General features: G+C 43.2%; 9 protein-coding genes across 14 annotated transcripts in view; all 9 read right to left on the bottom strand.

The window, feature by feature from the left end:
- The window catches only part of LOC137413618 (uncharacterized), a 217,936-nt gene extending 210,854 nt beyond the window's left edge, over positions 1–7,082 (bottom strand). Inside the window, exon 1 of the mRNA XM_078778413.1 lies at positions 7,063–7,082. The gene's annotated coding sequence lies outside the window, so the exon portion shown is untranslated. The remainder of the gene's footprint in view (positions 1–7,062) is intronic.
- The window catches only part of LOC137413621 (uncharacterized), a 178,634-nt gene extending 171,469 nt beyond the window's left edge, over positions 1–7,165 (bottom strand). For both annotated transcript variants that reach the window (XM_078778432.1, XM_078778435.1), the window contains exon 1: positions 6,937–7,165. The gene's annotated coding sequence lies outside the window, so the exon portion shown is untranslated. The remainder of the gene's footprint in view (positions 1–6,936) is intronic.
- A 29,995-nt stretch (positions 7,166–37,160) lies between these two features.
- LOC144892157 (uncharacterized) lies at positions 37,161–47,013 on the bottom strand. The gene is made up of 4 exons (XM_078777395.1): positions 46,996–47,013; positions 39,011–39,199; positions 37,667–38,926; positions 37,161–37,582 (listed from the first exon to the last, which is right to left on the bottom strand). Exons 1-4 carry the CDS (start codon positions 47,011–47,013, stop codon positions 37,217–37,219), a joined length of 1,833 nt encoding a protein of 610 aa, XP_078633521.1. The 3' UTR covers positions 37,161–37,216.
- A 1,728-nt stretch (positions 47,014–48,741) lies between these two features.
- LOC144892156 (uncharacterized) lies at positions 48,742–57,581 on the bottom strand. The gene is made up of 3 exons (XM_078777394.1): positions 57,499–57,581; positions 49,191–50,125; positions 48,742–49,025 (listed from the first exon to the last, which is right to left on the bottom strand). The coding sequence occupies exons 1-3, from the start codon at positions 57,579–57,581 to the stop codon at positions 48,742–48,744; spliced, it is 1,302 nt and encodes a 433-aa protein (XP_078633520.1).
- Positions 57,582–57,693: 112 nt separating this feature from the next.
- LOC144892346 (uncharacterized) lies at positions 57,694–60,994 on the bottom strand. Its single transcript, XM_078778436.1, has one exon. The coding sequence runs from the start codon at positions 60,923–60,925 to the stop codon at positions 59,606–59,608; it is 1,320 nt and encodes a 439-aa protein (XP_078634562.1). The 5' UTR covers positions 60,926–60,994; the 3' UTR covers positions 57,694–59,605.
- A 7,689-nt stretch (positions 60,995–68,683) lies between these two features.
- On the bottom strand, positions 68,684–81,402 carry LOC144892348 (uncharacterized). The gene is made up of 2 exons (XM_078778438.1): positions 80,326–81,402; positions 68,684–70,903 (listed from the first exon to the last, which is right to left on the bottom strand). Exons 1-2 carry the CDS (start codon positions 81,364–81,366, stop codon positions 70,034–70,036), a joined length of 1,911 nt encoding a protein of 636 aa, XP_078634564.1. The 5' UTR covers positions 81,367–81,402; the 3' UTR covers positions 68,684–70,033.
- Positions 81,403–87,688: 6,286 nt separating this feature from the next.
- Positions 87,689–100,698, bottom strand: LOC144892345 (uncharacterized). 4 transcript variants are annotated; one of them, XM_078778404.1, is made up of 2 exons: positions 99,203–100,698; positions 87,689–90,072 (listed from the first exon to the last, which is right to left on the bottom strand). In XM_078778404.1, exons 1-2 carry the CDS (start codon positions 100,661–100,663, stop codon positions 89,035–89,037), a joined length of 2,499 nt encoding a protein of 832 aa, XP_078634530.1. In that variant the 5' UTR covers positions 100,664–100,698; the 3' UTR covers positions 87,689–89,034. The 4 variants fall into 4 exon arrangements, with proteins under 4 accessions (XP_078634530.1, XP_078634531.1, XP_078634532.1 ...); XM_078778405.1 differs by lacking the exon at positions 99,203–100,698 and having other exon boundaries at positions 89,017–89,316; positions 89,401–90,478; XM_078778406.1 differs by lacking the exon at positions 99,203–100,698 and having other exon boundaries at positions 89,017–89,316; positions 89,485–90,478.
- A 7,538-nt stretch (positions 100,699–108,236) lies between these two features.
- Positions 108,237–132,742, bottom strand: LOC144892349 (uncharacterized). The gene is made up of 3 exons (XM_078778439.1): positions 132,574–132,742; positions 121,404–122,485; positions 108,237–110,623 (listed from the first exon to the last, which is right to left on the bottom strand). Exons 1-3 carry the CDS (start codon positions 132,704–132,706, stop codon positions 109,586–109,588), a joined length of 2,253 nt encoding a protein of 750 aa, XP_078634565.1. The 5' UTR covers positions 132,707–132,742; the 3' UTR covers positions 108,237–109,585.
- A 6,286-nt stretch (positions 132,743–139,028) lies between these two features.
- Positions 139,029–144,179, bottom strand: part of LOC137416384 (uncharacterized) — a 253,620-nt gene continuing 248,469 nt past the window's right edge. For both annotated transcript variants that reach the window (XM_078778400.1, XM_078778401.1), the window contains one exon: positions 139,029–141,822. In XM_078778400.1, coding sequence (XP_078634526.1) covers positions 140,375–141,822 — 1,448 coding nt within the window. In that variant the 3' untranslated portion in view covers positions 139,029–140,374. The remainder of the gene's footprint in view (positions 141,823–144,179) is intronic.

Raw genomic sequence — 144,179 nt, 5'->3', positions numbered from 1 at the left:
CTGTTGGGAGCTTCTGGGGCCGACAGTTCCTGCAGGCTTTGTGCAGTGTATTCCATCCTGTTACCATTTATGGTTTTTGTGATCGAGCCAATAAAGCATCGTGCCTTACCCCTAGGCCTAGAAGGCCGATTAAAACACAATTGTGTTTATTGAGTTCTCTCTGTCCACTCCGTGGACTACTTGAAGCCCGGACATTAACGTCCGTATTCCGTGCTGGGAACCATTTCACAGCCGGGATCGCGACAATATATACACACACACACACACACACACACACACACACACACACACACACACACACACACACACACACACACACACACACACACACACACACACACACACACACACACACACACACACACACACACACACACACACACACACACACACACACACACACACACACACACACACACACACACACACACACACACACACACAGCATCGAATCACCAGTTGTTGAAAACCTCTCACAGACTTCACAATCACTTTTATATTTATCAACATAATTTCCCCATTCTGTGATATCAGTCCTGATTACAACGAACAATATCAATTAATAGCCAGCGAAACCGGTGTTGTCAATAAACGTGTACGTATTATGTCGAAAACCAGATTATGCCTTGGCTTGAGAATTCCGAAGCTCAATGGAAGCCGCCATCTTGCGGATGCGGAAGTATGCATAACAAATTGAAAAACGTTCAACAGGAGTTTCTTTCACCCGTCTTTGTTTGATTCACAATCTTATGCACCTCCAATTTATTATTAAAATACTTTAAGACCAACCTCGGCCCGCACGGGCCTGGTTATCTTCAACGAAAAGCATCACCAAACACCGGAACCAATGAGGTTCGAGCATTTGAAAAAATATTTCTAAAACCAAATCACGCAATGGAGGCCGCCATCGACCGGATGCGGAAGTTTGCATAAAACAATTGCGAAAAAGTTCAATAGGAGTTTGTTTCACCCGTCTTTGTTTGATTCACAATCTAATGCACCTTTAATTTGTAATTAAAATACGTTAAGACCAACCTCGTTATCTTAAACGAAAATCGTCACCAAACACCGGAACCAATGATATTCGAGCATTTGAAAAATATTTTTTTAAAGCTTATCACGCGTTTCGGAGGGTGAAAACGGCGTCAAATATTCTAAAATTGACGAAGAATTATTTTTTAGAAATCTCGCGGCCGTCGGGGATAGTTTTTCACGGCCAGAAATATCCGAAGTTGAGACGGAATTCACCGAATTAATCAAGAAGTAAATTTTAATCTCATCCAGAATGCAAATGGTACCGACTACACCTACTACACCTACCTACTACCAAACCTACTGATGCCACAGTGATGGGTAAAATAGTGGCAAGAGGCTTTGGCTTCGCCGGCTCATTTAGGCTTTGCCGTCGGGTACTAGGAGCCGGCGAAGCCGGTGTTGTGAATGAACGCGTACGTATTATGTTGAAAAGCCAGATTTTGCTGGATCCGTTGAGAATTTCGAAGCTTTGATGCACCAAATCGCTCCATGGAGGCCGCCATCTTGCGGATGTGGAAGTTGCATAAAAAAGTGAGAAAAAGTTCAATAGGAGTTTGTTTCACCCGTCTTTTTTTGCTTCACCATCTTATGCACCTCTAATGTGTAATTAAAATACTTTTAGACCAACCTCGTTCGCCGGGCCCTGGTCATCTTCAACGAAAATCGTCACCAAACACCGGAACCAATGAGATTCGAGCATTTGAAAAAATATTTCAAAAAAGCTTATTACCGGTACCGCGTTTCGGAGGCTGAAAACGGCGTCAAATATTCTAAAATTGACGAAGAATTATTTTTGAGAAATCTTGCGGCCGTAGGGAATAGTTTTTCACGGCCGGAAATATCCGAAGTTGAGACGGAATTCACCGAATTAATCAAGAAGTAAATTTTATAAATATTAATCTCATCCAGAATGCAAATGGTGTCATTTTGAACTAGGTACGGTACCTACTACACCAACCTACTACCAACTACCTAACCTACTGATGCCATAGTGATGGGTAAAATAGTGGCAAGAGGCTTTGGCTTCGTCGGCTCATTGTGGCTTTGCAGTCGAGTACTAGTATCTCACTTATCTCCTCTGCTACCCTCAACCTCACCGAGGCACACTCATCACTCATCTGGACCTGAATATTGGTATTGTGGCGGGCACGAAAGCTCACTGGCGTGAGGGCATCATTCCGCGCACCAAGTGGGCGGCGGCAACGCCCGAGGGGTAGGCGTGGCCTCGGGATATACACCGGGCGCACAGCCCGGAGCGCTCCAGTGCTACAGTGGAGCTCTTGAAATAAAGACCCTTTTGAACTTACCGCGTTGTCCGCTTCCTCCTTGCTATACAAGTAGCGCACGTAGCACTTCATTGGTGACCCTCCGACATTCTGGTCAGCCGTCGCTGACCACCCGAACCCGCCACAGCAATGGCAACCAACGCAGTCCAAATCAAACTCCCCGAGTTCTGGGAGGCTCAAGCCAAAGTTTGGTTCCTGCAGGCAGAAGCCCAGTTCCGACTTCGAGGCATCACGGTGGACGAGACCATGTACTGCCACGTGGTCGCCTCCCTCGGGCCCGGCACGGCCGCTCGCGTCGTGTCGGTCCTGAGGAACCCACCGGCCGACGGCAGGTACGAGGCGATCAAGCGTCTCCTCCTCGCCACGTTCGGCCTAACGGTGGACGCAAGGGCCGACCGCCTCCTGGACCTCCCCGAGCTCGGTGACACGTGACCGTCGGTCCGCATGGACCATATGCTGTCGTTGATGGGCGACGAAACCCCGAACGCTCTATTCCGGGCGTTCTTTCGACACCAGCTGCCGGCACGGGTCCGCCTCGCGTTGGCCGGTTCTGTGACGACGGAACCCCGAGCTCTCGCTGCCGAGGCCGACAGGTTCTTCGCGGCTTTTTACACGCAGGCGAGTTTTGGCGCGGCCGTCGTGCATCCCGAGGCTGACCCTGATGCTCATGAACAACACCTCGTGGATCTCGAGGCTGATGCACGCCGCGTGGCCGCCGCCACGCCACGCCCACCACCACCGCGAAAACCGCGGCCTCCGCCTTCGCCGCAAACCTGGTGCCATTTCCACGCCAGGTTTGGTCACAAGGCGAGGAATTGTTGCCCGCCGTGCTCCTTCGGCAAGTCGGGAAACTACAAAGCTGGCGCTCGGTAGCGGCCCTGAGCGTCGGCCATTCCGGCAGCCTTCTTTTTATAACGGACACCTTGTCCGGCCGCCGTTTCCTATGCGACACGGGGGCACAGGTGAGCGTTATCCCTGCCTCTACGTCCGACAAGCGAACCGTGGGCCGGGGCCCCGCGTTGCTTGCCGCGAATGGAACACCCATAAGCACATTCGGGAAGCGCTGCCTCTCCCTGCGGTTCGGAAGGCAACGCTTCACGTGGACGTTCGTAACCGCTAGTGTCCCCATGGCACTGCTCAGTGCGGACTTCCTCTGTGCAAATGGGTTGTTGGTAGATGTGAAGAACAGACGCCTTGTCCAGGCTGAAACGTTCAGCTCGCTTGCTTGCGCGCTGAGCAGCTCGTTGAGCGGCTCACTGAGCGGCTCACCGAGCGGCTCGCCAAGCAAATTGCTGAGCGGTTCGGTCCCGGCGGTTAGTTTGTACGCTTCCGGCAGCGGACGACTTCACCCGCCTCCTCGCCAGCTTCCCGGCCCTTACGCGGCCCACCTTCTCGGCGGGGGCCGTCAAGCACGGGGTGGAACACCACATCCACACCGCCGGGCCACCGGTGTACACCCGGGCACGCCGCCTCGAGCTGACGAAGCTCGCGGTAGCTAAAGCAGAGTTCGCTACGCTGGAGCGGCTCGGCATCGTGCGGCGCTCCGAGAGTGCTTTGGCGTCGCCGCTCCACATCGTGCCAACGCCCGGCGGGGGATGGCGACCGTGCGGGGACTACCGGCGCCTCAACGACGCCACCACCCCCGACCGCTACCCCGTCCCCCACATCCAGGACTTCTCCGCCCGGTTGGCGGGCATGTCCTTCTTTTCGAAGGTGGATCTCATACGCGGCTACCATCAGGTCCCCGTCAGGCCGGAGGACATCCTGAAGACGGCGGTCATCACACCATTCGGACTTTTCGAATTTCTTCGGATGCCCTTCGGTTTGAAGAATGCGGCTCAGGCATTCCAGCGACTAATGGACAGCATCTTGCGTGACTTGGATTTCGTCTACGTCTACCTGGACGACATCCTCGTCGCCAGCGCGTCCCGCGAAGAGCACCTCCACCATCCCCGCACCCTCTTCGAACGTCTGGGCCAGCATGGCCTCATCGTGAACCCCGCCAAGTGCCGGTTCGGCATCGCCGACATCGACATTTTGGGGCACCGCGTCACCAGGCACGGGGCCGTCCCGCTACCGGCCAAGGTGGAGGCGGTGAAGGGGTTTCCGCGCCCGCGCACGATCAAGGGGCTCCAGGAGTTCCTGGGCATGGTAAACTTTTACCATCGGTTCCTGCCCCGCATCGCCCAGCTCCTGCGCCCCTTGCACGAGGCCCTCCGAGGGAAGCCGGGCAAAGGTGACGTTACCTGGACCGAGCAGATGGACGCGGCGTTCGCGGGCGCGAAGCTCGCCTTGGCTAACGCCACCATGCTCGCGCACCCGGTGCCCGATGCACCGATCGCCCTCACCACCGACGCCTCGGACTACGCGGTGGGCGCGGTGCACGAGCAATGGGTGCGTGGTGCCTGGCAACTGCTGGCGTTCTTCAGCCGGCAGCTTCGCCCGCCCGAACGCCGTTATAGCACCTTCGACCGCGAGTTGCTCGGGCTTCACGTGGCGGTCAGGCACTTCCGCCATCTGCTCGAGGGCCGTGCGTTCACGGCCTTCGTCGACCACAAGCCACTGGTCTTCGCGATGGGCAAGGTCGCCGAGCCGTGGTCGGCCCGGCAGCAGCGTCACCTCTCGGCCGTGTCCGAATATACAACGGACATCCGGCACGTCGCGGGGAAGGACAACCCGGTGGCGGATTGCCTTTCCCGGTCCGTCGCCCACGAAGTCCACCTTGGCATCAACTATGCCCGAATGGCGGCGGACCAGGCCGCCGACCCCGGCGTCCAGGCCTTGCGGACCGCCGTCATGGGCCTCTGCGTCACCGAGGTGCCGTTCGACGGCGCGGGCACGGCCCTCTTGTGCGACGTCTCCCTCGGGCGGCCTCGCCCCATCGTGCCCGCGGGCCAGGTTTTTGACACCATCCACGGCCTGTCCCACCCGGGCACGAAGGCCTCCCAGAGGTTGGTCGCCGACAAGTTTGTCTGGCATGGCCTCCGGAAGGCCGTCCGCGGCTGGACCAGGACGTGCCTCGCGTGCCAGCGCGCGAAGGTGCACCGACACACCCAGGCCCCATTGGCCCCGTTTACATTGCCGGAACGTAGGTTCGACGACGTGCACGTGGACCTGGTGGGACCTCTGCCCCCCTCGCGGGGTTTCACCCATGTCCTGACAATGGTGGACCGCACCACCCGGTGGCCGGAGGCCGTGCCTTTGGCGGCGACGACGGCGGCGGACGTCGCGCAGGCGTTCATCGCCACCTGGGTCGCCCGGTTCGGCGCCCCCTCGGACATCTCGTCCGACCGCGGCCCCCAGTTCACCTCGGAGCTCTGGGGTGCGGTCGCGCGGGGGCTCGGGGTCCAGCTGCACCGAACCACATCCTACCACCCCCAGGCCAACGGCCTGTGCGAGCGGTTCCACCGCTCGTTGAAGGCCGCGCTGCGGGCCACCCTCCGCGACGGCGGCTGGGTCGACAGGCTCCACTGGGTCCTGCTGGGCCTCCGGACGGCGCCCAAGGATGACCTGCGCGCATCCGCGGCGGGGTTGGTCTTCGGACAACCGCTGCAGGTGCCGGGCGAGTTCCTCCCCGACCCCACGGCACAATGGTCCACGGCGTAGGAGCGCTCCGCGCTGCAGGAGACCGCCCGGAGGTTTGCCCCGGTGCCGACGGCGCACCACGGGCACCCACCTACACACGTCGCCCCGGAGCTTCGCACCGCGGAGTACGTCTTCGTCCGGCACGACGCCCACCGGACACCACTGCGGCCCCCGTACGACAGGCCTTTCCGCGTGCTGGAGACCGGGGTGAAACATTTCACCTTGGACATCGGCGGTACTCCCGACCGCGTCTCAGTGGATCGCCTCAAGCCGGCCCACCTCGATGTGGACCACCCACCGCCGGTGGCTCGGCCCCCGCATCGAGGCCGCCCCCCTGCCGGTGGACCCCTAGTACCGCCCAGCCCCGCTGGCACGCCGCCCCCCGGTCCGGCACCCATCCCGGGTACAGCTGGAGGCATCCCAGCCGGCATCCCTGCATCCCGGACGCCGCCAGTCGCCAGAGGGCACTTTGGCCGGGTCATCCGTTTGCCCCGCAAACTGGCCCTCCAGGTGCGTGGGAATTCTGGGGGGGCGCGTGTGGCAGGCACAAAAGCTCACTGGCGTGAGGGCATCATTCCGCGCACCAAGTGGGCGGCGGCCACGCCCGAGGGGTAGGCGTGGCCTCGGCGTATACACCGGGCGCGCAGCCCGGAGCGCTCCAGTGCTACAGTGGAGCTCTTGAAATAAACTCTTTTGAACTTACCGCGTTGTCCGCTTCCTCCTTGCTATGCAAGTAGCGCGCGTAGCACCGCGCTTCAGTATCCCATAAACTTTCCAAACTGTCTGTCAGTGTCTATTTACTTCATCATTTCGTTTTGGTTTTTTCCAGTTTACATATTCCACACATCTTTACCTCATCTCATCTCATCTCATCTCATGTCATGTTGTCTCATCTCATCTCATCTCCCTTGGTTTACCTCAGATTACCCGTTTTATAGTTACTCCTCTTCAAAAGATCAATGATCAAATTGTACTTTAAAGGGTTTCATTGATGACGTCATCACGTAACAGCGTCTCCCATTTCCCAAACCCTGAACCTTCGTTCCAAAGACTAGAGAATGCAAATATATTTAACAAACATGTCATCATCTGTACCAACCGAGCTTTAGTCGTACTCGGGTTTATGTTTAGAACTCGAAATCTCCACAACTCTTACCTCACAGCTCGGTTTTGGAAAATGTTTCTTTCACTGCGCGCGTCCCGCTGCCGCTAGCCGCAAACCGGAACCACGAACGACTCTTCTTCTTTTTCCCTGAACTATTGATATTATTAATCTCTAACGTTATCTCACCTCCACTAGCGTTTATTTCCAGAACATTGTTTCCAGCTTAAAAGACGTTCTGTACAAAAATATCCATCGCTGAAAAAACGAGGAAAAAGAAGATTCGACACGCCAAGCTGGTCTATACACCCTTATTGGTATTTTCAGAGTTCAACGCCGAAGAAAGGTTGTTGTTGTTGTTTGTTGTTAATTATGTTGTGTGTGCACGGTTAGCAGACGACAAGATACCTTTCTCTTTGCTTTCTCCTTTTTTATTTTTTTTACCTCATGTTATGTAATATATTAATTCCTCAAGTGACCAATGGAAAATTACCGATTATTCTGATTAAAAAGAATACGTAACTTTATTTGGATAAAATAGCAAATTACTGCCATCATGGCATCATTGAAAAAAGAAGAAGATTCAAGAAAGGTTTCACGGCCGCATGCCCTTCTGATGCCAACCACTTTCAGGATGGGCCTTTAATCCGTGGGCCTTTATGCCCCCCCTCGCCCCCATCCTCCCAAAATTGCATTAATTTCCAAATTGCGGAATTACATTGTATTAAATCAGACCTTTTCCACCTTTGTTTACACATCGTAACGCACAACTTCGTAACCCACTGGTGAAGAAAAATAACCCACAAGTGAAGAAAAATAGAGTGAATAAGCACACAAAGTCATGAAGGATAAAACTTGCACATTAATTAGTACCGGTATAGGCTCCGGGCCAGGTATGGTCCATCTGCACCCCCCCCCCCCCCCCCCCCCCCCACAACTCTCCGACCCTGGGTTTTTCTGAACCATTGGGGTGTCCTGGGGTGGAAATCAACTGGTAACAGTAAATAAACTTGGACTCACTACCCATTTGGTACCTATATTGGATGGTACCCTCAAAACAGCATCTATCTATAATTCCAGCAATCTCTGTGTGTGTGTATGTTTGTTTGTGACCGCTGTTTCTCGACAACCACGGGTCCGATATACTTTAAACTTGCCAGGTATATTGCTGGGGACCCGAGGATGTGCCTTTTCAAGGTTTCATATTAATCGGACAAGTACTTACCGAGCTATGTCCAAAAAACGATTCAACCAATCAGAGAGCAGCGAGCTATCGCGTGTGCCGAACGTGGCGAACACACTCTGCCTCGGATGGCACATTTGAGAGCGTATTCATTTATTTCACGTTGGCAAACTATGTTGCCGCTATGTTGGCGTTAAACTATGTTTTAAAACTAATTAAAACCATTTCATGTAAATAGAGGGGGGGATTGTCACTGTACTCGCAAGCCGTTCGCCGTTCGCTTTGGCGTTGCGAATGGACCAAAACATTTCATGGACCAAACCATTTCATGTAAAGCGTTCGCCGTTCGCTTTGGCGTTGCGAATGGACCAAAACATTTCATGAACCAAACCATTTCATGTAAATAGAGGGGGGGGGGGGGGATTGTCACCGTACTCGCACCCACGTACCCACGTACCCACGTACGGGCATTGCACCCACGTACGGGCATGCCCTAGTATTTTTAAATCCGCGTTGCGCCATATTCGACACACGTGTTCTTTTGGTATTTGTGCCTGCTAATATTAACTCAGAATAAAAAGTTATATACCAAAAGAAAGCTGTTCATCTACTGATCATCATAGAATATTGACACATTATTTATAGTGGTACCTTAATGGTCATAACTAGTGCTGAATAGCAGTACCCCACTTTAACGTAACATAATTCGGTATCGACCGTACTATTTCATCTTACACACATAATATGAACACATTACACCTGATATGCTTACATATATATTTTATTGGCTTTCTCCTGTATATCAGCTTTAATTTGATACCAGATACATCCCCATAGCTTCAATTCTCTTTTTTATACAGCGTGTCAAAGATACTACCGGTATGGGGTGATATTGTAGGCGATGCTGCATTTGTCAATTTACAAATGCTGCCACGTATATCATGTACATATATGTTGGACACATGACAAAATCTATGTATTGTTAATATGTGTTACTTAATATATTGTTGTATTGATGTATCACTGTAGTTTATTGCAGGAATTTTGACGAAAATGGCATGCAGATCCTTCCATGTTTGTATCCTGCGTAAATTGAGATCATCAGATTGTACAATTATGTTATTTAAGTGTCTCTTACAGCGACAGAACGAGTCAATTAGTTAAGTTAAACACCTTTTTTTACATAGTTAAGTATGCAATATAAGATATTTTTTATAATTAAGATGCAATTTATAATAATTATTCAGCTTGGTACTTACCAATATTTTGATGTGTTTTGCAGGTGAAGTAACAACGCTAATATGGAACATCCGGCGCGAGCGAAACGTACACGTGAGAGTGAACAACCACCCATTGTGTGCATAACTCATGTAAAGGGACTGAGCTATGGAGAGTTGCACTTGTTATCTGGACTCAAAAATTCTGAGAAGAAATTGGCCAAGCTGCAGGAGGTCAAAGAAAAACGCCTTGCACAACCCCCACAGTCTCCGCATATGATGAAGGACACATGTGATTTGGTCCCTGAATCTCTGGCCGAACACCATGGTTTCCACTGGGAGTGTTACAAGCGTTTCACGATGAACTTAGACAGACTGAACCCTCCTACTGCAGGTACATCTGAAACAACTGGTGCCACAACTCAGCGGATGGCCCGTACTAGTTCTGGTGACAAGATCATATTTAAGCCAGACTGTATCTTCTGTTCTTCGGAAAGTCGTAAAAAAGTGAAAGTGCATGGCAGTTGGACTACCCAGGGGATGAGCCAGTTCGAGTATGAAGGCTGGAAGCCGGTACTGGAGATGGCTGAAATGAAGCAAGATGAAACGCTCTTAATGAGGATCCGAGGCCATGATCTTTTTGCCTCTGAGGCAAAGTTCCACAAAACTTGCCGTATGAAATATATGCAAAAGCCAGAGAAATGGCGCAGTACTGACGAAGAGGCACAGCACCATCAAGGAGAATTAGAAGAAGCCCACAGACAGGCATTCGATGTGGTATGTGATGCCATTGAAAGGGATGTGTTAATGGCCAAGAAGATAATGAAACTATCCGACCTGAGGCAAATGTATGTCATTAACCTGCAAACCAGCAAATATGCGAATCCTGACTACCGAGCCAGCAAACTAAAACTGAAGCTTGAAAACCACGAGCCTTTCAGGGAGAGACTATCATTCTGTGATCTGGGAAAGTCCTACATAATATTCAGCACTGCAATTGACGTCCAGACAGCAGTGAAACAAGCCTTCAAATTGGGATCAAGAGATATGATTGAGAGTGCAGGTAGCCATTTACGACTGTCAATTCTGGATGATTTCTCGAATGCCCCAGAACTGAAATGGCCACCAAGTCCTTCTGATCTCCAACAAATGGACGATGTTATACCAGATTCACTCAAGAAGCTGCTATGCTACATCATAACTGGAACAACATCAGCAAGGTCACAACGAAGCCAGCGATTAGTTCAATCAATCGGCCAAGATATCTGTCGCGCTGCCACCAAAGGCTCTTGGAAGCTTCCAAAACACATCATCATGTGCACGTCCCTGAGACATCTATACAGAAGTGAAAAGCTCATAACCCTTCTTAATAGAATGGGACACTGTGAGAGTTATTCATTTTCACTTGAATTGGAGACTGCACTGGCCGAATCAGTGATGAAGTCATCGACACAACTCTCCAACCAAATCATCAGGTCACCACGAGAGCCGTCTGTCTTCCACTCGGAGTTTGACAATTTCGACTCATTGGTGAAAGTCGACATCGCGGCTGTGGAGAAAAGTTGATTCTAAAAGGAGAAGCTACAAAGAAACCGCAAGATTGGAAAATGTTTCTCTCGAACGACGAGAATAAAATCCAGTTCATCCGACTGCTACTCAGGCTCTGGAACAGTGACCAGTATGCTTCTCGGTGCCATGGTCGAAAAGTGATCTTGATATGTGAAGGGAAGGCATACCAACTCACATCCACAGATGGTCAGACAACAAATGCCAAAGAGTTGCCTCAGCTGGAATCGTCTCAAGAAGAAACAGACTCGCGCGTGATATTATACGTAAACTACGCCAGGAGCCAGAAATATGAGTTTGTTCGAGTGAAGAGCCCAGACTCGGATGTATTCTTCATCTTACTGCACTACGCCGCATCGATAAACGACATAAAGATACTGTTTGACACAGGCACAGGAAACAAGCAGAGGCTAATAAACGTCAGTAAACTTGCAGCAGACTTCGGCCAAGAGAAGAGTACTGCTCTTATGGCACTTCACGCCTACAGCGGTTGTGACAGCACTAGCGCTTTTCGAGGGATTGGAAAAATCAAACCTGTTAAAACGCTGCTTCGTCTGCCGCAATACATCCCTATTCTCAACAAGCTTGGAGATACGTGGGATGTGCCAGAAGAGCTGAACAATCAACTAGACAGCTTCACATGTGCCATGTATGGAAGAGGAAAGGTATCACACGTTGATGATCTGCGACTCCTGAGAATAAATGAGCTATGTGCCAAGGAGAATCGTCACCTACCCTCAGGCAATGTAGACATGGCCAATATTCCACCATGTATGAGGAGCCTCACACAGCACATCCGAAGGGTCAACCACCAAGTGGGAATTTGGAAGAGAGCTCACGTTCCTCGACCAAGGATTCCCAAAGCAAGTCCAGGCCATGGCTGGGAAGAGGAGAAAGGCTGCCTGGATCCTCTCTGGTATGATGGAGACATGCTTCCGCGTGAGCTGGCTGATATAGCTCAGGTCATGTCAGACGACGATGAGAGTGATGATGAATCAGGTGATGAAACACCTGATGATATGGATCGTGTTTTGTACAGTGATACCGATGAAAGTGACAGTGACGATGACTGATCATGATGGACATATGCCATTCGTGCAAGCAAGCCAACTTGACTGCACTCATGCAGTGTTTGACTTTTGTTGATAATTAACAAAATGCAATTGTTTGTTTGTGTTCTTTTGAGAGTGGATACTTGTATTATATGATATAATGTGGTTAACTGAGTGTACGACATACATATGTAATTGTAGGGATAAAACTGACTGTTAATATTATTATGATATCTGTTGTTGAGCAATAATGTTTGGTTTATCATCAAAATATTCGATACTAAAAAATTTTTCAATGGGATGTTAAAATTTAGTTTCAAATAAGAAATATTTTTACTTTTACAGTAAATATTCGAGCATTACATTGTTACTGTTCTGTGGAAGGTGTTTGACCCAGTGTATGAATATTAATATGATGATATTAAAAACTACTGTGATTAATAAACAAGTTTTTCTTGTTTAATATGTTAATAAGATGGCAGTATGATTATGATATTCGATTATGAATGACATTTATAAGTGTAATAGGCAGTTCTTTTGAATATAGACAAAGACTGTTACCGAGATTATATGATTCATGGTTCCCGCGAAACAGGTAGTATCTTTGACACGCTGTATAAAAAAGAGAATTGAAGCTATGGGGATGTATCTGGTATCAAATTAAAGCTGATATACAGGAGAAAGCCAATAAAATATATATGTAAGCATATCAGGTGTAATGTGTTCATATTATGTGTGTAAGATGAAATAGTACGGTCGATACCGAATTATGTTACGTTAAAGTGGGGTACTGCTATTCAGCACTAGTTATGACCATTAAGGTACCATTATAAGTAATGTGTCAATATTCTATGATGATCAGTAGATGAACAGCTTTCTTTTGGTATATAACTTTTTATTCTGAGTTAATATTAGCAGGCACAAATACCAAAAGAACACGTGTGTCGAATATGGCGCAACGCGGATTTAAAAATATGCTGTTTTAAGGGTACCATCCAATATAGGTACCAAATGGGTAGTGAGTCCAAGTTTATTTACTGTTACCAGTTGATTTCCACCCCAGGACACCCCAATGGTTCAGAAAAACCCAGGGTCGGAGAGTTGTGGGGGGGGGGGGGGTGCAGATGGACCATACCTGGCCCGGAGCCTAGTATTCATAATTTTTAATTTCATAATTTGTGTTTGGCGCCCTCTTGTGTCCCTTAGAGGACATTTACAATTATTGGGAACTAGCCGAAACCCGTGGAACATCCACGGAAGGGAGGATGTGGTGTATGGATAGAGTGTACCATTATGGATGTGCCGAGAGGATTTGCTTGTCCGAGTAAGAGTTAGGAAGAAAGATGAGAATGAAGAGTGCGTATATGAACAATGATCGCCGACACCAGCACAAATGCATGCTCTGGATTGTCCACTCAGTGGACGGCTTGCTTTCGCCTTCGCCTGTCCAATCAGCGGATGGCTTGCTTTCGCCTTCGCCTGTCCAATCAGTGGACGGCTTGCTGTCGCCTTTGCCTGTCCAATCAGCGGACGGCTTGCTTCGCCTTCGCCCAGCAGACGCCAATACGATGGCGTCGTAAGCTGGCGTCGTATCGGCAGTTAATCGGATGCTTTTGGGCCCCAACGTCGGCTAATTCAGATTTTTCGAGTATGGCTGTACGTGATAAACAAAGAGCACGGTTCGTAGATCGTAAATCCATTACTGCCGTGGGCATCGGGTCACTGGGTGCGGCGTAAAAGGGATAACAAAGTCGAGTCCTTACGCTATTATTATATAGATGTCTTTTCAAGGAATTACTGTTTCAAATGAAGTACAAACTCAGTATGAAATTTCAAATATATTATTGCAAGCAAATTGTCTGTGATCTAAGAAGACATATTTTGCTTTGCATCCTATCCGAGGGATGCTTTGAGAGTCTCATGATTTCAGGTTAAGCGGTGAGACAATAGTACACTAATCCCATTAGTATGAACACTAATGCTGTGACTAAAGTTTGTTCACTGCATTAAAAAGATTGGGGTCTAAGAGGGTCTGACTGATGTGAAAGTGGATCCAGGTGTGACCCCCCCCCCCCCCCACTCCCCAAATAGTTATTTGCTTTCTTCTCTGAAACTACACACATGATTTCGATGAAACGTCACCACAACCTTCACCACACGTGATGTACCAATGTTTGTTCAACGCATTAGAAAAATTGGGGTCTTAGGAGGTATATGGGGTTGGGGGGGGGGGGGGGGGGTTGCACCACAAAATAGGTATTTCTTTTGTTTGTTTATTTAAGTCTTATGATTATGTTAGTATGATTCTACATGCTGCCATGTCTTATAGCAACCATTTAAATTGGTTTAAATTACCTTTAGTCGGTGCAGTATACTGTTTATTCTACCAGGTGAGCGCCAGGGGGTATTGCCCCGATGTTTATATTTAAAAGCCAATATAGTGGAGTTCCTTGCAGATGTGATCTGGGGTAATCTGCTCTATTAAAGATAATGTTTAATCCATTACGTACAACATACATGTAGTGGAGATTTTTCCCAGCATTATAGCATCTTGAATTATAGCCTGGTGTTGGCTTAGCGGTTAGAGTGCTGGCTTGGGATCCTAGGATCCTGGGTTCGAATCCCGGTTGATCACTGAATTAATACCAGGGTGGTTGACTCAGCCTGTCATCCTTCCGAGGTCGGCAAATTGAGTACCAGCTTGCTGGGATGAATGATCACGGTGTGTACCCCGGCTTAGAATAGGTGCACCGTATCCCTGCACATCGAGAGAGGCGACTAAGGGTTGGTGTCAGGAAGGGCATCCGGTCATAAAAACATTGCCTCAAACAGGGAACCATGATTGTCATGGGGCCCGCAAGGCTAACCCCTGTTGCAGTGGGGAAAATGGCCTTAAAACGATCATTCATTCATTCATTCATTATAGCGTCTTGAAACATGATTATATGAAAAATATTATTCACCAATCGAAGGGGTTTCTCCCCGACCACCTGTGCTTTTTTAGATGTGCTCTAACTTTGGCTTCGACAAGTTAGAAATGCTCAGTTTAGAAAGTTTCGTTTAGAAGTTTATTTGCAAGTGTAAGTGATGATGATCAGAGGTATGATCATATATGCCATCACATGGTTGTTCGTCTTCTTCACGACAATCGGAGCATGCTAATTTATGAAAATCTGCCTGAACTAAAGTAATCACTGCCTACCCCCGACAAACATAACAATATATATATATATATATTGTTGCGGTTTTGTGAATAAAGGCAACCCCCCTATAGTTAGTTACACCACAACATGTAGCCTCCTATAGTTAGTTATTTCTTATTAAATGGAAAGCAAAGTCCCCTTTCCAGTGTTAGTATGCGTTGATATGCGTTGAGGCAGGCAGGATGATAGTAGGTCTCATAGAAGCCTAAAGTGCCTCGTCATAGGACTAGGCCAGGCCCTGCAGGCCCGAAGGAGGAGCTAAAGGGAGTGGCCAAGGGAGTGGCCAATGAGGGGCTGCAACCAATGAGAGCTAAAGGGAGTGGCCAAGGGTGGCCAATGAGGGGCTGTTACGACACGTGACCCCAGGCGGCCAAATGGGGCCCATGGAACATTCAGGTTGGGTTTCGGGGGGTTATAAAAACCTGGCCCAGAACCTGCTAGACTATCTCTCTCTGATGCGCGCGATGGTCTCCTGCTGTACTCTCCCTCGCTCGCTTGGCTCCTGCATACTGCACGCTCCTCTGGTTCCTGCAACGTGCACATTATTGATCGTCGTCCCTGCCGCGGTCATCTCCGGCTGTGGTGTCCTAGGTTGGAGCGATTCTCGGGGCTTCCGTCCAACGAGCCCATGCGCATGAACTGCACGACCGAGCCCTTATCGGGCGAGCTGCACGACCGAGCCCATTCGGGCGAGCTGCACGAGGCGGCCGTGCTTCTTGCGCATTACCCTCTTCCCCGAACGAATGAAGGCCCTTGTCTGGGAACATAGGTAAGGCCGTTAAGATTCTTTACTTTGGCCGTTTCTGTACATATTGTGAATAAATCCGGTTTGGTTTCCAACCTGGCCATCATTGTCCTTTCCCGTATTGACCTAGCATCTCCCCGAATTAAAACCGCTCGATCGGGTTCGATATTCTAACGGCGCGAGTCACTCAATGCACAACCACTCGGGCGTTAAGAATCAGCGTGACTCGTGGGGGGTTCAGTCCCCATTCTCACAGCTGCATGTGTCCGAAGGTATTCGGGTGGTGACCGTTAACCCGTCCACCACGAGTACAGTAGTTGTGGTTGGCGGCCTCGTGGACCCGGAGTTCGAGGGGGAGCAGGGCTTAAACCCCCCTTAGTACGTCGACGAACCCGGGATCCACAACAATATATATATATATATATATATATATATATATATATATATATATATATATATATATATATATATATATATTGTAACGATTTTGAGAATTGTGTAACGAATTTGAGAAGTGTAACGGTTTTTGAGAAGTGTAACAATTTTGGAGGAAGTGTAACGAATGTGAAAACGTTACAATGTGAACGTTACAAAAGGGTACGGTAACACCCTGTTAATGTAAATAATGGTCGCAGTCGGCGTCCTAGTTAATTGCATGAAACTTACACGCAGGTCACGATATATCTTTTAAATAGTGTATTTCCTTATTCCATGTAGGCTAAATATGTGTTTTCCCACTAGATTGACTTTGCTTTGTATCAAACAAAATAAGCGTAGGCCCTTCCAATTTCCCCAAAACCTCCCTTCCAATGGCCTTCTGCATTTTGGGCGGTTTTCTTCAAACCACCATTGGCCACGAGGTAGAGTCGGGGAAGAAAGGCGTGTCTCCACCTCGTCATAAGAGGGAAGGAGTGAACCAGCCCTAAACAGCCAATCAGCACCGCGGTGAGCGACCCGGTAGGCGTGCCCTGGGAGCCGGCGGCTTGATTTCGCCCGAGGTGATAAAAGCGACTGTAAGGGACTGCTTTACCAGATGAGCTGCGAGATGACTTGGAGAGGCCTTGGGAGATGAGCAAAGAGGCTGCACCAAGAGGTGAGATGTGAAACGCTCCAAGCCAAAGAGGAGAGGTACTCGGCAAGGAAACCAGCTTTGGAGAGACGCGCTGAAAGGAGGGAGACGGCCCCACCCCAAGAAGAGGAGCAGGTGTGCCGAACCAGCGCGTGACGTCTACCGCAGTGGGTACACGACGGAGGGTTTCCCGCCAAAACCGCGAGGAATTGTGAGCTGCGGCCTCCCGACCTTGCCTCCCTCTCAAGCAATCCATCTCAAGCCTTACCTGCCTGCATATATCCCCTGTGTAAGTGTGAACGTCCTGTCCTACTCATTGTCTTGGGGTTAAGTAAGAATGAATAGTGTAAGTTAACGATTCGCTGTGTTACTGCTTCTTCCATCCATTGCTTGTGTGTGTATAATAAAATCTGTTCTTCCTCCGTATTCTTCTTCTTCTTCTTTTTCATTCTCTTTCGGTCGCTTTAGAGATTTCCCGATTGAATATCTGTGGGGCGATCTGGTCAACGTCGGGTGGAATCGGGTTTTAATCGGGGAGTAACTGTTCGGACGCGGTTAAATACACCACCTCTCGGTCAATATAACATCTAAAAGCCGCGTATGTAACAATATATATATATATATATATATATATATATATATATATATATATATATATATATATATATATATATATATATGAGGAGAATAGAACCATGTTCCACACCTTGAGTTCCTGGGATAACAAGATTTAATGATGAACCAATATCACAGCGCTGTGGAGGGTGTAAGAGTCATACCATTCACAATTGAACAGCATGGCACATACACTCCTAGAAAATTGGCAACCCAGAGTTTCTTTATATACACAAAATTATACAAAAAATCTCCGCTGAAAACTGAGCACGGACAAAGGAAAACTGGCTAGACATCTCCCACCGAGACCCTATCTTCTTTGGCATGAGCAAAGGGTAAGATGCGGAAGAAAGACCACAAGAGCACCGTGACATTCTCAAAACTTATCTTCCATGTTGGCCTTTGGTCAAGGACAGACAGACGCGTTTTCACGAGGGGGTCAAACAGAGCAAGCAGTTTCACTATCTTTCTACATTCCTTGGCACAGTTGGAAAATATAGCATAGTTAAAAAGCAAGAGGGAACATAGTAAGCTTAATCCTTTTCACAAAGCAACCATTATTAAATGCAAACCAGAATTACATAAGGCACAATAAAAGGCATGATCTCGACATTCCCCCATTTGGTCTCTACGAGACTACGTATCACAGAGACCAGGCCACATCGGCTTTATTTGCAAAGCAAAAGAGAATAGTGTTATATGTGGCCACATCGGGCTTTATTGAGTGTTGTATGTGTGTCCTCCCAAGGGCATGCCACGCACATAAAGTACCCCGCATGCACGCTTGAAAGGTGTGTCATGTTGTGCGTGTTTGGAACATGAAGGTCCAGAACATGAAGATCTATTAACTTTTCAGATCCGCAACGAAGGCGCCTGGTCCGGCCAAGGATGTTGCCCGGGGGGGTCTAACAACCCACCCTGGCAGCAGCGTAGGTGCGGCTGAAATCCCCCCCAATCGAAGGGCTCCCCGTCCTCGCACAGACCCGGTCCTTGCCGATCTTCGAAGTTAATCGACGTCCATGCTGTTGTTCTGAGGAATACATAATGTAATTAATATCTTGTGTCACGTGTTCCTGGTCAGAGTACAGAGCATTACAATTCAAAGTAAAGAGAGAGACTTCCTTTTGTGTCAAAGACGTTCATGGACGCATAATCAGCTTGTGGAACCAGAGTATCAGTGTCAGGTCCTTTGGCAGCCAGACCCAGCATTGCAATCAGATCCATAGTCGGATCAAGCGGAGATGTGCAGCTGTGTGCTTATAATACATAAGAAGCATTAGCCAATTCCCGCAAGGGATTTACAACAAAATCATCACAATAAATCAAATAAATCAGCAGTCTTCTGATGCGCCGGTCACATCGGCATCGCCCAGGGGCTCGTTCAGGTCGACGGCCTCGGCGGTCAAGATCATGGTCTTCCGACGGCGGTTTCTTCATCGTCCATCCTGAAAAATACTTTCTTACACACACCATGATCAAATTCCTAGCCCCCCCGTCCCACCAATTGGCATTTAGTTACCTCATCTCTCAGATGGTTGGCTTATTCATAGCCGCATTTCCTGCGTCGTGTCTGGAAATTCAAATGCCATATTTACTTTCACCAATTTCCGAAAATACCTTTCTTTTAATCATCTTCCCTACATCTAATAATACATGATTTACCAACCATTTCCCCCCCAACCATAATCGGTCAATGGAAATAATCGGTATTCTCCCCTTCAAAATTTCACTGTTATCCTATCAATACCTGGACATTTTTTCCCTTTTTCCTAGATACGCGAATTTCACACCAGTATAAACCCACTGGAAAACTTATCTGAAAAATAACGAAATCGTCTCCAAGTTCTCTAGCTAATCTCCGTCCGCAATCACCAACTCTACCCTCCTGTGCATTTTGCCTTAGGTTTTAGAACCTAGAGTCTACCAAAACAACAACAACTAGCCTCCCAAAGCCATTTCCCTGCAAGAGCGGGGGTTAGCCTTGCGGTTCCCATGACAATCTTCTTCATTTTGCTCTATCACCTCCCTTTGAGCAATAATTCAATTGATGTGATTCCCACGTACCTGGTGGAGTTCTGTTCACCTGGTCTGCAGAGCCGTGATCCAATCTTCACCAGCCCCCAATTACCTCCTCGATTGGGGTCATTCTGCGTGTAGCAATCTAACGCAACGTTTTTAAACGAAATTCACAACTTTACATTCATTGGTCCCTCCCAGTGCAAGCCAACCCCTTGTATCACCTTCTTATCACAAAACAACAGTCCATAACTAACCAGTTTCCTTTACTTCCTCAACAATTCCCAACAAAGTCACCTGTCATTGACAAATAATCCATCTGAGTCGACTTTCCAATCCAATCATCTTTGCACTTTCCACGACCTTCTTCACACTTCCTCCCGAACCTTTCCTTCAGACACAACCCACATGAGTTATGAATACAATTTCCCCTTTCAGGCGCGTGTCTAGCCACTCACAAAGTGTCCACAAGACAACGTCACCATATTTCACACCTCGGACCAGCCAGGGGTCCCTTGAGAGATGCATCCTCAGGTTAAAATCACCTCAGCTCTTGAGAGCTCAATTTTGTTCCATGGCCTATTTTGACCCATCTTGGCCCACCACCACCTCTACCTTCTGCCAAGCAAGAGGCAGGAGCATCATTACTCCCTCTTCCCTCTGCCCACCATAACTGGCAGACAGACAATGGCGAGCCACAAGCCCCAATGTTCTTAAACAGACAGATTCAACAACATCCAATAAGTGAATTCATTTTCCCAGAACTCATTCCCCTTTCCAACCAACATTTACACCTTAGCTTCAGGCACATGCCTTGTTCCAGGTGTGTGCGCATCCACATCCTTAAATTGGCCGACCCCCATTTGTATCCCGGCTACCCCACCACCTGGAGCATGGTTACCCCCCAAAATGACATTGCACGAACCCTTTCAATACCTGTCTAAACCTACTACCATTTAACGACGCTTCCCCATACACTGTTATGGCCCCATCTGGATTTTTCAATCTTCATTTCAATTTAAATTCAACCCGATTTCCTCCAATTCCTCCCTACAGCATCACATGCACCTGTTACAGTGAATATATTTCCCCTGCTCCCTCCCCTTACTCAGGAGCCATCATTTTGATAAAATCATTTGAAAAATAGCCAATGGCAATCCATTCTGTTCAGATTGCGTGCTCCTAACAGAATACTGGATCCCAACCTCCAACCAAGCCACTGTTTCTCCGAAACAGCTCCAATTGTTTTCTTTTTCCCCCGCACACAAGTCAGTCCAAGCCAGCAACTGTACACAAAGATATCCCAGCACGCCGTGACCTTCACACCCCCACCAAGCTAGCATTCCCAAAAACAAACCCATGTTGTCTTTTTTTTCCAGTCATACAAACCAAAGTACACTTTTGTTTGCACATGTACTTTAACCACGATTATATGAGACTCAACACCAGGACTGCTCCGTGGAGCAAGGCACCAGAGACAACTCCCCTCTCCACCTGGACTTACCCCAGGTAGAATTTGGCTACCTACAGAGAAAGTACTTGCACAACACATTTACAAACCAATTCGTCCCCTCATTGTATTAGGGGACATCTCGAATGTTCCACCACAATTCACAGCAGGTGACCACCCACCTGCCCTTGAAGTCCTTCTCAATTATCTTTCCCACGAAAATGTAATCGATTTGTCTGACGCACCACGTCTGTCCAGCAAATTTTTTGAGACACCCAAGCATGTCATAACACATGGGCTGTCCAATTCTGAAATCTCACGAAACCTTTTCTGAGGGTCAAATGTAACAGACAGACAGACCGGCAAATAGGCAGGGGCAAACCCCGAGGCCCCAGACACCATCACCACACACATACCCCGCATCACATAGGAGTATCAACATTTGTCATAGGAGTATCAGCTTGAAATATACACCCGCTCTGATCCTCCAGAGCTAAGGAAACCAGCCAACCTGAGCCGGACAGCAAATGCCATATGTCTTCGTCTCAAATCGAGGGCAAAATTTTCATAATGGCAAACAATTAATATATTGCCCACATTCATCTTGGTCACCCCAACCCATCCTGGCTCTCCCCAAGAGCTCCGTGTCCGGACAGACAGACAGATAAACAGACCGGGTGAAACCATAACCATCCATCCTTCCGATTGGACTCAGCACACATGCCGCCCGCTCACCAGTCATGTACACTCAGCGCCCATAAATGGCACACGCCAGCATCACATGTCATTCTTACCTTTATTCAACGCATTCCGCAATCCCAAGTCAAATCCCAAAACAAATTAAAACAGACGTCATCTTAAAAAATACAACTTGCCTCTGCAAGAGGGGTCTCACTAAAATCCGAAATGGAGCGAAATGGACCTCAAAATAACCAATAACTTCCCCACAGCCTTTCTAGGGAGGCGTGCTCTATCATGCAGCACCCTTTACCTGGTGCACACCTTCTGCACATTCATTCCGCTCCCAGGCTTCGTTACACACCTGACCACCGCACACTCGTCGTTCGCACACTCCATTCCAGGTGTGCATTCCTTCTCACCTGCCACAACTAACTCGTACTCCGTGCCACTCTCAGCACCTTCCCTGTGTCTTTGCACCAATGCATCTCCAAGATGCATTACGCAACCCATCCACACATCATTCGCACGGTGTGAGCCACATCACATGCCGACAGTTGAAACCTCGACCGTTTTCATCCCTCGGATGAGCGTTTGACCCACATTATCTTCTCCAATACTTTCCCCCATCCGCCTGTGGGGCAGCTTGTCTCGCATTATCTGCCCTGAGACCCATATGCATTTTCATAACTAAATCATACCACCATCGCTTGCCTGGAAAGCCGTTGTCCGGCGCATTGATCAACACAAATGTGCCGATGCATCGTCCAGCTGCCATGCCGCATCACATCCGTACCTCGATCTTGCAACTGCCATTCTCTATTTCATCCGCTGTAGACAACCTCATTCACCTCATTCAGAGAGACCTCATCCACACTATACATCATTCATTGTATGGACAATGGACAAAACCAAGACTTCCTGTTGGCACCGGAAATTCATCATTGTCTTGAAATCCTACATTCAACCACGTCAATCGCCTCATTTAATATACTTCGCGTTACTATCAACGTTAATTCAGCATTCCTCTTATAATTCCATTATCAAACAATGTATTCCTCATGATATTGCATGGCAGGATTCACAGGCGACCACTATACCGACATGGCGCATAGCACACCACATGAAGCACCTTGCTGGCAAGGCATGAACGACTCACGTGTAGGAAAGTTGAAGTGGCCCACAATGCATTTGGGCACACATCCTCCAAGCAACCTCATAGCCGGGTGGCGGGTTCTCCCCCGTACCCACGCATCTTCCTGTTCCATAATGCGCCTTTCTTCCAGACGGCTCTCCCACACTCGTCCGTCTCAATCCCAACTGCACCTGTTCACAGGATTTTTGGGTCTCTCCCAATCTTCTGCTTATCTCGCCGGCCTCCATGCTAGCCGGGCTGCATCCCCATGCGGCTACTCCGCACGTTATTCTTTTCCCTCATCTTCAGTTTTTCATAAAGGTGCAACCACCCGATGCGGCTGGTTGCATCATTTTCTTACCTGGCTCATTATAATCCTTTTTTCGCCTGACTCGGCCACCCGAATGCGTCGAATACACGCACTTCGTCTCCAGAACTCAAATCATTCTAGTTTACTTCAGATTGAGTATAACTCCGACATACCTTCATCTCCCTTAAGATATTTAATTAACGTGCACGGAACATTTTCCCGTCCATGCGCCCAGGCGGTCGCTCCCAGCGCACGGCAGCACGACCCCCATTTGCAAGAAGCAGCTCGTGATGCGTACAAGGTGCAAAGGAAGCGCCCCGAGTGTCATCCACCGAAAAATCTTGCCTTTTAGTTTACCCGCGCCGATATTTCCCTAATCCGGTCCTCCCGCGGCGCTAACTCGCGGTCAATGCTTGTATAGCGCTTCTAACTTGTCTACTTATCACCCATGCAGGGCTTTCCAAAAGGGGTTCTCCCTTCTTAACTTAGCTTAACACTTATCCTGGCCATCCTCGTTGGGTCTTCGTTAGCCCGGCAGCCCAATACTTTCTCTGGTACTATCAACCCCATCAACTCATCTTGTCTCTAGACTGCCCTGCCTGGGAAGTTCTTGGCTTTACCAAGAAGTCCCCCCTTTTTGCTAACTGACCCCCATTTCTTGGTTCATCAATAGACAACTTGTTACCCGAGCCAAATGGGCCTGTACTTACACACCAGATTCCAATTTTGTTCATGATCCAAGCACGGAACGACGAAATGGGAAACAGACAGCCTGGGCGAGTGAACGGAGCTCAATTGGAAAGACCCCTCAGTATGAAAGCTCACGTTAATCGAATCAGTGCTGGCCAGCCTCTCCGCTGTCTCCACAGGGTCTGCCTCCCAAATATCGCTCAGAGTCGGATCCCACTTCTGACACCAAACTGAGGAGAATAGAACCATGTTCCACACCTTGAGTTCCTGGGATAACAAGATTTAATGATGAACCAATATCACAGCGCTGTGGAGGGTGTAAGAGTCATACCATTCACAATTGAACAGCATGGCCACATACACTCCTAGAAAATTGGCAACCCAGAGTTTCTTTATATACACAAAATTATACAAAAAATCTCCACTGAAAAATGAGCACGGACAAAGGAAAACTGGCTAGACATCTCCCACCGAGACCCTATCTTCTTTGGCATGAGCAAAGGGTAAGATGCGGGAGGAAGACCACAAGAGCACCGTGACATTCTAAAAAATTATCTTCCATGTTGGCCTTTGGTCAAGGACAGACAGACGCGTTTTCACGAGGGGGTCTAACAGAGCAAGCAGTTTCACTATCTTTCTACATTCCTTGGCACAGTTGGAAAATATAGCATAGTTAAAAAGCAAGAGGGAACATAGTAAGCTTAATCCTTTTCACAAAGCAACCATTATTAAATGCAAACCAGAATTACATAAGGCACAATAAAAGGCATGATCTCGACATATATATATATATATATATATATATATATATATATATATATATATATATATATATATATATATATACATATATATATATATATATATATACATATATATATATATATATATATATATATACATATATATATATATATACATATATATATATATATATATATATATATATATATATACATATATATATATATATATATATATATATATATATACATATATATATATATATATATATATATATACATATATATATATATATATATATATATATATATATATATATATATATATATATATATATACATATACATATATATATATATATATATATATATATATATATATATATATATATATATATATACATACATATATATATATATATATATATATATATATTGTTGCGGTTTTGCGACGCCCGTTCCCTTACCAAGGGGAGATTAAGCCCCTTGTTCTCCTTGGGTCTTCGAATCGTGAGACTGAGTCGCCACTTCCGGGCAGACGTGGAAAAGGGTCTCGGGACAGTTTTCGCACGTACCTAAGTACCCACGCCCCGCGGGAGCAGGGATCGAGTCTCGCACGAACCACGCATAATTGAGTACACCCGAGCGGATGGCGTACCACGTGGTCCGTGCTGTTACCTTGCTATTGGAACCCGATCAGAGAGATATAATTCGTACCATGATAAGTCAATGATGGAAGGGACGAAACGGTCGAATCAAAGGAAGAACAGATTTAATTATTACTAGCCGAAACCCGTGGAACATCCACGGAAGGGAGGATGTGGTGTATGGATAGAGTGTACCATTATGGATGGCATAGGGGATTTGCTTGTCCGAGTAAGAGTTAGGAAGAAAGATGAGAATGAAGAGTGCGTATATGAACAACGTATTTATTGCAATCTACTTAAATGACAACGCTACGATATACTTTTGAAAAATGAATGGATTCGTAATAGGAATCGGCATAGCACCACTCTGGCCACACTGACGCAGTGGTATGTGTCAATGGAAAGGAACAGCAGTAGAACCATAGACTTTTAAAAAATGAACGGATTAGTAAATCGACTGGAATTAGCCCCATACTGGCGCATTGGTAAGCGTCAATGTCAAGGCAGAGCAGTAGGAATATAATACAATGAATGCAGTATCAGAGGTTGAAATTATTTTAAAACTTCTGGATAAACAATGTCTGGGGTAATAGTCAAGCCTCTGACGACTCCTTGCGTACTCGTATTATCAACCTTGATATACACATCTTTGAACGACCGTGCTCTTGAACATGCCACATATAACTGGCTGTGGGAGAAGACAGGAGCAGGCAAATAGATACCCCGTACGTGATAAACAAAGAGCGCGGTTGGAAGAAATTATGGTAAACCCACCTGATGATGTTAGCGTACACCGCGATCGACGACACCGGCACAAATGCATGCTCAGGATTGTTCACTCAGTGGACGGCTTGCTGTCGCCTTCGACTGTCCAATCAGCGGACAGCTTGCTTCGCCTTCACCCAGCTGGCGTCTGCTGGGTGAAGGCGAAGAAAGATGGCATTGTATCGGCAGTTAATCGGATGCTTTTGGGCCCCAACGTCGGCTAATTCAGATTTTTCGAGTATGGCTGTACGTGATAAACAAAGAGCGCGGGTCGTAGATCGTAAATCCATTAGTGCCGTGGGCATCGGGTCACTGGGTGCGGAGTAAAAGGGATAACAAAGTCGAGTCCTTATGCTATTATTATATAGATTTACACAATGTACAATGGTAGAAGAAGAGACACAGGGCAGTCTTATGCAGTCTTAACTTATTTACCCAGACAATGGGCCCACTTACACACACAGGGAGATGGAAGGAAGAATGTTCATGCGCCGAACGCGCCGGCTTTGGTCCTCCAGGAACAGCTCATCCGGTGTGGCCCTCTGGCGGTCACCGCACGTATCCCGGTGAAGGCAGGCAGGCAGGCGGGAAAATCCTCGCGGCGCGTATCTCGGCAAAGCAGGCAGAAGGCAATATGCGCGCGTCTGTGGTCCGGCATGGCTGTCTTTCACAGCGTGATTAATACAAATGCGCGGAGCGCGGGGAGCACTTTCACTCTCGTAACTGACACAGCGCAAGTCGTCTGCACTCCTCGGGGATATGACTCCAGCTCAACTCTACTCATAACTCATGCGCATCCCCTCTCATAACTGAGGTCGTCTCATAAATCATTTGCCCCGTAACTCGTAACTCAACGGAGGACCGAATACAGCGCGCCCCTTCTCATAACTTAACGAGCGCATCTCCCCTCATAACTTAGTGCTCCGAACCGACTCTCATAACTCACACAGCGCAACTCGTCTGCCTCCTCGGGGATCTGACTCCAGCTCAACTCCACTCATAACTCGTCTGGCTTGCCCTGCGCGCATCTCATAACTCATCTCGGTGCATCTCCCCTCATAACTGAGGTGGGGGCTCTCGGCACAGGGTTATATCGTCCTGCCCTTAGCCCGACTCGAACGTTCCAAACCCCGTCTTTTGCCGCAGTGGTAAGTCACTCCCCTCGAGCCCTGATTGGCGGCTCGCGCTTACCGTCGGCTCCTCCGCCTTCCTTCGGCCTTGGTCGACTTGTTCAGGCCGGCCTCGTGGTATTTCACGCCAAAACCCAAAGCATCGAGGCATCATAAGCATCATAAAGGACCTAACTCTCATTGTCCTACTCAACGCAAAACTAAACACAGGAAAGGTCTACGCTTACATTTACTACGAAATAACTGAGCTTAAACGAGGCTACGTGTTGTAGTGTAACTAAACCAGGAGGGGAAATTAACCTTTATCATAAAAACACAAAACACCACAACAATATGTTATGTTTTCTTCTGCCCCCCCCCCCCCGAGATTAGCCATCAGCGGTAGGAGAATGGGGGCCCTGACGCACACTAAAATTTAATATTGAAGTCAATGGGGAAAATTAAGGTTAATAATTATTGACTCGCTAGATTTTCAATTCGATTTTATCCTCCAAATCCTCCCCATCTACGCCATTAACAAAGGTTAAATCCTCAATAGACCCCCAAACCCTTGTTGATTCTAAAACACCCATATTTTCTTTGAGCACCTCCTGAGCCACATATCATTTTTTCTAAGCCCCGCACATTTCCCCTAACCCACGTCCACTTTCTCCCAAGCCCTGCCCACTTTTATAAACCCCACCCACTATAACATAATTTCCAGCTAAGCCTTGCCGTTGGTTAAGCCTTGCCCAGAGATTTTCTCAGGGAATTTCCAAAGGAAACCACACCCACCATTCTTATATAAAGGGTTGAAACACAGGCTAAATTTAAACAATTTTTTACTTTTATTGAGAATGGACGACTGTGCTGAGCTTGAGTGCGGTGACTTTGGAGTTCCTTTGAGTCCTACTCCCTGTGTTGAACTAAACCTTCAAATTGATGAACTGGATTCAAACCTCTTATCAATGGAGGTAAGAGTTTCTTTTAATATTTACAGTTTGATTTTTTACATTTAATAATCTTGTATTAAATTAATACGTTGTTATTTTCTCTCACAGGAAATTGTATCTGAGATACAAAATGAAAATACCGCTTTTACCAGAACTTGGGGTGAAATTATTGATTTGTTTGAAGACCATTTGAACAACCATGATCCACAGACCGAGTTTTACCTTGATAATCCAGCCAAAGTGGAGAGACACTAAATTTGGGAAAAACATGTCATGAGTTCTGCCTCGATGGTTCTAAATGTGGAGCCTACCTTGAAGACTCACGAAATTCAATAAAATCAGGAAAATAGTTTTACCTTGGAGATATTGAAAACTTGTTTCATTTTGGAGACTCTACCTGTGGGGTCTATCCTGGAGATGCTTCCTATCTTGGAGACTCTGCTTACGGATTACACAATCTGCTTATGAGGACTTCCGTTTCCGGTCCCTCGAGTAAGGAAGTGACTTCGACCTCTGCATGGCAGCTAATTTAAAGTATTTTTCCATTCGTGTCTTCGTCAATTTTCCACTCATTATTTAATTGTGCATGTGTTACTGTGTGTTTATAGTTAGTTTTGATTTGCAATTCATGCAAACTTGTGTAAAATTAATACTCTTCTGTTCGCACCGCGTGCGTCTCTTTAGGCCTGGTCTCTCTCTTTTGGCTTCCCTCCCTGCATCGGTGTTTTGTGAATTTAAGTTATTTCCTTCACTGTATTGCTTATTTCTTAGATTTTCACTTCTCCCCCTAACTTCCCCAAACGTCTACCCATTGTCTAACGTTTTAAATACAATAAATAAATGAATAAAATTCCTTCCACCCTCGCGGGCACGTGTGCTTGCTGTCTCGCCCGCCCCCTTTATGTCCTACTTTATGTCCTAATTTTCTACCTCTTCCTTTCATCTCCAGCCGAAACTCGCCCTTCCAATTCTAGTTTCCTTCTTCTCATTTAACCCTTTCTCCTTCTCATTTAACACCTCACTGTGCCTCTTCCCATCACCATCAAACCATTTGTCCTCCTCATCCTTCCCTTTCTCCTAACTCTACTGCAATCTCCGACATACTATCAACAGCTCTCCCTACCTCCCCCTCTCCCCCCTCATCTTACCCTACCCCTCCCCTCCACTGTCCTGTACCCGATGCTCCCCGTCCCTCGTCCTTAACGGTATGGCCCTCAAACAATTGGGGCCTTCGCTCAAATCTGATTGATCTCTCCATAAAGGTTGCTTCTGACAAACCAGACGTGATCTGCTAAACAGAAACTTTCCTCCTTCAAGATGTCTCTGATTCCTTAATATCTCTACCTGGTTACTCCCTCCTCCAGTATGATAGACCTGAGCCTCGTCCTGGTGGTGGGGTTGCTATCTTTATCAAAAACTATCCTCCTCACTCGCCTTGCACTGCCCTCTCTCCCCCCCACCCCCAGGAGTACCTCTGGCTACGGCTTCCTCTCCTTTCTCACCTTTTGTTCAGATGTGTTCTGCACCGTTCACCAAACAGTGATGACTCCATTTATATCTCCCTGTCTGACAACACAGACTAACTTCTATCAACTCATCCCAACTCTCTTTTCCTCATATGTGGTGACTTCAACTGTCATCGTGCCAGCTGGCTGGGTGTGGGTTCATCTCTAACCAGCCATAGCTCCTCAGCAAAGGACTTCTGCGACTCAGTGGGACTGACACAATCTGTAAATTTACCGACCCGGACCTCAGTCAATGGAGTATCTTCTCTTCTGGACTTGGTTATGACTAACTGTTTCCGTTCTCAAGACCGAACTCTCTTATCTGTCTCCCTCTTCCAAATCCTGGTGGCGTCTGGTCAAATCTGTTTCTGGTGTTTGTTCCCCCTCCATCCCCTCCCTTACCTCAATACGGCTACACAGCTGACTCCGCACGTGAAAAAGCTGAATGCCTCAACTCTGTGTTTGCCTCTAAATCTTGTGTCCCAAACCCATCCCTCTCTGTACCCACCGTACCCAGTCGTACCAACCTGCTCCTGGACTCCGTGTCCTTTCCCCCTGACAAGGTGGAAAAGTTTCTGTCAACCCTCGACTCTGATTCTGCAACTGGACCTGACGGCATCAGCCCACGGGTCCGACAATCCTGTTCTTCTGCTCTTTCACTCCCTCTCTCTGTTCTCTTCACCCTCTCTTTTGCTCAAGGTCAACTGCCATCTGCTTGGAAATCAGCCAACATCACCGCTTTGCACAAAAAAGGTGCAAAAACAGATCCTAGCAACTACAGACCAATCAGCCTTCTCCCAATTATCAGCAAAGGCATGGAACCCATCATTGCTTTGGATATGAAATCTTTCCTCTTCTCCAATGGCTTGATCTCTGATCATCAATTTGGTTTCAGACCAGGTCACTCTACTCTGGACATGCTGCTTCTGCTGTCTCAACAATGGATGGAGGTCCTCAATGCCAAACAGGAAATTAGAGCCGTCTCCCTCGACATATCACGTGCCTTCGATACGGTCTGGCACCCCGTTCTGCTCACCAAACTCTCCTCCTTTGGTATCCATGGAAATCCCCACGCATGGGGGGTGGACTTCCTCTCTAGTCATAGTCAACGTGTGGCCCTGAATGGGTTTCTCTCATCTCCTCTTCCTGTTCAGGCTGGAGTTCCCCAAGGCAGTGTTCTGGGCCCTGTGCTTTTTCTGGTCTTCATCAATGATCTCTCTGACTCTCTTGAAAATCCTCTTTATCTCTTTGCTGATGACTCCACTCTCTGCCGCTCCATTCCTCATCCCGCAGATCGGCAGTCTGCAGCCTCCTCACTCTCTGCAGACCTGGACAAAATCACAGACTGGGCAAACAAGTGGAACATGTCTTTCAATCCTGACAAATCTCACACTCTTACGATGTCTCTCCAAAAAGACCGACTGGACAACCCTCCCATCTACTTTCTGAATAATCCTCCCCAAGAAGTTCTGTCACTCAAGCTTTTGGGTCTCACTATCTGCCATGATCTTTCCTGGGAAAACCACATTTCCAAGCTGGCCTCCAAAGGCAGTCGCCGATTGGGCATCCTCCATCGTGCGAAGTCCTTCCTTGGCACACCTGAGCTCCTCACCACATACAAGGCTTTCATCCGCAGCTCAATGGAGTACTGCTCTCCCCTCTGGGCTGGTGCTCCTGCCTCACACCTAGCTCGTCTTCATGCTGTTGAAACCAAAGCATTCAGAATCAATGGAATCTCCCGCGATGACGCTATCTCCGAGGGCCTTTCACTTACTCACTGCAGGCAGGTTGGTGGTCTTTCCGTCTTCTACTGACTCCTCTCCGGCCTTGCTCCCCCAGCTCTCTCTGGGCTCTGTCTCCCAAATATTCCTACAGGTCGCACAAGATCTGCCTGCAACCCTCTTATGGTTAAACTGCCAAAATCCAGACTCTCTGCTCACCTTCAGTCCTTCATTCCTCTTTTCTCCCGCCTCTGGAACAAACTCCCTCACTCTCTTCAATCCCACTCCTCCCTCCAGGTCTTTAAAACGGCTGTTCACCACCATCTCTTGTCTTCCCCAATACAAAACCTTGATCTTTTCTACCCCCGCTAATTTCACCCCAAATCCACTTTTTGAGGTGTCGACTTCTTTCCTGGAAGTCCTTGGTGTCCTTGCGTTTCCTACCTATCCTGCCCCCCCCTCCCCCCAGGCCCTCTCCCTCCCACACATCTCCCGATGTCCCTGCTCTCAAATGTTGTGTTTGTGTGCTTCCTCCCCTTCTCTCCCAATCTTGTCGACCGCTCCCCTTTTATATACTTTGTATATAAGTTCTGAGCCTCGACTCTGTATACAACAAAAAAAAAAAAAAAAAAAACTTCCCTGCAAATGTCTGCTGCTCTTCGTTTGCTCCAATTGGTACCTCTGATCATTTCCTTGTTAAAGTGGACATCTCTCTGGCCATTCTCAGAGAGCTTCCTCAGCGCCGACGCGTCTGACATTTCACTCAGGCTGACTGGCACGGTCTTCAAGCAGCCATCAATCATCTGGACTGGTCTCCCGTCTCTACTGCCTCTGACATAAACTCTTCCTGGGAATTCTTCCAAAGTAAACTGCTCTCTCTCTCTCATGCACAGATTTATCCCTTCTCGTCTTCAGTTGTCGTACCCTTCCTCCCGTCCATGGTACACTGAAGCTTGTGGTGAGGCAGTTGCCATGAAGCAACTTGCCTTACCTCATGGAAGGCGAATCCAACTGAAGGTAATCTCAGTTCCTTTCGCAAAGCTCAGAACAAGTGTGTGTCTACCCTCAGGAGAGCCAGGAAACTATATCTCTCTGCTCTCAAAACTGAACTCTCAAACCTGTTTCCCTCCTCCAAATCCTGGTGGCATCTGGTCAAATCTGTTTCTGGTGTTTGTTCCCCTTCCATCTCCTCCCTTACCTCAAACGGCTACACAGCTGACTTCGCACGTGAAAAAGCTGAATGCCTCAACTCTGTGTTTGCCTCAAAGTATTGTGTCCCAAACCCATCTCTCTATGCACCCACCGTACCCAGTCATACCAAGCTACTGCTGGACTCTGTGTCCTTCTCTCCTGACAAGGTGGAGAAGTCTCTGTCAATCCTCGACTCTGATTCTGCAACTGGACCAGACAGCATCAGCCCTCAGGTCCTAAAATCCTGCTCTGCCACTCTATCTCACCCTCTCCTGTTCTCTTCACCCTCTCTTTTGCTCAAGGTCATCTGCCATCTGCTTGGAAATCAGCCAACATTACCTGTTTACACAAAAAAGGTACAAAAACAGATCCTTGCAACTGCAGACCAATCAGCCTGCTCCCAATAATCAGCAAAGTCATGGAATCAATCAGTGCTTCTGACATCAAATACTTCCTCTTCTCCAATGGCTTGATCATGGATCATCAATTTGGATTCAGACAAGGTCATTCTACTCTGGACATGTTGTTTCTGCTGTCTCACCAATGGATGGAGGTCCTTAATGCCAAACAGGAAATTAGAGCTGTCTCCCTTGACATATCACGTGCCTTCGATACGGTCTGGCACCCCGCTCTGCTCACCATACTCTACTCTTATGGTATCCATGGAAATCTCCATGCATGGCTTGCGGACTTCCTCTCTGGTCGTAGTCAACGTGTGGCCCTGAATGGTTTTCTCTCATCTCCCCTTCCTGTTCAGGCTTGAGTTCCCCAAGGCAGTGTTCTGGGCCCTGTGCTTTTTTTGGTCTTCATTAATGATCTCTTCGACTCTCTGCCTCTCTATCTCTTTGCTGATGACTCCACTCTCTGCCGCTCCATACCCCATCCCTCAGGTCGGCAGTCTGCAGCCTCCTCACTCTCTGCAGACCTGGACAAAATCACAGACTGGTCAAACAGGTGGAACTTGTCTTTCAATTCTGACAAATCTCACACTCTCACTATGTCTCTCCGAAAAGACCGACTGGACAACCCTCCAATCTACTTTCTCAACCATCCCTTTTCAAGAAGTTCTGTCACTCAAGCTTTTGGGTCTCACTGTCTGCCATGATCTTTCCTGGGAAAACCACATTTCCAAGCTGGCCTCCAAAGCCAGTCGCCGACTGGGCATCCTCCGTCGTGTGAAGTCCTTCCTTGGCACACCTGAGCTCCTCACCACTTACAAGGCTTTCATCCGCAGCTCAATGGAATACTGTTCTCCCCTCTGGGCCGGTGCTCCTGCCTCACACATGGCTCAGCTTCACGCTGTTGAAACCAAAGATTTCAGAATCATTGGAATCTCCCATGATGAAGCTAACTCCGAGGGCTTTTCACTCACTCACCGCAGGCAGGTTGGTGGTCTTTGTCTTCTACCGACTCCTATCCGGCCTTGCTCCCCCAGCTCTGTCTGTGCCCTGTCCCCCAAATACTCCTACAGGTCACACAAGATCTGCCAGCAACCCTCTTATGGTTAAACTGCCAAAATCCAGACTCTCTGCTCACCTTCAGTCCTTCATTCCTCTTTTCTCCCGCCTCTGGAACAAACTCCCTCACTCTCTCCAATGCCACTCCTCCCTCCAGGTCGTTAAAACAGCTTTTCACCACCATCTCTTATCTTCCCCCATCCAAAACCTTGATCTTTTCTACCCCCGTTAATTTACCCCAGATCCACTTTTCTGAAATACCGACTTCTTTCCTGGAAGTCCTAGCTGTGTCCATGTGTTTTTTTTACCTCTCCAACCCCCCACCCCCCTTCCAATGCCTCCTCCCCCAAGCCCTCTCCATCCCACAGATCTCCCGATGTCCCTGCTCTCAAATGTTGTACATGTGTGCTTCCCCCTCTCACCCCATCTTGTCTCCCGCTCCCTTTATTGTATGTTTTTCAACGCTTTATGCTCCCTTTGTTGTATGTTTTGTGTGTCCGGTTTTTTTTGTGATTAATGTTAGCTCTTACACGAGCTTTATTCAAAATTATCTTGTGTACAAAAAAAAAACCAGAGTGAAAACTGAGTACTCCCTTTCAGCGCACGTCATCGCCAGGCCCCCTCCAGTGCCCGGCAATGACGTCACGCAGTGCCTGGAGATGGCATAGGAAAGGAGCGGTGTACAATAACAAAATACAAGACATGGTCACCAATTGATAAAACAGCACTGAAGGAACTGCGCTCCAACGCGAGTCGAAAGAATTGACGCGACCAAAGACGGAATTCGTCCGAGTTGCTTTATTGAAACAAAACAGCTCAGGTATTCTGACAAGCCCGTTTTTCGGGCAGCAATATATATACACATTTATGTCGGGAAGTTTGCCCGGCAAAAGCTATACCGGGCATGCCCGGGTGTCAAGGGCGAGCCTTGGAAAGGCGAGTCTGGACCTGCCCGGGCGTGTTTGGCTGCGGCCTGGCAAGTCGAAGCTGGGCGTGCCCGGGCGCTCTGGGCGAGCCCTGGGAAGGCGATAGCGGGCATGCCCGGACGCTCTGGGCGAGCCCTGGAAAGGCGATAGCGGGCATGCCCGGACGCTCTGGGCGAGCCCTGAAAAGGCGATAGCGGGCATGCCCGGACGCTCTGGGCGAGCCCTGGAAAGACGAGACCGGGCATGCCCGGACGCTCTGGGCGAGCCCTGAAAAGGCGATAGCGGGCATGCCCGGACGCTCTGGGCGAGCCCTGGAAAGGCGATAGCGGGCATGCCCGGACGCTCTGGGCGAGCCCTGGAAAGACGAGACCGGGCGTGCCCGGGAGGTTCGGGCGTGCCCGGGAACAGTGAGTCCGGGCATGCCCGGGAGAGGCGCGTCTGGCCGTGTTCTGGCCGGTGCAAGGCGATTGTGTGCATCCAGCGGTAACCGCTACAGCACAAACAATTGATAACAGTTGGATGAGACAAATACAGAATGCTTGCCTTAGCTTTGTAAGTCATTCTCTTGGAGGAAATGAGCACGTGACATCTTCCAGAACAGAATCATTTTGAAGAGGCAATGTGACAATATGAGAATTTATTGAGTTGAAAGATTTTATTGGCCCTGGAGGATTCGAATTTCCAATGGGATAGAACATGAAAGGACACCCATGACCATGTACCATTCTCCACACAGTGCTGTGCTGCCGAAGAAGTTTCTTGACGAGGATTACAATCATGGGTGGGTTGACACTCCATCGCATGCTACTGGACCGAGTACGCAGGTATTTGGAATTTGAAGTCAATATCTCGCCCGCTCCTTTTTTTTATTTTCTCCATTTTACTCTCACATTAAATAAATCAGTGTGGCCACGGTTGCAAGGAGTCACTTTATTCAAACAGGCATTTTCATGAAAATTCAATATCTTGTTGAAAATATTTTTCAATTGACGGCATCTGCGTCACTTTTTCACTTCTTGGAAAGTCTGAGTTCTAAAGTGTGCCCTCCACAAAAGAGGGTTCACCATTATTGGAAAATATTTAGTTGCAGCACCAATTATGTGGCTTTACCCACAGGATTCTGGCTTCTGGATAGGGGACACTGATTGCACTCAGCAGAGTTGTGCGAATCATCATCATCTATGGAGTGTGGGATGTATGTTTGTAAGTATGTATTTACGTATGTGTACATATGTAGCCGAAATTCCAGCAATTGCATTTTTCATACATTAAAAAGAGTGCATGACCTTTTTGGGGGCACTTACGCTGTAAAGAAATTGTAATGTAATTGGAATTGTTGGAAATTCGTGAGACATGTGAACACAAAATAATTTCCTTTTAAACTAAGTAAACGATCGCAGAACATGGTTATATGAGCTTATTGAGAAGAACAGTACAAAAGTGTTTTTACTCCCTGTCGTAGACGGGTCCTTCAACTCGTAAAGTAAATTCCCACATGGCTGCACATCCTAAAGCCTCTCTGGTCAGTGTGATCAAAAGCCAGGATGATTTGTCATGGACGTTTTGAGATTGTCTGAAGGACCAGAAATATTGGTCACAAACTGCACATTTGTATCGGGATTCACCATTATGAATTCTCCCATGTTTCAAGGTGTGTCGATTGCATGAAGGATTTTCCACAAATTATTACTTCCAAGTGTGTTTTGCGGTGGGATGATTGAGTGAAAGATTTTCCTTAAATTGTGCATCAGTGTGGACATTCTCTCCTTCGGCATGAGCTCGCATTATTTGATGAAGGATTTTCCACATTTTTTTTACATTTGTATGGGCATTGTCTGTTTGCAATCTCCTTGTTCTCCATTGTGAATTTTCACTTGCGTTTTCAGGTGAAATGACAAAATGAAAGATTTTCTCCAAATAGTGCGTTTGTACGGCCTCATGTTAGCGACGATGTTGTTACCCCATGACGCGCAATGAAAAGCGGGGACAAGCAATTGATTCATGTGTGAGACGATGTTGTTATACAAGGAATGGTTTGTGTAAAAAAAAAAAAAAAAAAAAAAGGAATATCCACACAAATGCAAAAATTGTGAAAAAATACCTCGTTCATCATTTTCATGACACCATGATTTATTTATTTTTCCACATATTTTACATTTGTGTGAGAATTTTTATTCGTAGTATTCTTTCTCCCCGCTGTAAATTCTTGTATGTTTTCAAATTGGAGGACCGAATAAAAAGCCTTTCATACAATGTACATTTCTATGGGCGTTTTCCATTGTGCATTTTCATGTGCTTTTTAAGGTTGGATGAGTGACTAAAAGATTTTCCACAAATTGTGCATTTGTATGGGCGTTCTCCATTGTGAATACTCATGTGGGTTTTAAGGGTGGATGACTGATTAAAAGATTTTCCACAAATTGTGCATTTGTATGGGCGTTCTCCATTGTGAATACTCATGTGTGTTTTGAGGGTGGATGACTGATTAAAAGATTTTCCACAAATTGTGCATTTGTATGGGCGTTCTCCATTGTGAATACTCATGTGTGTTTTGAGGGTGGATCTCTGAGTAAAAGATTTTCCACAAATTGAGCATTTGTACGGGCGTTCACCATTGTGAATTCTCATGTGTATTTTAAGGGTACATGGATGAATGAAAGATTTTCCACAGATTGTGCATTCATTTGGGCGTTCACCATTGTGAATTATAATGTGTCTTTTAAGGAAGGATGGTCGATTAAAAGATTTTCCACAAATTGAGCATTTGTATGGACGTTCACCCTTGTGATTTCCCATGTGTGTTTTAAGGGTGGATGACTGATTAAAAGATTTTCCACAATTTGTGCATTTGTATGGACGTTCACCACTGTGAATTCTCATGTGTGTTTGAAGAATGGATGATCGATTGAAAGATTTTTCACAACTTGTGCATTTGAAAGGGCGTTCTCCATTGTGAATACTCATGTGTGTTTTAAGGTTGGATGAGTGACTAAAAGATTTTCCACAAATTGAGCATTTGTATGCACGTTCACCCTTGTGATTTCCCATGTGTGTTTTAAGGGCTGATGATTGATTAAAAGATTTTCCACAAATTGTGCATTTGTATGGACGTTCTCCATTGTGAATACTCATGTGTGTTTTAAGGGCTGATGATTGATTAAAAGATTTTCCACAATTTGTGCATTTGTATGCACGTTCACCCTTGTGATTTCCCATGTGTGTTTTAAGGGTGGATGACTGATTAAAAGATTTTCCACAATTTGTGCATTTGTATGGACGTTCACCACTGTGAATTCTCATGTGCGTTTGAAGAATGGATGATCGATTGAAAGATTTTTCACAACTTGTGCATTTGAAAGGGCGTTCTCCAGTGTGAACTGCCATGTGTTTTTTAAGGTTGGATGAGTGACTAAAAGATTTTCCACAAATTGAGCATTTGTATGCACGTTCACCCTTGTGATTTCCCATGTGTGTTTTAAGGGCTGATGATTGATTAAAAGATTTTCCACAAATTGTGCATTTGTATGGACGTTCTCCATTGTGAATACTCATGTGTGTTTTAAGGGCTGATGACTGATTAAAAGATTTTCCACAATTTGTGCATTTGTATGCACGTTCACCCTTGTGATTTCCCATGTGTGTTTTAAGGGCTGATGACTGATTAAAAGATTTTCCACAATTTGTGCATTTGTATGGACGTTCACCCTTGTGATTTCCCATGTGTGTTTTAAGGGTGGATGACTGATTAAAAGATTTTCCACAATTTGTGCATTTGTATGGACGTTCACCCTTGTGATTTCCCATGTGTGTTTTAAGGGTGGATGACTGATTAAAAGATTTTCCACAATTCGTGCATTTGTATGGACGTTCACCACTGTGATTTCCCATGTGTGTTTTAAGGGTGGATGACTGATTAAAAGATTTTCCACAATTTGTGCATTTGTATGGACGTTCACCACTGTGAATTCTCATGTGCGTTTGAAGAATGGATGATCGATTGAAAGATTTTTCACAACTTGTGCATTTGAAAGGGCGTTCTCCAGTGTGAACTGCCATGTGTTTTTTAAGGTTGGATGAGTGACTAAAAGATTTTCCACAAATTGAGCATTTGTATGCACGTTCACCCTTGTGATTTCCCGTGTGTGTTTTAAGGGCTGATGATTGATTAAATGATTTTTCACAAATTGTGCATATGTACGGGCGTTCACCATTGTGAATTCTCAAGTGTACTTTAAGGGAGGACGACTGAATAAAAGAAGTTCCACAAATTGAACATTTGAAAGGGCGTTCACCATTGTGAATACTCATGTGTATTTTAAGGTAGGATGAAAGAACGAAGGATTTTCCACAATTTGTGCATTTGTATGGGCGTTCACCTTTGTGAATTCTCATGTGTGTTTTAAGAGTGGATGATTGAGTAAAAGATTTTCCGCAAATTGAACATTTGTATGGACGTTCACCATTGTGAATTCTGAGGTGTACTTTAAGGGAAGATGACTGACTGAAGGATTTTCCACAATTTGTGCATTTGCATGCATGTTCACCTTTCTTTCCTTTGTGAGCCTTGTGAAAATTATTCTCTGCAAACATTTCTTCATTTGGTTTTTCTTCTTTGTAAAAAGTCCTCTTGTTGGATTCATTTGGTGAGTCCTGCGGGCATGTGTCTGCGTCGTTCATAAAAGTAGATGCAGTCTCCCTTGTAGATTCAGTGTATTCACCTGTAAATATAACATCACATGACCTGTAAAAATATATCAGATGCTGTTCAATACTTATAGCATCATTCTGACATTCTGACAAACGTACCTAAGTCGGACGCGCATGGGAGTCGATGGGTAGGGCACGGGACATATCGCCTCACCACCACTTTTTTGATGAGGGGGAATTATCCCCTTCTATGCCCCCCTCCCCCACATTCTACTGGAATGTAACATAAAACAAGTTCAGATACATTCAAGGTACACCACCCCCATTCCAAATTTAAAAAAACCATATCCTCCAGCTCGCGGCGGGGCGCCCGGCGATGCCGCCGTGCAGGACAAAGAGTCTGTGCAGTGTCTGTGTGATGTTATCACTGAACCCCTCCCTCAAACTTCTGTGAAATCGTACCAAACTTCTTGTATGCACCTTCTCTCCCATGTGTATGTCCTAAGGGTGTTAAAAAAATTGTGAAAAAAGGTTTAAAATATATGTATTTTGGAAAAGAACAAATTCTTTAACTTATATAGTTTATAAAAATGTATTATCACGTATATTACAAATCATATAATATTCATATGTATCAAATCCAACATATATTACAAACATACAATCAGTCATCCATATGTATTTCCATAAATACATACCTGGGCAGTGGCTGTGTTGTCACTGTACTACTCCATCAAACTTGAGTTTACGTGATGGTGAGGTGTTTTGAATTATGTGGTGTATACGTGGTGGTGAGGTGTTTTTAATTACATAGTGGTGAGGTCTTTTTAATTATGAGATGAGGTGTTTTGAATTACGTGGTGTTTACCTGGTGGTGAGGTGTTTTGAATTACATGGTGTTTATGTGGTGGTGAGGTGTTTTGAATGACGTGGTGTTTACGTGGTGGTGAGGTGTTTTGAATTACGTTGTGCGAGTTGTTTTGAATTACGTGGTGTTTACGTGGTGGTGAGGTGTTTTTAATTACGTGGTGATGAGGTGTTTTTAATAACCTGACTGTGAGGCGTTTTTAATAACGTGGCTGTGAGGTGTTTTTAATACCGTGACTGAGGAGTTTTTAATAACGTGACTGAGGTGTTTTTAATAATGTGACTGAGGAGTTTTTAATAACGTGACTGAGTTTTTAATAACGTGACTGTGAGGAGTTTTTAATAATGTGGCTGTGAGTTTTTAATAACGTGGATGTGAGGGGTTTTTAATAACGTGACTGTGAGGTGTTTTTAATAACGTGACTGTGAGGAGTTTTTAATAACGTGACTGTGAGGCGTTTTTAATAACGTGGCTGTGAGGTGTTTTGAATTACGTGGTGTTTACGTGGTGGTGAGGTGTTTTGAATTACGTGGTGATGAGGTGTTTTTAATTACGTGGTGGTGAGGTGTTTTTAATTACGTGGTGATGAGGTTGTTTTAATAACGTGGCTATGAGGTGTTTTTAACAACGTGTCTGTGAGGCGTTTTTAATAACGTGGCTGTGAGGTGTTTTAATAACGTGGCTGTGAGGTGTTTTTAATAACATGACTGAGGTGTTTTTAATAACGTGACTGTGAGGTGTTTTTAATAACGTGACTGTGAGGAGTTTTTAATAACGTGACTGTGAGGTGTTTTTAATAACGTGGCTGAGGTGTTTTTAATAACGTGACTGTGAGGTGTTTTTAATAACGTGACTGTGAGGAGTTTTTAATAACGTGACTGTGAGGCGTTTATAATAACGTGACTGTGAGGTGTTTTTAATAACGTGACTGTGAGGTGTTTTTAATAACGTGACTGTGAGGAGTTTTTAATAACGTGACTGTGAGGTGTTTTTAATAACATGACTGAGGTGTTTTTAATAACGTGACTGTGAGGTGTTTTTAATAACGTGACTGTGAGGAGTTTTTAATAACGTGACTGTGAGGCGTTTATAATAACGTGGCTGTGAGGTGTTTTGAATTACGTGGTGTTTACGTGGTGGTGAGGTGTTTTTAATTACGTGGTGATGAGGTGTTTTTAATAACGTGGCTGTGAGGTGTTTTTAATAACGTGGCTGTGAGGTGTTTTTAATTACGTGGTGATGAGGTGTTTTTAATAACGTGGCTGTGAGGTGTTTTTAATAACGTGACTGAGGTGTTTTTAGTTACGTGGTGATGAGGTGGTTTTAATAACGTGGCTGTGAGGTGTTTTTAACAACGTGTCTGTGAGGCGTTTTTAATAACGTGGCTGTGAGGTGTTTTTAATAACGTGGCTGTGAGGTGTTTTTAATAACGTGGCTGTGAGGTGTTTTTTATAACGTGGCTGTGAGGTGTTTTGAATTACGTGGTGGTGAGGTGTTTTGAATTACGTGGTGGTGAGGTGTTTTGAATTACGTGGTGGTGAGGTATTTTGAATTACGTGGGGGTGAGGTGTTTTGAATTACGTGGTGGTGAGATGTTTTGAATTACGTGGTGGTGAGGCGTTTTGAATCACAAGGTGGTGAGGTGTTTTGAATTACGTGGTGTTTACGTGGTGGTGAGATGTTTTTAATCACGTGGTGATGAGGTGTTTTTAATTACCTGACTGTGAGGCGTTTTTAATAACGTGACTGTGAGGCGTTCTTAATTACGTGGTGATGAGGTGGTTTTAATAACGTGGCTGTGAGGTGTTTTTAACAACACGTCTGTGAGGTGTTTTTAATAACGTGGCTGTGAGGTGGTTTTAATAACGTGGCTGTGAGGTGGTTTTAATAACGTGGCTGTGAGGTGGTTTTAATAACGTGGCTGTGAGGTGTTTTTAACAACATGTCTGTGAGGCGTTTTTAATAACGTGGCTGTGAGGTGTTTTTAACAACATGTCTGTGAGGCGTTTTTAATAACGTGGCTGTGAGGTGTTTTTAATAACGTGGCTGTGAGGTGTTTTTAATAACGTGGCTGTGAGGTGTTTTTAATAACGTGGCTGTGAGGTGTTTTTAATAACGTGACTGTGAGGAGTATTTAAATAACGTGACTGTGAGGAGTTTTTAATACCGTGACTGAGGAGTTTTTAATAATGTGACTGAGGTGTTTTTAATAACGTGACTGAGGAGTTTTTAATAATGTGACTGAGGAGTTTTTAATAATGTGGCTGTGAGTTTTTAATAACGTGGATGTGAGGTGTTTTTAATAACGTGGTTGTGAGGTGTTTTTAATCACGTGGATGTGAGGAGTTTTTAATAACGTGACTCTGAGGTGTTTTTAATAACGTGACTGTGAGTTTTTAATAACGTGACTGTGAGGCGGTTTTAATAACGTGGTTGTGAGGTGTTTTGAATTACGTGGTGTTTACGTGGTGGTGAGGTGTTTTTAATTACGTGGTGATGAGGTGTTTTTAATAACGTGGCTGTGAGGTGTTTTTAATAACGTGACTGTGAGGTGTTTTAAATAACGTGGCTGTGAGGTGCTTTAATAACGTGGCGGAGAGGTGTTTTCACTAACGAACAGCTCATCTGGCGTGGCCCTCTGGCGGTCACCGCACGTATCCCGGCGAAGGCAGGCAGGCAGGCAGGAAAATCCTCGCGGCGCGTATCTCGGCAAAGCAGGCAGAAGGCAATATGCACGCGTCTGTGGTCCGGCACGGCTGTCTTTCACAGCGCGATCAATACAACTGCACGGAGCGTGGGGAGCACTTTCACTCTCGTAACTGACACAGCGCAAGTCGTCTGCACTCCTCGGGGATATGACTCCAGCTCAACTCCACTCATAACTCATGTGCATCCCCTCTCATAACTGAGGTCTCACAACTCATTTGCCCCGTAACTCGTAACTCAACGGAGGACCGAATACAGCGCACCCCTTCTCATAACTTAACGAGCGCATCTCCCCTCACAACTTAGCGCTCCGAACCGACTCTCATAACTCACACAGCGCAACTCGTCTGCCTCCTCGGGGATCTGACTCCAGCTCAACTCCACTCATAACTCGTCTGGCTTGCCCTGCGCGCATCTCATAACTCATCTCAGCGCATCTCCCCTCATAACTGAGGTGGGGGCTCTCGGCACAGTGTTATATCGTCCCGCCCTTAGCCCGACTCGAACGTTCCAAACCCCGCCTTTTGCCGCAGTGGTAGGTCACTCCCCTCGAGCCCTGATTGGCGGCTCGCGCTTACCGTCGGCTCCTCTGCCTACCTTCGGCCTTGATCGACTTGTTCAGGCCGGCCTCGTGGTATTTCGCGCCAAAACCCAAAGCATCGAGGCATCATAAGCATCGTAAAGGACCTAACTCTCATTGTCCTACTCAACGCAAAACTAAACACAGGAAAGGTCTACGCTTACATTTACTACGAAATAACAGAGCTTAAACGAGGCTACGTGTTGTAGTGTAACTAAACCAGGAGGGGAAATTGACCTTTATCATAAAAACACAAAACCGCAACAATATGTTATGTTTTCTTCTGCCCCCCCCCCCCCCGAGATTAGCCATCAGCAGTAGGAGAATGGGGGCCCTGACGCACACTAAAATTTAACATTGAAGTCAATGGGGAAAATTAAGGTTAATTATTGCCTCGCTAGATTTTCAATTCGATTTTGTCCTCCAAATCCTCCCCATCTACGCCATTAACAAAGGTTAAATCCTCAATAGACCCCCAAACCCTTGTTGATTCTAAAACACCCATATTTTCTTTGAGCACCTCCTGAGTCACATATCATTTTTTCTAAGCCCCGCACATTTCCCCTAAGCCATGTCCACTTTCTCCCAAGCCCTGCCCACTTTTATAAACCCCACCCACTATTACATAATTTCCAGCTAAGCCTTGCCCTTGGTTAAGCCTTGCCCTTGGTTAAGCCTTGCCCAGAGATTTTCTCAGGGAATTTCCAAAGGAAACCACACCCACCATTCTTATATAAAGGGTTGAAACACAGGCTAAATTTAAACAATTTTTTACTTTTATTGAGAATGGACTACTGTGCTGAGCTTGAGTGCGGTGACTTTGGAGTTCCTTTGAGTCCTACTCCCTGTGTGGAACTAAACCTTCAAATTGATGAACTGGATTCAAACCTCTTATCAATGGAGGTAAGAGTTTCTTTTAATATTTACAGAGTTTGATTTTTTACATTTAATAATCTTGTATTAAATTAATACGTTGTTATTTTCTCTCACAGGAAATTGTATCTGAGATACAAAATGAAAATACCGCTTTTACCACAACTTGGGGTGAAATTATTGATTTGTTTGAAGACCATTTGAACAACCATGACCCACAGACCGAGTTTTACCTTGATAATCCAGCCAAAGTGGAGACTCACTAAATTTGGGAAAAACATGTCATGAGTTCTGCCTCGATGGTTCTAAATGTGGAGCCTACCTTGAAGACTCACTAAATTCAATAAAATCAGGAAAATAGTTTTACCTTGGAGATATTGAAAACTTGTTTCATTTTGGAGACTCTACCTGTGGGGTCTATCTTGGAGATGCTTCCTATCTTGGAGACTCTGCTTACGGATTACACAATCTGCTTATGAGGACTTCCGTTTCCGGTCCCTCGAGTAATATAAGGAAGTGACTTCGACCTCTGCATGGCAGCTAATTTAAAGTATTTTCCCATTCGTGTCTTCGTCAATTTTCCACTCATTATTTAATTGTGCATGTGTTACTGTGTGTTTATAGTTAGTTTTGATTTGCAATTCATGCAAACTTGTGTAAAATTAATACTTTTCTGTTCGCACCGCGTGCGTCTCTTTATGCCTGGTCTCTTTTGGCTTCCCTCCCTGCATCGGTGTTTTGTGAATTTAAGTTATTTCCTTCACTGTATTGCTTATTTCTTAGATTTTCACTTCTCCCCCTCACTTCCCCAAACATCTACCCATTGTCTAACGTTTTAAATACAATAAATAAATGAATAAAATTCCTTCTATCCTCGCGGGCACGTGTGCTTGCTGTCTCGCCCGCCCCCTTTATGTCCTAATTTTCTACCTCTTCCTTCCATCTCCAGCCGAAACTCGCCCTTCCAATTCTAGTTTCCTTCTTCTCATTTAACCCTTTCTCCTTCTCATTTAACACCTCACTGTGCCTCTTCCCATCACCATCAAACCATTTGTCCTCCTCATCCTTCCCTTTCTCCGAACCCTACTGTAATCTCCGACACACTATCAACAGCTCTCCCTACCTCCCCGTCTCCCCCCTCATCTTACCCTACCCCTCCCCCTCCCCTCCACTGTCCTGTACCCGATGCTACCCCTCCCTCGTCCTTAACGGTATGGCCCTCAAACAATTGGGGCCTTCGCTCAAATCTGATTGATCTCTCCATAAAGGTTGCTTCTGACAAACCAGACGTAATCTGCTAAACAGAAACTTTCCTCCTTGAAGATGTCTCTGATTCCTTAATATCTCTTCCTGGTTACTCCCTCCTCCAGTATGATAGACCTGAGCCTCGTCCTGGTAGTGGGGTTGCTATCTTTATCAAAAACTATCCTCCTCACTCTCCTTGCACTGCCCTCTCTCCATCCCACCCCCAGGAGTACATCTGGCTACGGCTTCCTCTCCTTTCCCACCTTTTGTTCAGATGTGTTCTGCACCGTTCTCCAAACAGTGATGACTCCATTTACGTCTCCCTGTCTGACAACACGGACTAACTTCTATCAACTCATCCCAACTCTCTCTTCCTCATATGTGGCGACTTCAACTGTCATCATGCCAGCTGGCTGGGTGTGGGTTCATCTCTAACCAGCCATGGCTCCTCAGCAAAGGACTTCTGCGACTCAGTGGGACTGACACAATCTGTAAATTTACCGACCCGGATCTCAGTCAATGGAGTATCTTCTCTTCTGGACTTGGTTATGACTAACTTCCCTGCAAATGCCTGCTGCTCTTCTTTTGCTCCAATCGGTTCTTCTGATCATTTCCTTGTTAAAGTGGACTTCTCTCTGGCCATTCTCAGAGAGCCTACTCAGCACCGACGCGTCTGACATTTCACTCAGGCCGACTGGCACGGTCTTCAAGCAGCCATCAATCATCTGGACTGGTCTCCCGTCTCTACTGCCTCTGACATAAACTCTTCCTGGGAATTCTTCCAAAGTAAACTGCTCTCTCTCTCATGCACAGATTTATCCCTTCTCGTCTTCAGTTGCCATACCCTTCCTCCCGTCTAGGGTACACTGAAGCTTGTGGTGAGGCAGTTGCCATGAAGCAACTTGCCTTCACCTCATGGAAGGCTGATCCAACTGAAGGTAATCTCAGTTCCTTTCACAAAGCTCGGAACAAGTGTGTCTACCCTCAGGAGAGCCAGGAAACAATATCTCTCTGCTCTCAAAACTGAACTGTCAAACCTGTTCCCCTCCTACATGGTCACCTATTGATAAAACAGCACAAACAATTGATAACAGTTGGATGAGACAAATACAGAATGCTTGCCTTAGCTTTGTAAGTCATTCTCTTGGAGGAAATGAGCACGTGACATCTTCCAGAACTGAATCATTTTGAAGAGGCAATGTGACAATATGAGAATTTATTGAGTTGAAAGATTTTCTTGGCTCTGGAGGATTCGAATTTCCAATGGGATAGAACATGAAAGGACACCCATGACCATGTACCATTCTCCACACAGTGCTGTGCTGCCGAAGAAGTTTCTTGACGAGGATTACAATCATGGGTGGGTTGACACTCCATCGCATGCTACTGGACCGAGTACGCAGGTATTTGGAATTTGAAGTCAATATCTCGCCCGCTCCTTTTTTTTATTTACTCCATTTTACTCTCACATTAAATAAATCAGTGTGGCCACGGTTGCAAGGAGTCACTTTATTCAAACAGGCATTTTCATGAAAATTCAATATCTTGTTGAAAATATTTTTCAATTGACGGCATCTGCGTCACTTTTTCACTTCTTGGAAAGTCTGAGTTCTAAAGTGTGCCCTCCACAAAAGAGGGTTCACCATTATTGGGAAATTTTTAGTTGCAGCACGAATTATGTGGCTTTACCCACAGGATTCTGGCTTCTGGATAGGGGACACTGATTGCACTCAGCAGAGTTGTGCCAATCATCATCATCTATGGAGTGTGGGATGTATGTTTGTAAGTATGTATTTACGTATGTGTACATATGTCGCCGAAATTCCAGCAATTGCATTTTTCATACATTAAAAAGAGTGCATGACCTTTTTGGGGGCACTTACGCTGTAAAGAAATTGTAATGTAATTGGAATTGTTGGAAATTCGTGATACATGTGAACACAAAATAATTTCCTTTTAAACTAAGTAAACGATCGCAGAACATGGTTATATGAGCTTATTGAGAAGAACAGTACAAAAGTGTTTTTACTCCCTGTCGTAGACGGGCCCTTCAACTCGTAAAGTAAATTCCCACATGGCTGCACATCCTAAAGGCTCTCTGGTCAGTGTGATCAAAAGCCAGGATGATTTGTCATGGACGTTTTGAGATTGTCTGAAGGACCAGAAATATTGGTCACAAACTGCACATTTGTATCGGGATTCACCATTATGAATTCTCCCATGTTTCAAGGTGTGTCGATTGCATGAAGGATTTTCCACAAATTATTACTTCCAAGTGTGTTTTGCGGTGGGATGATTGAGTGAAAGATTTTCTTTAAATTGTGCATCAGTGTGGACATTCTCTCCTTCGGCATGAGCTCGCATTATTTGATGAAGGATTTTCCACATTTTTTTTACATTTGTATGGGCATTGTCTGTTTGCAATCTCCTTGTTCTCCATTGTGAATTTTCACTTGCGTTTTCAGGTGAAATGACAAAATGAAAGATTTTCTCCAAATAGTGCGTTTGTACGGCCTCATGTTAGCGACGATGTTGTTACCCCATGACGCGCAATGAAAAGCGGGGACAAGCAATTGATTCATGTGTGAGACGATGTTGTTATACAAGGAATGGTTTGTGTAAAAAAAAAAAAAAAAAAAAAAAGGAATATCCACACAAATGCAAAAATTGTGAAAAAATACCTCGTTCATCATTTTCATTACACCATGATTTATTTATTTTTCCACATATTTTACATTTGTGTGAGAATTTTTATTCGTAGTATTCTTTCTCCCCACTGTAAATTCTTGTATGTTTTCAAATTGGAGGACCGAATAAAAAGCCTTTCATACAATGTACATTTCTATGGGCGTTTTCCATTGTGCATTTTCATGGGCGTTCTCCATTGTGAATACTCATGTGCTTTTTAAGGTTGGATGAGTGACTAAAAGATTTTCCACAAATTGTGCATTTGTATGGGCGTTCTCCATTGTGAATACTCATGTGCTTTTTAAGGTTGGATGAGTGACTAAAAGATTTTCCACAAATTGTGCATTTGTATGGGCGTTCTCCATTGTGAATACTCATGTGGGTTTTAAGGGTGGATGACTGATTAAAAGATTTTCCACAAATTGTGCATTCATTTGGGCGTTCACCATTGTGAATTATAATGTGTTTTTAAGGAAGGATGGTCGATTAAAAGATTTTCCACAATTCGTGCATTTGTATGGACGTTCACCCTTGTGATTTCCCATGTGTGTTTTAAGGGTGGATGACTGATTAAAAGATTTTCCACAATTTGTGCATTTGTATGGACGTTCACCACTGTGAATTCTCATGTGTTTGAAGAATGCATGATCGATTGAAAGATTTTTCACAACTTGTGCATTTGAAAGGGCGTTCTCCATTGTGAATCCTCATGTGTGTTTTAAGGGTGGATGAACAATTAAATGATTTTTCACAAATTGTGCATTTGAAAGGGCGTTCTCCAGTGTGAACTGCCATGTGTTTTTTAAGGTTGGATGAGTGACTAAAAGATTTTCCACAAATTGTGCATTTGTATGGGCGTTCTCTATTGTGAATACTCATGTGTGTTTTAAGGGCTGATGATTGATTAAAAGATTTTCCACAAATTGTGCATTTGTATGGACGTTCACCGCTGTGAATTCTCGTGTGTGTTTTAAGGGTGGATGAACAATTAAATGATTTTTCACAAATTGTGCATATGTACGGGCGTTCACCATTGTGAATTCTCAAGTGTACTTTAAGGGAGGACGACTGAATAAAAGATGTTCCACAAATTGAACATTTGAAAGGGCGTTCACCATTGTGAATACTCATGTGTATTTTAAGGTTGGATGAAAGAATGAAGGATTTTTCACAAATTGTGCATATGTACGGGCGTTCACCATTGTGAATTCTCAAGTGTACTTTAAGAGTGGATGATTGAGTAAAAGATTTTCCGCAAATTGAACATTTGTATGGACGTTCACCATTGTGAATTCTGAGGTGTACTTTAAGGGAAGATGACTGACTGAAGGATTTTCCACAATTTGTGCATTTGCATGCACATTCACCTTTCTTTCCTTTGTGAGCCTTGTGAAAATTATTCTCTGCAAACATTTCTTCATTTGGTTTTTCTTCTTTGTAAAAAGTCCTCTTGTTGGATTCATTTGGTGAGTCCTGCGGGCATGTGTCTGCGTCGTTCATAAAAGTAGATGCAGTCTCCCTGGTAGATTCAGTGTATTCACCTGTAAATATAACATCACATGACCTGTAAAAATATATCAGATGCTGTTCAATACTTATAGCATCATTCTGACATTCTGACAAACGTACCTAAGTCGTACGCGCATGGGAGTCGATGGGTAGGGCACGGGACATATCGCCTCACCACCACTTTTTTGATGAGGGGGAATTATCCCCTTCTATGCCCCCCTCCCCCACATTCTACTGGAATGTAACATAAAACAAGTTCAGATACATTCAAGGTACACCACCCCCATTCCAAATTTTAAAAAACCATATCCTCCAGCTCGCGGCGGGGCGCCCGGCGATGCCGCCGTGCAGGACAAAGAGTCTGTGCAGTGTCTGTGTGATGTTATCACTGAACCCCTCCCTCAAACTTCTGTGAAATCGTACCAAACTTCTTGTATGCACCTTCTCTCCCATGTGTATGTCCTAAGGGTGTTAAAAAAATTGTGAAAAAAGGTTTAAAATATATGTATTTTGGAAAAGAACAAATTCTTTAACTTCAATAGTTTATAAAAATGTATTATCACGTATATTACAAATCATATAATATTCATATGTATCAAATCCAACATATATTACAAACATACAATCAGTCATCCATATGTATTTCCATAAATACATACCTGGGCAGTGGCTGTGTTGTCACTGTACTACTCCATCAAACTTGAGTTTACGTGATGGTGAGGTGTTTTGAATTATGTGGTGTATACGTGGTGGTGAGGTGTTTTTAATTACATAGTGGTGAGGTCTTTTTAATTATGAGATGAGGTGTTTTGAATTACGTGGTGTTTACCTGGTGGTGAGGTGTTTTGAATTACATGGTGTTTATGTGGTGGTGAGGTGTTTTGAATTACATGGTGTTTATGTGGTGGTGAGGTGTTTTGAATTACATGGTGTTTATGTGGTGGTGAGGTGTTTTGAATGACGTGGTGTTTACGTGGTGGTGAGGTGTTTTGAATTACGTTGTGTGAGTTGTTTTGAATTACGTGGTGTTTACGTGGTGGTGAGGTGTTTTTAATTACGTGGTGGTGAGGTGTTTTTAATTACGTGGTGATGAGGTGTTTTTAATAACCTGACTGTGAGGCGTTTTTAATAACGTGGCTGTGAGGTGTTTTTAATACCGTGACTGAGGAGTTTTTAATAACGTGACTGAGGTGTTTTTAATAACGTGACTGAGGGGTTTTTAATAACGTGACTGAGTTTTTAATAACGTGACTGTGAGGAGTTTTTAATAATGTGGCTGTGAGTTTTTAATAACGTGGATGTGAGGGGTTTTTAATAACGTGACTGTGAGGTGTTTTTAATAACGTGACTGAGGTGTTTTGAATTACGTGGTGATGAGGTGTTTTTAATTACGTGGTGGTGAGGTGTTTTTAATTACGTGGTGATGAGGTGGTTTTAATAACGTGACTGTGAGGTGTTTTTAAAAACGTGACTGTGAGGAGTTTTTAATAACGTGACTGTGAGGCGTTTTTAATAACATGACTGAGGTGTTTTGAATTACGTGGTGATGAGGTGTTTTTAATTACGTGGTGGTGAGGTGTTTTTAATTACGTGGTGATGAGGTGGTTTTAATAACGTGGCTATGAGGTGTTTTTAACAACGTGTCTGTGAGGCGTTTTTAATAACGTGGCTGTGAGGTGTTTTTAATAACGTGGCTGTGAGGTGTTTTTAATAACATGACTGAGGTGTTTTTAATAACGTGACTGTGAGGTGTTTTTAATAACGTGACTGTGAGGAGTTTTTAATAACGTGACTGTGAGGCGTTTTTAATAACGTGGCAGTGAGGTGTTTTGAATTACGTGGTGTTTACGTGGTGGTGAGGTGTTTTTAATTACGTGGTGATGAGGTGTTTTTAATAACGTGGCTGTGAGGTGTTTTTAATAACGTGGCTGTGAGGTGTTTTTAATAACGTGGCTGTGAGGTGTTTTTAATTACGTGGTGATGAGGTGTTTTTAATAACGTGGCTGTGAGGTGTTTTTAATAACGTGACTGAGGTGTTTTTAGTTACGTGGTGATGAGGTGGTTTTAATAACGTGGCTGTGAGGTGTTTTTAACAACGTGTCTGTGAGGCGTTTTTAATAACGTGGCTGTGAGGTGTTTTTAATAACGTGGCTGTGAGGTGTTTTTAATAACGTGGCTGTGAGGTGTTTTTCATAACGTGGCTGTGAGGTGTTTTGAATTACGTGGTGGTGAGATGTTTTGAATTATGTGGTGGTGAGGTGTTTTGAATTACGTGGTGGTGAGGTGTTTTGAATTACGTGGTGGTGAGGTGTTTTGAATTACGTGGTGGTGAGATGTTTTGAATTACGTGGTGGTGAGGCGTTTTGAATCACAAGGTGGTGAGGTGTTTTGAATTACGTGGTGTTTACGTGGTGGTGAGATGTTTTTAATCACGTGGTGATGAGGTGTTTTTAATTACCTGACTGTGAGGCGTTTTTAATAACGTGACTGTGAGGCGTTCTTAATTACGTGGTGATGAGGTGGTTTTAATAACGTGGCTGTGAGGTGTTTTTAACAACACGTCTGTGAGGTGTTTTTAATAACGTGGCTGTGAGGTGGTTTTAATAACGTGGCTGTGAGGTGGTTTTAATAACGTGGCTGTGAGGTGGTTTTAATAACGTGGCTGTGAGGTGTTTTTAACAACATGTCTGTGAGGCGTTTTTAATAACGTGGCTGTGAGGTGTTTTTAACAACATGTCTGTGAGGCGTTTTTAATAACGTGGCTGTGAGGTGTTTTTAATAACGTGGCTGTGAGGTGTTTTTAATAACGTGGCTGTGAGGTGTTTTTAATAACGTGGCTGTGAGGTGTTTTTAATAACGTGACTGTGAGGAGTATTTAAATAACGTGACTGTGAGGAGTTTTTAATACCGTGACTGAGGAGTTTTTAATAACGTGACTGAGGTGTTTTTAATAACGTGACTGAGGAGTTTTTAATAATGTGACTGAGGAGTTTTTAATAATGTGGCTGTGAGGTGTTTTTAATAACGTGGTTGTGAGGTGTTTTTAATCACGTGGATGTGAGGAGTTTTTAATAACGTGACTCTGAGGTGTTTTTAATAACGTGACTGTGAGTTTTTAATAACGTGACTGTGAGGCGTTTTTAATAACGTGGTTGTGAGGTGTTTTGAATTACGTGGTGTTTACGTGGTGGTGAGGTGTTTTTTATTACGTGGTGATGAGGTGTTTTTAATAACGTGGCTGTGAGGTGTTTTTAATAACGTGACTGTGAGGTGTTTTAAATAACGTGGCTGTGAGGTGCTTTAATAACGTGGCGGAGAGGTGTTTTCACTAACGAACAGCTCATCTGGCGTGGCCCTCTGGCGGTCACCGCACGTATCCCGGCGAAGGCAGGCAGGCAGGCAGGCAGGAAAATCCTCGCGGCGCGTATCTCGGCAAAGCAGGCAGAAGGCAATATGCACGCGTCTGTGGTCCGGCACGGCTGTCTTTCACAGCGCGATCAACACAACTGCACGGAGCGTGGGGAGCACTTTCACTCTCGTAACTGACACAGCGCAAGTCGTCTGCACTCCTCGGGGATATGACTCCAGCTCAACTCCACTCATAACTCATGCGCATCCCCTCTCATAACTGAGGTCTCACAACTCATTTGCCCCGTAACTCGTAACTCAACGGAGGACCGAATACAGCGCACCCCTTCTCATAACTTAACGAGCGCATCTCCCCTCACAACTTAGCGCTCCGAACCGACTCTCATAACTCACACAGCGCAACTCGTCTGCCTCCTCGGGGATCTGACTCCAGCTCAACTCCACTCATAACTCGTCTGGCTTGCCCTGCGCGCATCTCATAACTCATCTCAGCGCATCTCCCCTCATAACTGAGGTGGGGGCTCTCGGCACAGGGTTATATCGTCCCGCCCTTAGACCGACTCGAACGTTCCAAACCCCGCCTTTTGCCGCAGTGGTAGGTCACTCCCCTCGAGCCCTGATTGGCGGCTCGCGCTTACCGTCGGCTCCTCTGCCTACCTTCGGCCTTGATCGACTTGTTCAGGCCGGCCTCGTGGTATTTCGCGCCAAAACCCAAAGCATCGAGGCATCATAAGCATCGTAAAGGACCTAACTCTCATTGTCCTACTCAACGCAAAACTAAACACAGGAAAGGTCTACGCTTACATTTACTACGAAATAACAGAGCTTAAACGAGGCTACGTCTTGTAGTGTAACTAAACCAGGAGGGGAAATTAACCTTTATCATAACAACACAAAACCGCAACAATATGTTATGTTTTCTTCTGCCCCCCCCCCCCCCCCCCCCGAGATTAGCCATCAGCAGTAGGAGAATGGGGACCCTGACGCACACTAAAATTTAACATTGAAGTCAATGGGGAAAATTAAGGTTAATTATTGACTCGCTAGATTTTCAATTCGATTTTGTCCTCCAAATCCTCCCCATCTACGCCATTAACAAAGGTTAAATCCTCAATAGACCCCCAAACCCTTGTTGATTCTAAAACACCCATATTTTCTTTGAGCACCTCCTGAGTCACATATCATTTTTTCTAAGCCCCGCACATTTCCCCTCAGCCACGTCCACTTTCTCCCAAGCCCTGCCCACTTTTATAAACCCCACCCACTATTACATAATTTCCAGCTAAGCCTTGCCCTTGGTTAAGCCTTGCCCTTGGTTAAGCCTTGCCCAGAGATTTTCTCAGGGAATTTCCAAAGGAAACCACACCCACCATTCTTATATAAAGGGTTGAAACACAGGCTAAATTTAAACAATTTTTTACTTTTATTGAGAATGGACTCCTGTGCTGAGCTTGAGTGCGGTGACTTTGGAGTTCCTTTGAGTCCTACTCCCTGTGTGGAACTAAACCTTCAAATTGATGAACTGGATTCAAACCTCTTATCAATGGAGGTAAGAGTTTCTTTTAATATATACAGAGTTTGATTTTTTACATTTAATAATCTTGTATTAAATTAATACGTTGTTATTTTCTCTCACAGGAAATTGTATCTGAGATAAAAAATGAAAATACCACTTTTACCACAACTTGGGGTGAAATTATTGATTTGTTTGAAGACCATTTGAACAACCATGACCCACAGACCGAGTTTTACCTTGATAATCCAGCCAAAGTGGAGACTCACTAAATTTGGGAAAAACATGTCATGAGTTCTGCCTCGATGGTTCTAAATGTGGAGCCTACCTTGAAGACTCACTAAATTCAATAAAATCAGGAAAAGAGTTTTACCTTGGAGATTTTGAAAACTTGTTTCATTTTGGAGACTCCACCTGTGGGGTCTATCTTGGAGATGCTTCCTATCTTGGAGACTCTGCTTACGGATTACACAATCTGCTTATGAGGACTTCCGTTTCCGGTCCCTCGAGTAAGGAAGTGACTTCGACCTCTGCATGGCAGCTAATTTAAAGTATTTTTCCATTCGTGTCTTCGTCAATTTTCCACTCATTATTTAATTGTGCATGTGTTACTGTGTGTTTATAGTTAGTTTTGATTTGCAATTCATGCAAACTTGTGTAAAATTAATACCTTTCTGTTCGCACCGCGTGCGTCTCTTTATGCCTGGTCTCTTTTGGCTTCCCTCCCTGCATCGGTGTTTTGTGAATTTAAGTTATTTCCTTCACTGTATTGCTTATTTCTTAGATTTTCTCTTCTCCCCCTAACTTCCCCAAACATCTACCCATTGTCTAACGTTTTAAATACAATAAATAAATGAATAAAATTCCTTCTATCATCGCGGGCACGTGTGCTTGCTGTCTCGCCCGCCCCCTTTATGTCCTAATTTTCTACCTCTTCCTTCCATCTCCAGCCGAAACTCGCCCTTCCAATTCTAGTTTCCTTCTTCTCATTTAACCCTTTCTCCTTCTCATTTAACACCTCACTGTGCCTCTTCCCATCACCATCAAACCATTTGTCCTCCTCATCCTTCCCTTTCTCCGAACCCTACTGTAATCTACGACACACTATCAACAGCTCTACCTACCTCCCCCTCTCTCCCCTCATCTTACCCTACCCCTCCCCTCCCCTCCACTGTCCTGTACCCGATGCTCCCCCTCCCTCGTCCTTAATGGTATGGCCCTCAAACAATTGGGGCCTTCGCTCAAATCTGATTGATCTCTCCATGAAGGTTGCTTCTGACAAACCAGACGTAATCTGCTTAACAGAAACTTTCCTCCTTGAAGATGTCTCTGATTCCTTAATATCTCTTCCTGGTTACTCCCTCCTCCGGTATGATATACCTGAGCCTCGTCCTGGTAGTGGGGTTGCTATCTTTATCAAAAACTATCCTCCTCACTCTCCTTGCACTGCCCTCTCTCCATGCCACCCCCAGGAGTACCTCTGGCTACGGCTTCCTCTCCTTTCCCACCTTTTGTTCAGATGTGTTCTGCACCGTTCTCCAAACAGTGATGACTCCATTTACGTCTCCCTGTCTGACAACACGGACTAAATTCTATCAACTCATCCCAACTCTCTCTTCCTTATATGTGGCGACTTCAACTGTCATCATGCCAGCTGGCTGGGTGTGGGTTCATCTCTAACCATCCATGGCTCCTCAGCAAAGGACTTCTGCGACTCAGTGGGACTGACACAATCTGTAAATTTACCGACCCGGATCTCAGTCAATGGAGTATCTTCTCTTCTGGACTTGGTTATGACTAACTTCCCTGCAAATGCCTGCTGCTCTTCTTTTGCTCCAATCGGTTCTTCTGATCATTTCCTTGTTAAAGTGGACTTCTCTCTGGCCATTCTCAGAGAGCCTCCTCAGCGCCGACGCGTCTGACATTTCACTCAGGCCGACTGGCACGGTCTTCAAGCAGCCATCAATCATCTGGACTGGTCTCCCGTCTCTACTGCCTCTGACATAAACTCTTCCTGGGAATTCTTCCAAAGTAAACTGCTCTCTCTCTCATGCACAGATTTATCCCTTCTCGTCTTCAGTTGCCATACCCTTCCTCCCGTCTAGGGTACACTGAAGCTTGTGGTGAGGCAGTTGCCATGAAGCAACTTGCCTTCACCTCATGGAAGGCTGACCCAACTGAAGGTAATCTCAGTTCCTTTCACAAAGCTCGGAACAAGTGTGTCTACCCCCAGGAGAGCCAGGAAACAATATCTCTCTGCTCTCAAAACTGAACTCTCAAACCTGTTCCCCTCCTACATGGTCACCTATTGATAAAACAGCACAAACAATTGATAACAGTTGGATGAGACAAATACAGAATGCTTGCCTTAGCTTTGTAAGTCATTCTCTTGGAGGAAATGAGCACGTGACATCTTCCAGAACTGAATCATTTTGAAGAGGCAATGTGACAATATGAGAATTTATTGAGTTGAAAGATTTTATTGGCTCTGGAGGACTCGAATTTCCAATGGGATAGAACATGAAAGGACACCCATGACCATGTACCATTCTCCACACAGAGTGCTGTGCTGCCGAAGAAGTTTCTTGACGAGGATTACAATCATGGGTGGGTTGACACTCCATCGCATGCTACTGGACCGAGTACGCAGGTATTTGGAATTTGAAGTCAATATCTCGCCCGCTCCTTTTTTTTATTTACTCCATTTTACTCTCACATAAAATAAATCAGTGTGGCCACGGTTGCAAGGAGTCACTTTATTCAAACAGGCATTTTCATGAAAATTCAATATCTTGTTGAAAATATTTTTCAATTGACGGCATCTGCGTCACTTTTTCACTTCTTGGAAAGTCTGAGTTCTAAAGTGTGCCCTCCACAAAAGAGGGTTCACCATTATTGGGAAATATTTAGTTGCAGCACCAATTATGTGGCTTTACCCACAGGATTCTGGCTTCTGAATAGGGGACACTGATTGCACTCAGCAGAGTTGTGCCAATCATCATCATCTATGGAGTGTGGGATGTATGTTTGTAAGTATGTATTTACGTATGTGTACATATGTAGCCGAAATTCCAGCAATTGCATTTTTCATATACACAAAGAATTAAGTTAAGCACCCCCCCCGTTTTTTTACAACCTCGCACATTACAAGTTTGTTGTCGTCAAAACAGTGTAATATACCCATGATATTGCTATATTTTCTGGAGAAGTGATATTATGGTCACATAAAAACATAACAATCATGCCGTTTTCAATATTTTATTCTGCATAATTTAAGGTGAAATTTTTTGGGAATTTTAGGCATATTTTCACCTCAATTTAAGTATGGAGCTATAGGTCCATCACGGACAGTGTGGATGACGTTTATGTTTTCTAACGTACAGTCATTGTTCTGAGAAGACCTCTAGCGATCTTTGCGTCAATAACGTCAATAACGTCAATAACGTCAATAACGTCAATAACGTGTAATGTCAATAACGTGTAAGTGACGTCAATAACGTCAATAACGTCAATAACTAATGTCATACCAATCATTATTTGATCTCACATACTTTAGAATATATGCCAATGTATACATATACACAAAGAATATATATTAGGGGGTGCTTACCTTAATTCGTTGTGTAGGGGTGCTTAACTTAATTCTTTGTGTATACATTAAAAAGAGTGCATGACCTTTTTGGGGGCACTTACGCTGTAAAGAAATTGTAATGTAATTGGAATTGTTGGAAATTCGTGATACATGTGAACACAAAATAATTTCCTTTTAAACTAAGTAAACGATCGCAGAACATGGTTATATGAGCTTATTGAGAAGAACAGTACAAAAGTGTTTTTACTCCCTGTCGTAGACGGGCCCTTCAACTCGTAAAGTAAATTCCCACATGGCTGCACATCCTAAAGGCTCTCTGGTCAGTGTGATCAAAAGCCAGGATGATTTGTCATGGACGTTTTGAGATTGTCTGAAGGACCAGAAATATTGGTCACAAACTGCACATTTGTATCGGGATTCACCATTATGAATTCTCCCATGTTTCAAGGTGTGTCGATTGCATGAAGGATTTTCCACAAATTATTACTTCCAAGTGTGTTTTGCGGTGGGATGATTGAGTGAAAGATTTTCCTTAAATTGTGCATCAGTGTGGACATTCTGTCGTTCGGCATGAGCTCGCATTATTTGATGAAGGATTTTCCACATTTTTTTTACATTTGTATGGGCATTGTCTGTTTGCAATCTCCTTGTTCTCCATTGTGAATTTTCACTTGCGTTTTCAGGTGAAATGACAAAATGAAAGATTTTCTCCAAATAGTGCGTTTGTACGGCCTCATGTTAGCGACGATGTTGTTACCCCATGACGCGCAATGAAAAGCGGGGACAAGCAATTGATTCATGTGTGAGACGATGTTGTTATACAAGGAATGGTTTGTGTAAAAAAAAGAAAAATAAAAAAAAAGGAATATCCACACAAATGCAAAAATTGTGAAAAAATACCTCGTTCATCATTTTCATTACACCATGATTTATTTATTTTTCCACATATTTTACATTTGTGTGAGAATTTTTATTCGTAGTATTCTTTCTCCCCACTGTAAATTCTTGTATGTTTTCAAATTGGAGGACCGAATAAAAAGCCTTTCATACAATGTACATTTCTATGGGCGTTTTCCATTGTGCATTTTCATGTGCTTTTTAAGGTTGGATGAGTGACTAAAAGATTTTCCACAAATTGTGCATTTGTATGGGCGTTTTCCATTGTGCATTTTCATGTGCTTTTTAAGGTTGAATGATCGATTAAAAGATTTTCCACAAATTGTGCATTTGTATGGGCGTTCTCCATTGTGAATACTCATGTGGGTTTTAAGGGTGGATGACTGATTAAAAGATTTTCCACAAATTGTGCATTTGTATGGGCGTTCTCCATTGTGAATTATCATGTGTGTTTTAAGGGTGGATGACTGATTAAAAGATTTTCCACAAATTGTGCATTTGTTCGGGCGTTCACCATTGTGAATTCTCATGTGTATTTTAAGGGTACATGGATGAATGAAAGATTTTCCACAGATTGTGCATTCATTTGGGCGTTCACCATTGTGAATTATAATGTGTCTTTTAAGGAAGGATGGTCGATTAAAAGATTTTCCACAAATTGAGCATTTGTATGGACGTTCACCCTTGTGATTTCCCATGTGTGTTTTAAGGGTGGATGACTGATTAAAAGATTTTCCACAATTTGTGCATTTGTATGGACGTTCACCACTGTGAATTCTCATGTGCGTTTGAAGAATGGATGATCGATTGAAAGATTTTTCACAACTTGTGCATTTGAAAGGGCGTTCTCCAGTGTGAACTGCCATGTGTTTTTTAAGGTTGGATGAGTGACTAAAAGATTTTCCACAAATTGTGCATTTGTATGGGCGTTCTCCATTGTGAATACTCATGTGTGTTTTAAAGGCTGATGATTGATTAAAAGATTTTCCACAAATTGTGCATTTGTATGGACGTTCACCGCTGTGAATTCTCGTGTGTGTTTTAAGGGTGGATGATTGATTAAATGATTTTTCACAAATTGTGCATATGTACGGGCGTTCACCATTGTGAATTCTCAAGTGTACTTTAAGGGAGGACGACTGAATAAAAGATGTTCCACAAATTGAACATTTGAAAGGGCGTTCACCATTGTGAATACTCATGTGTATTTTAAGGTTGGATGAAAGAATGAAGGATTTTCCACAAGTTGTGCATTTGTATGGGCGTTCACCTTTGTGAATTCTCATGTGTGTTTTAAGAGTGGATGATTGAGTAAAAGATTTTCCGCAAATTGAACATTTGTATGGACGTTCACCATTGTGAATTCTGAGGTGTACTTTAAGGGAAGATGACTGACTGAAGGATTTTCCACAATTTGTGCATTTGCATGCACATTCACCTTTCTTTCCTTTGTGAGCCTTGTGAAAATTATTCTCTGCAAACATTTCTTCATTTGGTTTTTCTTCTTTGTAAAAAGTCCTCTTGTTGGATTCATTTGGCGAGTCCTGCGGGCATGTGTCTGCGTCGTTCATAAAAGAAGATGCAGTCTCCCTTGTAGATTCAGTGTATTCACCTGTAAATATAACATCACATGACCTGTAAAAATATATCAGATGCTGTTCAATACTTATAGCATCATTCTGACATTCTGACAAACGTACCTAAGTCGTACGCGCATGGGAGTCGATGGGTAGGGCACGGGACATATCGCCTCACCACCACTTTTTTGATGAGGGGGAATTATCCCCTTCTATGCCCCCCTCCCCCACATTCTACTGGAATGTAACATAAAACAAGTTCAGATACATTCAAGGTACACCACCCCCATTCCAAATTTAAAAAAACCATATCCTCCAGCTCGCGGCGGGGCGCCCGGCGATGCCGCCGTGCAGGACAAAGAGTCTGTGCAGTGTCTGTGTGGTGTTATCACTGAACCCCTCCCTCAAACTTCTGTGAAATCGTACCAAACTTTTTGTATGCACCTTCTCTCCCATGTGTATGTCCTAAGGGTGTTAAAAAAATTGTGAAAAAAGGTTTAAAATATATGTATTTTGGAAAAGAACAAATTCTTTAACTTAAATAGTTTATAAAAATGTATTATCACGTATATTACAAATCATATAATATTCATATGTATCAAATCCAACATATATTACAAACATACAATCAGTCATCCATATGTATTTCCATAAATACATACCTGGGCAGTGGCTGTGTTGTCACTGTACTACTCCATCAAACTTGAGTTTACGTGATGGTGAGGTGTTTTGAATTATGTGGTGTATACGTGGTGGTGAGGTGTTTTTAATTACATAGTGGTGAGGTCTTTTTAATTATGAGATGAGGTGTTTTGAATTACGTGGTGTTTACCTGGTGGTGAGGTGTTTTGAATTACATGGTGTTTATGTGGTGGTGAGGTGTTTTGAATTACATGGTGTTTATGTGGTGGTGAGGTGTTTTGAATTACATGGTGTTTATGTGGTGGTGAGGTGTTTTGAATGACGTGGTGTTTACGTGGTGGTGAGGTGTTTTGAATTACGTTGTGTGAGTTGTTTTGAATTACGTGGTGTTTACGTGGTGGTGAGGTGTTTTGAATTACATGGTGTTTATGTGGTGGTGAGGTGTTTTGAATTACATGGTGTTTATGTGGTGGTGAGGTGTTTTGAATTACATGGTGTTTATGTGGTGGTGAGGTGTTTTGAATTACATGGTGTTTATGTGGTGGTGAGGTGTTTTGAATTACATGGTGTTTATGTGGTGGTGAGGTGTTTTGAATTACGTGGTGTTTACGTGGTGGTGAGGTGTTTTTAATTACGTGGTGATGAGGTGTTTTTAATAACCTGACTGTGAGGCGTTTTTAATAACGTGGCTGTGAGGTGTTTTTAATACCGTGACTGAGGAGTTTTTAATAACGTGACTGAGGTGTTTTTAATAACGTGACTGAGGAGTTTTTAATAACGTGACTGAGTTTTTAATAACGTGACTGTGAGGAGTTTTTAATAATGTGGCTGTGAGTTTTTAATAATGTGGCTGTGAGTTTTTAATAACGTGGATGTGAGGGGTTTTTAATAACGTGACTGTGAGGAGTTTTTAATAACGTGACTGTGAGGCGTTTTTAATAACGTGGCTGTGAGGTGTTTTGAATTACGTGGTGTTTACGTGGTGGTGAGGTGTTTTGAATTACGTGGTGATGAGGTGTTTTTAATTACGTGGTGGTGAGGTGTTTTTAATTACGTGGTGATGAGGTGGTTTTAATAACGTGGCTATGAGGTGTTTTTAACAACGTGTCTGTGAGGCGTTTTTAATAACGTGGCTGTGAGGTGTTTTTAATAACGTGGCTGTGAGGTGTTTTTAATAACATGACTGAGGTGTTTTTAATAACGTGACTGTGAGGTGTTTTTAATAACGTGACTGTGAGGAGTTTTTAATAACGTGACTGTGAGGCGTTTTTAATAACGTGGCAGTGAGGTGTTTTGAATTACGTGGTGTTTACGTGGTGGTGAGGTGTTTTTAATTACGTGGTGATGAGGTGTTTTTAATAACGTGGCTGTGAGGTGTTTTTAATAACGTGGCTGTGAGGTGTTTTTAATAACGTGGCTGTGAGGTGTTTTTAATTACGTGGTGATGAGGTGTTTTTAATAACGTGGCTGTGAGGTGTTTTTAATAACGTGACTGAGGTGTTTTTAGTTACGTGGTGATGAGGTGGTTTTAATAACGTGGCTGTGAGGTGTTTTTAACAACGTGTCTGTGAGGCGTTTTTAATAACGTGGCTGTGAGGTGTTTTTAATAACGTGGCTGTGAGGTGTTTTTAATAACGTGGCTGTGAGGTGTTTTTCATAACGTGGCTGTGAGGTGTTTTGAATTACGTGGTGGTGAGGTGTTTTGAATTACGTGGTGGTGAGGTGTTTTGAATTACGTGGTGGTGAGGTGTTTTGAATTACGTGGTGGTGAGGTGTTTTGAATTACGTGGTGGTGAGATGTTTTGAATTACGTGGTGGTGAGGCGTTTTGAATCACAAGGTGGTGAGGTGTTTTGAATTACGTGGTGTTTACGTGGTGGTGAGATGTTTTTAATCACGTGGTGATGAGGTGTTTTTAATTACCTGACTGTGAGGCGTTTTTAATAACGTGACTGTGAGGCGTTCTTAATTACGTGGTGATGAGGTGGTTTTAATAACGTGGCTGTGAGGTGTTTTTAACAACACGTCTGTGAGGTGTTTTTAATAACGTGGCTGTGAGGTGGTTTTAATAACGTGGCTGTGAGGTGGTTTTAATAACGTGGCTGTGAGGTGGTTTTAACAACATGTCTGTGAGGCGTTTTTAATAACGTGGCTGTGAGGTGTTTTTAATAACGTGGCTGTGAGGTGTTTTTAATAACGTGGCTGTGAGGTGTTTTTAATAACGTGGCTGTGAGGTGTTTTTAATAACGTGACTGTGAGGAGTATTTAAATAACGTGACTGTGAGGAGTTTTTAATACCGTGACTGAGGAGTTTTTAATAACGTGACTGAGGTGTTTTTAATAACGTGACTGAGGAGTTTTTAATAATGTGACTGAGGAGTTTTTAATAATGTGGCTGTGAGTTTTTAATAACGTGGATGTGAGGTGTTTTTAATAACGTGGTTGTGAGGTGTTTTTAATCACGTGGATGTGAGGAGTTTTTAATAACGTGACTCTGAGGTGTTTTTAATAACGTGACTGTGAGTTTTTAATACTGTGAGGCGTTTTTAATAACGTGGTTGTGAGGTGTTTTGAATTACGTGGTGTTTACGTGGTGGTGAGGTGTTTTTAATTACGTGGTGATGAGGTGTTTTTAATGACGTGGCTGTGAGGTGTTTTTAATAACGTGACTGTGAGGTGTTTTAAATAACGTGGCTGTGAGGTGCTTTAATAACGTGGCGGAGAGGTGTTTTCACTAACGAACAGCTCATCTGGCGTGGCCCTCTGGCGGTCACCGCACGTATCCCGGCGAAGGCAGGCAGGCAGGCAGGAAAATCCTCGCGGCGCGTATCTCGGCAAAGCAGGCAGAAGGCAATATGCACGCGTCTGTGGTCCGGCACGGCTGTCTTTCACAGCGCGATCAATACAACTGCACGGAGCGTGGGGAGCACTTTCACTCTCGTAACTGACACAGCGCAAGTCGTCTGCACTCCTCGGGGATATGACTCCAGCTCAACTCCACTCATAACTCATGCGCATCCCCTCTCATAACTGAGGTCTCACAACTCATTTGCCCCGTAACTCGTAACTCAACGGAGGACCGAATACAGCGCACCCCTTCTCATAACTTAACGAGCGCATCTCCCCTCACAACTTAGCGCTCCGAACCGACTCTCATAACTCACACAGCGCAACTCGTCTGCCTCCTCGGGGATCTGACTCCAGCTCAACTCCACTCATAACTCGTCTGGCTTGCCCTGCGCGCATCTCATAACTCATCTCAGCGCATCTCCCCTCATAACTGAGGTGGGGGCTCTCGGCACAGGGTTATATCGTCCCGCCCTTAGCCCGACTCGAACGTTCCAAACCCCGCCTTTTGCCGCAGTGGTAGGTCACTCCCCTCGAGCCCTGATTGGCGGCTCGCGCTTACCGTCGGCTCCTCTGCCTACCTTCGGCCTTGATCGACTTGTTCAGGCCGGCCTCGTGGTATTTCGCGCCAAAACCCAAAGCATCGAGGCATCATAAGCATCGTAAAGGACCTAACTCTCATTGTCCTACTCAACGCAAAACTAAACACAGGAAAGGTCTACGCTTACATTTACTACGAAATAACAGAGCTTAAACGAGGCTACGTGTTGTAGTGTAACTAAACCAGGAGGGGAAATTGACCTTTATCATAAAAACACAAAACCGCAACAATATGTTATGTTTTCTTCTGCCCCCCCCCCCCCCCGAGATTAGCCATCAGCAGTAGGAGAATGGGGGCCCTGACGCACACTAAAATTTAACATTGAAGTCAATGGGGAAAATTAAGGTTAATTATTGACTCGCTAGATTTTCAATTCGATTTTGTCCTCCAAATCCTCCCCATCTACGCCATTAACAAAGGTTAAATCCTCAATAGACCCCCAAACCCTTGTTGATTCTAAAACACCCATATTTTCTTTGAGCACCTCCTGAGTCACATATCATTTTTTCTAAGCCCCGCACATTTCCCCTAAGCCACGTCCACTTTCTCCCAAGCCCTGCCCACTTTTATAAACCCCACCCACTATTACATAATTTCCAGCTAAGCCTTGCCCTTGGTTAAGCCTTGCCCTTGGTTAAGCCTTGCCCAGAGATTTTCTCAGGGAATTTCCAAAGGAAACCACACCCACCATTCTTATATAAAGGGTTGAAACACAGGCTAAATTTAAACAATTTTTTACTTTTATTGAGAATGGACTACTGTGCTGAGCTTGAGTGCGGTGACTTTGGAGTTCCTTTGAGTCCTACTCCCTGTGTGGAACTAAACCTTCAAATTGATGAACTGGATTCAAACCTCTTATCAATGGAGGTAAGAGTTTCTTTTAATATTTACAGAGTTTGATTTTTTACATTTAATAATCTTGTATTAAATTAATACGTTGTTATTTTCTCTCACAGGAAATTGTATCTGAGATACAAAATGAAAATACCGCTTTTACCACAACTTGGGGTGAAATTATTGATTTGTTTGAAGACCATTTGAACAACCATGACCCACAGACCGAGTTTTACCTTGATAATCCAGCCAAAGTGGAGACTCACTAAATTTGGGAAAAACATGTCATGAGTTCTGCCTCGATGGTTCTAAATGTGGAGCCTACCTTGAAGACTCACTAAATTCAATAAAATCAGGAAAATAGTTTTACCTTGGAGATATTGAAAACTTGTTTCATTTTGGAGACTCTACCTGTGGGGTCTATCTTGGAGATGCTTCCTATCTTGGAGACTCTGCTTACGGATTACACAATCTGCTTATGAGGACTTCCGTTTCCGGTCCCTCGAGTAATATAAGGAAGTGACTTCGACCTCTGCATGGCAGCTAATTTAAAGTATTTTCCCATTCGTGTCTTCGTCAATTTTCCACTCATTATTTAATTGTGCATGTGTTACTGTGTGTTTATAGTTAGTTTTGATTTGCAATTCATGCAAACTTGTGTAAAATTAATACTTTTCTGTTCGCACCGCGTGCGTCTCTTTATGCCTGGTCTCTTTTGGCTTCCCTCCCTGCATCGGTGTTTTGTGAATTTAAGTTATTTCCTTCACTGTATTGCTTATTTCTTAGATTTTCACTTCTCCCCCTCACTTCCCCAAACATCTACCCATTGTCTAACGTTTTAAATACAATAAATAAATGAATAAAATTCCTTCTATCCTCGCGGGCACGTGTGCTTGCTGTCTCGCCCGCCCCCTTTATGTCCTAATTTTCTACCTCTTCCTTCCATCTCCAGCCGAAACTCGCCCTTCCAATTCTAGTTTCCTTCTTCTCATTTAACCCTTTCTCCTTCTCATTTAACACCTCACTGTGCCTCTTCCCATCACCATCAAACCATTTGTCCTCCTCATCCTTCCCTTTCTCCGAACCCTACTGTAATCTCCGACACACTATCAACAGCTCTCCCTACCTCCCCGTCTCCCCCCTCATCTTACCCTACCCCTCCCCCTCCCCTCCACTGTCCTGTACCCGATGCTACCCCTCCCTCGTCCTTAACGGTATGGCCCTCAAACAATTGGGGCCTTCGCTCAAATCTGATTGATCTCTCCATAAAGGTTGCTTCTGACAAACCAGACGTAATCTGCTTAACAGAAACTTTCCTCCTTGAAGATGTCTCTGATTCCTTAATATCTCTTCCTGGTTACTCCCTCCTCCAGTATGATAGACCTGAGCCTCGTCCTGGTAGTGGGGTTGCTATCTTTATCAAAAACTATCCTCCTCACTCTCCTTGCACTGCCCTCTCTCCATCCCACCCCCAGGAGTACATCTGGTTACGGCTTCCTCTCCTTTCCCACCTTTTGTTCAGATGTGTTCTGCACCGTTCTCCAAACAGTGATGACTCCATTTACGTCTCCCTGTCTGACAACACGGACTAACTTCTATCAACTCATCCCAACTCTCTCTTCCTCATATGTGGCGACTTCAACTGTCATCATGCCAGCTGGCTGGGTGTGGGTTCATCTCTAACCAGCCATGGCTCCTCAGCAAAGGACTTCTGCGACTCAGTGGGACTGACACAATCTGTAAATTTACCGACCCGGATCTCAGTCAATGGAGTATCTTCTCTTCTGGACTTGGTTATGACTAACTTCCCTGCAAATGCCTGCTGCTCTTTTTTTGCTCCAATCGGTTCTTCTGATCATTTCCTTGTTAAAGTGGACTTCTCTCTGGCCATTCTCAGAGAGCCTACTCAGCACCGACGCGTCTGACATTTCACTCAGGCCGACTGGCACGGTCTTCAAGCAGCCATCAATCATCTGGACTGGTCTCCCGTCTCTACTGCCTCTGACATAAACTCTTCCTGGGAATTCTTCCAAAGTAAACTGCTCTCTCTCTCATGCACAGATTTATCCCTTCTCGTCTTCAGTTGCCATACCCTTCCTCCCGTCTAGGGTACACTGAAGCTTGTGGTGAGGCAGTTGCCATGAAGCAACTTGCCTTCACCTCATGGAAGGCTGATCCAACTGAAGGTAATCTCAGTTCCTTTCACAAAGCTCGGAACAAGTGTGTCTACCCTCAGGAGAGCCAGGAAACAATATCTCTCTGCTCTCAAAACTGAACTGTCAAACCTGTTCCCCTCCTACATGGTCACCTATTGATAAAACAGCACAAACAATTGATAACAGTTGGATGAGACAAATACAGAATGCTTGCCTTAGCTTTGTAAGTCATTCTCTTGGAGGAAATGAGCACGTGACATCTTCCAGAACTGAATCATTTTGAAGAGGCAATGTGACAATATGAGAATTTATTGAGTTGAAAGATTTTCTTGGCTCTGGAGGATTCGAATTTCCAATGGGATAGAACATGAAAGGACACCCATGACCATGTACCATTCTCCACACAGTGCTGTGCTGCCGAAGAAGTTTCTTGACGAGGATTACAATCATGGGTGGGTTGACACTCCATCGCATGCTACTGGACCGAGTACGCAGGTATTTGGAATTTGAAGTCAATATCTCGCCCGCTCCTTTTTTTTATTTACTCCATTTTACTCTCACATTAAATAAATCAGTGTGGCCACGGTTGCAAGGAGTCACTTTATTCAAACAGGCATTTTCATGAAAATTCAATATCTTGTTGAAAATATTTTTCAATTGACGGCATCTGCGTCACTTTTTCACTTCTTGGAAAGTCTGAGTTCTAAAGTGTGCCCTCCACAAAAGAGGGTTCACCATTATTGGGAAATATTTAGTTGCAGCACGAATTATGTGGCTTTACCCACAGGATTCTGGCTTCTGGATAGGGGACACTGATTGCACTCAGCAGAGTTGTGCCAATCATCATCATCTATGGAGTGTGGGATGTATGTTTGTAAGTATGTATTTACGTATGTGTACATATGTAGCCGAAATTCCAGCAATTGCATTTTTCATACATTAAAAAGAGTGCATGACCTTTTTGGGGGCACTTACGCTGTAAAGAAATTGTAATGTAATTGGAATTGTTGGAAATTCGTGATACATGTGAACACAAAATAATTTCCTTTTAAACTAAGTAAACGATCGCAGAACATGGTTATATGAGCTTATTGAGAAGAACAGTACAAAAGTGTTTTTACTCCCTGTCGTAGACGGGCCCTTCAACTCGTAAAGTAAATTCCCACATGGCTGCACATCCTAAAGGCTCTCTGGTCAGTGTGATCAAAAGCCAGGATGATTTGTCATGGACGTTTTGAGATTGTCTGAAGGACCAGAAATATTGGTCACAAACTGCACATTTGTATCGGGATTCACCATTATGAATTCTCCCATGTTTCAAGGTGTGTCGATTGCATGAAGGATTTTCCACAAATTATTACTTCCAAGTGTGTTTTGCGGTGGGATGATTGAGTGAAAGATTTTCTTTAAATTGTGCATCAGTGTGGACATTCTGTCGTTCGGCATGAGCTCGCATTATTTGATGAAGGATTTTCCACATTTTTTTTACATTTGTATGGGCATTGTCTGTTTGCAATCTCCTTGTTCTCCATTGTGAATTTTCACTTGCGTTTTCAGGTGAAATGACAAAATGAAAGATTTTCTCCAAATAGTGCGTTTGTACGGCCTCATGTTAGCGACGATGTTGTTACCCCATGACGCGCAATGAAAAGCGGGGACAAGCAATTGATTCATGTGTGAGACGATGTTGTTATACAAGGAATGGTTTGTGTAAAAAAAAGAAAAAAAAAAAAAAAAGGAATATCCACACAAATGCAAAAATTGTGAAAAAATACCTCGTTCATCATTTTCATTACACCATGATTTATTTATTTTTCCACATATTTTACATTTGTGTGAGAATTTTTATTCGTAGTATTCTTTCTCTCCACTGTAAATTCTTGTATGTTTTCAAATTGGAGGACCGAATAAAAAGCCTTTCATACAATGTACATTTCTATGGGCGTTTTCCATTGTGCATTTTCATGTGCTTTTTAAGGTTGGATGAGTGACTAAAAGATTTTCCACAAATTGTGCATTTGTATGGGCGTTCTCCATTGTGAATACTCATGTGGGTTTTAAGGGTGGATGACTGATTAAAAGATTTTCCACAAATTGTGCATTTGTATGGGCGTTCTCCATTGTGAATACTCATGTGGGTTTTAAGGGTGGATGACTGATTAAAAGATTTTCCACAAATTGTGCATTCATTTGGGCGTTCACCATTGTGAATTATAATGTGTCTTTTAAGGAAGGATGGTCGATTAAAAGATTTTCCACAATTCGTGCATTTGTATGGACGTTCACCCTTGTGATTTCCCATGTGTGTTTTAAGGGTGGATGACTGATTAAAAGATTTTCCACAAATTGTGCATTTGTATGGACGTTCACCCTTGTGATTTCCCATGTGTGTTTTAAGGGTGGATGACTGATTAAAAGATTTTCCACAAATTGTGCATTTGTATGGGCGTTCTCCATTGTGAATCCTCATGTGTGTTTTAAGGGTGGATGAACAATTAAATGATTTTTCACAAATTGTGCATATGTACGGGCGTTCACCATTGTGAATTCTCAAGTGTACTTTAAGGGAGGACGATTGAATAAAAGATGTTCCACAAATTGAACATTTGAAAGGGCGTTCACCATTGTGAATACTCATGTGTATTTTAAGGTAGGATGAAAGAACGAAGGATTTTCCACAATTTGTGCATTTGTATGGGCGTTCACCTTTGTGAATTCTCATGTGTGTTTTAAGAGTGGATGATTGAGTAAAAGATTTTTCGCAAATTGAACATTTGTATGGACGTTCACCATTGTGAATTCTGAGGTGTACTTTAAGGGAAGATGACTGACTGAAGGATTTTCCACAATTTGTGCATTTGCATGCATGTTCACCTTTCTTTCCTTTGTGAGCCTTGTGAAAATTATTCTCTGCAAACATTTCTTCATTTGGTTTTTCTTCTTTGTAAAAAGTCCTCTTGTTGGATTCATTTGGCGAGTCCTGCGGGCATGTGTCTGCGTCGTTCATAAAAGTAGATGCAGTCTCCCTTGTAGATTCAGTGTATTCACCTGTAAATACAACATCACATGACCTGTAAAAATATATCAGATGCTGTTCAATACTTATAACATCATTCTGACAAACGTACCTAAGTCGGACGCGCATGGGAGTCGATGGGTAGGGCACGGGACATATCGCCTCACCACCACTTTTTTGATGAGGGGGAATTATCCCCTTCTATGCCCCCCTCCCCCACATTCTACTGGAATGTAACATAAAACAAGTTCAGATACATTCAAGGTACACCACCCGCATTCCAAATTTAAAAAAACCATATCCTCCAGCTCGCGGCGGGGCGCCCGGCGATGCCGCCGTGCAGGACAAAGAGACTGTGCAGTGTCTGTGTGGTGTTATCACTGAACCCCTCCCTCAAACTTCTGTGAAATCGTTCCAAACTTCTTGTATGCACATTCTCTCCCATGTGTATGTCATAAGGGTGTTTAAAAAATTGTGAAAAAAGGTTTAAAATATATGTATTTTGGAAAAGAACAAATTCTTTAACTTCAATAGTTTATAAAAATGTATTATCACGTATATTACAAATCATATAATATTCATATGTATCAAATCCAACATATATTACAAACATACAATCAGTCATCTATATGTATTTCCATAAATACATACCTGGGCAGTGGCTGTGTTGTCACTGTACTACTCCATCAAACTTTAGTTTACGTGATGGTGAGGTGTTTTGAATTATGTGGTGTTTACGTGGTGGTGAGGTGTTGTTAATTACATAGTGGTGAGGTCTTTTTAATTATGAGATGAGGTGTTTTGAATTACGTGGTGTTTACCTGGTGGTGAGGTGTTTTGAATTACATGGTGTTTATGTGGTGGTGAGGTGTTTTGAATTACATGGTGTTTATGTGGTGGTGAGGTGTTTTGAATTAAATGGTGTTTATGTGGTGGTGAGGTGTTTTGAATTACATGGTGTTTATGTGGTGGTGAGGTGTTTTGAATTACATGGTGTTTATGTGGTGGTGAGGTGTTTTGAATTAAATGGTGTTTATGTGGTGGTGAGGTGTTTTGAATTACATGGTGTTTATGTGGTGGTGAGGTGTTTTGAATGATGTGGTGTTTACGTGGTGGTGAGGTGTTTTGATTTACGTGGTGTGAGTTGTTTTGAATTACGTGGTGTTTACGTGGTGTGAGTTGTTTTGAATTACGTGGTGTTTACGTGGTGGTGAGGTGTTTTTAATTACGTGGTGATGAGGTGTTTTTAACAATGTGGCTGTGAGGTGTTTTTAATAACCTGACTGTGAGGCGTTTTTAATAACGTGGCTGTGAGGTGTTTTTAATAACTTGACTGTGAGGTGTTTTTAATTACGTGGTGATGAGGTGGTTTTAATAACATGGCTGTGAGGTGTTTTTAACAACGTGTCTGTGAGGCGTTTTTAATAACATGGCTGTGAGGTGTTTTTAACAACGTGTCTGTGAGGCGTTTTTAATAACGTGGCTGTGAGGTGTTTTTAATACCGTGACTGAGAGGAGTTTTTAATAACGTGGCTGAGGAGTTTTTAATAACGTGACTGTGAGGAGTTTTTAATAACGTGACTGTGAGGCGTTTTTAATAACGTGGCTGTTAGGTGTTTAGAATTACGTGGTGTTTACGTGGTGGTGAGGTGTTTTGAATTACATGGTGATGAGGTGTTTTTAATTACGTGGTGATGAGGTGTTTTTAATAACGTGGCTGTGAGGTGTTTTTGATAACGTGACTGTGAGGTGTTTTTAGTTACGTGGTGATGAGGTGGTTTTAATAACGTGGCTGTGAGGTGTTTTTAACAACGTGTCTGTGAGGCGTTTTTAATAACGTGGCTGTGAGGTGTTTTTAATAACATGGCTGTGAGGTGTTTTTAATACCGTGGCTGTGAGGTGTTTTTAATAACGTGGCTGTGAGGTGTTTTTCATAACGTGGCTGTGAGGTGTTTTGAATTACATGGTGGTGAGGTGTTTTGAATTACGTGGTGGTGAGGTGTTTTGAATTACGTGGTGGTGAGGTGTTTTGAATTACGTGGTGGTGAGGTGTTTTGAATTACGTGGTGGTGAGGTGTTTTGAATTACGTCGTGGTGAGGTGTTTTGAATTACGTGGTGGTGAGGTGTTTCGAATCACGTGGTGGTGAGGCGTTTTGAATCACAAGGTGGTGAGGTGTTTTGAATTACGTGGTGATTACGTGGTGGTGAGATGTTTTTAATCACGTGGTGATGAGGTGTTTTTAATTACCTGTGAGGCGTTTTTAATAACGTGACTGTGAGGTGTTCTTAATTACGTGGTGATGAGCTGGTTTTAATAACGTGGCTGTGAGGTGTTTTTAATAACGTGGCTGTGAGGTGGTTTTAACAACGTGGCTGTGAGGTGTTTTTAACAACATGTCTGTGAGGCGTTTTTAATAACGTGGCTGTGAGGTGTTTTTAACAACATGTCTGTGAGGTGTTTTTAACAACATGTCTGTGAAGCGTTTTTAATAACGTGGCTGTGAGGTGTTTTTAATAACGTGGCTGTGAGGTGTTTTTAATAACGGGGCTGTGAGGTGTTTTTAATAACGTGACTGTGAGGAGTATTTAAATAACGTGACTGTGAGGAGTTTTTAATACCGTGACTGAGGAGTTTTTAATAATGTGGCTGTGAGTTTTTAATAACGTGGCTGTGAGGTGTTTTTAATAACGTGGCTGTGAGGTGTTTTAATCACATGGATGTGAGGAGTTTTTAATAACGTGACTGTGAGGTGTTTTTAATAACGTGACTGTGAGTTTTTAATAACGTGACTGTGAGGCGTTTTTAATAACGTGGCTGTGAGGTGTTTTGAATTACGTGGTGTTTACGTGGTGGTAAGGTGTTTTGAATTACGTGGTGATGAGGTGTTTTTAATTACGTGGTGATGAGGTGTTTTTAATAACGTGGCTGTGAGGTGTTTTTAATAACGTGACTGTGAGGTGTTTTAAATAACGTGGCTGTGAGGTGCTTTAATAACGTGGCGGAGAGGTGTTTTTACTAACGAACAGCTCATCCGGCGTGGCCCTCTGGCGGTCACCGCACGTATCCCGGCGAAGGCAGGCAGGCAGGCAGGTAGGAAAATCCTCGCGGTGCGTATCTCGGCAAAGCAGGCAGAAGGCAATATGCACGCGTCTGTGGTCCGGCACGGCTGTCTTTCACAGCGCGATCAATACAACTGCACGGAGCGTAGGGAGCACTTTCACTCTCGTAACTGACACAGCGCAAGTCATCTGCACTCCTCGGGGATATGACTCCAGCTCAACTCCACTCATAACTCATGCGCATCCCCTCTCATAACTGAGGTCTCACAACTCATTTGCCCCATAACTCGTAACTCAACGGAGGACCGAATACAGCGCGCCCCTTCTCATAACTTAACGAGCGCATCTCCCCTCATAACTTAGCGCTCCGAACCGACTCTCATAACTCACACAGCGCAACTCGTCTGCCTCCTCGGGGATCTGACTCCAGCTCAACTCCACTCATAACTCGTCTGGCTTGCCCTGCGCGCATCTCATAACTCATCTCAGCGCATCTCCCCTCATAACTGAGGTGGGGGCTCTCGGCACAGGGTTATATCGTCCTGCCCTTAGCCCGACTCGAACGTTCCAAACCCCGCCTTTTGCCGCAGTGGTAGGTCACTCCCCTCGAGCCCTGATTGGCGGCTCGCGCTTACCGTCGGCTCCTCTGCCTTCCTTCGGCCTTGATCGACTTGTTCAGGCCGGCCTCGTGGTATTTCGCGCCAAAACCCAAAGCATCGAGGCATCATAAGCATCGTAAAGGACCTAACTCTCATTGTCCTACTCAACACAAAACTAAACACAGGAAAGGTCTACACTTACATTTACTACGAAATAACAGAGCTTAAACGAGGCTACGTGTTGTAGTGTAACTAAACCAGGAGGGGAAATTAACCTTTATCATAACAACACAAAACCGCAACAATATGTTATGTTTTCTTCTGCCCCCCCCCCCCCCCCCCGAGATTAGCCATCAGCAGTAGGAGAATGGGGACCCTGACGCACACTAAAATTTAACATTGAAGTCAATGGGGAAAATTAAGGTTAATTATTGACTCGCTAGATTTTCAATTCGATTTTGTCCTCCAAATCCTCCCCATCTACGCCATTAACAAAGGTTAAATCCTCAATAGACCCCCAAACCCTTGTTGATTCTAAAACACCCATATTTTCTTTGAGCACCTCCTGAGTCACATATCATTTTTTCTAAGCCCCGCACATTTCCCCTCAGCCACGTCCACTTTCTCCCAAGCCCTGCCCACTTTTATAAACCCCACCCACTATTACATAATTTCCAGCTAAGCCTTGCCCTTGGTTAAGCCTTGCCCTTGGTTAAGCCTTGCCCAGAGATTTTCTCAGGGAATTTCCAAAGGAAACCACACCCACCATTCTTATATAAAGGGTTGAAACACAGGCTAAATTTAAACAATTTTTTACTTTTATTGAGAATGGACTCCTGTGCTGTGCTTGAGTGCGGTGACTTTGGAGTTCCTTTGAGTCCTACTCCCTCTGTGTGGAACTAAACCTTCAAATTGATGAACTGGATTCAAACCTCTTATCAATGGAGGTAAGAGTTTCTTTTAATATATACAGAGTTTGATTTTTTACATTTAATAATCTTGTATTAAATTAATACGTTGTTATTTTCTCTCACAGGAAATTGTATCTGAGATAAAAAATGAAAATACCGCTTTTACCACAACTTGGGGTGAAATTATTGATTTGTTTGAAGACCATTTGAACAACCATGACCCACAGACCGAGTTTTACCTTGATAATCCAGCCAAAGTGGAGACTCACTAAATTTGGGAAAAACATGTCATGAGTTCTGCCTCGCTGGTTCAAAATGTGGAGCCTACCTTGAAGACTCACTAAATTCAATAAAATCAGGAAAAGAGTTTTACCTTGGAGATTTTGAAAACTTGTTTCATTTTGGAGACTCCACCTGTGGGGTCTATCTTGGAGATGCTTCCTATCTTGGAGACTCTGCTTACGGATTACACAATCTGCTTATGAGGACTTCCGTTTCCGGTCCCTCGAGTAAGGAAGTGACTTCGACCTCTGCATGGCAGCTAATTTAAAGTATTTTTCCATTCGTGTCTTCGTCAATTTTCCACTCATTATTTAATTGTGCATGTGTTACTGTGTGTTTATAGTTAGTTTTGATTTGCAATTCATGCAAACTTGTGTAAAATTAATACTTTTCTGTTCGCACCGCGTGCGTCTCTTTATGCCTGGTCTCTTTTGGCTTCCCTCCCTGCATCGGTGTTTTGTGAATTTAAGTTATTTCCTTCACTGTATTGCTTATTTCTTAGATTTTCACTTCTCCCCCTAACTTCCCCAAACATCTACCCATTGTCTAACGTTTTAAATACAATAAATAAATGAATAAAATTCCTTCTATCATCGCGGGCACGTGTGCTTGCTGTCTCGCCCGCCCCCTTTATGTCCTAATTTTCTACCTCTTCCTTCCATCTCCAGCCGAAACTCGCCCTTCCAATTCTAGTTTCCTTCTTCTCATTTAACCCTTTCTCCTTCTCATTTAACACCTCACTGTGCCTCTTCCCATCACCATCAAACCATTTGTCCTCCTCATCCTTCCCTTTCTCCGAACCCTACTGTAATCTACGACACACTATCAACAGCTCTCCCTACCTCCCCCTCTCTCCCCTCATCTTACCCTACCCCTCCCCTCCACTGTCCTGTACCCGATGCTCCCCCTCCCTCGTCCTTAATGGTATGGCCCTCAAACAATTGGGGCCTTCGCTCAAATCTGATTGATCTCTCCATAAAGGTTGCTTCTGACAAACCAGACGTAATCTGCTTAACAGAAACTTTCCTCCTTGAAGATGTCTCTGATTCCTTAATATCTCTTCCTGGTTACTCCCTCCTCCGGTATGATATACCTGAGCCTCGTCCTGGTAGTGGGGTTGCTATCTTTATCAAAAACTATCCTCCTCACTCTCCTTGCACTGCCCTCTCTCCATGCCACCCCCAGGAGTACCTCTGGCTACGGCTTCCTCTCCTTTCCCACCTTTTGTTCAGATGTGTTCTGCACCGTTCTCCAAACAGTGATGACTCCATTTACGTCTCCCTGTCTGACAACACGGACTAAATTCTATCAACTCATCCCAACTCTCTCTTCCTTATATGTGGCGACTTCAACTGTCATCATGCCAGCTGGCTGGGTGTGGGTTCATCTCTAACCAGCCATGGCTCCTCAGCAAAGGACTTCTGCGACTCAGTGGGACTGACACAATCTGTAAATTTACCGACCCGGATCTCAGTCAATGGAGTATCTTCTCTTCTGGACTTGGTTATGACTAACTTCCCTGCAAATGCCTGCTGCTCTTCTTTTGCTCCAATCGGTTCTTCTGATCATTTCCTTGTTAAAGTGGACTTCTCTCTGGCCATTCTCAGAGAGCCTCCTCAGCGCCGACGCGTCTGACATTTCACTCAGGCCGACTGGCACGGTCTTCAAGCAGCCATCAATCATCTGGACTGGTCTCCCGTCTCTACTGCCTCTGACATAAACTCTTCCTGGGAATTCTTCCAAAGTAAACTGCTCTCTCTCTCATGCACAGATTTATCCCTTCTCGTCTTCAGTTGCCATACCCTTCCTCCCGTCTAGGGTACACTGAAGCTTGTGGTGAGGCAGTTGCCATGAAGCAACTTGCCTTCACCTCATGGAAGGCTGATCCAACTGAAGGTAATCTCAGTTCCTTTCACAAAGCTCGGAACAAGTGTGTCTACCCCCAGGAGAGCCAGGAAACAATATCTCTCTGCTCTCAAAACTGAACTCTCAAACCTGTTCCCCTCCTACATGGTCACCTATTGATAAAACAGCACAAACAATTGATAACAGTTGGATGAGACAAATACAGAATGCTTGCCTTAGCTTTGTAAGTTATTCTCTTGGAGGAAATGAGCACGTGACATCTTCCAGAACTGAATCATTTTGAAGAGGCAATGTGACAATATGAGAATTTATTGAGTTGAAAGATTTTATTGGCTCTGGAGGACTCGAATTTCCAATGGGATAGAACATGAAAGGATACCCATGACCATGTACCATTCTCCACACAGAGTGCTGTGCTGCCGAAGAAGTTTCTTTACGAGGATTACAATCATGGGTGGGTTGACACTCCATCGCATGCTACTGGACCGAGTACGCAGGTATTTGGAATTTGAAGTCAATATCTCGCCCGCTCCTTTTTTTTATTTACTCCATTTTACTCTCACATAAAATAAATCAGTGTGGCCACGGTTGCAAGGAGTCACTTTATTCAAACAGGCATTTTCATGAAAATTCAATATCTTGTTGAAAATATTTTTCAATTGACGGCATCTGCGTCACTTTTTCACTTCTTGGAAAGTCTGAGTTCTAAAGTGTGCCCTCCACAAAAGAGGGTTCACCATTATTGGGAAATATTTAGTTGCAGCACCAATTATGTGGCTTTACCCACAGGATTCTGGCTTCTGAATAGGGGACACTGATTGCACTCAGCAGAGTTGTGCCAATCATCATCATCTATGGAGTGTGGGATGTATGTTTGTAAGTATGTATTTACGTATGTGTACATATGTAGCCGAAATTCCAGCAATTGCATTTTTCATATACACAAAGAATTAAGTTAAGCACCCCCCCCGTTTTTTTACAACCTCGCACATTACAAGTTTGTTGTCGTCAAAACAGTGTAATATACCCATGATATTGCTATATTTTCTGGAGAAGTGATATTATGGTCACATAAAAACATAACAATCATGCCGTTTTCAATATTTTATTCTGCATAATTTAAGGTGAAATTTTTTGGGAATTTTAGGCATATTTTCACCTCAATTTAAGTATGGAGCTATAGGTCCATCACGGACAGTGTGGATGACGTTTATGTTTTCTAACGTACAGTCATTGTTCTGAGAAGACCTCTAGCGATCTTTGCGTCAATAACGTCAATAACGTCAATAACGTCAAATGTCAATAACGTGTAAGTGACGTCAATAACTAATGTCATACCAATCATTATTTGATCTCACATACCTCAGAATATATGCCAATGTATACATATACACAAAGAATATATATTAGGGGGTGCTTACCTTAATTCGTTGTGTAGGGGTGCTTAACTTAATTCTTTGTGTATACATTAAAAAGAGTGCATGACCTTTTTGGGGGCACTTACGCTGTAAAGAAATTGTAATGTAATTGGAATTGTTGGAAATTCGTGATACATGTGAACACAAAATAATTTCCTTTTAAACTAAGTAAACGATCGCAGAACATGGTTATATGAGCTTATTGAGAAGAACAGTACAAAAGTGTTTTTACTCCCTGTCGTAGACGGGCCCTTCAACTCGTAAAGTAAATTCCCACATGGCTGCACATCCTAAAGGCTCTCTGGTCAGTGTGATCAAAAGCCAGGATGATTTGTCATGGACGTTTTGAGATTGTCTGAAGGACCAGAAATATTGGTCACAAACTGCACATTTGTATCGGGATTCACCATTATGAATTCTCCCATGTTTCAAGGTGTGTCGATTGCATGAAGGATTTTCCACAAATTATTACTTCCAAGTGTGTTTTGCGGTGGGATGATTGAGTGAAAGATTTTCCTTAAATTGTGCATCAGTGTGGACATTCTGTCGTTCGGCATGAGCTCGCATTATTTGATGAAGGATTTTCCACATTTTTTTTACATTTGTATGGGCATTGTCTGTTTGCAATCTCCTTGTTCTCCATTGTGAATTTTCACTTGCGTTTTCAGGTGAAATGACAAAATGAAAGATTTTCTCCAAATAGTGCGTTTGTACGGCCTCATGTTAGCGACGATGTTGTTACCCCACGACGCGCAATGAAAAGCGGGGACAAGCAATTGATTCATGTGTAGGACGATGTTGTTATACAAGGAATGGTTTGTGTAAAAAAAAGAAAGAAAAAAAAAAGGAATATCCACACAAATGCAAAAATTGTGAAAAAATACCTCGTTCATCATTTTCATTACACCATGATTTATTTATTTTTCCACATATTTTACATTTGTGTGAGAATTTTTATTCGTAGTATTCTTTCTCCCCGCTGTAAATTCTTGTATGTTTTCAAATTGGAGGACCGAATAAAAAGCCTTTCATACAATGTACATTTCTATGGGCGTTTTCCATTGTGTATTTTCATGTGCTTTTTAAGGTTGGATGAGTGACTAAAAGATTTTCCACAAATTGTGCATTTGTATGGGCGTTCTCCATTGTGAATACTCATGTGGGTTTTAAGGGTGGATGACTGATTAAAAGATTTTCCACAAATTGTGCATTTGTATGGGCGTTCTCCATTGTGAATACTCATGTGGGTTTTAAGGGTGGATGACTGATTAAAAGATTTTCCACAAATTGTGCATTTGTATGGGCGTTCTCCATTGTGAATACTCATGTGGGTTTTAAGGGTGGATGACTGAGTAAAAGATTTTCCACAAATTGTGCATTTGTATGGGCGTTCACCATTGTGAATTCTCATGTGTATTTTAAGGGTACATGGATGAATGAAAGATTTTCCACAGATTGTGCATTCATTTGGGCGTTCTCCAGTGTGAACTGCCATGTGTTTTTTAAGGTTGGATGATTGATTAAAAGATTTTCCACAAATTGTGCATTTGTATGGACGTTCACCGCTGTGAATTCTCGTGTGTGTTTTAAGGGTGGATGATTGATTAAATGATTTTTCACAAATTGTGCATATGTACGGGCGTTCACCATTGTGAATTCTCAAGTGTACTTTAAGGGAGGACGACTGAATAAAAGATGTTCCACAAATTGAACATTTGAAAGGGCGTTCACCATTGTGAATACTCATGTGTATTTTAAGGTTGGATGAAAGAATGAAGGATTTTCCACAATTTGTGCATTTGTATGGGCGTTCACCTTTGTGAATTCTCATGTGTGTTTTAAGAGTGGATGATTGAGTAAAAGATTTTCCGCAAATTGAACATTTGTATGGACGTTCACCATTGTGTATTCTGAGGTGTACTTTAAGGGAAGATGACTGACTGAAGGATTTTCCACAATTTGTGCATTTGCATGCACATTCACCTTTCTTTCCTTTGTGAGCCTTGTGAAAATTATTCTCTGCAAACATTTCTTCATTTGGTTTTTCTTCTTTGTAAAAAGTCCTCTTGTTGGATTCATTTGGTGAGTCCTGCGGGCATGTGTCTGCGTCGTTCATAAAAGTAGATGCAGTCTCCCTTGTAGATTCAGTGTATTCACCTGTAAATACAACATCACATGACCTGTAAAAATATATCAGATGCTGTTCAATACTTATAACATCATTCTGACATTCTGACAAACGTACCTAAGTCGTATGCGCATGGGAGTCGATGGGTAGGGCACGGGACATATCGCCTCACCACCACTTTTTTGATGAGGGGGAATTATCCCCTTCTATGCCCCCCTCCCCCACATTCTACTGGAATGTAACATAAAACAAGTTCAGATACATTCAAGGTACACCACCCCCATTCCAAATTTAAAAAAACCATATCCTTCAGCTCGCGGCGGAGCGCCCGGCGACGCCGCCGTGCAGGACAAAGAGTCTGTGCAGTGTCTGTGTGGTGTTATCACTGAACCCCTCCCTCAAACTTCTGTGAAATCGTACCAAACTTCTTGTATGCACCTTCTCTCCCATGTGTATGTCCTAAGGGTGTTAAAAAATTGTGAAAAAAGGTTTAAAATATATGTATTTTGGAAAAGAACAAATTCTTTAACTTCAATAGTTTATAAAAATGTATTATCACGTATATTACAAATCATATAATATTGTTGCGGATATGGGATTTGGCCTCCATATCCGCTTGTAAATATTCCCCTATTTCCCCAATACTCCCCAACTATCCCCAATCCCCCATTCCGTAGTCCCATTGTCTGTAAACAACAGTCTGTAGAACCGACCTTCCCCTTTTTCCCCCATTAACTGTCGTGCCCAGGTTCACCGCATCTCACGTAGACAACTATAGGACCTCTTGCTAGTTATTCTTAGTCTATGTCAGTTAAGGACTCGTTTCCATTAATTCTGACTCTTCGTTGCACCAGAATGTGATTGTATGGCACCAGTAGTGAGTTTAGGACCTCCCCATACCTCCTCCCATCTTCCCCATGAAACAACAACAACAACAACAACTACAACAACAACAGCGCGCGGGGAGTGTGCGTCCTCACTCCGGCTCGGTTAGCCGCCATTGCCCATGTGCGCCGACGGGGTTACCACGAAGGGGCTGACTGTCGGCCCCTCGTCAAGGGCGGAGCCCGGTAACCCCCCGCACCCAATAAGAAGCAACGGGCCGATTCCATCTGGGGCGGAGCTAACGAGCCGAGGGCGTGTCACTCCCCGCCGGATATACGCAGCGACTTACCGGACGTGACGTCAGATGCGCCCCGAGCTTGAAGTGAAGAGAACCAGACGCCACCTCCGAGCGCTGAGAGACCTCCCTGCATCTTTTGGGCCGCGCTATCCTGTCCCTGAGCACAAGGTGCACCTTGTGCTGTCCACCGACTACCTGCCCTTCCTTGCCATCAATCCCGGTGTGAGTCAGTCTTGTCCCGTTTATCTGTCGTCTGTCGGGGCTACTATAAGACCGTATTTAAGTGCCTACCTTTCTATGCTGTCTCTCTTGTCCTTGTAATCTAACGTTCCGAAATATTATAACCTCCTCCGGAGGTCTTGAGAACTGTACCCCTGGTGTCGTGTCATTTAACCCAGCCGTTGTGTCCTTTCCTCAATTGATTTAGCGTAGCGCGACACGGCCAACGTTCGAGTATAATCGGGTAAACTGTGCAGACGCGGTCATACCAAACCGCTCGGTAAACCAACATCCACAACCGCGTCTAACAATATTCATATGTATCAAATCCAACATACATTACAAACATACAATCAGTCATCCATATGTATTTCCATAAATACATACCTGGGCAGTGGCTGTGTTGTCACTGTACTACTCCATCAAACTTGAGTTTACGTGATGGTGAGGTGTTTTGAATTACATGGTGTTTATGTGGTGGTGAGGTGTTTTGAATTACATGGTGTTTATGTGGTGGTGAGGTGTTTTGAATGACGTGGTGTTTACGTGGTGGTGAGGTGTTTTTAATTATGTGGTGATGAGGTGTTTTTAATAACGTGGCTGTGAGGTGTTTTTAATAACGTGACTGTGAGGTGTTTTAAATAACGTGGCTGTGAGGTGCTTTAATAACGTGGCGGAGAGGTGTTTTCACTAACGAACAGCTCATCTGGCGTGGCCCTCTGGCGGTCACCGCGCGTATGCCGGCGAAGGCAGGCAGGCAAGGCAGGCAGGAAAATCCTCGCGGCGCATATCTCGGCAAAGCAGGCAGAAGGCAATATGCACGCGTCTGTGGTCCGGCACGGCTGTCTTTCACAGCGCGATCAATACAACTGCATGGAGCGTGGGGAGCACTTTCACTCTCGTAACTGACACAGCGCAAGTCGTCTGCACTCCTCGGGGATATGACTCCAGCTCAACTCCACTCATAACTCATGCGCATCCCCTCTCATAACTGAGGTCTCACAACTCATTTGCCCCATAACTCGTAACTCAACGGAGGACCGAATACAGCGCACCCCTTCTCATAACTTAACGAGCGCATCTCCCCTCACAACTTAGCGCTCCGAACCGACTCTCATAACTCACACAGCGCAACTCGTCTGCCTCCTCGGGGATCTGACTCCAGCTCAACTCCACTCATAACTCGTCTGGCTTGCCCTGCGCGCATCTCATAACTCATCTCAGCGCATCTCCCCTCATAACTGAGGTGGGGGCTCTCGGCACAGGGTTATATCGTCCCGCCCTTAGCCCGACTCGAACGTTCCAAACCCCGCCTTTTGCCGCAGTGGTAGGTCACTCCCCTTGAACCCAGATTGGCGGCTCGCGCTTACCGTCGGCTCCTCTGCCTTCCTTCGGCCTTGATCGACTTGTTCAGGCCAGCCTCGTGGTATTTCGCGCCAAAACCCAAAGCATCGAGGCATCATAAGCATCGTAAAGGACCTAACTCTCATTGTCCTACTCAACGCAAAACTAAACACAGGAAAGGTCTACGCTTACATTTACAACGAAATAACAGAGCTTAAACGAGGCTACGTGTTGTAGTGTAACTAAACCAGGAGGGGAAATTGACCTTTATCATAAAAACACAAAACCGCAACAATATGTTATGTTTTCTTCTGCCCCCCCCCCCCGAGATTAGCCATCAGCAGTTGGAGAATGGGGGCCCTGACGCACACTAAAATTTAACATTGAAGTCAATGGGGAAAATTAAGGTTAATTATTGACTCGCTAGATTTTCAATTCGATTTTGTCCTCCAAATCCTCCCCATCTACGCCATTAACAAAGGTTAAATCCTCAATAGACCCCCAAACCCTTGTTGATTCTAAAACACCCATATTTTCTTTGAGCACCTCCTGAGTCACATATCATTTTTTCTAAGCCCCGCACATTTCCCCTAAGCCACGTCCACTTTCTCCCAAGCCCTGCCCACTTTTATAAACCCCACCCACTATTACATAATTTCCAGCTAAGCCTTGCCCTTGGTTAAGCCTTGCCCTTGGTTAAGCCTTGCCCAGAGATTTTCTCAGGGAATTTCCAAAGGAAACCACACCCACCATTCTTATATAAAGGGTTGAAACACAGGCTAAATTTAAACAATTTTTTACTTTTATTGAGAATGGACTACTGTGCTGAGCTTGAGTGCGGTGACTTTGGAGTTCCTTTGAGTCCTACTCCCTGTGTGGAACTAAACCTTCAAATTGATGAACTGGATTCAAACCTCTTATCAATGGAGGTAAGAGTTTCTTTTAATATTTACAGAGTTTGATTTTTTACATTTAATAATCTTGTATTAAATTAATACGTTGTTATTTTCTCTCACAGGAAATTGTATCTGAGATACAAAATGAAAATACCGCTTTTACCACAACTTGGGGTGAAATTATTGATTTGTTTGAAGACCATTTGAACAACCATGGCCCACAGACCGAGTTTTACCTTGATAATCCAGCCAAAGTGGAGACTCACTAAATTTGGGAAAAACATGTCATGAGTTCTGCCTCGATGGTTCTAAATGTGGAGCCTACCTTGAAGACTCACTAAATTCAATAAAATCAGGAAAATAGTTTTACCTTGGAGATATTGAAAACTTGTTTCATTTTGGAGACTCTACCTGTGGGGTCTATCTTGGAGATGCTTCCTATCTTGGAGACTCTGCTTACGGATTACACAATCTGCTTATGAGGACTTCCGTTTCCGGTCCCTCGAGTAAGGAAGTGACTTCGACCTCTGCATGGCAGCTAATTTAAAGTATTTTCCCATTCGTGTCTTCGTCAATTTTCCACTCATTATTTAATTGTGCATGTGTTACTGTGTGTTTATAGTTAGTTTTGATTTGCAATTCATGCAAACTTGTGTAAAATTAATACTTTTCTGTTCGCACCACGTGCGTCTCTTTATGCCTGGTCTCTTTTGGCTTCCCTCCCTGCATCAGTGTTTTGTGAATTTAAGTTATTTCCTTCACTGTATTGCTTATTTCTTAGATTTTCTCTTCTCCCCCTAACTTCCCCAAACATCTACCCATTGTCTCACGTTTTAAATACAATAAATAAATGAATAAAATTCCTTCTATCCTCGCGGGCACGTGTGCTTGCTGTCTCGCCCGCCCCCTTTATGTCCTAATTTTCTACCTCTTCCTTCCATCTCCAGCCGAAACTCGCCCTTCCAATTCTAGTTTCCTTCTTCTCATTTAACCCTTTCTCCTTCTCATTTAACACCTCACTGTGCCTCTTCCCATCACCATCAAACCATTTGTCCTCCTCATCCTTCCCTTTCTCCGAACCCTACTGTAATCTCCGACACACTATCAACAGCTCTCCCTACCTCCCCCTCTCCCCCCTCATCTTACCCTACCCCTCCCCTGTCCTGTACCCGATGCTCCCCCTCCCTCGTCCTTAACGGTATGGCCCTCAAACAATTGGGGCCTTCGCTCAAATCTGATTGATCTCTCCATAAAGGTTGCTTCTGACAAACCAGACGTAATCTGCTTAACAGAAACTTTCCTCCTTGAAGATGTCTCTGATTCCTTAATATCTCTTCCTGGTTACTCCCTCCTCCGGTATGATAGACCTGAGCCTCGTCCTGGTAGTGGGGTTGCTATCTTTATCAAAAACTATCCTCCTCACTCTCCTTGCACTGCCCTCTCTCCATCCCACCCCCAGGAGTACATCTGGCTACGGCTTCCTCTCCTTTCCCACCTTTTGTTCAGATGTGTTCTGCACCGTTCTCCAAACAGTGATGACTCCATTTACGTCTCCCTGTCTGACAACACGGACTAACTTCTATCAACTCATCCCAACTCTCTCTTCCTCATATGTGGCGACTTCAACTGTCATCATGCCAGCTGGCTGGGTGTGGGTTCATCTCTAACCAGCCATGGCTCCTCAGCAAAGGACTTCTGCGACTCAGTGGGACTGACACAATCTGTAAATTTACCGACCCGGATCTCAGTCAATGGAGTATCTTCTCTTCTGGACTTGGTTATGACTAACTTCCCTGCAAATGCCTGCTGCTCTTCTTTTGCTCCAATCGGTTCTTCTGATCATTTCCTTGTTAAAGTGGACTTCTCTCTGGCCATTCTCAGAGAGCCTCCTCAGCGCTGACGCGTCTGACATTTCACTCAGGCCGACTGGCACGGTCTTCAAGCAGCCATCAATCATCTGGACTGGTCTCCCGTCTCTACTGCCTCTGACATAAACTCTTCCTGGGAATTCTTCCAAAGTAAACTGCTCTCTCTCTCATGCACAGATTTATCCCTTCTCGTCTTCAGTTGCCATACCCTTCCTCCCGTCTAGGGTACACTGAAGCTTGTGGTGAGGCAGTTGCCATGAAGCAACTTGCCTTCACCTCATGGAAGGCTGATCCAACTGAAGGTAATCTCAGTTCCTTTCACAAAGCTCGGAACAAGTGTGTCTACCCTCAGGAGAGCCAGGAAACAATATCTCTCTGCTCTCAAAACTGAACTCTCAAACCTGTTCCCCTCCTACATGGTCACCTATTGATTAAACAGCACAAACAATTGATAACAGTTGGATGAGACAAATACAGAATGCTTGCCTTAGCTTTGTAAGTCATTCTCTTGGAGGAAATGAGCACGTGACATCTTCCAGAACTGAATCATTTTGAAGAGGCAATGTGACAATATGAGAATTTATTGAGTTGAAAGATTTTCTAGGCTCTGGAGGATTCGAATTTCCAATGGGATAGAACATGAAAGGACACCCATGACCATGTACCATTCTCCACACAGAGTGCTGTGCTGCCGAAGAAGTTTCTTGACGAGGATTACAATCATGGGTGGGTTGACACTCCATCGCATGCTACTGGACCGAGTACGCAGGTATTTGGAATTTGAAGTCAAAATCTCGCCTGCTCCTTTTTAAAATTTACTCCATTTTACTCTCACATAAAATAAATCAGTGTGGCCACGGTTGCAAGGAGTCATTTTATTCAAACAGGCATTTTCATGAAAATTCAATATCTTGTTGAAAATATTTTTCAATTGACGGCATCTGCGTTACTTTTTCACTTCTTGGAAAGTCTGAGTTCTAAAGTGTGCCCTCCACAAAAGAGGGTTCACCATTATTGGGAAATATTTAGTTGCAGCACCAATTATGTGGCTTTACCCACAGGATTCTGGTTTCTGGATAGGGGACACTGATTGCACTCAGCAGAGTTGTGCCAATCATCATCATCTATGGAGTGTGGGATGTATGTTTGTAAGTATGTATTTACGTATGTGTACATATGCAGCCGAAATTCCAGCAATTGCATTTTTCATACATTAAAAAGAGTGCATGACCTTTTTGGTGGCACTTACGCTGTAAAGAAATTGTAATGTAATTGGAATTGTTGGAAATTCGTGAGACATGTGAACACAAAATAATTTCCTTTTAAACTAAGTAAACGATCGCAGAACATGGTTATATGAGCTTATTGAGAAGAACAGTACAAAAGTGTTTTTACTCCCTGTCGTAGACGGGTCCTTCAACTCGTAAAGTAAATTCCCACATGGCTGCACATCCTAAAGCCTCTCTGGTCAGTGTGATCAAAAGCCAGGATGATTTGTCATGGACGTTTTGAGATTGTCTGAAGGACCAGAAATATTGGTCACAAACTGCACATTTGTATCGGGATTCACCATTATGAATTCTCCCATGTTTCAAGGTGTGTCGATTGCATGAAGGATTTTCCACAAATTATTACTTCCAAGTGTGTTTTGCGGTGGGATGATTGAGTGAAAGATTTTTCTTAAATTGTGCATCAGTGTGGACATTCTCTCCTTCGGCATGAGCTCGCATTATTTAATGAAGGATTTTCCACATTTTTTTACATTTGTGTGGGCATTGTCTGTTTGCAATCTCCTTGTTCTCCATTGTGAATTTTCACTTGCGTTTTCAGGTGAAATGACAAGATGAAAGATTTTCTCCAAATAGTGCGTTTGTACGGCCTCATGTTAGCGACGATGTTGTTACCCCATGACGCGCAATGAAAAGCGGGGACAAGCAATTGATTCATGTGTGAGACGATGTTGTTATACAAGGAATGGTTTGTGTAAAAAAAAAAAAAAAAAAAAAAGGAATATCCACACAAATGCAAAAATTGTGAAAAAATACCTCGTTCATCATTTTCATTACACCATGATTTATTTATTTTTCCACATATTTTACATTTGTGTGAGAATTTTTATTCGTAGTATTCTATCTCCCCACTGTAAATTCTTGTATGTTTTCAAATTGGAGGCCCGAATAAAAAGCCTTTCATACAATGTACATTTCTATGGGCGTTTTCCATTGTGCATTTTCATGTGCTTTTTAAGGTTGGATGAGTGACTAAAAGATTTTCCACAAATTGTGCATTTGTATGGGCGTTCTCCATTGTGAATACTCATGTGGGTTTTAAGGATGGATGACTGATTAAAAGATTTTCCACAAATTGTGCATTTGTATGGGCGTTCTCCATTGTGAATACTCATGTGTGTTTTGAGGGTGGATCTCTGAGTAAAAGATTTTCCACAAATTGAGCATTTGTACGGGCGTTCACCATTGTGAATTCTCATGTGTATTTTAAGGGTACATGGATGAATGAAAGATTTTCCACAGATTGTGCATTCATTTGGGCGTTCACCATTGTGAATTATAATGTGTCTTTTAAGGAAGGATGGTCGATTAAAAGATTTTCCACAAATTGAGCATTTGTATGGACGTTCACCCTTGTGATTTCCCATGTGTGTTTTAAGGGAGGATGATTGATTAAAAGATTTTCCACAAATTGAGCATTTGTATGGACGTTCACCCTTGTGATTTCCCATGTGTGTTTTAAGGGAGGATGATTGATTAAAAGATTTTCCACAATTTGTGCATTTGTATGGACGTTCACCACTGTGAATTCTCATGTGCGTTTGAAGAATGGATGATCGATTGAAAGATTTTTCACAACTTGTGCATTTGAAAGGGCGTTCTCCAGTGTGAACTGCCATGTGTTTTTTAAGGTTGGATGAGTGACTAAAAGATTTTCCACAAATTGTGCATTTGTATGGGCGTTCTCCATTGTGAATACTCATGTGTGTTTTAAGGGCTGATGATTGATTAAAAGATTTTCCACAAATTGTGCATTTGTATGGACGTTCACCGCTGTGAATTCTCGTGTGTGTTTTAAGGGTGGATGATTGATTAAATGATTTTTCACAAATTGTGCATATGTACGGGCGTTCACCATTGTGAATTCTCAAGTGTACTTTAAGGGAGGACGACTGAATAAAAGATGTTCCACAAATTGAACATTTGAAAGGGCGTTCACCATTGTGAATACTCATGTGTATTTTAAGGTTGGATGAAAGAATGAAGGATTTTCCACAATTTGTGCATTTGTATGGGCGTTCACCTTTGTGAATTCTCATGTGTGTTTTAAGAGTGGATGATTGAGTAAAAGATTTTCCGCAAATTGAACATTTGTATGGACGTTCACCATTGTGAATTCTGAGGTGTACTTTAAGGGAAGATGACTGACTGAAGGATTTTCCACAATTTGTGCATTTGCATGCATGTTCACCTTTCTTTCCTTTGTGAGCCTTGTGAAAATTATTCTCTGCAAACATTTCTTCATTTGGTTTTTCTTCTTTGTAAAAAGTCCTCTTGTTGGATTCATTTGGTGAGTCCTGCGGGCATGTGTCTGCGTCGTTCATAAAAGTAGATGCAGTCTCCCTTGTAGATTCAGTGTATTCACCTGTAAATATAACATCACATGACCTGTAAAAATATATCAGATGCTGTTCAATACTTATAGCATCATTCTGACATTCTGACAAACGTACCTAAGTCGGACGCGCATGGGAGTCGATGGGTTGGGCACGGGACATATCGCCTCACCACCACTTTTTTGATGAGGGGGAATTATCCCCTTCTATGCGTCCCTCCCCCACATTCTACTGGAATGTAACATAAAACAAGTTCAGATACATTCAAGGTACACCACCCCCATTCCAAATTTAAAAAAACCATATCCTCCAGCTCGCGGCGGGGCGCCCGGCGATGCCGCCGTGCAGGACAAAGAGTCTGTGCAGTGTCTGTGTGATGTTATCACTGAACCCCTCCCTCAAACTTCTGTGAAATCGTACCAAACTTCTTGTATGCACCTTCTCTCCCATGTGTATGTCCTAAGGGTGTTAAAAAAATTGTGAAAAAAGGTTTAAAATATATGTATTTTGGAAAAGAACAAATTCTTTAACTTCAATAGTTTATAAAAATGTATTATCACGTATATTACAAATCATATAATATTCATATGTATCAAATCCAACATATATTACAAACATACAATCAGTCATCCATATGTATTTCCATAAATACATACCTGGGCAGTGGCTGTGTTGTCACTGTACTACTCCATCAAACTTGAGTTTACGTGATGGTGAGGTGTTTTGAATTATGTGGTGTATACGTGGTGGTGAGGTGTTTTTAATTACATAGTGGTGAGGTCTTTTTAATTATGAGATGAGGTGTTTTGAATTACGTGGTGTTTACCTGGTGGTGAGGTGTTTTGAATTACATGGTGTTTATGTGGTGGTGAGGTGTTTTGAATGACGTGGTGTTTACGTGGTGGTGAGGTGTTTTGAATTACGTTGTGCGAGTTGTTTTGAATTACGTGGTGTTTACGTGGTGGTGAGGTGTTTTTAATTACGTGGTGATGAGGTGTTTTTAATAACCTGACTGTGAGGCGTTTTTAATAACGTGGCTGTGAGGTGTTTTTAATACCGTGACTGAGGAGTTTTTAATAATGTGACTGAGGTGTTTTTAATAATGTGACTGAGGAGTTTTTAATAACGTGACTGAGTTTTTAATAACGTGACTGTGAGGAGTTTTTAATAATGTGGCTGTGAGTTTTTAATAACGTGGATGTGAGGGGTTTTTAATAACGTGACTGTGAGGTGTTTTTAATAACGTGACTGTGAGGAGTTTTTAATAACGTGACTGTGAGGCGTTTTTAATAACGTGGCTGTGAGGTGTTTTGAATTACGTGGTGTTTACGTGGTGGTGAGGTGTTTTGAATTACGTGGTGATGAGGTGTTTTTAATTACGTGGTGGTGAGGTGTTTTTAATTACGTGGTGATGAGGTGGTTTTAACAACGTGGCTATGAGGTGTTTTTAACAACGTGTCTGTGAGGCGTTTTTAATAACGTGGCTGTGAGGTGTTTTTAATAACGTGGCTGTGAGGTGTTTTTAATAACGTGGCTGTGAGGTGTTTTTAATAACATGACTGAGGTGTTTTTAATAACGTGACTGTGAGGTGTTTTTAATAACGTGACTGAGGAGTTTTTAATAACGTGACTGTGAGGCGTTTTTAATAACGTGGCTGTGAGGTGTTTTGAATTACATGGTGTTTACGTGGTGGTGAGGTGTTTTTAATTACGTGGTGATGAGGTGTTTTTAATAACGTGGCTGTGAGGTGTTTTTAATAACGTGGCTGTGAGGTGTTTTTAATAACGTGGCTGTGAGGTGTTTTTAATTACGTGGTGATGAGGTGTTTTTAATAACGTGGCTGTGAGGTGTTTTTAATAACGTGACTGAGGTGTTTTTAGTTACGTGGTGATGAGGTGGTTTTAATAACGTGGCTGTGAGGTGTTTTTAACAACGTGTCTGTGAGGCGTTTTTAATAACGTGGCTGTGAGGTGTTTTTAATAACGTGGCTGTGAGGTGTTTTTAATAACGTGGCTGTGAGGTGTTTTTCATAACGTGGCTGTGAGGTGTTTTGAATTACGTGGTGGTGAGGTGTTTTGAATTACGTGGTGGTGAGGTGTTTTGAATTACGTGGTGGTGAGGTGTTTTGAATTACGTGGTGGTGAGGTGTTTTGAATTACGTGGTGGTGAGATGTTTTGAATTACGTGGTGGTGAGGCGTTTTGAATCACAAGGTGGTGAGGTGTTTTGAATTACGTGGTGTTTACGTGGTGGTGAGATGTTTTTAATCACGTGGTGATGAGGTGTTTTTAATTACCTGACTGTGAGGCGTTTTTAATAACGTGACTGTGAGGCGTTCTTAATTACGTGGTGATGAGGTGGTTTTAATAACGTGGCTGTGAGGTGTTTTTAACAACACGTCTGTGAGGTGTTTTTAATAACGTGGCTGTGAGGTGGTTTTAATAACGTGGCTGTGAGGTGGTTTTAATAACGTGGCTGTGAGGTGTTTTTAACAACATGTCTGTGAGGCGTTTTTAATAACGTGGCTGTGAGGTGTTTTTAACAACATGTCTGTGAGGCGTTTTTAATAACGTGGCTGTGAGGTGTTTTTAACAACATGTCTGTGAGGCGTTTTTAATAACGTGGCTGTGAGGTGTTTTTAATAACGTGGCTGTGAGGTGTTTTTAATAACGTGGCTGTGAGGTGTTTTTAATAACGTGGCTGTGAGGTGTTTTTAATAACGTGACTGTGAGGAGTATTTAAATAACGTGACTGTGAGGAGTTTTTAATACCGTGACTGAGGAGTTTTTAATAATGTGACTGAGGTGTTTTTAATAACGTGACTGAGGAGTTTTTAATAATGTGGCTGTGAGTTTTTAATAACGTGGATGTGAGGTGTTTTTAATAACGTGGTTGTGAGGTGTTTTTAATCACGTGGATGTGATGAGTTTTTAATAACGTGACTCTGAGGTGTTTTTAATAACGTGACTGTGAGTTTTTAATAACGTGACTGTGAGGCGTTTTTAATAACGTGGTTGTGAGGTGTTTTGAATTACGTGGTGTTTACGTGGTGGTGAGGTGTTTTTAATTACGTGGTGATGAGGTGTTTTTAATAACGTGGCTGTGAGGTGTTTTTAATAACGTGACTGTGAGGTGTTTTAAATAACGTGGCTGTGAGGTGCTTTAATAACGTGGCGGAGAGGTGTTTTCACTAACGAACAGCTCATCTGGCGTGGCCCTCTGGCGGTCACCGCACGTATCCCGGCGAAGGCAGGCAGGCAGGCAGGAAAATCCTCGCGGCGCGTATCTCGGCAAAGCAGGCAGAAGGCAATATGCACGCGTCTGTGGTCCGGCACGGCTGTCTTTCACAGCGCGATCAATACAACTGCACGGAGCGTGGGGAGCACTTTCACTCTCGTAACTGACACAGCGCAAGTCGTCTGCACTCCTCGGGGATATGACTCCAGCTCAACTCCACTCATAACTCATGCGCATCCCCTTTCATAACTGAGGTCTCACAACTCATTTGCCCCGTAACTCGTAACTCAACGGAGGACCGAATACAGCGCACCCCTTCTCATAACTTAACGAGCGCATCTCCCCTCACAACTTAGCGCTCCGAACCGACTCTCATAACTCACACAGCGCAACTCGTCTGCCTCCTCGGGGATCTGACTCCAGCTCAACTCCACTCATAACTCGTCTGGCTTGCCCTGCGCGCATCTCATAACTCATCTCAGCGCATCTCCCCTCATAACTGAGGTGGGGGCTCTCGGCACAGGGTTATATCGTCCCGCCCTTAGCCCGACTCGAACGTTCCAAACCCCGCCTTTTGCCGCAGTGGTAGGTCACTCCCCTCGAGCCCTGATTGGCGGCTCGCGCTTACCGTCGGCTCCTCTGCCTTCCTTCGGCCTTGATCGACTTGTTCAGGCCGGCCTCGTGGTATTTCGCGCCAAAACCCAAAGCATCGAGGCATCATAAGCATCGTAAAGGACCTAACTCTCATTGTCCTACTCAACGCAAAACTAAACACAGGAAAGGTCTACGCTTACATTTACTACGAAATAACAGAGCTTAAACGAGGCTACGTGTTGTAGTGTAACTAAACCAGGAGGGGAAATTGACCTTTATCATAAAAACACAAAACCGCAACAATATGTTATGTTTTCTTCTGCCCCCCCCCCCCCGAGATTAGCCATCAGCAGTAGGAGAATGGGGGCCCTGACGCACACTAAAATTTAACATTGAAGTCAATGGGGAAAATTAAGGTTAATTATTGACTCGCTAGATTTTCAATTCGATTTTGTCCTCCAAATCCTCCCCATCTACGCCATTAACAAAGGTTAAATCCTCAATAGACCCCCAAACCCTTGTTGATTCTAAAACACCCATATTTTCTTTGAGCACCTCCTGAGTCACATATCATTTTTTCTAAGCCCCGCACATTTCCCCTAAGCCACGTCCACTTTCTCCCAAGCCCTGCCCACTTTTATAAACCCCACCCACTATTACATAATTTCCAGCTAAGCCTTGCCCTTGGTTAAGCCTTGCCCTTGGTTAAGCCTTGCCCAGAGATTTTCTCAGGGAATTTCCAAAGGAAACCACACCCACCATTCTTATATAAAGGGTTGAAACACAGGCTAAATTTAAACAATTTTTTACTTTTATTGAGAATGGACTACTGTGCTGAGCTTGAGTGTTTACAGAGTTTGATTTTTTACATTTAATAATCTTGTATTAAATTAATACGTTGTTATTTTCTCTCACAGGAAATTGTATCTGAGATACAAAATGAAAATACCGCTTTTACCACAACTTGGGGTGAAATTATTGATTTGTTTGAAGACCATTTGAACAACCATGACCAACAGACCGAGTTTTACCTTGATAATCCAGCCAAAGTGGAGACTCACTAAATTTGGGAAAAACATGTCATGAGTTCTGCCTCGATGGTTCTAAATGTGGAGCCTACCTTGAAGACTCACTAAATTCAATAAAATCAGGAAAATAGTTTTACCTTGGAGATATTGAAAACTTGTTTCATTTTGGAGACTCTACCTGTGGGGTCTATCTTGGAGATGCTTCCTATCTTGGAGACTCTGCTTACGGATTACACAATCTGCTTATGAGGACTTCCGTTTCCGGTCCCTCGAGTAATATAAGGAAGTGACTTCGACCTCTGCATGGCAGCTAATTTAAAGTATTTTCCCATTCGTGTCTTCGTCAATTTTCCACTCATTATTTAATTGTGCATGTGTTACTGTGTGTTTATAGTTAGTTTTGATTTGCAATTCATGCAAACTTGTGTAAAATTAATACTTTTCTGTTCGCACCGCGTGCGTCTCTTTATGCCTGGTCTCTTTTGGCTTCCCTCCCTGCATCGGTGTTTTGTGAATTTAAGTTATTTCCTTCACTGTATTGCTTATTTCTTAGATTTTCTCTTCTCCCCTTCACTTCCCCAAACATCTACCCATTGTCTAACGTTTTAAATACAATAAATAAATGAATAAAATTCCTTCTATCCTCGCGGGCACGTGTGCTTGCTGTCTCGCCCGCCCCCTTTATGTCCTAATTTTCTACCTCTTCCTTCCATCTCCAGCCGAAACTCGCCCTTCCAATTCTAGTTTCCTTCTTCTCATTTAACCCTTTCTCCTTCTCATTTAACACCTCACTGTGCCTCTTCCCATCACCATCAAACCATTTGTCCTCCTCATCCTTCCCTTTCTCCGAACCCTACTGTAATCTCCGACACACTATCAACAGCTCTCCCTACCTCCCCGTCTCCCCCCTCATCTTACCCTACCCCTCCCCCTCCCCTCCACTGTCCTGTACCCGATGCTACCCCTCCCTCGTCCTTAACGGTATGGCCCTCAAACAATTGGGGCCTTCGCTCAAATCTGATTGATCTCTCCATAAAGGTTGCTTCTGACAAACCAGACGTAATCTGCTTAACAGAAACTTTCCTCCTTGAAGATGTCTCTGATTCCTTAATATCTCTTCCTGGTTACTCCCTCCTCCAGTATGATAGACCTGAGCCTCGTCCTGGTAGTGGGGTTGCTATCTTTATCAAAAACTATCCTCCTCACTCTCCTTGCACTGCCCTCTCTCCATCCCACCCCCAGGAGTACATCTGGCTACGGCTTCCTCTCCTTTCCCACCTTTTGTTCAGATGTGTTCTGCACCGTTCTCCAAACAGTGATGACTCCATTTACGTCCCCCTGTCTGACAACACGGACTAACTTCTATCAACTCATCCCAACTCTCTCTTCCTCATATGTGGCGACTTCAACTGTCATCATGCCAGCTGGCTGGGTGTGGGTTCATCTCTAACCAGCCATGGCTCCTCAGCAAAGGACTTCTGCGACTCAGTGGGACTGACACAATCTGTAAATTTACCGACCCGGATCTCAGTCAATGGAGTATCTTCTCTTCTGGACTTGGTTATGACTAACTTCCCTGCAAATGCCTGCTGCTCTTCTTTTGCTCCAATCGGTTCTTCTGATCATTTCCTTGTTAAAGTGGACTTCTCTCTGGCCATTCTCAGAGAGCCTACTCAGCACCGACGCGTCTGACATTTCACTCAGGCCGACTGGCACGGTCTTCAAGCAGCCATCAATCATCTGGACTGGTCTCCCGTCTCTACTGCCTCTGACATAAACTCTTCCTGGGAATTCTTCCAAAGTAAACTGCTCTCTCTCTCATGCACAGATTTATCCCTTCTCGTCTTCAGTTGCCATACCCTTCCTCCCGTCTAGGGTACACTGAAGCTTGTGGTGAGGCAGTTGCCATGAAGCAACTTGCCTTCACCTCATGGAAGGCTGATCCAACTGAAGGTAATCTCAGTTCCTTTCACAAAGCTCGGAACAAGTGTGTCTACCCTCACGAGAGCCAGGAAACAATATCTCTCTGCTCTCAAAACTGAACTGTCAAACCTGTTCCCCTCCTACATGGTCACCTATTGATAAAACAGCACAAACAATTGATAACAGTTGGATGAGACAAATACAGAATGCTTGCCTTAGCTTTGTAAGTCATTCTCTTGGAGGAAATGAGCACGTGACATCTTCCAGAACTGAATCATTTTGAAGAGGCAATGTGACAATATGAGAATTTATTGAGTTGAAAGATTTTCTTGGCTCTGGAGGATTCGAATTTCCAATGGGATAGAACATGAAAGGACACCCATGACCATGTACCATTCTCCACACAGTGCTGTGCTGCCGAAGAAGTTTCTTGACGAGGATTACAATCATGGGTGGGTTGACACTCCATCGCATGCTACTGGACCGAGTACGCAGGTATTTGGAATTTGAAGTCAATATCTCGCCCGCTCCTTTTTTTTATTTACTCCATTTTACTCTCACATTAAATAAATCAGTGTGGCCACGGTTGCAAGGAGTCACTTGATTCAAACAGGCATTTTCATGAAAATTCAATATCTTGTTGAAAATATTTTTCAATTGACGGCATCTGCGTCACTTTTTCACTTCTTGGAAAGTCTGAGTTCTAAAGTGTGCCCTCCACAAAAGAGGGTTCACCATTATTGGGAAATTTTTAGTTGCAGCACGAATTATGTGGCTTTACCCACAGGATTCTGGCTTCTGGATAGGGGACACTGATTGCACTCAGCAGAGTTGTGCCAATCATCATCATCTATGGAGTGTGGGATGTATGTTTGTAAGTATGTATTTACGTATGTGTACATATGTAGCCGAAATTCCAGCAATTGCATTTTTCATACATTAAAAAGAGTGCATGACCTTTTTGGGGGCACTTACGCTGTAAAGAAATTGTAATGTAATTGGAATTGTTGGAAATTCGTGATACATGTGAACACAAAATAATTTCATTTTAAACTAAGTAAACGATCGCAGAACATGGTTATATGAGCTTATTGAGAAGAACAGTACAAAAGTGTTTTTACTCCCTGTCGTAGACGGGCCCTTCAACTCGTAAAGTAAATTCCCACATGGCTGCACATCCTAAAGGCTCTCTGGTCAGTGTGATCAAAAGCCAGGATGATTTGTCATGGACGTTTTGAGATTGTCTGAAGGACCAGAAATATTGGTCACAAACTGCACATTTGTATCGGGATTCACCATTATGAATTCTCCCATGTTTCAAGGTGTGTCGATTGCATGAAGGATTTTCCACAAATTATTACTTCCAAGTGTGTTTTGCGGTGGGATGATTGAGTGAAAGATTTTCTTTAAATTGTGCATCAGTGTGGACATTCTCTCCTTCGGCATGAGCTCGCATTATTTGATGAAGGATTTTCCACATTTTTTTTTTACATTTGTATGGGCATTGTCTGTTTGCAATCTCCTTGTTCTCCATTGTGAATTTTCACTTGCGTTTTCAGGTGAAATGACAAAATGAAAGATTTTCTCCAAATAGTGCGTTTGTACGGCCTCATGTTAGCGACGATGTTGTTACCCCATGACGCGCAATGAAAAGCGGGGACAAGCAATTGATTCATGTGTGAGACGATGTTGTTATACAAGGAATGGTTTGTGTAAAAAAAAGAAAAATAAAAAAAAAGGAATATCCACACAAATGCAAAAATTGTGAAAAAATACCTCGTTCATCATTTTCATTACACCATGATTTATTTATTTTTCCACATATTTTACATTTGTGTGAGAATTTTTATTCGTAGTATTCTTTCTCCCCACTGTAAATTCTTGTATGTTTTCAAATTGGAGGACCGAATAAAAAGCCTTTCATACAATGTACATTTCTATGGGCGTTTTCCATTGTGCATTTTCATGTGCTTTTTAAGGTTGGATGAGTGACTAAAAGATTTTCCACAAATTGTGCATTTGTATGGGCGTTCTCCATTGTGAATACTCATGTGGGTTTTAAGGGTGGATGACTGATTAAAAGATTTTCCACAAATTGTGCATTTGTATGGGCGTTCTCCATTGTGAATACTCATGTGGGTTTTAAGGGTGGATGACTGATTAAAAGATTTTCCACAAATTGTGCATTCATTTGGGCGTTCACCATTGTGAATTATAATGTGTCTTTTAAGGAAGGATGGTCGATTAAAAGATTTTCCACAATTCGTGCATTTGTATGGACGTTCACCCTTGTGATTTCCCATGTGTGTTTTAAGGGTGGATGACTGATTAAAAGATTTTCCACAATTTGTGCATTTGTATGGACGTTCACCACTGTGAATTCTCATGTGTGTTTGAAGAATGGATGATCGATTGAAAGATTTTTCACAACTTGTGCATTTGAAAGGGCGTTCTCCATTGTGAATACTCATGTGGGTTTTAAGGTTGGATGAGTGACTAAAAGATTTTCCACAAATTGTGCATTTGTATGGGCGTTCTCCATTGTGAATACTCATGTGGGTTTTAAGGTTGGATGAGTGACGAAAAGATTTTCCACAAATTGTGCATTTGTATGGGCGTTCTCCATTGTGAATCCTCATGTGTGTTTTAAGGGTGGATGAACAATTAAATGATTTTTCACAAATTGTGCATTTGAAAGGGCGTTCTCCAGTGTGAACTGCCATGTGTTTTTTAAGGTTGGATGAGTGACTAAAAGATTTTCCACAAATTGTGCATTTGTATGGGCGTTCTCCATTGTGAATACTCATGTGTGTTTTAAGGGCTGATGATTGATTAAAAGATTTTCCACAAATTGTGCATTTGTATGGACGTTCACCGCTGTGAATTCTCGTGTGTGTTTTAAGGGTGGATGAACAATTAAATGATTTTTCACAAATTGTGCATATGTACGGGCGTTCACCATTGTGAATTCTCAAGTGTACTTTAAGGGAGGACGACTGAATAAAAGATGTTCCACAAATTGAACATTTGAAAGGGCGTTCACCATTGTGAATACTCATGTGTATTTTAAGGTTGGATGAAAGAATGAAGGATTTTTCACAAATTGTGCATATGTACGGGCGTTCACCATTGTGAATTCTCAAGTGTACTTTAAGAGTGGATGATTGAGTAAAAGATTTTCCGCAAATTGAACATTTGTATGGACGTTCACCATTGTGAATTCTGAGGTGTACTTTAAGGGAAGATGACTGACTGAAGGATTTTCCACAATTTGTGCATTTGCATGCACATTCACCTTTCTTTCCTTTGTGAGCCTTGTGAAAATTATTCTCTGCAAACATTTCTTCATTTGGTTTTTCTTCTTTGTAAAAAGTCCTCTTGTTGGATTCATTTGGTGAGTCCTGCGGGCATGTGTCTGCGTCGTTCATAAAAGTAGATGCAGTCTCCCTTGTAGATTCAGTGTATTCACCTGTAAATATAACATCACATGACCTGTAAAAATATATCAGATGCTGTTCAATACTTATAGCATCATTCTGACATTCTGACAAACGTACCTAAGTCGTACGCGCATGGGAGTCGATGGGTAGGGCACGGGACATATCGCCTCACCACCACTTTTTTGATGAGGGGGAATTATCCCCTTCTATGCCCCCCTCCCCCACATTCTACTGGAATGTAACATAAAACAAGTTCAGATACATTCAAGGTACACCACCCCCATTCCAAATTTTAAAAAACCATATCCTCCAGCTCGCGGCGGGGCGCCCGGCGATGCCACCGTGCAGGACAAAGAGTCTGTGCAGTGTCTGTGTGATGTTATCACTGAACCCCTCCCTCAAACTTCTGTGAAATCGTACCAAACTTCTTGTATACACCTTCTCTCCCATGTGTATGTCCTAAGGGTGTTAAAAAAATTGTGAAAAAAGGTTTAAAATATATGTATTTTGGAAAAGAACAAATTCTTTAACTTCAATAGTTTATAAAAATGTATTATCACGTATATTACAAATCATATAATATTCATATGTATCAAATCCAACATATATTACAAACATACAATCAGTCATCCATATGTATTTCCATAAATACATACCTGGGCAGTGGCTGTGTTGTCACTGTACTACTCCATCAAACTTGAGTTTACGTGATGGTGAGGTGTTTTGAATTATGTGGTGTATACGTGGTGGTGAGGTGTTTTTAATTACATAGTGGTGAGGTCTTTTTAATTATGAGATGAGGTGTTTTGAATTACGTGGTGTTTACCTGGTGGTGAGGTGTTTTGAATTACATGGTGTTTATGTGGTGGTGAGGTGTTTTGAATTACATGGTGTTTATGTGGTGGTGAGGTGTTTTGAATTACATGGTGTTTATGTGGTGGTGAGGTGTTTTGAATGACGTGGTGTTTACGTGGTGGTGAGGTGTTTTGAATTACGTTGTGTGAGTTGTTTTGAATTACGTGGTGTTTACGTGGTGGTGAGGTGTTTTTAATTACGTGGTGATGAGGTGTTTTTAATAACCTGACTGTGAGGCGTTTTTAATAACGTGGCTGTGAGGTGTTTTTAATACCGTGACTGAGGAGTTTTTAATAACGTGACTGAGGAGTTTTTAATAACGTGACTGTGAGGAGTTTTTAATAATGTGGCTGTGAGTTTTTAATAACGTGGATGTGAGGGGTTTTTAATAACGTGACTGTGAGGTGTTTTTAATAACGTGACTGTGAGGTGTTTTTAATAACGTGACTGTGAGGAGTTTTTAATAACGTGACTGTGAGGCGTTTTTAATAACGTGGCTGTGAGGTGTTTTGAATTACGTGGTGTTTACGTGGTGGTGAGGTGTTTTGAATTACGTGGTGATGAGGTGTTTTTAATTACGTGGTGGTGAGGTGTTTTTAATTACGTGGTGATGAGGTGGTTTTAATAACGTGGCTATGAGGTGTTTTTAACAACGTGTCTGTGAGGCGTTTTTAATAACGTGGCTGTGAGGTGTTTTTAATAACGTGGCTGTGAGGTGTTTTTAATAACATGACTGAGGTGTTTTTAATAACGTGACTGTGAGGTGTTTTTAATAACGTGACTGTGAGGAGTTTTTAATAACGTGACTGTGAGGAGTTTTTAATAACGTGACTGTGAGGCGTTTTTAATAACGTGGCAGTGAGGTGTTTTGAATTACGTGGTGTTTACGTGGTGGTGAGGTGTTTTTAATTACGTGGTGATGAGGTGTTTTTAATAACGTGGCTGTGAGGTGTTTTTAATAACGTGGCTGTGAGGTGTTTTTAATAACGTGGCTGCGAGGTGTTTTTAATTACGTGGTGATGAGGTGTTTTTAATAACGTGGCTGTGAGGTGTTTTTAATAACGTGACTGAGGTGTTTTTAGTTACGTGGTGATGAGGTGGTTTTAATAACGTGGATGTGAGGTGTTTTTAACAACGTGTCTGTGAGGCGTTTTTAATAACGTGGCTGTGAGGTGTTTTTAATAACGTGGCTGTGAGGTGTTTTTAATAACGTGGCTGTGAGGTGTTTTTCATAACGTGGCTGTGAGGTGTTTTTCATAACGTGGCTGTGAGGTGTTTTGAATTACGTGGTGGTGAGGTGTTTTGAATTACGTGGTGGTGAGGTGTTTTGAATTACGTGGTGGTGAGGTGTTTTGAATTACGTGGTGGTGAGGTGTTTTGAATTACGTGGTGGTGAGATGTTTTGAATTACGTGGTGGTGAGGCGTTTTGAATCACAAGGTGGTGAGGTGTTTTGAATTACGTGGTGTTTACGTGGTGGTGAGATGTTTTTAATCACGTGGTGATGAGGTGTTTTTAATTACCTGACTGTGAGGCGTTTTTAATAACGTGACTGTGAGGCGTTCTTAATTACGTGGTGATGAGGTGGTTTTAATAACGTGGCTGTGAGGTGTTTTTAACAACACGTCTGTGAGGTGTTTTTAAAAACGTGGCTGTGAGGTGGTTTTAATAACGTGGCTGTGAGGTGGTTTTAATAACGTGGCTGTGAGGTGGTTTTAATAACGTGGCTGTGAGGTGTTTTTAACAACATGTCTGTGAGGCGTTTTTAATAACGTGGCTGTGAGGTGTTTTTAACAACATGTCTGTGAGGCGTTTTTAATAACGTGGCTGTGAGGTGTTTTTAATAACGTGGCTGTGAGGTGTTTTTAATAACGTGGCTGTGAGGTGTTTTTAATAACGTGGCTGTGAGGTGTTTTTAATAACGTGACTGTGAGGAGTATTTAAATAACGTGACTGTGAGGAGTTTTTAATACCGTGACTGAGGAGTTTTTAATAACGTGACTGAGGTGTTTTTAATAACGTGACTGAGGAGTTTTTAATAATGTGACTGAGGAGTTTTTAATAATGTGGCTGTGAGTTTTTAATAACGTGGATGTGAGGTGTTTTTAATAACGTGGTTGTGAGGTGTTTTTAATCACGTGGATGTGAGGAGTTTTTAATAACGTGACTCTGAGGTGTTTTTAATAACGTGACTGTGAGTTTTTAATAACGTGACTGTGAGGCGTTTTTAATAACGTGGTTGTGAGGTGTTTTGAATTACGTGGTGTTTACGTGGTGGTGAGGTGTTTTTAATTACGTGGTGATGAGGTGTTTTTAATAACGTGGCTGTGAGGTGTTTTTAATAACGTGACTGTGAGGTGTTTTAAATAACGTGGCTGTGAGGTGCTTTAATAACGTGGCGGAGAGGTGTTTTCACTAACGAACAGCTCATCTGGCGTGGCCCTCTGGCGGTCACCGCACGTATCCCGGCGAAGGCAGGCAGGCAGGCAGGCAGGAAAATCCTCGCGGCGCGTATCTTGGCAAAGCAGGCAGAAGGCAATATGCACGCGTCTGTGGTCCGGCACGGCTGTCTTTCACAGCGCGATCAATACAACTGCACGGAGCGTGGGGAGCACTTTCACTCTCGTAACTGACACAGCGCAAGTCGTCTGCACTCCTCGGGGATATGACTCCAGCTCAACTCCACTCATAACTCATGCGCATCCCCTCTCATAACTGAGGTCTCACAACTCATTTGCCCCGTAACTCGTAACTCAACGGAGGACCGAATACAGCGCACCCCTTCTCATAACTTAACGAGCGCATCTCCCCTCACAACTTAGCGCTCCGAACCGACTCTCATAACTCACACAGCGCAACTCGTCTGCCTCCTCGGGGATCTGACTCCAGCTCAACTCCACTCATAACTCGTCTGGCTTGCCCTGCGCGCATCTCATAACTCATCTCAGCGCATCTCCCCTCATAACTGAGGTGGGGGCTCTCGGCACAGGGTTATATCGTCCCGCCCTTAGCCCGACTCGAACGTTCCAAACCCCGCCTTTTGCCGCAGTGGTAGGTCACTCCCCTCGAGCCCTGATTGGCGGCTCGCGCTTACCGTCGGCTCCTCTGCCTACCTTCGGCCTTGATCGACTTGTTCAGGCCGGCCTCGTGGTATTTCGCGCCAAAACCCAAAGCATCGAGGCATCATAAGCATCGTAAAGGACCTAACTCTCATTGTCCTACTCAACGCAAAACTAAACACAGGAAAGGTCTACGCTTACATTTACTACGAAATAACAGAGCTTAAAAGAGGCTACGTGTTGTAGTGTAACTAAACCAGGAGGGGAAATTGACCTTTATCATAAAAACACAAAACCGCAACAATATGTTATGTTTTCTTCTGCCCCCCCCCCCCCGAGATTAGCCATCAGCAGTAGGAGAATGGGGGCCCTGACGCACACTAAAATTTAACATTGAAGTCAATGGGGAAAATTAAGGTTAATTATTGACTCGCTAGATTTTCAATTCGATTTTGTCCTCCAAATCCTCCCCATCTACGCCATTAACAAAGGTTAAATCCTCAATAGACCCCCAAACCCTTGTTGATTCTAAAACACCCATATTTTCTTTGAGCACCTCCTGAGTCACATATCATTTTTTCTAAGCCCCGCACATTTCCCCTAAGCCACGTCCACTTTCTCCCAAGCCCTGCCCACTTTTATAAACCCCACCCACTATTACATAATTTCCAGCTAAGCCTTGCCCTTGGTTAAGCCTTGCCCTTGGTTAAGCCTTGCCCAGAGATTTTCTCAGGGAATTTCCAAAGGAAACCACACCCACCATTCTTATATAAAGGGTTGAAACACAGGCTAAATTTAAACAATTTTTTACTTTTATTGAGAATGGACTACTGTGCTGAGCTTGAGTGCGGTGACTTTGGAGTTCCTTTGAGTCCTACTCCCTGTGTGGAACTAAACCTTCAAATTGATGAACTGGATTCAAACCTCTTATCAATGGAGGTAAGAGTTTCTTTTAATATTTACAGAGTTTGATTTTTTACATTTAATAATCTTGTATTAAATTAATACGTTGTTATTTTCTCTCACAGGAAATTGTATCTGAGATACAAAATGAAAATACCGCTTTTACCACAACTTGGGGTGAAATTATTGATTTGTTTGAAGACCATTTGAACAACCATGACCCACAGACCGAGTTTTACCTTGATAATCCAGCCAAAGTGGAGACTCACTAAATTTGGGAAAAACATGTCATGAGTTCTGCCTCGATGGTTCTAAATGTGGAGCCTACCTTGAAGACTCACTAAATTCAATAAAATCAGGAAAATAGTTTTACCTTGGAGATATTGAAAACTTGTTTCATTTTGGAGACTCTACCTGTGGGGTCTATCTTGGAGATGCTTCCAATCTTGGAGACTCTGCTTTCGGATTACACAATCTGCTTATGAGGACTTCCGTTTCCGGTCCCTCGAGTAATATAAGGAAGTGACTTCGACCTCTGCATGGCAGCTAATTTAAAGTATTTTCCCATTCGTGTCTTCGTCAATTTTCCACTCATTATTTAATTGTGCATGTGTTACTGTGTGTTTATAGTTAGTTTTGATTTGCAATTCATGCAAACTTGTGTAAAATTAATACTTTTCTGTTCGCACCGCGTGCGTCTCTTTATGCCTGGTCTCTTTTGGCTTCCCTCCCTGCATCGGTGTTTTGTGAATTTAAGTTATTTCCTTCACTGTATTGCTTATTTCTTAGATTTTCTCTTCTCCCCCTCACTTCCCCAAACATCTACCCATTGTCTAACGTTTTAAATACAATAAATAAATGAATAAAATTCCTTCTATCCTCGCGGGCACGTGTGCTTGCTGTCTCGCCCGCCCCCTTTATGTCCTAATTTTCTACCTCTTCCTTCCATCTCCAGCCGAAACTCGCCCTTCCAATTCTAGTTTCCTTCTTCTCATTTAACCCTTTCTCCTTCTCATTTAACACCTCACTGTGCCTCTTCCCATCACCATCAAACCATTTGTCCTCCTCATCCTTCCCTTTCTCCGAACCCTACTGTAATCTCCGACACACTATCAACAGCTCTCCCTACCTCCCCGTCTCCCCCCTCATCTTACCCTACCCCTCCCCCTCCCCTCCACTGTCCTGTACCCGATGCTACCCCTCCCTCGTCCTTAACGGTATGGCCCTCAAACAATTGGGGCCTTCGCTCAAATCTGATTGATCTCTCCATAAAGGTTGCTTCTGACAAACCAGACGTAATCTGCTTAACAGAAACTTTCCTCCTTGAAGATGTCTCTGATTCCTTAATATCTCTTCCTGGTTACTCCCTCCTCCAGTATGATAGACCTGAGCCTCGTCCTGGTAGTGGGGTTGCTATCTTTATCAAAAACTATCCTCCTCACTCTCCTTGCACTGCCCTCTCTCCATCCCACCCCCAGGAGTACATCTGGCTACGGCTTCCTCTCCTTTCCCACCTTTTGTTCAGATGTGTTCTGCACCGTTCTCCAAACAGTGATGACTCCATTTACGTCCCCCTGTCTGACAACACGGACTAACTTCTATCAACTCATCCCAACTCTCTCTTCCTCATATGTGGCGACTTCAACTGTCATCATGCCAGCTGGCTGGGTGTGGGTTCATCTCTAACCAGCCATGGCTCCTCAGCAAAGGACTTCTGCGACTCAGTGGGACTGACACAATCTGTAAATTTACCGACCCGGATCTCAGTCAATGGAGTATCTTCTCTTCTGGACTTGGTTATGACTAACTTCCCTGCAAATGCCTGCTGCTCTTCTTTTGCTCCAATCGGTTCTTCTGATCATTTCCTTGTTAAAGTGGACTTCTCTCTGGCCATTCTCAGAGAGCCGACTCAGCACCGACGCGTCTGACATTTCACTCAGGCCGACTGGCACGGTCTTCAAGCAGCCATCAATCATCTGGACTGGTCTCCCGTCTCTACTGCCTCTGACATAAACTCTTCCTGGGAATTCTTCCAAAGTAAACTGCTCTCTCTCTCATGCACAGATTTATCCCTTCTCGTCTTCAGTTGCCATACCCTTCCTCCCGTCTAGGGTACACTGAAGCTTGTGGTGAGGCAGTTGCCATGAAGCAACTTGCCTTCACCTCATGGAAGGCTGATCCAACTGAAGGTAATCTCAGTTCCTTTCATAAAGCTCGGAACAAGTGTGTCTACCCTCAGGAGAGCCAGGAAACAATATCTCTCTGCTCTCAAAACTGAACTGTCAAACCTGTTCCCCTCCTACATGGTCACCTATTGATAAAACAGCACAAACAATTGATAACAGTTGGATGAGACAAATACAGAATGCTTGCCTTAGCTTTGTAAGTCATTCTCTTGGAGGAAATGAGCACGTGACATCTTCCAGAACTGAATCATTTTGAAGAGGCAATGTGACAATATGAGAATTTATTGAGTTGAAAGATTTTCTTGGCTCTGGAGGATTCGAATTTCCAATGGGATAGAACATGAAAGGACACCCATGACCATGTACCATTCTCCACACAGTGCTGTGCTGCCGAAGAAGTTTCTTGACGAGGATTACAATCATGGGTGGGTTGACACTCCATCGCATGCTACTGGACCGAGTACGCAGGTATTTGGAATTTGAAGTCAATATCTCGCCCGCTCCTTTTTTTTATTTACTCCATTTTACTCTCACATTAAATAAATCAGTGTGGCCACGGTTGCAAGGAGTCACTTTATTCAAACAGGCATTTTCATGAAAATTCAATATCTTGTTGAAAATATTTTTCAATTGACGGCATCTGCGTCACTTTTTCACTTCTTGGAAAGTCTGAGTTCTAAAGTGTGCCCTCCACAAAAGAGGGTTCACCATTATTGGGAAATATTTAGTTGCAGCACGAATTATGTGGCTTTACCCACAGGATTCTGGCTTCTGGATAGGGGACACTGATTGCACTCAGCAGAGTTGTGCCAATCATCATCATCTATGGAGTGTGGGATGTATGTTTGTAAGTATGTATTTACGTATGTGTACATATGTAGCCGAAATTCCAGCAATTGCATTTTTCATACATTAAAAAGAGTGCATGACCTTTTTGGGGGCACTTACGCTGTAAAGAAATTGTAATGTAATTGGAATTGTTGGAAATTCGTGATACATGTGAACACAAAATAATTTCCTTTTAAACTAAGTAAACGATCGCAGAACATGGTTATATGAGCTTATTGAGAAGAACAGTACAAAAGTGTTTTTACTCCCTGTCGTAGACGGGCCCTTCAACTCGTAAAGTAAATTCCCACATGGCTGCACATCCTAAAGGCTCTCTGGTCAGTGTGATCAAAAGCCAGGATGATTTGTCATGGACGTTTTGAGATTGTCTGAAGGACCAGAAATATTGGTCACAAACTGCACATTTGTATCGGGATTCACCATTATGAATTCTCCCATGTTTCAAGGTGTGTCGATTGCATGAAGGATTTTCCACAAATTATTACTTCCAAGTGTGTTTTGCGGTGGGATGATTGAGTGAAAGATTTTCTTTAAATTGTGCATCAGTGTGGACATTCTCTCCTTCGGCATGAGCTCGCATTATTTGATGAAGGATTTTCCACATTTTTTTTACATTTGTATGGGCATTGTCTGTTTGCAATCTCCTTGTTCTCCATTGTGAATTTTCACTTGCGTTTTCAGGTGAAATGACAAAATGAAAGATTTTCTCCAAATAGTGCGTTTGTACGGCCTCATGTTAGCGACGATGTTGTTACCCCATGACGCGCAATGAAAAGCGGGGACAAGCAATTGATTCATGTGTGAGACGATGTTGTTATACAAGGAATGGTTTGTGTAAAAAAAAGAAAAATAAAAAAAAAGGAATATCCACACAAATGCAAAAATTGTGAAAAAATACCTCGTTCATCATTTTCATTACACCATGATTTATTTATTTTTCCACATATTTTACATTTGTGTGAGAATTTTTATTCGTAGTATTCTTTCTCTCCACTGTAAATTCTTGTATGTTTTCAAATTGGAGGACCGAATAAAAAGCCTTTCATACAATGTACATTTCTATGGGCGTTTTCCATTGTGCATTTTCATGTGCTTTTTAAGGTTGGATGAGTGACTAAAAGATTTTCCACAAATTGTGCATTTGTATGGGCGTTCTCCATTGTGAATACTCATGTGGGTTTTAAGGGTGGATGACTGATTAAAAGATTTTCCACAAATTGTGCATTTGTATGGGCATTCTCCATTGTGAATACTCATGTGGGTTTTAAGGGTGGATGACTGATTAAAAGATTTTCCACAAATTGTGCATTCATTTGGGCGTTCACCATTGTGAATTATAATGTGTCTTTTAAGGAAGGATGGTCGATTAAAAGATTTTCCACAATTCGTGCATTTGTATGGACGTTCACCCTTGTGATTTCCCATGTGTGTTTTAAGGGTGGATGACTGATTAAAAGATTTTCCACAATTTGTGCATTTGTATGGACGTTCACCACTGTGAATTCTCATGTGTGTTTGAAGAATGGATGATCGATTGAAAGATTTTTCACAACTTGTGCATTTGAAAGGGCGTTCTCCATTGTGAATACTCATGTGGGTTTTAAGGTTGGATGAGTGACTAAAAGATTTTCCACAAATTGTGCATTTGTATGGGCGTTCTCCATTGTGAATACTCATGTGGGTTTTAAGGTTGGATGAGTGACGAAAAGATTTTCCACAAATTGTGCATTTGTATGGGCGTTCTCCATTGTGAATCCTCATGTGTGTTTTAAGGGTGGATGAACAATTAAATGATTTTTCACAAATTGTGCATATGTACGGGCGTTCACCATTGTGAATTCTCAAGTGTACTTTAAGGGAGGACGACTGAATAAAAGATGTTCCACAAATTGAACATTTGAAAGGGCGTTCACCATTGTGAATACTCATGTGTATTTTAAGGTAGGATGAAAGAACGAAGGATTTTCCACAATTTGTGCATTTGTATGGGCGTTCACCTTTGTGAATTCTCATGTGTGTTTTAAGAGTGGATGATTGAGTAAAAGATTTTCCGCAAATTGAACATTTGTATGGACGTTCACCATTGTGAATTCTGAGGTGTACTTTAAGGGAAGATGACTGACTGAAGGATTTTCCACAATTTGTGCATTTGCATGCATGTTCACCTTTCTTTCCTTTGTGAGCCTTGTGAAAATTATTCTCTGCAAACATTTCTTCATTTGGTTTTTCTTCTTTGTAAAAAGTCCTCTTGTTGGATTCATTTGGCGAGTCCTGCGGGCATGTGTCTGCGTCGTTCATAAAAGTAGATGCAGTCTCCCTTGTAGATTCAGTGTATTCACCTGTAAATACAACATCACATGACCTGTAAAAATATATCAGATGCTGTTCAATACTTATAACATCATTCTGACAAACGTACCTAAGTCGGACGCGCATGGGAGTCGATGGGTAGGGCACGGGACATATCGCCTCACCACCACTTTTTTGATGAGGGGGAATTATCCCCTTCTATGCGTCCCTCCCCCACATTCTACTGGAATGTAACATAAAACAAGTTCAGATACATTCAAGGTACACCACCCGCATTCCAAATTTAAAAAAACCATATCCTCCAGCTCGCGGCGGGGCGCCCGGCGATGCCGCCGTGCAGGACAAAGAGACTGTGCAGTGTCTGTGTGGTGTTATCACTGAACCCCTCCCTCAAACTTCTGTGAAATCGTTCCAAACTTCTTGTATGCACATTCTCTCCCATTTGTATGTCATAAGGGTGTTTAAAAAATTGTGAAAAAAGGTTTAAAATATATGTATTTTGGAAAAGAACAAATTCTTTAACTTCAATAGTTTATAAAAATGTATTATCACGTATATTACAAATCATATAATATTCATATGTATCAAATCCAACATATATTACAAACATACAATCAGTCATCTATATGTATTTCCATAAATACATACCTGGGCAGTGGCTGTGTTGTCACTGTACTACTCCATCAAACTTTAGTTTACGTGATGGTGAGGTGTTTTGAATTATGTGGTGTTTACGTGGTGGTGAGGTGTTGTTAATTACATAGTGGTGAGGTCTTTTTAATTATGAGATGAGGTGTTTTGAATTACGTGGTGTTTACCTGGTGGTGAGGTGTTTTGAATTACATGGTGTTTATGTGGTGGTGAGGTGTTTTGAATTACATGGTGTTTATGTGGTGGTGAGGTGTTTTGAATTAAATGGTGTTTATGTGGTGGTGAGGTGTTTTGAATTACATGGTGTTTATGTGGTGGTGAGGTGTTTTGAATTACATGGTGTTTATGTGGTGGTGAGGTGTTTTGAATGATGTGGTGTTTACGTGGTGGTGAGGTGTTTTGATTTACGTGGTGTGAGTTGTTTTGAATTACGTGGTGTTTACGTGGTGTGAGTTGTTTTGAATTACGTGGTGTTTACGTGGTGGTGAGGTGTTTTTAATTACGTGGTGATGAGGTGTTTTTAACAATGTGGCTGTGAGGTGTTTTTAATAACCTGACTGTGAGGCGTTTTTAATAACGTGGCTGTGAGGTGTTTTTAATAACGTGACTGTGAGGTGTTTTTAATTACGTGGTGATGAGGTGGTTTTAATAACATGGCTGTGAGGTGTTTTTAACAACGTGTCTGTGAGGCGTTTTTAATAACATGGCTGTGAGGTGTTTTTAACAACGTGTCTGTGAGGCGTTTTTAATAACGTGGCTGTGAGGTGTTTTTAATAACGTGGCTGTGAGGTGTTTTTAAATAACGTGACTGTGAGGAGTTTTTAATAACGTGACTGAGGTGTTTTTAATAACGTGACTGTGAGGAGTTTTTAATACCGTGACTGTGAGGAGTTTTTAATAACGTGGCTGAGGAGTTTTTAATAACGTGACTGAGGAGTTTTTAATAACGTGGCTGTGAGGTGTTTTTAATAATGTGGCTGTGAGGTGTTATTAATAACGTGGATGTGAGGTGTTTTTAATAACGTGGATGTGAGGGGTTTTTAATAACGTGACTGTGAGGTGTTTTTAATAACGTGACTGTGAGGAGTTTTTAATAACGTGACTGTGAGGCGTTTTTAATAACGTGGCTGTTAGGTGTTTTGAATTACGTGGTGTTTACGTGGTGGTGAGGTGTTTTGAATTACGTGGTGATGAGGTGTTTTTAATTACGTGGTGATGAGGTGTTTTTAATAACGTGGCTGTGAGGTGTTTTTGATAACGTGACTGTGAGGTGTTTTTAGTTACGTGGTGATGAGGTGGTTTTAATAACGTGGCTGTGAGGTGTTTTTAACAACGTGTCTGTGAGGCGTTTTTAGTAACGTGGCTGTGAGGTGTTTTTAATAACATGGCTGTGAGGTGTTTTTAATACCGTGGCTGTGAGGTGTTTTTAATAACGTGGCTGTGAGGTGTTTTTCATAACGTGGCTGTGAGGTGTTTTGAATTACATGGTGGTGAGGTGTTTTGAATTACGTGGTGGTGAGGTGTTTTGAATTACGTGGTGGTGAGGTGTTTTGAATTACGTGGTGGTGAGGTGTTTTGAATTACGTGGTGGTGAGGTGTTTTGAATTACGTGGTGGTGAGGTGTTTTGAATTACGTGGTGGTGAGGTGTTTCGAATCACGTGGTGGTGAGGCGTTTTGAATCACAAGGTCGTGAGGTGTTTTGAATTACGTGGTGATTACGTGGTGGTGAGATGTTTTTAATCACGTGGTGATGAGGTGTTTTTAATTACCTGTGAGGCGTTTTTAATAACGTGACTGTGAGGTGTTCTTAATTACGTGGTGATGAGCTGGTTTTAATAACGTGGCTGTGAGGTGTTTTTAATAACGTGGCTGTGAGGTGGTTTTAACAACGTGGCTGTGAGGTGTTTTTAACAACATGTCTGTGAGGCGTTTTTAATAACGTGGCTGTGAGGTGTTTTTAACAACATGTCTGTGAGGTGTTTTTAACAACATGTCTGTGAGGCGTTTTTAATAACGTGGCTGTGAGGTGTTTTTAATAACGTGGCTGTGAGGTGTTTTTAATAACGGGGCTGTGAGGTGTTTTTAATAACGTGACTGTGAGGAGTATTTAAATAACGTGACTGTGAGGAGTTTTTAATACCGTGACTGAGGAGTTTTTAATAATGTGGCTGTGAGTTTTTAATAACGTGGCTGTGAGGTGTTTTTAATAACGTGGCTGTGAGGTGTTTTAATCACATGGATGTGAGGAGTTTTTAATAACGTGACTGTGAGGTGTTTTTAATAACGTGACTGTGAGTTTTTAATAACGTGACTGTGAGGCGTTTTTAATAACGTGACTGTGAGGTGTTTTTAATTACGTGGTGATGAGGTGGTTTTAATAACATGGCTGTGAGGTGTTTTTAACAACGTGTCTGTGAGGCGTTTTTAATAACATGGCTGTGAGGTGTTTTTAACAACGTGTCTGTGAGGCGTTTTTAATAACGTGGCTGTGAGGTGTTTTTAATAACGTGGCTGTGAGGTGTTTTTAAATAACGTGACTGTGAGGAGTTTTTAATAACGTGACTGAGGTGTTTTTAATAACGTGACTGTGAGGAGTTTTTAATACCGTGACTGTGAGGAGTTTTTAATAACGTGGCTGAGGAGTTTTTAATAACGTGACTGAGGAGTTTTTAATAACGTGGCTGTGAGGTGTTTTTAATAATGTGGCTGTGAGGTGTTATTAATAACGTGGATGTGAGGTGTTTTTAATAACGTGGATGTGAGGGGTTTTTAATAACGTGACTGTGAGGTGTTTTTAATAACGTGACTGTGAGGAGTTTTTAATAACGTGACTGAGGCGTTTTTAATAACGTGGCTGTTAGGTGTTTTGAATTACGTGGTGTTTACGTGGTGGTGAGGTGTTTTGAATTACGTGGTGATGAGGTGTTTTTAATTACGTGGTGATGAGGTGTTTTTAATAACGTGGCTGTGAGGTGTTTTTGATAACGTGACTGTGAGGTGTTTTTAGTTACGTGGTGATGAGGTGGTTTTAATAACGTGGCTGTGAGGTGTTTTTAACAACGTGTCTGTGAGGCGTTTTTAATAACGTGGCTGTGAGGTGTTTTTAATAACATGGCTGTGAGGTGTTTTTAATACCGTGGCTGTGAGGTGTTTTTAATAACGTGGCTGTGAGGTGTTTTTCATAACGTGGCTGTGAGGTGTTTTGAATTACATGGTGGTGAGGTGTTTTGAATTACGTGGTGGTGAGGTGTTTTGAATTACGTGGTGGTGAGGTGTTTTGAATTACGTGGTGGTGAGGTGTTTTGAATTACGTGGTGGTGAGGTGTTTTGAATTACGTGGTGGTGAGGTGTTTCGAATCACGTGGTGGTGAGGCGTTTTGAATCACAAGGTGGTGAGGTGTTTTGAATTACGTGGTGATTACGTGGTGGTGAGATGTTTTTAATCACGTGGTGATGAGGTGTTTTTAATTACCTGTGAGGCGTTTTTAATAACGTGACTGTGAGGTGTTCTTAATTACGTGGTGATGAGCTGGTTTTAATAACGTGGCTGTGAGGTGTTTTTAATAACGTGGCTGTGAGGTGGTTTTAACAACGTGGCTGTGAGGTGTTTTTAACAACATGTCTGTGAGGCGTTTTTAATAACGTGGCTGTGAGGTGTTTTTAACAACATGTCTGTGAGGTGTTTTTAACAACATGTCTGTGAGGCGTTTTTAATAACGTGGCTGTGAGGTGTTTTTAATAACGTGGCTGTGAGGTGTTTTTAATAACGGGGCTGTGAGGTGTTTTTAATAACGTGACTGTGAGGAGTATTTAAATAACGTGACTGTGAGGAGTTTTTAATACCGTGACTGAGGAGTTTTTAATAATGTGGCTGTGAGTTTTTAATAACGTGGCTGTGAGGTGTTTTTAATAACGTGGCTGTGAGGTGTTTTAATCACATGGATGTGAGGAGTTTTTAATAACGTGACTGTGAGGTGTTTTTAATAACGTGACTGTGAGTTTTTAATAACGTGACTGTGAGGCGTTTTTAATAACGTGGCTGTGAGGTGTTTTGAATTACGTGGTGTTTACGTGGTGGTGAGGTGTTTTGAATTACGTGGTGATGAGGTGTTTTTAATTACGTGGTGATGAGGTGTTTTTAATAACGTGGCTGTGAGGTGTTTTTAATAACGTGACTGTGAGGTGTTTTAAATAACGTGGCTGTGAGGTGCTTTAATAACGTGGCGGAGAGGTGTTTTTACTAACGAACAGCTCATCCGGCGTGGCCCTCTGGCGGTCACCGCACGTATCCCGGCGAAGGCAGGCAGGCAGGCAGGTAGGAAAATCCTCGCGGTGCGTATCTCGGCAAAGCAGGCAGAAGGCAATATGCACGCGTCTGTGGTCCGGCACGGCTGTCTTTCACAGCGCGATCAATACAACTGCACGGAGCGTAGGGAGCACTTTCACTCTCGTAACTGACACAGCGCAAGTCATCTGCACTCCTCGGGGATATGACTCCAGCTCAACTCCACTCATAACTCATGCGCATCCCCTCTCATAACTGAGGTCTCACAACTCATTTGCCCCGTAACTCGTAACTCAACGGAGGACCGAATACAGCGCACCCCTTCTCATAACTTAACGAGCGCATCTCCCCTCACAACTTAGCGCTCCGAACCGACTCTCATAACTCACACAGCGCAACTCGTCTGCCTCCTCGGGGATCTGACTCCAGCTCAACTCCACTCATAACTCGTCTGGCTTGCCCTGCGCGCATCTCATAACTCATCTCAGCGCATCTCCCCTCATAACTGAGGTGGGGGCTCTCGGCACAGGGTTATATCGTCCCGCCCTTAGCCCGACTCGAACGTTCCAAACCCCGCCTTTTGCCGCAGTGGTAGGTCACTCCCCTCGAGCCCTGATTGGCGGCTCGCGCTTACCGTCGGCTCCTCTGCCTACCTTCGGCCTTGATCGACTTGTTCAGGCCGGCCTCGTGGTATTTCGCGCCAAAACCCAAAGCATCGAGGCATCATAAGCATCGTAAAGGACCTAACTCTCATTGTCCTACTCAACGCAAAACTAAACACAGGAAAGGTCTACGCTTACATTTACTACGAAATAACAGAGCTTAAACGAGGCTACGTGTTGTAGTGTAACTAAACCAGGAGGGGAAATTGACCTTTATCATAAAAACACAAAACCGCAACAATATGTTATGTTTTCTTCTGCCCCCCCCCCCCCCCCGAGATTAGCCATCAGCAGTAGGAGAATGGGGGTCCTGACGCACACTAAAATTTAACATTGAAGTCAATGGGGAAAATTAAGGTTAATTATTGACTCGCTAGATTTTCAATTCGATTTTGTCCTCCAAATCCTCCCCATCTACGCCATTAACAAAGGTTAAATCCTCAATAGACCCCCAAACCCTTGTTGATTCTAAAACACCCATATTTTCTTTGAGCACCTCCTGAGTCACATATCATTTTTTCTAAGCCCCGCACATTTCCCCTAAGCCACGTCCACTTTCTCCCAAGCCCTGCCCACTTTTATAAACCCCACCCACTATTACATAATTTCCAGCTAAGCCTTGCCCTTGGTTAAGCCTTGCCCTTGGTTAAGCCTTGCCCAGAGATTTTCTCAGGGAATTTCCAAAGGAAACCACACCCACCATTCTTATATAAAGGGTTGAAACACAGGCTAAATTTAAACAATTTTTTACTTTTATTGAGAATGGACTACTGTGCTGAGCTTGAGTGCGGTGACTTTGGAGTTCCTTTGAGTCCTACTCCCTGTGTGGAACTAAACCTTCAAATTGATGAACTGGATTCAAACCTCTTATCAATGGAGGTAAGAGTTTCTTTTAATATTTACAGAGTTTGATTTTTTACATTTAATAATCTTGTATTAAATTAATACGTTGTTATTTTCTCTCACAGGAAATTGTATCTGAGATACAAAATGAAAATACCGCTTTTACCACAACTTGGGGTGAAATTATTGATTTGTTTGAAGACCATTTGAACAACCATGACCCACAGACCGAGTTTTACCTTGATAATCCAGCCAAAGTGGAGACTCACTAAATTTGGGAAAAACATGTCATGAGTTCTGCCTCGATGGTTCTAAATGTGGAGCCTACCTTGAAGACTCACTAAATTCAATAAAATCAGGAAAATAGTTTTACCTTGGAGATATTGAAAACTTGTTTCATTTTGGAGACTCTACCTGTGGGGTCTATCTTGGAGATGCTTCCTATCTTGGAGACTCTGCTTACGGATTACACAATCTGCTTATGAGGACTTCCGTTTCCGGTCCCTCGAGTAATATAAGGAAGTGACTTCGACCTCTGCATGGCAGCTAATTTAAAGTATTTTCCCATTCGTGTCTTCGTCAATTTTCCACTCATTATTTAATTGTGCATGTGTTACTGTGTGTTTATAGTTAGTTTTGATTTGCAATTCATGCAAACTTGTGTAAAATTAATACTTTTCTGTTCGCACCGCGTGCGTCTCTTTATGCCTGGTCTCTTTTGGCTTCCCTCCCTGCATCGGTGTTTTGTGAATTTAAGTTATTTCCTTCACTGTATTGCTTATTTCTTAGATTTTCACTTCTCCCCCTCACTTCCCCAAACATCTACCCATTGTCTAACGTTTTAAATACAATAAATAAATGAATAAAATTCCTTCTATCCTCGCGGGCACGTGTGCTTGCTGTCTCGCCCGCCCCCTTTATGTCCTAATTTTCTACCTCTTCCTTCCATCTCCAGCCGAAACTCGCCCTTCCAATTCTAGTTTCCTTCTTCTCATTTAACCCTTTCTCCTTCTCATTTAACACCTCACTGTGCCTCTTCCCATCACCATCAAACCATTTGTCCTCCTCATCCTTCCCTTTCTCCGAACCCTACTGTAATCTCCGACACACTATCAACAGCTCTCCCTACCTCCCCGTCTCCCCCCTCATCTTACCCTACCCCTCCCCCTCCCCTCCACTGTCCTGTACCCGATGCTACCCCTCCCTCGTCCTTAACGGTATGGCCCTCAAACAATTGGGGCCTTCGCTCAAATCTGATTGATCTCTCCATAAAGGTTGCTTCTGACAAACCAGACGTAATCTGCTTAACAGAAACTTTCCTCCTTGAAGATGTCTCTGATTCCTTAATATCTCTTCCTGGTTACTCCCTCCTCCAGTATGATAGACCTGAGCCTCGTCCTGGTAGTGGGGTTGCTATCTTTATCAAAAACTATCCTCCTCACTCTCCTTGCACTGCCCTCTCTCCATCCCACCCCCAGGAGTACATCTGGTTACGGCTTCCTCTCCTTTCCCACCTTTTGTTCAGATGTGTTCTGCACCGTTCTCCAAACAGTGATGACTCCATTTACGTCTCCCTGTCTGACAACACGGACTAACTTCTATCAACTCATCCCAACTCTCTCTTCCTCATATGTGGCGACTTCAACTGTCATCATGCCAGCTGGCTGGGTGTGGGTTCATCTCTAACCAGCCATGGCTCCTCAGCAAAGGACTTCTGCGACTCAGTGGGACTGACACAATCTGTAAATTTACCGACCCGGATCTCAGTCAATGGAGTATCTTCTCTTCTGGACTTGGTTATGACTAACTTCCCTGCAAATGCCTGCTGCTCTTTTTTTGCTCCAATCGGTTCTTCTGATCATTTCCTTGTTAAAGTGGACTTCTCTCTGGCCATTCTCAGAGAGCCTACTCAGCACCGACGCGTCTGACATTTCACTCAGGCCGACTGGCACGGTCTTCAAGCAGCCATCAATCATCTGGACTGGTCTCCCGTCTCTACTGCCTCTGACATAAACTCTTCCTGGGAATTCTTCCAAAGTAAACTGCTCTCTCTCTCATGCACAGATTTATCCCTTCTCGTCTTCAGTTGCCATACCCTTCCTCCCGTCTAGGGTACACTGAAGCTTGTGGTGAGGCAGTTGCCATGAAGCAACTTGCCTTCACCTCATGGAAGGCTGATCCAACTGAAGGTAATCTCAGTTCCTTTCACAAAGCTCGGAACAAGTGTGTCTACCCTCAGGAGAGCCAGGAAACAATATCTCTCTGCTCTCAAAACTGAACTGTCAAACCTGTTCCCCTCCTACATGGTCACCTATTGATAAAACAGCACAAACAATTGATAACAGTTGGATGAGACAAATACAGAATGCTTGCCTTAGCTTTGTAAGTCATTCTCTTGGAGGAAATGAGCACGTGACATCTTCCAGAACTGAATCATTTTGAAGAGGCAATGTGACAATATGAGAATTTATTGAGTTGAAAGATTTTCTTGGCTCTGGAGGATTCGAATTTCCAATGGGATAGAACATGAAAGGACACCCATGACCATGTACCATTCTCCACACAGTGCTGTGCTGCCGAAGAAGTTTCTTGACGAGGATTACAATCATGGGTGGGTTGACACTCCATCGCATGCTACTGGACCGAGTACGCAGGTATTTGGAATTTGAAGTCAATATCTCGCCCGCTCCTTTTTTTTATTTACTCCATTTTACTCTCACATTAAATAAATCAGTGTGGCCACGGTTGCAAGGAGTCACTTTATTCAAACAGGCATTTTCATGAAAATTCAATATCTTGTTGAAAATATTTTTCAATTGACGGCATCTGCGTCACTTTTTCACTTCTTGGAAAGTCTGAGTTCTAAAGTGTGCCCTCCACAAAAGAGGGTTCACCATTATTGGGAAATATTTAGTTGCAGCACGAATTATGTGGCTTTACCCACAGGATTCTGGCTTCTGGATAGGGGACACTGATTGCACTCAGCAGAGTTGTGCCAATCATCATCATCTATGGAGTGTGGGATGTATGTTTGTAAGTATGTATTTACGTATGTGTACATATGTAGCCGAAATTCCAGCAATTGCATTTTTCATACATTAAAAAGAGTGCATGACCTTTTTGGGGGCACTTACGCTGTAAAGAAATTGTAATGTAATTGGAATTGTTGGAAATTCGTGATACATGTGAACACAAAATAATTTCCTTTTAAACTAAGTAAACGATCGCAGAACATGGTTATATGAGCTTATTGAGAAGAACAGTACAAAAGTGTTTTTACTCCCTGTCGTAGACGGGCCCTTCAACTCGTAAAGTAAATTCCCACATGGCTGCACATCCTAAAGGCTCTCTGGTCAGTGTGATCAAAAGCCAGGATGATTTGTCATGGACGTTTTGAGATTGTCTGAAGGACCAGAAATATTGGTCACAAACTGCACATTTGTATCGGGATTCACCATTATGAATTCTCCCATGTTTCAAGGTGTGTCGATTGCATGAAGGATTTTCCACAAATTATTACTTCCAAGTGTGTTTTGCGGTGGGATGATTGAGTGAAAGATTTTCTTTAAATTGTGCATCAGTGTGGACATTCTGTCGTTCGGCATGAGCTCGCATTATTTGATGAAGGATTTTCCACATTTTTTTTACATTTGTATGGGCATTGTCTGTTTGCAATCTCCTTGTTCTCCATTGTGAATTTTCACTTGCGTTTTCAGGTGAAATGACAAAATGAAAGATTTTCTCCAAATAGTGCGTTTGTACGGCCTCATGTTAGCGACGATGTTGTTACCCCATGACGCGCAATGAAAAGCGGGGACAAGCAATTGATTCATGTGTGAGACGATGTTGTTATACAAGGAATGGTTTGTGTAAAAAAAAGAAAAAAAAAAAAAAAAGGAATATCCACACAAATGCAAAAATTGTGAAAAAATACCTCGTTCATCATTTTCATTACACCATGATTTATTTATTTTTCCACATATTTTACATTTGTGTGAGAATTTTTATTCGTAGTATTCTTTCTCTCCACTGTAAATTCTTGTATGTTTTCAAATTGGAGGACCGAATAAAAAGCCTTTCATACAATGTACATTTCTATGGGCGTTTTCCATTGTGCATTTTCATGTGCTTTTTAAGGTTGGATGAGTGACTAAAAGATTTTCCACAAATTGTGCATTTGTATGGGCGTTCTCCATTGTGAATACTCATGTGGGTTTTAAGGGTGGATGACTGATTAAAAGATTTTCCACAAATTGTGCATTTGTATGGGCGTTCTCCATTGTGAATACTCATGTGGGTTTTAAGGGTGGATGACTGATTAAAAGATTTTCCACAAATTGTGCATTCATTTGGGCGTTCACCATTGTGAATTATAATGTGTCTTTTAAGGAAGGATGGTCGATTAAAAGATTTTCCACAATTCGTGCATTTGTATGGACGTTCACCCTTGTGATTTCCCATGTGTGTTTTAAGGGTGGATGACTGATTAAAAGATTTTCCACAAATTGTGCATTTGTATGGACGTTCACCCTTGTGATTTCCCATGTGTGTTTTAAGGGTGGATGACTGATTAAAAGATTTTCCACAAATTGTGCATTTGTATGGGCGTTCTCCATTGTGAATCCTCATGTGTGTTTTAAGGGTGGATGAACAATTAAATGATTTTTCACAAATTGTGCATATGTACGGGCGTTCACCATTGTGAATTCTCAAGTGTACTTTAAGGGAGGACGATTGAATAAAAGATGTTCCACAAATTGAACATTTGAAAGGGCGTTCACCATTGTGAATACTCATGTGTATTTTAAGGTAGGATGAAAGAACGAAGGATTTTCCACAATTTGTGCATTTGTATGGGCGTTCACCTTTGTGAATTCTCATGTGTGTTTTAAGAGTGGATGATTGAGTAAAAGATTTTTCGCAAATTGAACATTTGTATGGACGTTCACCATTGTGAATTCTGAGGTGTACTTTAAGGGAAGATGACTGACTGAAGGATTTTCCACAATTTGTGCATTTGCATGCATGTTCACCTTTCTTTCCTTTGTGAGCCTTGTGAAAATTATTCTCTGCAAACATTTCTTCATTTGGTTTTTCTTCTTTGTAAAAAGTCCTCTTGTTGGATTCATTTGGCGAGTCCTGCGGGCATGTGTCTGCGTCGTTCATAAAAGTAGATGCAGTCTCCCTTGTAGATTCAGTGTATTCACCTGTAAATACAACATCACATGACCTGTAAAAATATATCAGATGCTGTTCAATACTTATAACATCATTCTGACAAACGTACCTAAGTCGGACGCGCATGGGAGTCGATGGGTAGGGCACGGGACATATCGCCTCACCACCACTTTTTTGATGAGGGGGAATTATCCCCTTCTATGCCCCCCTCCCCCACATTCTACTGGAATGTAACATAAAACAAGTTCAGATACATTCAAGGTACACCACCCGCATTCCAAATTTAAAAAAACCATATCCTCCAGCTCGCGGCGGGGCGCCCGGCGATGCCGCCGTGCAGGACAAAGAGACTGTGCAGTGTCTGTGTGGTGTTATCACTGAACCCCTCCCTCAAACTTCTGTGAAATCGTTCCAAACTTCTTGTATGCACATTCTCTCCCATGTGTATGTCATAAGGGTGTTTAAAAAATTGTGAAAAAAGGTTTAAAATATATGTATTTTGGAAAAGAACAAATTCTTTAACTTCAATAGTTTATAAAAATGTATTATCACGTATATTACAAATCATATAATATTCATATGTATCAAATCCAACATATATTACAAACATACAATCAGTCATCTATATGTATTTCCATAAATACATACCTGGGCAGTGGCTGTGTTGTCACTGTACTACTCCATCAAACTTTAGTTTACGTGATGGTGAGGTGTTTTGAATTATGTGGTGTTTACGTGGTGGTGAGGTGTTGTTAATTACATAGTGGTGAGGTCTTTTTAATTATGAGATGAGGTGTTTTGAATTACGTGGTGTTTACCTGGTGGTGAGGTGTTTTGAATTACATGGTGTTTATGTGGTGGTGAGGTGTTTTGAATTACATGGTGTTTATGTGGTGGTGAGGTGTTTTGAATTAAATGGTGTTTATGTGGTGGTGAGGTGTTTTGAATTACATGGTGTTTATGTGGTGGTGAGGTGTTTTGAATTACATGGTGTTTATGTGGTGGTGAGGTGTTTTGAATTAAATGGTGTTTATGTGGTGGTGAGGTGTTTTGAATTACATGGTGTTTATGTGGTGGTGAGGTGTTTTGAATGATGTGGTGTTTACGTGGTGGTGAGGTGTTTTGATTTACGTGGTGTGAGTTGTTTTGAATTACGTGGTGTTTACGTGGTGTGAGTTGTTTTGAATTACGTGGTGTTTACGTGGTGGTGAGGTGTTTTTAATTACGTGGTGATGAGGTGTTTTTAACAATGTGGCTGTGAGGTGTTTTTAATAACCTGACTGTGAGGCGTTTTTAATAACGTGGCTGTGAGGTGTTTTTAATAACTTGACTGTGAGGTGTTTTTAATTACGTGGTGATGAGGTGGTTTTAATAACATGGCTGTGAGGTGTTTTTAACAACGTGTCTGTGAGGCGTTTTTAATAACATGGCTGTGAGGTGTTTTTAACAACGTGTCTGTGAGGCGTTTTTAATAACGTGGCTGTGAGGTGTTTTTAATACCGTGACTGAGAGGAGTTTTTAATAACGTGGCTGAGGAGTTTTTAATAACGTGACTGTGAGGAGTTTTTAATAACGTGACTGTGAGGCGTTTTTAATAACGTGGCTGTTAGGTGTTTAGAATTACGTGGTGTTTACGTGGTGGTGAGGTGTTTTGAATTACATGGTGATGAGGTGTTTTTAATTACGTGGTGATGAGGTGTTTTTAATAACGTGGCTGTGAGGTGTTTTTGATAACGTGACTGTGAGGTGTTTTTAGTTACGTGGTGATGAGGTGGTTTTAATAACGTGGCTGTGAGGTGTTTTTAACAACGTGTCTGTGAGGCGTTTTTAATAACGTGGCTGTGAGGTGTTTTTAATAACATGGCTGTGAGGTGTTTTTAATACCGTGGCTGTGAGGTGTTTTTAATAACGTGGCTGTGAGGTGTTTTTCATAACGTGGCTGTGAGGTGTTTTGAATTACATGGTGGTGAGGTGTTTTGAATTACGTGGTGGTGAGGTGTTTTGAATTACGTGGTGGTGAGGTGTTTTGAATTACGTGGTGGTGAGGTGTTTTGAATTACGTGGTGGTGAGGTGTTTTGAATTACGTCGTGGTGAGGTGTTTTGAATTACGTGGTGGTGAGGTGTTTCGAATCACGTGGTGGTGAGGCGTTTTGAATCACAAGGTGGTGAGGTGTTTTGAATTACGTGGTGATTACGTGGTGGTGAGATGTTTTTAATCACGTGGTGATGAGGTGTTTTTAATTACCTGTGAGGCGTTTTTAATAACGTGACTGTGAGGTGTTCTTAATTACGTGGTGATGAGCTGGTTTTAATAACGTGGCTGTGAGGTGTTTTTAATAACGTGGCTGTGAGGTGGTTTTAACAACGTGGCTGTGAGGTGTTTTTAACAACATGTCTGTGAGGCGTTTTTAATAACGTGGCTGTGAGGTGTTTTTAACAACATGTCTGTGAGGTGTTTTTAACAACATGTCTGTGAAGCGTTTTTAATAACGTGGCTGTGAGGTGTTTTTAATAACGTGGCTGTGAGGTGTTTTTAATAACGGGGCTGTGAGGTGTTTTTAATAACGTGACTGTGAGGAGTATTTAAATAACGTGACTGTGAGGAGTTTTTAATACCGTGACTGAGGAGTTTTTAATAATGTGGCTGTGAGTTTTTAATAACGTGGCTGTGAGGTGTTTTTAATAACGTGGCTGTGAGGTGTTTTAATCACATGGATGTGAGGAGTTTTTAATAACGTGACTGTGAGGTGTTTTTAATAACGTGACTGTGAGTTTTTAATAACGTGACTGTGAGGCGTTTTTAATAACGTGGCTGTGAGGTGTTTTGAATTACGTGGTGTTTACGTGGTGGTAAGGTGTTTTGAATTACGTGGTGATGAGGTGTTTTTAATTACGTGGTGATGAGGTGTTTTTAATAACGTGGCTGTGAGGTGTTTTTAATAACGTGACTGTGAGGTGTTTTAAATAACGTGGCTGTGAGGTGCTTTAATAACGTGGCGGAGAGGTGTTTTTACTAACGAACAGCTCATCCGGCGTGGCCCTCTGGCGGTCACCGCACGTATCCCGGCGAAGGCAGGCAGGCAGGCAGGTAGGAAAATCCTCGCGGTGCGTATCTCGGCAAAGCAGGCAGAAGGCAATATGCACGCGTCTGTGGTCCGGCACGGCTGTCTTTCACAGCGCGATCAATACAACTGCACGGAGCGTAGGGAGCACTTTCACTCTCGTAACTGACACAGCGCAAGTCATCTGCACTCCTCGGGGATATGACTCCAGCTCAACTCCACTCATAACTCATGCGCATCCCCTCTCATAACTGAGGTCTCACAACTCATTTGCCCCATAACTCGTAACTCAACGGAGGACCGAATACAGCGCGCCCCTTCTCATAACTTAACGAGCGCATCTCCCCTCATAACTTAGCGCTCCGAACCGACTCTCATAACTCACACAGCGCAACTCGTCTGCCTCCTCGGGGATCTGACTCCAGCTCAACTCCACTCATAACTCGTCTGGCTTGCCCTGCGCGCATCTCATAACTCATCTCAGCGCATCTCCCCTCATAACTGAGGTGGGGGCTCTCGGCACAGGGTTATATCGTCCTGCCCTTAGCCCGACTCGAACGTTCCAAACCCCGCCTTTTGCCGCAGTGGTAGGTCACTCCCCTCGAGCCCTGATTGGCGGCTCGCGCTTACCGTCGGCTCCTCTGCCTTCCTTCGGCCTTGATCGACTTGTTCAGGCCGGCCTCGTGGTATTTCGCGCCAAAACCCAAAGCATCGAGGCATCATAAGCATCGTAAAGGACCTAACTCTCATTGTCCTACTCAACACAAAACTAAACACAGGAAAGGTCTACACTTACATTTACTACGAAATAACAGAGCTTAAACGAGGCTACGTGTTGTAGTGTAACTAAACCAGGAGGGGAAATTAACCTTTATCATAACAACACAAAACCGCAACAATATGTTATGTTTTCTTCTGCCCCCCCCCCCCCCCCCCGAGATTAGCCATCAGCAGTAGGAGAATGGGGACCCTGACGCACACTAAAATTTAACATTGAAGTCAATGGGGAAAATTAAGGTTAATTATTGACTCGCTAGATTTTCAATTCGATTTTGTCCTCCAAATCCTCCCCATCTACGCCATTAACAAAGGTTAAATCCTCAATAGACCCCCAAACCCTTGTTGATTCTAAAACACCCATATTTTCTTTGAGCACCTCCTGAGTCACATATCATTTTTTCTAAGCCCCGCACATTTCCCCTCAGCCACGTCCACTTTCTCCCAAGCCCTGCCCACTTTTATAAACCCCACCCACTATTACATAATTTCCAGCTAAGCCTTGCCCTTGGTTAAGCCTTGCCCTTGGTTAAGCCTTGCCCAGAGATTTTCTCAGGGAATTTCCAAAGGAAACCACACCCACCATTCTTATATAAAGGGTTGAAACACAGGCTAAATTTAAACAATTTTTTACTTTTATTGAGAATGGACTCCTGTGCTGTGCTTGAGTGCGGTGACTTTGGAGTTCCTTTGAGTCCTACTCCCTCTGTGTGGAACTAAACCTTCAAATTGATGAACTGGATTCAAACCTCTTATCAATGGAGGTAAGAGTTTCTTTTAATATATACAGAGTTTGATTTTTTACATTTAATAATCTTGTATTAAATTAATACGTTGTTATTTTCTCTCACAGGAAATTGTATCTGAGATAAAAAATGAAAATACCGCTTTTACCACAACTTGGGGTGAAATTATTGATTTGTTTGAAGACCATTTGAACAACCATGACCCACAGACCGAGTTTTACCTTGATAATCCAGCCAAAGTGGAGACTCACTAAATTTGGGAAAAACATGTCATGAGTTCTGCCTCGCTGGTTCAAAATGTGGAGCCTACCTTGAAGACTCACTAAATTCAATAAAATCAGGAAAAGAGTTTTACCTTGGAGATTTTGAAAACTTGTTTCATTTTGGAGACTCCACCTGTGGGGTCTATCTTGGAGATGCTTCCTATCTTGGAGACTCTGCTTACGGATTACACAATCTGCTTATGAGGACTTCCGTTTCCGGTCCCTCGAGTAAGGAAGTGACTTCGACCTCTGCATGGCAGCTAATTTAAAGTATTTTTCCATTCGTGTCTTCGTCAATTTTCCACTCATTATTTAATTGTGCATGTGTTACTGTGTGTTTATAGTTAGTTTTGATTTGCAATTCATGCAAACTTGTGTAAAATTAATACTTTTCTGTTCGCACCGCGTGCGTCTCTTTATGCCTGGTCTCTTTTGGCTTCCCTCCCTGCATCGGTGTTTTGTGAATTTAAGTTATTTCCTTCACTGTATTGCTTATTTCTTAGATTTTCACTTCTCCCCCTAACTTCCCCAAACATCTACCCATTGTCTAACGTTTTAAATACAATAAATAAATGAATAAAATTCCTTCTATCATCGCGGGCACGTGTGCTTGCTGTCTCGCCCGCCCCCTTTATGTCCTAATTTTCTACCTCTTCCTTCCATCTCCAGCCGAAACTCGCCCTTCCAATTCTAGTTTCCTTCTTCTCATTTAACCCTTTCTCCTTCTCATTTAACACCTCACTGTGCCTCTTCCCATCACCATCAAACCATTTGTCCTCCTCATCCTTCCCTTTCTCCGAACCCTACTGTAATCTACGACACACTATCAACAGCTCTCCCTACCTCCCCCTCTCTCCCCTCATCTTACCCTACCCCTCCCCTCCACTGTCCTGTACCCGATGCTCCCCCTCCCTCGTCCTTAATGGTATGGCCCTCAAACAATTGGGGCCTTCGCTCAAATCTGATTGATCTCTCCATAAAGGTTGCTTCTGACAAACCAGACGTAATCTGCTTAACAGAAACTTTCCTCCTTGAAGATGTCTCTGATTCCTTAATATCTCTTCCTGGTTACTCCCTCCTCCGGTATGATATACCTGAGCCTCGTCCTGGTAGTGGGGTTGCTATCTTTATCAAAAACTATCCTCCTCACTCTCCTTGCACTGCCCTCTCTCCATGCCACCCCCAGGAGTACCTCTGGCTACGGCTTCCTCTCCTTTCCCACCTTTTGTTCAGATGTGTTCTGCACCGTTCTCCAAACAGTGATGACTCCATTTACGTCTCCCTGTCTGACAACACGGACTAAATTCTATCAACTCATCCCAACTCTCTCTTCCTTATATGTGGCGACTTCAACTGTCATCATGCCAGCTGGCTGGGTGTGGGTTCATCTCTAACCAGCCATGGCTCCTCAGCAAAGGACTTCTGCGACTCAGTGGGACTGACACAATCTGTAAATTTACCGACCCGGATCTCAGTCAATGGAGTATCTTCTCTTCTGGACTTGGTTATGACTAACTTCCCTGCAAATGCCTGCTGCTCTTCTTTTGCTCCAATCGGTTCTTCTGATCATTTCCTTGTTAAAGTGGACTTCTCTCTGGCCATTCTCAGAGAGCCTCCTCAGCGCCGACGCGTCTGACATTTCACTCAGGCCGACTGGCACGGTCTTCAAGCAGCCATCAATCATCTGGACTGGTCTCCCGTCTCTACTGCCTCTGACATAAACTCTTCCTGGGAATTCTTCCAAAGTAAACTGCTCTCTCTCTCATGCACAGATTTATCCCTTCTCGTCTTCAGTTGCCATACCCTTCCTCCCGTCTAGGGTACACTGAAGCTTGTGGTGAGGCAGTTGCCATGAAGCAACTTGCCTTCACCTCATGGAAGGCTGATCCAACTGAAGGTAATCTCAGTTCCTTTCACAAAGCTCGGAACAAGTGTGTCTACCCCCAGGAGAGCCAGGAAACAATATCTCTCTGCTCTCAAAACTGAACTCTCAAACCTGTTCCCCTCCTACATGGTCACCTATTGATAAAACAGCACAAACAATTGATAACAGTTGGATGAGACAAATACAGAATGCTTGCCTTAGCTTTGTAAGTTATTCTCTTGGAGGAAATGAGCACGTGACATCTTCCAGAACTGAATCATTTTGAAGAGGCAATGTGACAATATGAGAATTTATTGAGTTGAAAGATTTTATTGGCTCTGGAGGACTCGAATTTCCAATGGGATAGAACATGAAAGGATACCCATGACCATGTACCATTCTCCACACAGAGTGCTGTGCTGCCGAAGAAGTTTCTTTACGAGGATTACAATCATGGGTGGGTTGACACTCCATCGCATGCTACTGGACCGAGTACGCAGGTATTTGGAATTTGAAGTCAATATCTCGCCCGCTCCTTTTTTTTATTTACTCCATTTTACTCTCACATAAAATAAATCAGTGTGGCCACGGTTGCAAGGAGTCACTTTATTCAAACAGGCATTTTCATGAAAATTCAATATCTTGTTGAAAATATTTTTCAATTGACGGCATCTGCGTCACTTTTTCACTTCTTGGAAAGTCTGAGTTCTAAAGTGTGCCCTCCACAAAAGAGGGTTCACCATTATTGGGAAATATTTAGTTGCAGCACCAATTATGTGGCTTTACCCACAGGATTCTGGCTTCTGAATAGGGGACACTGATTGCACTCAGCAGAGTTGTGCCAATCATCATCATCTATGGAGTGTGGGATGTATGTTTGTAAGTATGTATTTACGTATGTGTACATATGTAGCCGAAATTCCAGCAATTGCATTTTTCATATACACAAAGAATTAAGTTAAGCACCCCCCCCGTTTTTTTACAACCTCGCACATTACAAGTTTGTTGTCGTCAAAACAGTGTAATATACCCATGATATTGCTATATTTTCTGGAGAAGTGATATTATGGTCACATAAAAACATAACAATCATGCCGTTTTCAATATTTTATTCTGCATAATTTAAGGTGAAATTTTTTGGGAATTTTAGGCATATTTTCACCTCAATTTAAGTATGGAGCTATAGGTCCATCACGGACAGTGTGGATGACGTTTATGTTTTCTAACGTACAGTCATTGTTCTGAGAAGACCTCTAGCGATCTTTGCGTCAATAACGTCAATAACGTCAATAACGTCAAATGTCAATAACGTGTAAGTGACGTCAATAACTAATGTCATACCAATCATTATTTGATCTCACATACCTCAGAATATATGCCAATGTATACATATACACAAAGAATATATATTAGGGGGTGCTTACCTTAATTCGTTGTGTAGGGGTGCTTAACTTAATTCTTTGTGTATACATTAAAAAGAGTGCATGACCTTTTTGGGGGCACTTACGCTGTAAAGAAATTGTAATGTAATTGGAATTGTTGGAAATTCGTGATACATGTGAACACAAAATAATTTCCTTTTAAACTAAGTAAACGATCGCAGAACATGGTTATATGAGCTTATTGAGAAGAACAGTACAAAAGTGTTTTTACTCCCTGTCGTAGACGGGCCCTTCAACTCGTAAAGTAAATTCCCACATGGCTGCACATCCTAAAGGCTCTCTGGTCAGTGTGATCAAAAGCCAGGATGATTTGTCATGGACGTTTTGAGATTGTCTGAAGGACCAGAAATATTGGTCACAAACTGCACATTTGTATCGGGATTCACCATTATGAATTCTCCCATGTTTCAAGGTGTGTCGATTGCATGAAGGATTTTCCACAAATTATTACTTCCAAGTGTGTTTTGCGGTGGGATGATTGAGTGAAAGATTTTCCTTAAATTGTGCATCAGTGTGGACATTCTGTCGTTCGGCATGAGCTCGCATTATTTGATGAAGGATTTTCCACATTTTTTTTACATTTGTATGGGCATTGTCTGTTTGCAATCTCCTTGTTCTCCATTGTGAATTTTCACTTGCGTTTTCAGGTGAAATGACAAAATGAAAGATTTTCTCCAAATAGTGCGTTTGTACGGCCTCATGTTAGCGACGATGTTGTTACCCCACGACGCGCAATGAAAAGCGGGGACAAGCAATTGATTCATGTGTAGGACGATGTTGTTATACAAGGAATGGTTTGTGTAAAAAAAAGAAAGAAAAAAAAAAGGAATATCCACACAAATGCAAAAATTGTGAAAAAATACCTCGTTCATCATTTTCATTACACCATGATTTATTTATTTTTCCACATATTTTACATTTGTGTGAGAATTTTTATTCGTAGTATTCTTTCTCCCCGCTGTAAATTCTTGTATGTTTTCAAATTGGAGGACCGAATAAAAAGCCTTTCATACAATGTACATTTCTATGGGCGTTTTCCATTGTGTATTTTCATGTGCTTTTTAAGGTTGGATGAGTGACTAAAAGATTTTCCACAAATTGTGCATTTGTATGGGCGTTCTCCATTGTGAATACTCATGTGGGTTTTAAGGGTGGATGACTGATTAAAAGATTTTCCACAAATTGTGCATTTGTATGGGCGTTCTCCATTGTGAATACTCATGTGGGTTTTAAGGGTGGATGACTGATTAAAAGATTTTCCACAAATTGTGCATTTGTATGGGCGTTCTCCATTGTGAATACTCATGTGGGTTTTAAGGGTGGATGACTGAGTAAAAGATTTTCCACAAATTGTGCATTTGTATGGGCGTTCACCATTGTGAATTCTCATGTGTATTTTAAGGGTACATGGATGAATGAAAGATTTTCCACAGATTGTGCATTCATTTGGGCGTTCTCCAGTGTGAACTGCCATGTGTTTTTTAAGGTTGGATGATTGATTAAAAGATTTTCCACAAATTGTGCATTTGTATGGACGTTCACCGCTGTGAATTCTCGTGTGTGTTTTAAGGGTGGATGATTGATTAAATGATTTTTCACAAATTGTGCATATGTACGGGCGTTCACCATTGTGAATTCTCAAGTGTACTTTAAGGGAGGACGACTGAATAAAAGATGTTCCACAAATTGAACATTTGAAAGGGCGTTCACCATTGTGAATACTCATGTGTATTTTAAGGTTGGATGAAAGAATGAAGGATTTTCCACAATTTGTGCATTTGTATGGGCGTTCACCTTTGTGAATTCTCATGTGTGTTTTAAGAGTGGATGATTGAGTAAAAGATTTTCCGCAAATTGAACATTTGTATGGACGTTCACCATTGTGTATTCTGAGGTGTACTTTAAGGGAAGATGACTGACTGAAGGATTTTCCACAATTTGTGCATTTGCATGCACATTCACCTTTCTTTCCTTTGTGAGCCTTGTGAAAATTATTCTCTGCAAACATTTCTTCATTTGGTTTTTCTTCTTTGTAAAAAGTCCTCTTGTTGGATTCATTTGGTGAGTCCTGCGGGCATGTGTCTGCGTCGTTCATAAAAGTAGATGCAGTCTCCCTTGTAGATTCAGTGTATTCACCTGTAAATACAACATCACATGACCTGTAAAAATATATCAGATGCTGTTCAATACTTATAACATCATTCTGACATTCTGACAAACGTACCTAAGTCGTATGCGCATGGGAGTCGATGGGTAGGGCACGGGACATATCGCCTCACCACCACTTTTTTGATGAGGGGGAATTATCCCCTTCTATGCCCCCCTCCCCCACATTCTACTGGAATGTAACATAAAACAAGTTCAGATACATTCAAGGTACACCACCCCCATTCCAAATTTAAAAAAACCATATCCTTCAGCTCGCGGCGGAGCGCCCGGCGACGCCGCCGTGCAGGACAAAGAGTCTGTGCAGTGTCTGTGTGGTGTTATCACTGAACCCCTCCCTCAAACTTCTGTGAAATCGTACCAAACTTCTTGTATGCACCTTCTCTCCCATGTGTATGTCCTAAGGGTGTTAAAAAATTGTGAAAAAAGGTTTAAAATATATGTATTTTGGAAAAGAACAAATTCTTTAACTTCAATAGTTTATAAAAATGTATTATCACGTATATTACAAATCATATAATATTGTTGCGGATATGGGATTTGGCCTCCATATCCGCTTGTAAATATTCCCCTATTTCCCCAATACTCCCCAACTATCCCCAATCCCCCATTCCGTAGTCCCATTGTCTGTAAACAACAGTCTGTAGAACCGACCTTCCCCTTTTTCCCCCATTAACTGTCGTGCCCAGGTTCACCGCATCTCACGTAGACAACTATAGGACCTCTTGCTAGTTATTCTTAGTCTATGTCAGTTAAGGACTCGTTTCCATTAATTCTGACTCTTCGTTGCACCAGAATGTGATTGTATGGCACCAGTAGTGAGTTTAGGACCTCCCCATACCTCCTCCCATCTTCCCCATGAAACAACAACAACAACAACAACTACAACAACAACAGCGCGCGGGGAGTGTGCGTCCTCACTCCGGCTCGGTTAGCCGCCATTGCCCATGTGCGCCGACGGGGTTACCACGAAGGGGCTGACTGTCGGCCCCTCGTCAAGGGCGGAGCCCGGTAACCCCCCGCACCCAATAAGAAGCAACGGGCCGATTCCATCTGGGGCGGAGCTAACGAGCCGAGGGCGTGTCACTCCCCGCCGGATATACGCAGCGACTTACCGGACGTGACGTCAGATGCGCCCCGAGCTTGAAGTGAAGAGAACCAGACGCCACCTCCGAGCGCTGAGAGACCTCCCTGCATCTTTTGGGCCGCGCTATCCTGTCCCTGAGCACAAGGTGCACCTTGTGCTGTCCACCGACTACCTGCCCTTCCTTGCCATCAATCCCGGTGTGAGTCAGTCTTGTCCCGTTTATCTGTCGTCTGTCGGGGCTACTATAAGACCGTATTTAAGTGCCTACCTTTCTATGCTGTCTCTCTTGTCCTTGTAATCTAACGTTCCGAAATATTATAACCTCCTCCGGAGGTCTTGAGAACTGTACCCCTGGTGTCGTGTCATTTAACCCAGCCGTTGTGTCCTTTCCTCAATTGATTTAGCGTAGCGCGACACGGCCAACGTTCGAGTATAATCGGGTAAACTGTGCAGACGCGGTCATACCAAACCGCTCGGTAAACCAACATCCACAACCGCGTCTAACAATATTCATATGTATCAAATCCAACATACATTACAAACATACAATCAGTCATCCATATGTATTTCCATAAATACATACCTGGGCAGTGGCTGTGTTGTCACTGTACTACTCCATCAAACTTGAGTTTACGTGATGGTGAGGTGTTTTGAATTACATGGTGTTTATGTGGTGGTGAGGTGTTTTGAATTACATGGTGTTTATGTGGTGGTGAGGTGTTTTGAATGACGTGGTGTTTACGTGGTGGTGAGGTGTTTTTAATTATGTGGTGATGAGGTGTTTTTAATAACGTGGCTGTGAGGTGTTTTTAATAACGTGACTGTGAGGTGTTTTAAATAACGTGGCTGTGAGGTGCTTTAATAACGTGGCGGAGAGGTGTTTTCACTAACGAACAGCTCATCTGGCGTGGCCCTCTGGCGGTCACCGCGCGTATGCCGGCGAAGGCAGGCAGGCAAGGCAGGCAGGAAAATCCTCGCGGCGCATATCTCGGCAAAGCAGGCAGAAGGCAATATGCACGCGTCTGTGGTCCGGCACGGCTGTCTTTCACAGCGCGATCAATACAACTGCATGGAGCGTGGGGAGCACTTTCACTCTCGTAACTGACACAGCGCAAGTCGTCTGCACTCCTCGGGGATATGACTCCAGCTCAACTCCACTCATAACTCATGCGCATCCCCTCTCATAACTGAGGTCTCACAACTCATTTGCCCCATAACTCGTAACTCAACGGAGGACCGAATACAGCGCACCCCTTCTCATAACTTAACGAGCGCATCTCCCCTCACAACTTAGCGCTCCGAACCGACTCTCATAACTCACACAGCGCAACTCGTCTGCCTCCTCGGGGATCTGACTCCAGCTCAACTCCACTCATAACTCGTCTGGCTTGCCCTGCGCGCATCTCATAACTCATCTCAGCGCATCTCCCCTCATAACTGAGGTGGGGGCTCTCGGCACAGGGTTATATCGTCCCGCCCTTAGCCCGACTCGAACGTTCCAAACCCCGCCTTTTGCCGCAGTGGTAGGTCACTCCCCTTGAACCCAGATTGGCGGCTCGCGCTTACCGTCGGCTCCTCTGCCTTCCTTCGGCCTTGATCGACTTGTTCAGGCCAGCCTCGTGGTATTTCGCGCCAAAACCCAAAGCATCGAGGCATCATAAGCATCGTAAAGGACCTAACTCTCATTGTCCTACTCAACGCAAAACTAAACACAGGAAAGGTCTACGCTTACATTTACAACGAAATAACAGAGCTTAAACGAGGCTACGTGTTGTAGTGTAACTAAACCAGGAGGGGAAATTGACCTTTATCATAAAAACACAAAACCGCAACAATATGTTATGTTTTCTTCTGCCCCCCCCCCCCGAGATTAGCCATCAGCAGTTGGAGAATGGGGGCCCTGACGCACACTAAAATTTAACATTGAAGTCAATGGGGAAAATTAAGGTTAATTATTGACTCGCTAGATTTTCAATTCGATTTTGTCCTCCAAATCCTCCCCATCTACGCCATTAACAAAGGTTAAATCCTCAATAGACCCCCAAACCCTTGTTGATTCTAAAACACCCATATTTTCTTTGAGCACCTCCTGAGTCACATATCATTTTTTCTAAGCCCCGCACATTTCCCCTAAGCCACGTCCACTTTCTCCCAAGCCCTGCCCACTTTTATAAACCCCACCCACTATTACATAATTTCCAGCTAAGCCTTGCCCTTGGTTAAGCCTTGCCCTTGGTTAAGCCTTGCCCAGAGATTTTCTCAGGGAATTTCCAAAGGAAACCACACCCACCATTCTTATATAAAGGGTTGAAACACAGGCTAAATTTAAACAATTTTTTACTTTTATTGAGAATGGACTACTGTGCTGAGCTTGAGTGCGGTGACTTTGGAGTTCCTTTGAGTCCTACTCCCTGTGTGGAACTAAACCTTCAAATTGATGAACTGGATTCAAACCTCTTATCAATGGAGGTAAGAGTTTCTTTTAATATTTACAGAGTTTGATTTTTTACATTTAATAATCTTGTATTAAATTAATACGTTGTTATTTTCTCTCACAGGAAATTGTATCTGAGATACAAAATGAAAATACCGCTTTTACCACAACTTGGGGTGAAATTATTGATTTGTTTGAAGACCATTTGAACAACCATGGCCCACAGACCGAGTTTTACCTTGATAATCCAGCCAAAGTGGAGACTCACTAAATTTGGGAAAAACATGTCATGAGTTCTGCCTCGATGGTTCTAAATGTGGAGCCTACCTTGAAGACTCACTAAATTCAATAAAATCAGGAAAATAGTTTTACCTTGGAGATATTGAAAACTTGTTTCATTTTGGAGACTCTACCTGTGGGGTCTATCTTGGAGATGCTTCCTATCTTGGAGACTCTGCTTACGGATTACACAATCTGCTTATGAGGACTTCCGTTTCCGGTCCCTCGAGTAAGGAAGTGACTTCGACCTCTGCATGGCAGCTAATTTAAAGTATTTTCCCATTCGTGTCTTCGTCAATTTTCCACTCATTATTTAATTGTGCATGTGTTACTGTGTGTTTATAGTTAGTTTTGATTTGCAATTCATGCAAACTTGTGTAAAATTAATACTTTTCTGTTCGCACCACGTGCGTCTCTTTATGCCTGGTCTCTTTTGGCTTCCCTCCCTGCATCAGTGTTTTGTGAATTTAAGTTATTTCCTTCACTGTATTGCTTATTTCTTAGATTTTCTCTTCTCCCCCTAACTTCCCCAAACATCTACCCATTGTCTCACGTTTTAAATACAATAAATAAATGAATAAAATTCCTTCTATCCTCGCGGGCACGTGTGCTTGCTGTCTCGCCCGCCCCCTTTATGTCCTAATTTTCTACCTCTTCCTTCCATCTCCAGCCGAAACTCGCCCTTCCAATTCTAGTTTCCTTCTTCTCATTTAACCCTTTCTCCTTCTCATTTAACACCTCACTGTGCCTCTTCCCATCACCATCAAACCATTTGTCCTCCTCATCCTTCCCTTTCTCCGAACCCTACTGTAATCTCCGACACACTATCAACAGCTCTCCCTACCTCCCCCTCTCCCCCCTCATCTTACCCTACCCCTCCCCTGTCCTGTACCCGATGCTCCCCCTCCCTCGTCCTTAACGGTATGGCCCTCAAACAATTGGGGCCTTCGCTCAAATCTGATTGATCTCTCCATAAAGGTTGCTTCTGACAAACCAGACGTAATCTGCTTAACAGAAACTTTCCTCCTTGAAGATGTCTCTGATTCCTTAATATCTCTTCCTGGTTACTCCCTCCTCCGGTATGATAGACCTGAGCCTCGTCCTGGTAGTGGGGTTGCTATCTTTATCAAAAACTATCCTCCTCACTCTCCTTGCACTGCCCTCTCTCCATCCCACCCCCAGGAGTACATCTGGCTACGGCTTCCTCTCCTTTCCCACCTTTTGTTCAGATGTGTTCTGCACCGTTCTCCAAACAGTGATGACTCCATTTACGTCTCCCTGTCTGACAACACGGACTAACTTCTATCAACTCATCCCAACTCTCTCTTCCTCATATGTGGCGACTTCAACTGTCATCATGCCAGCTGGCTGGGTGTGGGTTCATCTCTAACCAGCCATGGCTCCTCAGCAAAGGACTTCTGCGACTCAGTGGGACTGACACAATCTGTAAATTTACCGACCCGGATCTCAGTCAATGGAGTATCTTCTCTTCTGGACTTGGTTATGACTAACTTCCCTGCAAATGCCTGCTGCTCTTCTTTTGCTCCAATCGGTTCTTCTGATCATTTCCTTGTTAAAGTGGACTTCTCTCTGGCCATTCTCAGAGAGCCTCCTCAGCGCTGACGCGTCTGACATTTCACTCAGGCCGACTGGCACGGTCTTCAAGCAGCCATCAATCATCTGGACTGGTCTCCCGTCTCTACTGCCTCTGACATAAACTCTTCCTGGGAATTCTTCCAAAGTAAACTGCTCTCTCTCTCATGCACAGATTTATCCCTTCTCGTCTTCAGTTGCCATACCCTTCCTCCCGTCTAGGGTACACTGAAGCTTGTGGTGAGGCAGTTGCCATGAAGCAACTTGCCTTCACCTCATGGAAGGCTGATCCAACTGAAGGTAATCTCAGTTCCTTTCACAAAGCTCGGAACAAGTGTGTCTACCCTCAGGAGAGCCAGGAAACAATATCTCTCTGCTCTCAAAACTGAACTCTCAAACCTGTTCCCCTCCTACATGGTCACCTATTGATTAAACAGCACAAACAATTGATAACAGTTGGATGAGACAAATACAGAATGCTTGCCTTAGCTTTGTAAGTCATTCTCTTGGAGGAAATGAGCACGTGACATCTTCCAGAACTGAATCATTTTGAAGAGGCAATGTGACAATATGAGAATTTATTGAGTTGAAAGATTTTCTAGGCTCTGGAGGATTCGAATTTCCAATGGGATAGAACATGAAAGGACACCCATGACCATGTACCATTCTCCACACAGAGTGCTGTGCTGCCGAAGAAGTTTCTTGACGAGGATTACAATCATGGGTGGGTTGACACTCCATCGCATGCTACTGGACCGAGTACGCAGGTATTTGGAATTTGAAGTCAAAATCTCGCCTGCTCCTTTTTAAAATTTACTCCATTTTACTCTCACATAAAATAAATCAGTGTGGCCACGGTTGCAAGGAGTCATTTTATTCAAACAGGCATTTTCATGAAAATTCAATATCTTGTTGAAAATATTTTTCAATTGACGGCATCTGCGTTACTTTTTCACTTCTTGGAAAGTCTGAGTTCTAAAGTGTGCCCTCCACAAAAGAGGGTTCACCATTATTGGGAAATATTTAGTTGCAGCACCAATTATGTGGCTTTACCCACAGGATTCTGGTTTCTGGATAGGGGACACTGATTGCACTCAGCAGAGTTGTGCCAATCATCATCATCTATGGAGTGTGGGATGTATGTTTGTAAGTATGTATTTACGTATGTGTACATATGCAGCCGAAATTCCAGCAATTGCATTTTTCATACATTAAAAAGAGTGCATGACCTTTTTGGTGGCACTTACGCTGTAAAGAAATTGTAATGTAATTGGAATTGTTGGAAATTCGTGAGACATGTGAACACAAAATAATTTCCTTTTAAACTAAGTAAACGATCGCAGAACATGGTTATATGAGCTTATTGAGAAGAACAGTACAAAAGTGTTTTTACTCCCTGTCGTAGACGGGTCCTTCAACTCGTAAAGTAAATTCCCACATGGCTGCACATCCTAAAGCCTCTCTGGTCAGTGTGATCAAAAGCCAGGATGATTTGTCATGGACGTTTTGAGATTGTCTGAAGGACCAGAAATATTGGTCACAAACTGCACATTTGTATCGGGATTCACCATTATGAATTCTCCCATGTTTCAAGGTGTGTCGATTGCATGAAGGATTTTCCACAAATTATTACTTCCAAGTGTGTTTTGCGGTGGGATGATTGAGTGAAAGATTTTTCTTAAATTGTGCATCAGTGTGGACATTCTCTCCTTCGGCATGAGCTCGCATTATTTAATGAAGGATTTTCCACATTTTTTTACATTTGTGTGGGCATTGTCTGTTTGCAATCTCCTTGTTCTCCATTGTGAATTTTCACTTGCGTTTTCAGGTGAAATGACAAGATGAAAGATTTTCTCCAAATAGTGCGTTTGTACGGCCTCATGTTAGCGACGATGTTGTTACCCCATGACGCGCAATGAAAAGCGGGGACAAGCAATTGATTCATGTGTGAGACGATGTTGTTATACAAGGAATGGTTTGTGTAAAAAAAAAAAAAAAAAAAAAAGGAATATCCACACAAATGCAAAAATTGTGAAAAAATACCTCGTTCATCATTTTCATTACACCATGATTTATTTATTTTTCCACATATTTTACATTTGTGTGAGAATTTTTATTCGTAGTATTCTATCTCCCCACTGTAAATTCTTGTATGTTTTCAAATTGGAGGCCCGAATAAAAAGCCTTTCATACAATGTACATTTCTATGGGCGTTTTCCATTGTGCATTTTCATGTGCTTTTTAAGGTTGGATGAGTGACTAAAAGATTTTCCACAAATTGTGCATTTGTATGGGCGTTCTCCATTGTGAATACTCATGTGGGTTTTAAGGATGGATGACTGATTAAAAGATTTTCCACAAATTGTGCATTTGTATGGGCGTTCTCCATTGTGAATACTCATGTGTGTTTTGAGGGTGGATCTCTGAGTAAAAGATTTTCCACAAATTGAGCATTTGTACGGGCGTTCACCATTGTGAATTCTCATGTGTATTTTAAGGGTACATGGATGAATGAAAGATTTTCCACAGATTGTGCATTCATTTGGGCGTTCACCATTGTGAATTATAATGTGTCTTTTAAGGAAGGATGGTCGATTAAAAGATTTTCCACAAATTGAGCATTTGTATGGACGTTCACCCTTGTGATTTCCCATGTGTGTTTTAAGGGAGGATGATTGATTAAAAGATTTTCCACAAATTGAGCATTTGTATGGACGTTCACCCTTGTGATTTCCCATGTGTGTTTTAAGGGAGGATGATTGATTAAAAGATTTTCCACAATTTGTGCATTTGTATGGACGTTCACCACTGTGAATTCTCATGTGCGTTTGAAGAATGGATGATCGATTGAAAGATTTTTCACAACTTGTGCATTTGAAAGGGCGTTCTCCAGTGTGAACTGCCATGTGTTTTTTAAGGTTGGATGAGTGACTAAAAGATTTTCCACAAATTGTGCATTTGTATGGGCGTTCTCCATTGTGAATACTCATGTGTGTTTTAAGGGCTGATGATTGATTAAAAGATTTTCCACAAATTGTGCATTTGTATGGACGTTCACCGCTGTGAATTCTCGTGTGTGTTTTAAGGGTGGATGATTGATTAAATGATTTTTCACAAATTGTGCATATGTACGGGCGTTCACCATTGTGAATTCTCAAGTGTACTTTAAGGGAGGACGACTGAATAAAAGATGTTCCACAAATTGAACATTTGAAAGGGCGTTCACCATTGTGAATACTCATGTGTATTTTAAGGTTGGATGAAAGAATGAAGGATTTTCCACAATTTGTGCATTTGTATGGGCGTTCACCTTTGTGAATTCTCATGTGTGTTTTAAGAGTGGATGATTGAGTAAAAGATTTTCCGCAAATTGAACATTTGTATGGACGTTCACCATTGTGAATTCTGAGGTGTACTTTAAGGGAAGATGACTGACTGAAGGATTTTCCACAATTTGTGCATTTGCATGCATGTTCACCTTTCTTTCCTTTGTGAGCCTTGTGAAAATTATTCTCTGCAAACATTTCTTCATTTGGTTTTTCTTCTTTGTAAAAAGTCCTCTTGTTGGATTCATTTGGTGAGTCCTGCGGGCATGTGTCTGCGTCGTTCATAAAAGTAGATGCAGTCTCCCTTGTAGATTCAGTGTATTCACCTGTAAATATAACATCACATGACCTGTAAAAATATATCAGATGCTGTTCAATACTTATAGCATCATTCTGACATTCTGACAAACGTACCTAAGTCGGACGCGCATGGGAGTCGATGGGTTGGGCACGGGACATATCGCCTCACCACCACTTTTTTGATGAGGGGGAATTATCCCCTTCTATGCGTCCCTCCCCCACATTCTACTGGAATGTAACATAAAACAAGTTCAGATACATTCAAGGTACACCACCCCCATTCCAAATTTAAAAAAACCATATCCTCCAGCTCGCGGCGGGGCGCCCGGCGATGCCGCCGTGCAGGACAAAGAGTCTGTGCAGTGTCTGTGTGATGTTATCACTGAACCCCTCCCTCAAACTTCTGTGAAATCGTACCAAACTTCTTGTATGCACCTTCTCTCCCATGTGTATGTCCTAAGGGTGTTAAAAAAATTGTGAAAAAAGGTTTAAAATATATGTATTTTGGAAAAGAACAAATTCTTTAACTTCAATAGTTTATAAAAATGTATTATCACGTATATTACAAATCATATAATATTCATATGTATCAAATCCAACATATATTACAAACATACAATCAGTCATCCATATGTATTTCCATAAATACATACCTGGGCAGTGGCTGTGTTGTCACTGTACTACTCCATCAAACTTGAGTTTACGTGATGGTGAGGTGTTTTGAATTATGTGGTGTATACGTGGTGGTGAGGTGTTTTTAATTACATAGTGGTGAGGTCTTTTTAATTATGAGATGAGGTGTTTTGAATTACGTGGTGTTTACCTGGTGGTGAGGTGTTTTGAATTACATGGTGTTTATGTGGTGGTGAGGTGTTTTGAATGACGTGGTGTTTACGTGGTGGTGAGGTGTTTTGAATTACGTTGTGCGAGTTGTTTTGAATTACGTGGTGTTTACGTGGTGGTGAGGTGTTTTTAATTACGTGGTGATGAGGTGTTTTTAATAACCTGACTGTGAGGCGTTTTTAATAACGTGGCTGTGAGGTGTTTTTAATACCGTGACTGAGGAGTTTTTAATAATGTGACTGAGGTGTTTTTAATAATGTGACTGAGGAGTTTTTAATAACGTGACTGAGTTTTTAATAACGTGACTGTGAGGAGTTTTTAATAATGTGGCTGTGAGTTTTTAATAACGTGGATGTGAGGGGTTTTTAATAACGTGACTGTGAGGTGTTTTTAATAACGTGACTGTGAGGAGTTTTTAATAACGTGACTGTGAGGCGTTTTTAATAACGTGGCTGTGAGGTGTTTTGAATTACGTGGTGTTTACGTGGTGGTGAGGTGTTTTGAATTACGTGGTGATGAGGTGTTTTTAATTACGTGGTGGTGAGGTGTTTTTAATTACGTGGTGATGAGGTGGTTTTAACAACGTGGCTATGAGGTGTTTTTAACAACGTGTCTGTGAGGCGTTTTTAATAACGTGGCTGTGAGGTGTTTTTAATAACGTGGCTGTGAGGTGTTTTTAATAACGTGGCTGTGAGGTGTTTTTAATAACATGACTGAGGTGTTTTTAATAACGTGACTGTGAGGTGTTTTTAATAACGTGACTGAGGAGTTTTTAATAACGTGACTGTGAGGCGTTTTTAATAACGTGGCTGTGAGGTGTTTTGAATTACATGGTGTTTACGTGGTGGTGAGGTGTTTTTAATTACGTGGTGATGAGGTGTTTTTAATAACGTGGCTGTGAGGTGTTTTTAATAACGTGGCTGTGAGGTGTTTTTAATAACGTGGCTGTGAGGTGTTTTTAATTACGTGGTGATGAGGTGTTTTTAATAACGTGGCTGTGAGGTGTTTTTAATAACGTGACTGAGGTGTTTTTAGTTACGTGGTGATGAGGTGGTTTTAATAACGTGGCTGTGAGGTGTTTTTAACAACGTGTCTGTGAGGCGTTTTTAATAACGTGGCTGTGAGGTGTTTTTAATAACGTGGCTGTGAGGTGTTTTTAATAACGTGGCTGTGAGGTGTTTTTCATAACGTGGCTGTGAGGTGTTTTGAATTACGTGGTGGTGAGGTGTTTTGAATTACGTGGTGGTGAGGTGTTTTGAATTACGTGGTGGTGAGGTGTTTTGAATTACGTGGTGGTGAGGTGTTTTGAATTACGTGGTGGTGAGATGTTTTGAATTACGTGGTGGTGAGGCGTTTTGAATCACAAGGTGGTGAGGTGTTTTGAATTACGTGGTGTTTACGTGGTGGTGAGATGTTTTTAATCACGTGGTGATGAGGTGTTTTTAATTACCTGACTGTGAGGCGTTTTTAATAACGTGACTGTGAGGCGTTCTTAATTACGTGGTGATGAGGTGGTTTTAATAACGTGGCTGTGAGGTGT

Source organism: Myxine glutinosa, chromosome 5 (assembly GCF_964187855.1).
Source record: "Myxine glutinosa chromosome 5, kmMyxGlut1.1, whole genome shotgun sequence".
Taxonomy (NCBI): Eukaryota; Metazoa; Chordata; class Myxini; order Myxiniformes; family Myxinidae; genus Myxine; species Myxine glutinosa.
This window is presented reverse-complemented; position numbering and strand designations above follow the sequence as displayed.

Coding starts and splice junctions, on each gene's coding strand:
- LOC144892157 (XM_078777395.1), bottom strand. Junction 38,927..39,010: donor CATCCAACCTTAAAAAACAC/ATGGCAGTTCAC, acceptor CTTCAAACGCAC/ATGAGAATTCACAGTGGTGA. Junction 37,583..37,666: donor CATCCTTCCTTAAAAGACAC/ATTATAATTCAC, acceptor CTTAAAATACAC/ATGAGAATTCACAATGGTGA.
- LOC144892156 (XM_078777394.1), bottom strand. CDS start 57,581: ATGCGATGGAGTGTCAACCCACCCATGATTGTAATCCTCGTCAAGAAA. Junction 50,126..57,498: donor AGCACTCTGTGTGGAGAATG/GTACATGGTCAT, acceptor ATATTTTTACAG/GTCATGTGATGTTATATTTA. Junction 49,026..49,190: donor ATCATGCATTCTTCAAACAC/ATGAGAATTCAC, acceptor TTCCTTAAAAAC/ACATTATAATTCACAATGGT.
- LOC144892346 (XM_078778436.1), bottom strand. CDS start 60,925: ATGTTTGCAGAGAATAATTTTCACAAGGCTCACAAAGGAAAGAAAGGT.
- LOC144892348 (XM_078778438.1), bottom strand. CDS start 81,366: ATGAACGACGCAGACACATGCCCGCAGGACTCACCAAATGAATCCAAC. Junction 70,904..80,325: donor CATCCAACCTTAAAAAGCAC/ATGAAAATACAC, acceptor CTTAAAGTACAC/CTCAGAATTCACAATGGTGA.
- LOC144892345 (XM_078778404.1), bottom strand. CDS start 100,663: ATGAACGACGCAGACACATGCCCGCAGGACTCACCAAATGAATCCAAC. Junction 90,073..99,202: donor CATCCAACCTTAAAAAGCAC/ATGAAAATGCAC, acceptor CTTAAAATACAC/ATGAGTATTCACAATGGTGA.
- LOC144892349 (XM_078778439.1), bottom strand. CDS start 132,706: ATGAACGACGCAGACACATGCCCGCAGGACTCACCAAATGAATCCAAC. Junction 122,486..132,573: donor GGCTCACAAAGGAAAGAAAG/GTGAATGTGCAT, acceptor TTGTATTTACAG/GTGAATACACTGAATCTACA. Junction 110,624..121,403: donor CATCCAACCTTAAAAAGCAC/ATGAAAATGCAC, acceptor CTTAAAGTACAC/CTCAGAATTCACAATGGTGA.